General features: G+C 37.5%; 7 protein-coding genes across 19 annotated transcripts in view; 2 read left to right on the top strand and 5 right to left on the bottom strand.

The window, feature by feature from the left end:
* The first annotated feature begins 16,748 nt into the window (after positions 1-16,748).
* slc25a48 (solute carrier family 25 member 48) lies at positions 16,749-23,244 on the top strand. The gene is made up of 7 exons (XM_017475157.3): positions 16,749-17,234; positions 18,004-18,047; positions 18,225-18,296; positions 18,491-18,743; positions 18,923-19,210; positions 19,512-19,645; positions 22,398-23,244. Exons 1-7 carry the CDS (start codon positions 17,189-17,191, stop codon positions 22,500-22,502), a joined length of 942 nt encoding a protein of 313 aa, XP_017330646.1. The 5' UTR covers positions 16,749-17,188; the 3' UTR covers positions 22,503-23,244.
* Positions 23,245-36,666: 13,422 nt separating this feature from the next.
* On the top strand, positions 36,667-63,523 carry cplx2b (complexin 2b). The gene is made up of 4 exons (XM_017475017.3): positions 36,667-36,795; positions 53,856-54,010; positions 58,325-58,500; positions 59,746-63,523. Exons 2-4 carry the CDS (start codon positions 53,980-53,982, stop codon positions 59,941-59,943), a joined length of 405 nt encoding a protein of 134 aa, XP_017330506.1. The 5' UTR covers positions 36,667-36,795; positions 53,856-53,979; the 3' UTR covers positions 59,944-63,523.
* Positions 63,524-69,075: 5,552 nt separating this feature from the next.
* On the bottom strand, positions 69,076-73,661 carry thoc3 (THO complex 3). Its single transcript, XM_017475018.2, has 6 exons — positions 73,432-73,661; positions 72,874-73,030; positions 71,777-71,981; positions 70,117-70,278; positions 69,884-69,984; positions 69,076-69,710 (listed from the first exon to the last, which is right to left on the bottom strand). Exons 1-6 carry the CDS (start codon positions 73,609-73,611, stop codon positions 69,547-69,549), a joined length of 969 nt encoding a protein of 322 aa, XP_017330507.1. The 5' UTR covers positions 73,612-73,661; the 3' UTR covers positions 69,076-69,546.
* Positions 73,662-77,218: 3,557 nt separating this feature from the next.
* Positions 77,219-95,779, bottom strand: shtn3 (shootin 3). 3 transcript variants are annotated; one of them, XM_017473527.3, is made up of 18 exons: positions 94,561-95,779; positions 94,350-94,408; positions 93,337-93,397; positions 87,199-87,293; positions 86,844-87,006; positions 86,369-86,466; positions 86,004-86,085; positions 85,501-85,595; positions 85,103-85,249; positions 83,219-83,372; positions 82,757-82,916; positions 81,609-81,679; positions 81,395-81,498; positions 81,249-81,263; positions 80,736-80,798; positions 80,508-80,628; positions 79,808-80,051; positions 77,219-79,216 (listed from the first exon to the last, which is right to left on the bottom strand). In XM_017473527.3, the coding sequence occupies exons 1-18, from the start codon at positions 94,580-94,582 to the stop codon at positions 79,072-79,074; spliced, it is 1,899 nt and encodes a 632-aa protein (XP_017329016.1). In that variant the 5' UTR covers positions 94,583-95,779; the 3' UTR covers positions 77,219-79,071. The 3 variants fall into 3 exon arrangements, with proteins under 3 accessions (XP_017329016.1, XP_017329015.1, XP_053538382.1); XM_017473526.3 differs by having other exon boundaries at positions 94,555-95,779; XM_053682407.1 differs by having other exon boundaries at positions 94,350-95,779.
* Positions 95,780-96,675: 896 nt separating this feature from the next.
* On the bottom strand, positions 96,676-101,377 carry tmem216 (transmembrane protein 216). 5 transcript variants are annotated; one of them, XM_017474041.3, is made up of 6 exons: positions 100,632-101,377; positions 100,202-100,215; positions 99,981-100,074; positions 99,177-99,269; positions 98,864-99,065; positions 96,677-98,629 (listed from the first exon to the last, which is right to left on the bottom strand). In XM_017474041.3, exons 1-6 carry the CDS (start codon positions 100,642-100,644, stop codon positions 98,614-98,616), a joined length of 432 nt encoding a protein of 143 aa, XP_017329530.1. In that variant the 5' UTR covers positions 100,645-101,377; the 3' UTR covers positions 96,677-98,613. The 5 variants fall into 5 exon arrangements, with proteins under 5 accessions (XP_017329529.1, XP_047013162.1, XP_017329530.1 ...); XM_017474040.3 differs by having other exon boundaries at positions 96,676-98,629; positions 99,981-100,215; XM_047157209.2 differs by lacking the exons at positions 100,202-100,215; positions 100,632-101,377 and adding an exon at positions 99,749-99,862.
* Positions 101,378-101,673: 296 nt separating this feature from the next.
* Positions 101,674-121,593, bottom strand: LOC108268818 (matrin-3). Of its 5 annotated transcripts, XM_053682385.1 has the most exons (24): positions 121,504-121,593; positions 121,252-121,323; positions 115,816-116,017; positions 114,829-115,727; positions 112,363-112,424; positions 112,157-112,195; positions 111,754-111,770; positions 111,250-111,356; positions 110,906-110,967; positions 110,659-110,697; positions 110,531-110,562; positions 110,396-110,451; positions 110,194-110,313; positions 108,758-108,882; positions 107,211-108,159; positions 106,221-106,302; positions 106,077-106,114; positions 104,982-105,176; positions 104,693-104,824; positions 103,831-103,964; positions 103,552-103,603; positions 102,326-102,410; positions 102,098-102,219; positions 101,674-101,973 (listed from the first exon to the last, which is right to left on the bottom strand). In XM_053682385.1, the coding sequence occupies exons 4-24, from the start codon at positions 115,615-115,617 to the stop codon at positions 101,932-101,934; spliced, it is 3,279 nt and encodes a 1,092-aa protein (XP_053538360.1). In that variant the 5' UTR covers positions 115,618-115,727; positions 115,816-116,017; positions 121,252-121,323; positions 121,504-121,593; the 3' UTR covers positions 101,674-101,931. The 5 variants fall into 5 exon arrangements, with proteins under 5 accessions (XP_053538360.1, XP_053538362.1, XP_017329526.2 ...); XM_053682387.1 differs by lacking the exon at positions 115,816-116,017 and having other exon boundaries at positions 104,982-105,125; XM_017474037.3 differs by lacking the exon at positions 115,816-116,017.
* A 1,681-nt stretch (positions 121,594-123,274) lies between these two features.
* Positions 123,275-131,128, bottom strand: part of LOC108268817 (matrin-3) — an 18,061-nt gene continuing 10,207 nt past the window's right edge. For all 3 annotated transcript variants that reach the window (XM_017474034.3, XM_017474035.3, XM_053682388.1), the window contains 9 exons: positions 131,052-131,128; positions 129,183-129,264; positions 129,039-129,076; positions 127,545-127,685; positions 126,510-126,643; positions 124,460-124,763; positions 124,148-124,325; positions 123,709-123,824; positions 123,275-123,595 (listed from right to left, as the gene is read on the bottom strand). The exon at positions 131,052-131,128 is cut by the window's right edge and continues 605 nt beyond it. In XM_017474034.3, the coding sequence (XP_017329523.1) occupies positions 123,542-123,595; positions 123,709-123,824; positions 124,148-124,325; positions 124,460-124,763; positions 126,510-126,643; positions 127,545-127,685; positions 129,039-129,076; positions 129,183-129,264; positions 131,052-131,128 (1,124 nt within the window). In that variant the 3' untranslated portion in view covers positions 123,275-123,541. The remainder of the gene's footprint in view (positions 123,596-123,708; positions 123,825-124,147; positions 124,326-124,459; positions 124,764-126,509; positions 126,644-127,544; positions 127,686-129,038; positions 129,077-129,182; positions 129,265-131,051) is intronic.

The following is a 131,128-nucleotide window of genomic DNA, read 5'->3' on the forward strand; positions in this document are numbered from 1 at the left end:
TAAAGAGCAGTTTTTATACAAGCACTTCATTCTTGTGCAAACCACTCCTTTGACTCAAGCATTTAAATTCCCTCAAAGTGACTCAATGAAAGCCTTAACCATCCCTCTAACAGCCATAATTTTTCAACTTTATGGGCTGAAATACAAGGAAATGCAAAAACATTAACTGATTTAAATGACAAGTTAAAACTCTTGGTTTGTATCCACATTTTGGATAAGACAACCAATCAGTTGTCATTTAGATGTTTGTTTTTGTTTGTTACAATCACATTGTGTTTGTCCTAGCAGCACCAAGTTTGATAGCTTGGCAAATTTGTATTCCTCCTTTCAAGCTCTCTGTTGCCCTTGACTTTTAAAAGGAAAAGTTCCTCGAATGCAAATTAGCTCTGTACATCTGCTCACAAGCCAACGCACTGAGCATTGCCATGTGGTTACAGTCTGTATGCATACAAGATCACCGTAAAGACCAGGTTTACAAATGAGACTGTGCCCTAACTAATAAAAACAAAACCCCTATGGAATTAATCTTTACTTGAGCTTTAACTCATTTGCAGCTAAAATTATAGTACTAGTAAACTGAGAGCAGCGGTTAGATGCTTCATAACATTTTATAACACAATAGTGAGAGTTATCTCCTACCATTTGGCCACTCAAATACAGTAGCAATCTTCTACCCCACTTTGTTATAGCCAGATGGAATAACTGTAACTGTAACAGCCTGTAATATCCACTACTGCACTTGTGCAACATGGATGGTGACTAAATCTATAACACCTTGATGATAAGAATACATTTATACCTGGAAGAATGTAGTAAATTCTCAGGTATGTTGAGGTGAGTGCAGTGTAACAGTGTGAGTCATGTGACAAAATGTTGAATATGGACTAACAATGGGAATGATTAAGCAAAACAAGTGATGGTAAATCTTCAATGAATTTCCCAGAATCCCCAACCAGACATGGCTGAAATCTTATATTGCTTATTTCAGTGAACAGAAGAGTGAAACTGGGGAACCTCCAAATTTAAAAAGCATTTGTTCATTTGCTTTTCTTTAAAAGAATACCTTATGAATGTCTCTAAACACAGTCTCATTCCACAGTAGTGGAAAATTCCACCAAAACAGGCTGGAACACATTGCAGATCAAATGCGTAGTCAGGACAACTAAGATTAGTTAAAGAAGGTGCAAGGAGGACAGAGAGGGGGATTTATGGAAAACCTCCACAGCTCCACAGAAGTGAAGGAACTGTTCCAGACTTTTACAGTGTGTAAAAGGAGTCTATTGCAGTAGAGGAAAGGTCAGTGGTAATTTAATCTATGAAAAGGTTACTTTTAACAAGAGAGCACCAAAAAGACGTGTCAAAAATAGATTGGGCTCTTCTGCCATCTGCAGGACATGTGTTTTTAAAAAAAGCCAAATAATTGCAATAATAAATATGATCTGTCATAGCAAACTTTCATTTAGTATCTTCAATAATATGTTACATTTTATATGAAATTTAAAAAAAAAAAAAAAAAAAAAAAAAAAGGTCATACTCAATGATTTGGTAAATTTTTTTTTTTTAAATGTAGGGATTGCATGCAATTGTAAATTTATATTTGTTCTTCTGTAATACTGGTTAATCCCTTTCTAATTGTGTCTGTAAAAGGTATATTCTTCAACAAATTCAATTTAAGCATTAATACAATGCAGAATCTTTTCATAGCTCAGTAAAAATATGACCTTAACATTGCTTAATTAAATGTACTTTTTAATTGCAAAGGTGTTTTGGAAAGGTCCATTTGAATTTTTGCCAGTCTGTGTCAAATTTGACCATGGATTTAGTCTTGCTTTTATTGCACCATTTAAACTGATACTGCTGATGTTTCACTGAATTGAGGTTTAAAGCAACTTTGATCTTTAGACACGTTAAGCAAAGTGGTGGGGGGCACTGGTGCATTAGGTCACACAGATATGAAGAATATCAGTAGCATTGTTTTTTTGTTTTGTTTTGTTTTTTAATCTCTGGTGGTTAATTGCAAATGTTGACCTGGTTTAAGGCCCTTGTAGCTAGAGTCAGGACCAGGTCAAAGCATACATACATTGGATATAAAAAGTCTACACACCCTCAATAACATTGCAGGTTTTTGTGATAAAACCAAGATGAAATTAAGATGAAAAAAATTAAATCAAGATGAATCATGTCAGTTGTTTTCCCACCTTTAATGTGGTATAGAAGCCTTCAAGTGAAAAACAAATAGAAAAAAATAATAACTTGGTTGCAAAAGTGTATATACCCTTTTATTATTAGGCATGTGTCTATGTGCAGAATTAACCAATCACATTCAAAATTATGTTCAAATGTAATTGTCATACACGTCATCAATTAAGTGATTAATCCCAAATAAAGGTCAGCCGTTTCCATATTATTTTGGTTTCATTTGACTGCTATAGCCATGGCCCAAAGAACAAGCAAAGCCTACACTGGATCTCATTTTCGCACCACAGTGAAATTACCAAGAACAGGATATCCCTCCATAATTGATGAAAGGACAAGAAGTAAACTTATCAATGAGGCTGCCAAGAGACCAACGACACTATTAAAGGAGCTGCAGAAATATTTGCAAACACTTGTCACTCTCTGCATGTGACAATAGTCTCTCATATTCTTCAAATGTCTGGGCTATTTGGTAGGGTGACTAGACGGAAGCCCTTTCTGATAAAAAAAATAATAATAATAATAAAATCCTGCCTAAATCACCCCAAACCTTTCTCGGGATAGTTCTAAAAGATATTTTTGATGCAAGAACAAGACAAAAAAAGAACACCATGTCAACTGTGAAGCATGTTGGTGGCAGAATGGGGATGCTACTCTATAGTTGGGACTGAGGCTCTAGTCAAGATAGAGGGAATCATGGACCTGCAGGCCTCTGTTAGACAGCTGCAGATAAAGGAAAAAAAAATTATATTCCAGCATGGTGACAACCTAAAACACAAATCCAAGTAAACAAAAAAACAGGTTCAGAAGATGGAAATCAATGGTTCCCTTACAAACTCCCTTTCAAACTTTTCGAATTCCAGGCTGTTAGGTGAACACTGTGGGAAGCACCACAGTGAAGCTTGTGTAACATCATGCCTATTTATAGGCCTGCTGTGATCAGGTTATGTGGCAATTAAGTGCAAGAATCACGATCATCCTCATATTCTGGGGAGGGAATAGGTCTTGTAGGAGAATAATTTGTAGGAGAAAGGTCATATGATGTGTTTGTAGCAAAGCTACTATCATCATCAGAGGATAAAAAAAAAATTTCTGTCCCTTTAAAAAAAAAAGGAGAAAATGAGTGAGAGAATTCAGAAAGTGTGTTACGCCTTGCTCCCGTTTCATCACAGGGAGGTCAGACACACTTTCTGTGTGAAGTGTCTAGGGTCGGAGCGCGCCAGGGCAGCCCTCGAAAGGTCTGACCATGCACATTGTGACACACACACACAAAACTCCTCTCTGACTCTGAGGAGGTGCTTGCGAGCTACCTAGCTCCATCAATGGCAGGTAATTTAGGGGGGCCGGCTTTGCCATCCAAGCCATGTAAGGCCACCATGGCATTGGTGGGCAAGGCCTATGCAGTAGTGGGTCTTGCTTGTGGGTCACTGCAGACAATGACAGTGTTGCAGGCCTACCAAGCAGACATACTGAGTGAGCTCGACATATGGTGGTATTCAGCCAGTTCCTTCCCTGTTGTGTCGAGTTCACCCGGGCATCCACGAGTGGAACCCAGGCCAGCGCTAGTGCAATGGAGGCACAGAAGGCAAGTACGGCAACCCGCCTCCCCCTGCAGACAGTCAGGGGAACTGGGTGGCCACAGTCGCGGCCTGCTACTAGGCCTGATCTGAGAATGGTCATAAAGGCCAAGCAGACAAAGGAGGAGGGGTCCTGAGGGGCCGTGGAGGGACATATCAGAGGACATGAGGTTGTTAGGGCAGTTAGCACCCAGTACTACTGTAGGGCCTCCCCTAGCCGAGGTTGTACCAAGTTTTCAGTGTTCTCTGGTCAGTGAGCTGTCACAGGGCAACGAAAATCTGATGCTTTCCCTCCAATAGAATGTGGAAACTTGTGGCAGCATGGAAACTACTGCCAAATGTGTCTCCATGGGTTCTGTCTACTGTAGAAAAGTAACCCTTTTGAGAGCTTGACCCCCCTGGTTCAGAGGTGTGCTGGTTCAGTCAGCACAGAGCAGAGCCCGAGGTTAGTGCAGGAAGTACGATCCCTCTTGGGCATAGCTGCCATAGAACATGTACCCCGTTCCCTAATGGAAGGAGGTTTTTTACAGCCGTTATTTCCTTTTCCACAAAAAAGAGGGGAGTATGTGGCCAATTTTAGATCTGCGTCATCTGAACTGTACTCGTCAGACATGCAGGTTCAAAATGCTGACGCCCAAACTTATTGTTCCACAGATTCAGTTTGAGGACTGGTTTGTGACGATAGATCTAAAAGGTGCATATTTCCACATAGAAATATTGCCCAGTCACAGGAAGTTTCTGAGGTTTGAATTTGGAGGCAATGTATATCAATATCGGGTTCTTCCCTTCAGGCTAGCTTTAACTCCTTGCACCTTCATAAAGTGCATGGATGTCATTCTGGCTCCATTGTGACTCCAGGGCATCCGTGAACTGAACTACCTGGACGACTGGTTAATTCTAGCACAATCCAGGGAAGTGGCGGTTCAACATCGAGATGTTGTTCTCACTCACATGAAGAGCTTGGGGCTCAGGTTGTAAAAGTAGCTTTCTGTAGTGCAGTGGACAACTTTTCTAGGGGTTATAAGGATTCTACTATGATCTATCCCCAAAATGCGTAGGGTCAATCCTATCAACATTGAGCAAGGTAAAGCTGGGTCTTGGCATCCCCTCCAGTCTCTATGAGAGACTGTTAGAGCTTATGGCAGCAGCAGCCAATGTCATACCTTTGGGCCTATTGCACAGGAGACCATTTCAGTGGTGGCTGAAAAGACAGACATCTCCTGCATGGGCTGTCCAGCTCATGGTCTCTGAATATGGTTCTCAGAGATAATAGCCCTGCTAGATGGCACTCTTTCAGAGACTCTTTCAGGACTGATTTATCACCCTTGGCCGGAACCATGGAAACTGTGTGTCTGGCCCCTGAGGGGCACCCGCCCACAGATTCTGGTCTCACAACTGAGGTTGTAGAGACCATGTTGAATGCTAGAACACCATCCACAATGAAATTGTATGTGCTCAAGTGCAACTTTTTGTCTCATGGTGTGAGAAACGTAAGCTAGACCCAGCAAACTGTGCAATAGCTACAGTCCTGGAGTTCTTACAAGGACGTTTCTCAGCGGGGTTGGCTCCTCCTACAATCAGGATCTACAATTCCGCCATTTTGGCCAGCCATGCCCTTATTGATGGAGCCTCTGTGGGGCAACATTCTCTACCTTCGAGATTTATGCATGGTGTCAGCCGGCTGAGGCCCATTTGCAGACCATGCATACCTTCTTGGGACTTTTCTGTGGTCCTGGAAGGTCTGTGAGGTGCTGCATTTGAGCCCTTAGAGTCAGCTTCTGAGGAGCCTCTGACTCTAAAGGTAGCTCTTCTGCTGGCCCTGACATCTCTCAAGCGAGTAGGAGATCTCTGTTACCCCTTCCTGCTTTGACAGCAGCTGCTGGCTGGCTTTGGCGGCGACAGTAGAGGCGATGCCGTGTCAAAGCAGCGTATCTCTAATTGCATAGTGGAAGCAATCTCTATCACTTATGAGGCGCGCGGTCTCACTACGCCTCTGGGAAAAAGGGCTCATTCCTCTGTGGGGGTTGCCTCCTCGAAGGCTTGGTCCAAAGGGGTATCCTTACAGGATGTGTTTTCTGTGGCGGGGTGGTGTACGCTGCACACATTCATTAGATTTTACAGCCTGGATATACATTCCGGCCCAGGCTTCAGTGTCTTGCAGTGACCCTTGATCTTTTTGAACGGGCCGCACTCTCAGTATGACAGGGAGGTATTCTCATTCCCACAGTGTTCAGCTAATGCAATATGGAGTTCCCTTTGAAAGGGAACATCTGGGTTATGCAGGTAACCCTGTTCCCTGAGAAAGGAATGAGACATTGCGTACCTTTGTCATACTGGGGCATGCCTGTGAATTGTGTCTTTGCTTCAGATAATAGAGGTTGATGGCACGGTTCACAGGTGTCATTTATATATCACGTGACTCGCTTAATTGCTATGTCACCAGATCATGGCAGGCCTATAAATAGGCATGATGTTACACAATGTTCAGATACCGGTCACGCACAAGGGCACTTCCCACAGCATTCAGCTAATGCAACGTCTCGTTCCCTTCTCAGGGAACAGGGTTACATGTGTAACCCAGATGTTTGTAATGGCCAAGATCTAAATCCTATCAAAAACCTGTGGAACGATTGAATAGGGCTGTGCACAATCCCCTCACAGTTTCACAGCTCTGGAGCATTTTTGAAATGAAGAACGGAACTTGCTAAATCAAGATGTGCTAAGATGGTAGACTCTTACTAAAAGACTTGTATTACAAGCAAGAGGTGATTTAACAAAGTATTCTTTAACAAGTGTGCATACATATGCCGCAAGGTTATAATAAGTTTTTTGTTTGTTTATTCTGCTAAAACATTTATTTGTTTTTCACTTTAATTTTGTTGATAACTATAGCTCATTAAACATAGAAAAGGAGAAAAGGATCTGTCATGATATATAAAATGCCATTTCAGTTGAATTTGCTGTAGATTGAAGATAATGTATTTGGGTTTGAGCTCAAAAGATGAGTATGAGAGGACAGATCAGAATTTCAGCTTTCATTTCCTTGTATTTATATGTTGATGTGCTAAATGGCATAGAACATAGCACATTTTGTATCAGACCACCCAATTTGTAGGCAAGCAAAAATTTTGGAACATGTGAGTGACAGGTGATTCTCGTTACCCAGGTGTGTCCTGTTAGCTTGATTGTTTAAATAAAAATAGCTCTGAATAGCTACTCTTGGTTTTAGCCTTCAGTTTCACCTATGAAGAATGCATTTGTTGTTAAAAAGGATAAGCCAACATGAAGCTCAGAGAGCTGTCTATAGGAGAAAAGCAAGCCATTTTGAAGCTAAGAAAAGAAGAACAATCAATCAGTGGCATTACAAACACATTGCGCATAGCCAATACAACAGTTTGGAATGTCCCGAAAAAGAAAGAAACCACTGGTGTACTGGGTAACAGACACATAATGGGTCAGCCAAGGAAAACATAAACTGATTACAGAAACATTTGTGAGAGCTGTGAAGAAAAACCCAAAACAACAGTCAGTAACATCACCAACAACCTCCACAGGGCAGGGGTGAAGGTATCACAATCCACCATTCGAAAAAGAAATATAGAGGCCATACCCCAAGATGCAAACCACCTATCAGCAGTGAGAATTGGAAAGCTAGATTGGAATTTGCAAAGAAATACAGCGATGAGCCACAAAGGTTCTGGAACCAAGATTTACCTCTTCCAAAGTGATGGAAAGGCCAAAGTGTGGAGAAAGAATAGATCTGCTCATGATCCAAAACATACAAGCTCATCTGTGAAACATGGTGGATAGTAGTGTCATCGCTTGGGCTTGCATGGCTGCTTCTGGAACAGGCTCACTAATCTTTATTGATGATTTAACTCATGATGGTAACAGCAAAATGAATTCAGAAGTTTACAGGAACATTTTGTCTGCCAGTTTACAGAGAAATGCATGCAAATAATGGGGAGGAACTTTATCCTGCAGCAAAACAATTATCTAAAACACACTGTCAACTAAACAAAGGACTATCGGGGGGGTGAAAGGTTTTAGACTGGCCAAGTCAATCACCAGACCTTAACCCAATTCAGCATGCACTGCTCCTCCTGAAGAGGAGAAAGCCCCCCCAAAACAAACAACAACCAAAAGAGGCTGTGGTAAAAGCCTGGAAAAGCATCACAAAAGAAGAAACCAACAATTTGGTGCTGCCAGTGAGTCGCAGGATTGATGCAGTTATGGCAAGCAAGGGATATTCAACCAAATAGTAAGTGTTATTTACTTTAATTTACTTCAAGACTTAACTGTACCTATACTTTTGCTCACCTAAAAATTGATTGGTCTGATACAAAAGGTTCTATGTTTTATGTCAATAAACAAATCTAGATATAAATACCAGGAAATAAAAGCTGAAACTATCATCTTATATCCATCTTTTGATCTTAAACCCAAATGTCTTATATGTGTACCACAAAAAAATTAATTGGCCTTACCTTTCCAATAGTTTCAGATAGGACTGTATATAGTATGTGTGTGTAAAGATAATAAGACAAAAATAATTACTATAGATTGGAAACATAAGTAGTTAATAATATTTGTATCATGGACTGTAAATGATTTTGGTACTTCTAACAAGGGTACTGGCACTATTATTTTTATTCATTGTTAATAAAGTAGATTACCACATTAGGACAAATCAGGGACCAAATGGTTTATTATCAGTGCTGTTATTTATTTATTTATTTGTCATTTATACTGTATCTTATTGTGTATAATTTGTTCACTGGTTGTCCACATTTTACATTTTATATTTAAATTCCTAACAGTATTCCTGGGCACCTTGGCATCTTACCTGGCTTCATGAGGGAGCTTCACTAAGAAGTTTTTTCTTAAAATTTAAAGAGGCCGAGCTCCTCAATGCTATTCTCTAAAAGTTCAAAATGAAAACTATTTGTTTGGGGAAACAACTGTTTATTAAAAAACTGCTTATTAAAAATACAATTTAATTTTTTATTTTAAAATACATATACATAAGCATAATGAAAAAATATCTATTCATCCTAGTGTGTCCAAACATTTGACTGCTAGTTCACATTTCTAACCTCAGTAATAGTAGTAAATGTACAAATAAACTTCTGTTTACCCAGTCAGAGGTTTGTTGACCTGTTTTGATCTTTGCATAAGATTTAGAAAACACACTAAACAGCCTTGATCAGTCAAAACCATCAGACGTCACTAAGGGTACTACAGTTCAAGGGTAATCAAATAAAACAATATCCCTCTGAATTGAGCCAGCTGGAATGTCTTGGTGTCTTTGAGACACTCAGTGTAGGAAAATGTTGGGGTAATAGCAGCTCCAGTAATGACTACTGGTTGGCTGAGCTACTTGAGGCCAGATCTTACAAGCCAAAGGAATGGGTTTGATTTAATTTTGTTTAACTGACTAATTATTATAGATTTTATTCAAGAAATGTATAGACTAACTGCATAAATTACACCAAAGAATGTAGTGTTCACACATGTTTATCCTAGGCAGTGTAAATATAAAAATGTATTTGATTAAGTTTGATTAAATTTGACTAAGCTGATTATATTTACCTTTTACACTAGAATAGTAATTTTGTGGTATTTTTTGACAAATACCTTTTAGCCTGGTATTGGGTTCTCTGGTGGACTAGTGGCTACTGTGTGGTGCTCTCACTACCGCAGCCGTGTTAAATTCCTGGTCAGGGAGCCAACCTAAGCTACTGGAGGGATGCATGAGTCAGTCCACTCTCATTGATGGTCCCAATCCAGGAAAATGGCAAGGGTTCACCAGGAGCGGTGTCTGGCATAAAACTTGTGCTAGAAACAATACAGTGGGGAAAATATTTCTTAAATACTTTCTGGGGAAAGTATTTCTTATTAATATAAGTATTAAAGCTGTTTGCTTTTACCCATCATGAGATGTTTCTTGTGTGACACCTTGGTAACGAAAAGTTGAGGATCATCATAAAAAGCAGTGTTAATGACTTGTTAAACTTTGCTACAGAGGCAACCTCATCATTCTTCACTAGACTTAACCTTTACCACCACAAAACAGAAACTATATAGTCAAGTTTAGAGGTTTAACAAGCCAATATTTATTTTAGCAGTGGTGGCAGGTAGCTAAAATAGGGGAAGCACAACTTGTCTTTGTTTACTGCAAAATGCATACGTACAATTAATCAACAAATTATTTCATTTAGATAAGTGCAGCTACACCTGGACCTGTCCTCATAATCTCAAATGTCTTAATAAAGCAGCTTTATACCTACATAGGAAGTTACTAATCACCACCAACTTATGTACCGGTCAAAGACACTCCACATCTTTAAGTAAAATTATGACTAGTTTATGAACATCCAGCAGTAAAACCATCAATGTGCAGACAATGGCACCACATATGCTTTTAGGATAGGCCCAGAAAATTATGCTTCTCTTCAAAAACTCCATTTGTCTGCCAGGTAGACAGAGCACACACATTCACAAGAGCATCTTTGACCATTTGAAAGCATCCTAGTATGCTGGGGTGGCTCTCAGTGGCCATATTTGTAGTTTCAATGTTTGAAGTCTGTTGTGCTACAGCAGTTCATTTATATGAGAGAGCAGGTTTGGTTTGATTGATAGTGAACACAGAAGACCTGCCAGCAATGTCAACAACAGTCTGTTGAATGTTCTAATGTTTCCTGGCATAAAATCTCTGGCTCTGCTTTGTCCATGACCCACAGTGGACAGTGAGTTGTCTGTCTGTGTGATTTCTATTCTGCCATTAAGGTTCCATTGACTAAACATTTGCCAATCCATGTGTATAGGCTTGCTGACAGACAGTGTATGCTTCTCTAAAAGACAGGAGGTGTGCATCTGCCCACATCCAGAGATTACAGCTTACAGTGGGGGAAATGAGTACAGATTCAGCATCTGAAAACCTGAAGAAGACACCATCACCACAAAGTTACGCATAGCTTGGTCCAATCACACTTGCAAGAATAATAGTTTTTAACAAAAGCTTAAAAGCTTCAAAGAAGTGATCATTCTCATCTTCATGAAGATGTTGCAATGGGCCTTTCCAAATTCGAACAGAAATGTCCCAGCATCTATAGGCTTTCAGGAGAACTTTGAACATTGAACAATCTCCCATCTTTCTAATCTTCCTAAGCTTTTATGATAAAATCAACACAAGTGCAGATCAGTAGACTTGTTTAATGTCATCCAACATATTATTGTGTAATTTGTATATACTTTATGTCCTATTGTTTTTGGTTATGATCACAGTTTGTATACGCTAAATAATGTGGTTACCACTTCTTATAGGGATGCAAACGGAGACCAACAATGGACACTGGAGGTTGTATTTTCTAGGTTATACGTGTTGTTTTTGATCCTCTTTAATCAGCAATAGAAATAGTTTTCATATTTATCTATATATATTTTTCATTTACTAATTCATACTCATTTACATATTTCTCAAATGTAGTTCTCATAGTTGTCATATCTCTTACCAAATCTTAAATAATGCTACTTGTCCTGATACCCGGTTACAATTTAGTCTGCATGCTTCCATGGTACAGTAATGTTTGTTTAGTCTCAGCTGCAGATGGTCTTTTCATGTCCCATAGAGCATCTGCTGTCTTGTGCAATTGGTTGGCCACAAGCTTCACAATTTTGAACTTTGAACTTTGCAATCTGATAGCCTATTCATACTTTTGTCTACTCATTCTTGTGTACACACATGTGTGCAGATTTCATATGGGTGGGGGAGTTTTGAACACCTTAACAGTCAGCTTTTAGAAGAAAAATTTCACCACTGAAAGATAATACCCAGGTAGCTATATAAAGAAAGCATGAACACAGTGGTCAAACCGTGCGTATGTGGCTGTAATGAAACAGTGGCCTGTGTAGATGGAAATGGATGAATTCTTCTGATGTTATAAAGGAGAAACTGACATGAGCATGTCAGAGTAGCAATGTGAGAGGAAAAGGACAATTGATTGTCCATGGTTACCCCAAGGATGCGTACAGTGACCGAAGGTGAGATCAGAGAGTTGTCCAAGGAGATCACAAGATCCTGATGTGGTGATGAATCACCTGGGATGCACAGCAGTTCAGTTTTGCTTAAGTTTCAGCTGATGAGCTGACATCCATGATGAGATTTCTGCTGGACATGCTGAGATCTGAGCAGAAACATGCGTGTCTGAGGGAGGGAAGGAGAGGATGAGTTGAGTGTCATCCACATAGAAATCTGAAGTGATATTTGTCTTTCTCAGAGAAAAAAGTGTTGATGTTTACAGGATCTCTATAGCACAAAGGGAAATGTGGATCCTTGTAAAAGCACATTAGCAAGGAAAATCTTCTCTCTCTCTCTCTCTCTCTCTCTCTCTCTCTCTCTCTCTCTGTGTGTGTGTGTGTGTGTGTGTGTGTGTGTGTGTGTGTGTGTGTGTGTGTGTGTTTGGGTGGTACAGGCAATCAAATTGGAATTGTAAATGTGCTTTCCTCTTAAATGTATTCATTTAAGTGTCCAGCCATTGTTGTGCAGAGCACTCAGTACAAAAGAAACTTGCAAAGGTAATTCATGCCTAAATGACAATTAATCAGCAGTTTTCAAAAGGTTTATGACTATACTATTGTCAGGTTGCAAGTTGAATTGGCTGTTTAGCTTTCTGTTACCTAGCATGGCCTAGGTAAGGTTATAAAAGGACAACCCTTGAGGTCATATACAGGTGTTGAGTTAATCATAAGACAAAATAGCCAAGAGTTACTGTTTCAGTATGTTGAAAGTTGAAAGACATTTTATGGACACAAAGCAAGCTATCCCTCATCCCTCAAACAGGGTTTGTTAAGCATTAAATAACTGACTTACTGAACAGTGGGCTAATGGGAATGTATACCCTCCTGGCTGCTGTAAATTGTAAGCAGCACTAAACTGGGAGCTATAATGTTTTTTTGGGGTTTATTTTTTTTTTCAAATAAAATAGTAAAATCAAGTGGTCTTTTTTTTATAGTTAAATGTGTGAAATTTTAAAACCAAAAACCCAATCGGTGGTTGATAAAACAGGATTATTTCCCCAGGATTAACTCTGCACTTACTAACAGAGGCCATAATAAACATCTTATAAACAAAGTGGACATTTTTATTGTAGATTTTATTAAAATGTGTTTTACTCAGCCAAATGAGCCGTAATGTCGTAAGGCACAAAACTAAATAAGTGGATTACAAAGTGCAGGACAGAAGTTAGTCTGCACAACAGCAATATTCTCTGTACATCCTGACCAATCTTAGATTAACTAGATGAGTGTTTCCTTAGGTGTGTTCATGAATCTAACCAATATAAATAATATGGTCGAAATAAAGCAAGTCAATCTTTAACCGTTGTAATCATATGTTTGTCAGTTTGTTTCAATATTACTTTGACATGTCAGGTACTGCCATATGCATAATACCTTCTGCCAAAGAATCAAGAGTGCCAAAACATGTTTAGTGAAACCACAGGCAAAGCTATATTTAGTGAAGTCAGTTATGGGCATCAAATACCATGTAGGAATGTGAATGAGACCATATTGCCTATCATCATCAGTAAAAGGTTGTTGTTGGATTAATGTATAACCGATGTTAATTCATATTTTATGAGCCCAAAGCAAAAAGGTTATCATCTTAGTATATCAGTAACAATATATATAGGCCATTTAATCATCAGATATCATTTGGATATAAGATAAATTATCAAGTCTGTCTTGCAATGATACTGTAAATGTCTACATGATTACCTTAATATAGAGCCTGACCTATTTACTGTAGCAGCTGCAACTGTAAGCGTAACAGTATATACAGTGAGGGGAAAAAGTATTTGATCCCCTGCTAATTTTGTACGTTTGCCCACTGACAAAGAAATGATCGTTCTAGAATTTTAATGGTAGATTTATTTGAACACTGAGAGACAGAATAACAGCAAAAAAAGTCCAGAAAAACGTATGTCAAAAATGTTATAAATTGATTTGCATTTTAATGAGGGAAATATGTATTTCACCCCTCTGCAAAACATGACTTAGTACTTGGTGTCAAAACCCTTGTTGGCAATCACAGAGGTCTGACGTTTCTTGTAGTTGGCCACCAGGTTTGCACACATCTCAGGAGGGATTTTGTCCCACTCCTCTTTGCAGATCTTCTCCAAGTCATTAAGGTTTCGAGGCTGACGTTTGGCAACTCGAACCTTCAGCTCCCTCCACAGATTTTCTATGGGGTTAAGGTCTGGAGACTGGCTAGGCCACTCCAGGACCTTAATGTGCTTCTTCTTGAGCCACTCCTTTGTTGCCTTGGCCGTGTGTTTTGGGTCATTGTCATGCTGGAATACCCATCCACGACCCATTTTCAATGCCCTGGCTGAGGGAAGGAGGTTCTCACCCAAGATTTGATGGTACATGGCCCCGTCCATCGTCCCTTTGATGCGGTGAAGTTGTCCTGTCCCCTTAGCAGAAAAACACCCCCAAAGCATAATGTTTCCACCTCCATGTTTGATGGTGGGGATGGTGCTCTTGGGGTCATAGGCAGCATTCCTCCTCCTCCAAACACGGTGAGTTGAGTTGATGCCAAAGAGCTCCATTTTGGTCTCATCTGACCACAACACTTTCCCCCAATTGTCCTCTGAATCATTCAGATGTTCATTGGCAAACTTCAGGCAGGCATGTATATGTGCTTACTTGAGCAGGGGGACCTTGCGGGCGCTGCAGGATTTCATTCCTTCACGGCGCAGTGTGTTACCAATTGTTTTCTTGGTGACTATGGTCCCAGCTGCCTTGAGATCATTGACAAGATCCTCCCGTGTAGTTCTGGGCTGATTCCTCACTGTTCTCATGATCATTGCAACTCCACAAGGTGAGATCTTGCATGGAGCCCCAGGCCGAGGGAGATTGACAGTTCTTTTGTGTTTCTTCCATTTGCGAATAATCGCACCAACTGTTGTCACCTTCTCACCAAGCGCTTGGCAATGGTCTTGTAGCCCATTCCAGATTTGTGTAGGTCTACAATCTTGTCCCTGATATCCTTGGAGTGCTCTTTGGTCTTGGCCATGGTGGAGAGTTTGGAATCTGATTGATTGATTGCTTCTGTGGACAGGTGTCTTTTATACAGGTAACAAGCTGAGATTAGGAGCACTCCCTTTAAGAGTGTGCTCCTAATCTCAGCTCATTACCTGTATAAAAGACACCTGGGAGCCAGAAATCTTTCGGATTGAGAGGGGGTCAAATACTTATTTCCCTCATTAAAATGCAAATCAATTTATAACATTTTTGACATGCGTTTTTCTGGATTTTCTTGTTGTTATTCTGTCTCTCACTGTTCAAATAAACCTACCATTAAAATTATAGACTGATCATTTCTTTGTCAGTGGGCAAACGTACAAAATCAGCAGGGGATCAAATACTTCTTTCCCTCACTGTACATTAACAGGCAACTTAGGGTTATGAATAGCTTAAGTGCTGCTGTGTGTTCCAATAAATTACATTCACACTGAATGAAAAAAAAATCACTAATATATATACAAATAATCCTTTAGCCACATGATAATGAATCATAATTAATGCACCAATTTATAGGTAAACAAGACATTCTCACATTGTCAAATGAATAAATGTTTTGGGTTATCTTGGAAATATAACATACACGATTCTCATACTATGGCTACAATTGCAAAATATATTAAACTAGACAGGTAAAGTTTGTCATGAAAAACTTTGACACTGGCTTGACAAAGCCAGTCTAAAAGTTTAAAATAGTTATCAGTTTGAAATCTTAACATAATTGTGCCGTTTTAAGAAAGAAAGAGACAGATAGATAGGGTGCCAATACTTGTAGAGTTAGATAGATACTTTTTAGCGTTAGATAGATAGGGTTCCAGTACTTCTAAAGCTGGATAGATAGCTAAGGTGGCAAAAATTTTAGAGTTGGATAGATAGGGTGCCAATACATTTAGATTTGGATGGATAGGATGTCAATACTTGTAGCACTAGATAGAAGAAAAAGAGGAAGAAGAAGAAGCCTTTGTTTGTCACGTATACATTACAACACAGTGAAATTCTTTTCTTCACATATCCCAGCTTACTAGGAAGTTGGGATCAGAGCGCAGGGTCAGCCATGATACAGCGCCCCTGGAGCAGGGGGGGTTAAGGGCCTGTGACAGTGACAGCTTGGCAGCGCTGGGGCTTGAAACCCCAGACCTTCTGACCAGTAACCCAGAAACATTACCGTTGAGCCACCACTGGCATGATAAGGTGCCAATACTTTTAGAGTTGGCTGGATCAATAGGGTTCCAATACTATTAGAGCTGGATAGATAGATAGATTGCCAAAAAAAAAAAAAAAGTTTAGAGTTGGATTAGACAGGGTGCCAAAACTTATAGCATTAGTTAGATAGCTAGAGCAGGATAGCTAGAGAGAGAGAGATGAAGTGAGAGTCTGTTACAGGTACAATGACAGAGTGAGATGGAGAGAAGAGGGGCTTCAGGCTGTGTGCATGCAGCAGTGTGTGAGTTTTGACAGTTGGAGTTTGAAATCTTAACCAGTCAGAGCCAGGCTCTGAAACTTCCATCAATTTAAGTGAATGGGAATTCTTGAGATTTTTGATTCCAAACTTTTTGATTCCACTACCGAACTACCTGGAGTCCGATCAATAAAAAAATAGAGCATGACCAGTCTGATCAGCCTGAAGGACTGTGCTGATTATGGTGGAAGCAAATTGAAAGCTCAAGGAGTTATTACAGTCAGAATTTTTCTAATGCAAGTCTGTGGGAATTTTGTCCACTTTGAGCGTCGTAACGGGAATTCCATAATTCCCATCACTTCATAGCAACTGAAGTCAGAACATGCTGAAGGTCTGTGCCGAGTTTGGTGCATGTAGCTTGATAAGCTCAGGAAGTAGTAGTGTTCAGAAGTTTTGGGTCGAAGAAGAAGAAGAAGAAGAAGAAGAAGAAGAAGAAGAAGAAGAAGAAGAAGAAGAAGAAGAAGCTTATAAAGCAGAACAGTATATTTGCTTTATCAAGCCAACATAATAATAATACGATTGTATGACACATATAGAAACAAATATGGTATGGTAACATAATAACTGACAGCATAAAAGGATTTAGTAATAAAAGAAAGTAGTCGGGTTTATGTCCAATTACCGTCAAGCTCTAAGAATCTCTTGAGATTCTATTGGTGCAAGGAGCCGTGTTTAGAATAAAGCCTCGCCCCCTAAAACGCACAGATCGAATGGAAAGTTGTTTTTGCTTTAAGTTGTTTTTTTGCACTCGCTGTGCTCAATAAAAAGCCTGTGATCTAAGATGCTATCTGCACTTTGAAGAAGACCCTTGTTCGCGCTGAATGCGCAAAAAATAGCGCTTTTTTAAGTTTCTGAAGCATCAACAGACAGGATGAGTTTGTTTCAGTTGGAGGATTTTTTAGCAGGATTGACAGGAGGTAAGCGGAGTTCATGTATTTATTCATCTTATACTTGTAATGAATAGTTCAGATAGACGTTCTGCAGGAGCTTTGTGAAAGAAATGTAAGAAAATCCCGACGGATCTCTGATTGTTTCCTTTGAGAAGTGTGGTGATTTACCGGGAAAAGTATCTCGATGAGTGCTGTACAAAGTCAAATAAAACAAGGTGATAAGCGTCGATAACACGCTGGTTTGTAGCCCGTGTACTGAATCAATATAGCCCACTGAACCTCACATTATCGCCGCGACAAAGTGCTGTTGTTTAACCCTGAAATAAACAAAACAGCGGCAGTGATCGCATCAAATATTCCTAGAATTAAAAAATAATATGTTAAATCGGCACTGTGTCGCATTTCGTCCACGGAAATGTACAGAAGTTGCATCTTAACTGATGTTTAATAAGACCTATTTAAAATGCGAAGTGGTCACTTCTCAACAGAGAAAGTCTCAATAGATTTCAAGTTTGTCAGCAAGTTGTTTTGAATCGTCTATACCATAAAACCTAAAACTTTTACAAAGTACCAAAGTTTACTTGGATGTTTACATTACGGCATTATCTATCGCATGGGGCTGCAGTATTATGCCTGAAGCACACAATGTCTGGTATTCAGCAGAGAGGACAAAGTGTTATTCATTCATCAGCACTCAGGCTGGACAAGAACCTACAAAGCTGAACAGCTCGCCCTGTCCAACAGCCTGTTGTTTCCTTTTAAATCAGGTTCATGAAACTTTTTGATTTTCCACCAGGTGCCTCCAGTGTGATTGTAGGACATCCACTTGACACTGTGAAGGTACCGCAAATCCTTTAAAAAAAAAGAAAGAAAGAAAAGAAAAAAAAAGAATAACTATAGCTGTAAAGGGCAATGCGACACCTTTCTTCACACCCTTGTGTTCGTGTTTAATTTGGAAACTATTAAAGTACTCACTATGCTTTGTTAAAGTGTAATCTAAAAATCTTCACTTAACAGACACGCTTACAAGCCGGAAAAGGCTACAAGAATGCCTTCCACTGTATTGTAACCATCTACAAAAAGGAAACTGTAAGTGATGCAAACATTACTTCATGCATTATTGACATCTGCAAAAATCCGTCCCATCCGTTATGCTATCTCCTTGTTGGTCTCCAAATATCCTACTATATATAAAGTTTTTAAAATGTCCCTGGAGGGTTTTATTTCTAATGTGTAAATAATGTCTGAAATAACCACAGTTGACTTTTTTTTTTTACTTGCAGCTTACTGGTTTTTTCAAAGGCCTGTCCTTCCCACTAGCAAGCATCACAGTGTATAATTCAATGGTTTTTGGCTTCTTCAGCAATGCTCAAAGATTTATTAGCGATCTTCGTTATGGTGACAGAAGGCACCAGTGCAATATGCTTGACCTTACTGTGGCCAGCATGATGACAGGTCTGGTATCAGTGAGTCTTGGGGCCCCAGTGGACCTGGTCAAAATCAGGCTGCAAATGCAAACTCAACCCATCCTCGCACGTAAGTCTGAAATTGAAACAAGAAGGCCTAATGTAATGCTCTTTCTAGTGTTGGCCATTTCTAAGTAAATAAATGGTGTGCTCTACCTCGTAAATGTGGTTAAAGTGCAGAGTTAACAGAATGGAGACATGACCTATTTATGTGCATGTCTCAAGGGTAAAACTGACATATGTTTTCAGAAAACTTCACTCTTGCTGGCAATGGCAGTGTCCCTCTTCGATCAGTGGGGCTCCAGAATCAGCGTACAGAGTGTACAGTATACAGGGGACCTCTTCACTGCATCAGCAACATCTTGCAGACAGAGGGAATCCAAGGGCTCTACAGAGGAGCAGGAGCCATGATACTCCGTGATGTGCCTGGTTATGCCCTTTACTTTATCCCATACACACTCCTCTGTGGCTGGATGAACCCGAACAGTAGCAGTTCCCCTCACCCCTGCTCCATATGGCTCGCTGGTGGTTTAGCAGGTAAATAACACCGTGGTTGGACATGTAGACATACAGACATACTCTGTGTAAGCATGTGTAAGCATATTGTTAACCTGGAGAAACAACTTTATAACTCAATCTTGTCATGTTTGTTCCTCATTTGTTCCTATTATTAAGAAAATCTATAGTGTTAATTCACCTGACATTATATCATATAAACACCCTATGGTGTGGATTTGGTCTTGTGGCAAATCATGGGTCAATCAACAAAATTAGATCTTTTAGATGCTTCTCACTCAAGCATTTGTGTCTCACTTATTGAATGTGTCTTGTTCCACAGGATCTATCTCCTGGGTCACAGCAACGCCAGCTGATGTGGTTAAGAGTCGACTGCAAGCTGACACAATACACCACAGAAAATATAAAGGAATCGCTCATTGCATCATACAAAGTTACAAGACAGAGGGAATACATGTAAGTTTACTACATACTGTGGTTCAGTGGTTTGCCAGATAACTGCTTAAGATAATTTCTTATGTGCATGCACATGCAGATGGAGAACAAAGTAACAAAGTGACTGTATGATGTAGTATTTTATTATATATATATATATATATATATATATATATATATATATATATATATATATATATATATATATACACACTGTTGTCATAGTTATACAGCCATAATTCATTTAAACATTCTCACTGAGGTGCAACCAGATGGTTTCAAAAGACAGGTAACCCTGGAGATTATCCTGTGTTCGACACAATTATGTACATGACTAGCATTCTATTTCAGCCCTCCTAACTGCCATGGTTGGTGAGAATCATCTGGATAACCTACTATGCCATAACTATAATTGTGCTCATAAATTTAAATACCCCTTGCAGAATCTGCAAAATGTTTTTTAAATAAGAGGGATCATTACAATTGCATGTTGTTTTTTATTTAGCACAGCCCTGAATAAGTTATTTCACGTAACAAATGTTTACATATAGTCCACAAGACACAATTATAACTGAATTTACACAAATGAACTAGTTCAAAAGTTTACATACGCTTGATTGTTAATACTGTGTGTTGTTACCTGGATGATCAATGACTGTTTTTATGTTTTGTGATAGTTGTTCATGAGTCCCTTGTTTGTCCTGAGCAGTTAAACTGCCCACTGTTCTTCAGAAAAATCCTCCAGGTCCTGCACATTCTTTGCTTTTCCAGCATATTCTGCATATTTGACCCCTTTCCAACAGTGGCTATATGATTTTGAGACCCATCATTTCATACTGATGACAACTGCGGGACTCATACACAACTATTTCAAAAGGTGCAGACATTCACTGATGCTCAAGAAGGCAACATTAAGAGCTACATTTAGAGCCAGGGGTACAAACTTAAATTGTTGCTAAATTGTAAGTGTAAATTATTATTTTTGTTAAAGATCCTATTTTTCATTTAGTATTGACCTTCAGAAGCTAAATAAGATATTTGCATGTTTCCCAGGAGACAAAATAATAACAATTTACAACGATCATCCTGTTCAAAAGTTTACACACCCCCGGCTCTTAATGTATCATGTTGCCTTCTTGAGCATCAGCGAACTGAGCTTAGAATTGACTAATTACATTCAAACCCATGTGCAAAAGTAATTATCATACGCTTGCCATTGACAAAGTGATTCTGATTAACCCAAAATAAAGATCAGCTGTTTCTGTAGAACTTTCTTGACAACTACTTGGTTTAATAAGACTGCTGAAGCCATGGACCGCAAAGAGTTTATACTGTGTACACAGTGTATGTGTATGTATGTGTATATATATATATATATATATATATATATATATATATATATATATATCCTGTATTCAGTAAGTGTTTACAGGCTCTCAGGAGTGTATACAGGATTTCATTGTTGAAAGCTATCAATCAGGGGTACTGTTCACTACTTACATGTGACAGCAATCTTCATGTCTGGGCTATGGGGTAGGGTGGATAGACAGCAGACCTTTCTAAAAAAAAAAAAAAAAAAAAAAAAAGAATAATAATTAAACAAAATAAAAACATTCAAGCCAGCCTAAATTTTGCCAAAATGTTGAATTTAGTTGGTTGCTATATCACATTAAAGATGGAAACAGATTTGACATGATTTATCTGTTTTACATCACAAAAACAGGAGTGTTTTTATATCCACTTTATAGCACATATTGCACATATGCTGCTTAAAATTCCAGCACCTCCAATTTAAGGTGCCTTCCTGTGTCCCTAATCCTAGCATCCTCAGCAGGTCCCACAGGGTAAATGGGCTGCTAGGGACCCAAGAGCATGACACTGTCTGTTTCAGGCTAACTTGTGTGGTTACCTACCCAAAGAACCAGACTGTGGTGATTTAAGGGTGTCATATGGTGTGGTCTGATTGCTTGTGATTGAGACGTGTGATCCTCTCTCCAGGGCTTTTTGGACTGCAGGTCCAAAGAGCATCCTTCTCAGGATTGATTTTCATGTGTCCGCCAGTGTGGACTGTGCCAACCACACTTGAGCCCAGGCACATTATGAGCCAAGAAAAAGAAAGGGAATGAAAGCTGTTGAATCAATGATGATATTTATATCAGGTATATCATATCATATTGTTGAAGGTCTCAGAATCCATATGTGAACAAATAGGCATCCACGCGATTCTCACGGCCCATAGCTGTTAGGATGGGGTAACTTCTAGTTAGTCAGGTATATCAACAGCCACTATACATGCCTAAATTCATAGCATAACCCATTTTTAAACAACAATAGTACCCTTTCAGCTTCTAGCATGATATCACTCACCAGGTATAAGTAAGTAGTACGTACTCAAGATACAAGTAAGATATGTATCAAGACTGTTCTATGTACAGGCACATAGGTCGTGAACTGAACAAAGATTGACGATTGAAGCATTTAAATAGTTACAAAATAAATCTTTACTTATGTGTTTTTGTTACTAACTTGTATTAACTCCTTTCTAACATGATTGATTTTTACCAGGATAATATGCTAAGATGCTGACCTATTTGTAATAGCATGAGAATGCCTTTTTGGAGGAACATTGAATTTCTGCTTCAGTTATCATTTCTGGATTAGTATTTTCCTATACTATGTGCTATATATTGTAAACTGTAATGTGTCAACTAGGACAAATGGATGAATAGAACTGTCTTTAATAATTTAATTTTCCTTTCATTTTCTAATTCAGGTCTTCTTCCGTGGTGCATCAGTAAGTGCAATCAGAGGATTTCCAATGAGTGCTACTATGTTCCTGGTTTACGAATTGTCTCTCAAGTTTTTTCGAAGCCTGTGATAAGTGTCCAAACACAGCAACTGACTTTTTTTTAACATGGAACACTTTTAATGATGAGAGAGTTTTTGGTCCAAGATCTCACTGTGTACCAGTATTAAGTTTAATGGACTGAATGAGGGTTAACAGGTTGTTGATACTTTTCTTTGGTATCAATAACGTTTTTACTTACTTCTTATATTAAGAAAAATGAAGGCTATGAATAACATGATTTTACAAATCTCAAAGTTTTTATCAGAGCATTCTAATATATGTATATTTAATAATTTTTTATTTTGCTTTTGTTGACACGCTTTCTCTATAAACATAAAATAGATAACATGATATCTTGGAAAAAGTGGGTAGTATATTGTGTCTTTAGATGCTGTATTTGGATGGGCTTTTTGTTTGTTTGTTTGTTTGTTTGTTTGTTTTCATTTTAATTCAATTCAGGGTTTTTTTTTTGTATAACGATTTTAACAATGGACATTGTCCCAAAGCAGCTTAACAGAAATATATAAATTCAGGATATAGATTTTAACTGTATGAATTTATCCCTAATGAGCAAGCCAGAGGCAACAGTGGCAAACAGTCTCCCTGAGACGATATGAGGAAGAAAACTTGACCAGACTCAAAAGGGAACCCATCCTCATCTGCGTGACAACAGATAGTGTGATTATAAATAAATACCTTCTATAAATGTGCTAACACTACATGGTGAAATAGTGCAGTTGTGTAACCAGGAAAATACATTACAGTTTTTATATGAAGTCTGTTTTATTGAACTTATCCACTGTTCACAGATGGAGACTTGAGTGCAAAACTGTATGATGCAATTGCAAAGATATAATAGCAATTGTAGTCTTAGCCATCAGAGCATAATTTTTAAATGGTACCATCCTCAGTAATCTCAACAATCTTTAGGCTGCTCTATGCTATGCAGCAGCATGTGACTTCCAGTTGATGAGAACTCCAACCAGAAGTAGGGCATGAGGATGGACCAGGCTGGTCTGGAGAGCAGTAGGGTCAGGATCGCTGGTATCTCAGGAGTATCATGTGTAGCTCAACAGAAAGAAAGAGAGGGAGAGATTATTAGGTATGCTTATTGTCCCGTAATGGTTAAGGACAATGTACTTTGTGTGAGTGCAAGCAGGGACTCTGACAAGACTAGCTATGATGGCAGAACTAAAAGGAAGAGCCAGAAGGTAACACAGACATGAGAGTACCCTAGGACATTAGGCAGCTAACCACTCCACCATCAACAAACCTGGGTGAACATGTGAAAGTGGGGAGCGACAGCATCCAAACATCCCAGTTCACTACAACACTCTATGCCTGTTAGCCCTCTAAATCTGCTCCTTTACCTAAGAAAAAACTATTCACAAAAAGCTTGACTAATCAAATATGTTTTCAGCCTGGACTTAAACACTGAGACTGTGTCTGAGTCCTGAACACTAATTGGAAGGCTGTTCCATAACGGTGGTGCTTTGTGAGAAAAAACTCTTCCCCCTGCTGTAGCCTTCACTATTCAACAAATAGCCTGCACCTTTGGATCGAAGTGGGTGTGGCAGATCATAAAAGTCCAAAAGTTTGCTCAGGTACTGTGGCGCAAGACCAGTCAGTGCTTTATAGGTCAATAGTAGTATTTTATAATCAATGTGAAATTTTACTGGAAGACAATGCAGCGTGGATAAGATAGGGGTGATGTGGTCATATCTTCTGGTTCTATTAAGGACTCTTGCAGCTGCATTCTGGAAGCTAATTCCATGTTTACTAATAATTTGACCCAGAGGTAGCATATATAAAACCTGTGAAAAAAGAAAAAATCAATGGGTCAAAAACAGAACCTTGCTGAACACCAAACTTTACCTTAGTATGCATAGAGAGGTAAGGAAAGAATTTATTATTTTTAGAAGGGGATTAATTAGTACTGGAATAATCTGTTTGAGAAACATGTAAGTAAGGGATCTAGTTTACAAGCTGATTATTTTGATGAAATTAATCAAATATATTCAGTCTCTTGAAAGGGAGTAAAACATTCTAATCGTTGATCTGATATTGCATGAAAATATTCATGAAATCATCACTGCTATATAATGATTGTGTGCATGTTTCTGTGGTGGTTTTATTCCTAGTTAATTTTGCCACAGTATTAAATAAGAATCTAGGATTATTTTTGTTATCTTCAATTAGGGTGAAGAGATGGACTCACCTAGCAGCACTAGGAGATTTTCTATAATTCAGGAGGCTCTCCTTTCGTGCTGTTTGAAATACTACCAATTTGGTTTGACGCCATTTACGTTCTAATTTTCGAGTGGTCTATATTAAGGTGTGTGTGATCGTTATACCAGGGTGCTAGCTTTTCTTTTAAGTGAAGCTACCTTATCTAGTGTGTAGTGGAAAGTTGACTCTAAACATTCAGTTGCATGATCAAGTTCTTTGAGATAATTATCTGAGATAGCTTCAGACTGCGTAAATGTGACTATATTTTCTATATTTAATCTATATGTTAGTATTAGGTACAGAGTGTGACCACCATTATGAGTGGGTCCTATTACATTCTGACTGACCCTTACTGAATCTAGAATGGACACAAACGCTGTTCTCAGAGGGTCTTCTGGGTTATCAAAATTAATATTAAAGTTACCAATAATTAGTGCTTTGTCTAGAGAAACAACCAGGTTCAAGATGAAATCTGCAAATTCACTAAGGAATTCAGAATATGGTCCTGAGAGTCTGTAAATAATAATTAGTGGAATTGACTTGGTAGACTTATTTTTTGCAGCTACATGTGTTATGTTAGGGATAGGGTTTAAAGAACTTCAAAAGAGTTTAATTTATGACTACGTTTTTGTGTGACGCCTAGATTATCATTATAAATGAGTGTGACACCTCCTCCTCTGCCAGTTATACAGAGCTGATATATATAACTGTATCCAGGAGGACTGACTTCATTTAGTGCTGTGTACTCATTTCGTTTAATCCATATTTCTGTTAAACACATTATATAAAACTTCTGATCAGTAATGGTTTCATTAACAATAAGTGCTTTAGACATAAGAGATCTAATATTTAACAGTCCTAGCTTCAGACCTACATTCATTATGATCTAACTTTATGTTAATTAGGTTACTAAAACAAACTTTCTGAAAATTTCAAAATTTTTGTTTAGATCGGGGAAAAGACACAGTCTCAATATTGTGGAACCTAGGTGATGACTCAGTGCAGCTACCAGACAGTCGGTTTAGCCTGCTTGTCTGCACCCTGGCCTTGGCTCTGGATTGTCAACGATTAACTAGGCCTGTTCTGAGACTGTGCTATGCTGCAAGAAATGATAGCAGCACCTTCCCAAGTGGGATATATACCCTCCGGCCCTAATAGGTCAGCCTTGCCCTCATTATGTCGTGGAAAACAATCTTTCCAGCCTAAGTCAAAAACTTCAGAGACAGAGAGTTAGTAGATGTCAAAAAGTAAATAAACTTTATTGAAACAATAAAGTGAGACAGTCTGCAGAAAGTCTAAATTATGCAAACACACACAGCCCTTTATATACCTTTTTCCACAGCGAACTCATCTTAGACAGGTTTTTGCCTTTCCTCATTACAAACAGACCAATCTTCTTCGCCACAATTAATTATTCATGTCTTTATGTTATCTTAAATTTGTGGGGTATGCGCAGTTAGTTATTTTTCTTGAAACGGTTTTATGAGGACTATGTTTCTTTTTAAAAAAGATTTCACTCAGAGTCTGTTTTTTTTTTTTTTTGCTTGTTTGTTTCTCCCTGACCTTGACCAATACTCCCTTCTTAGGCCTTAATCTAACTTAATTGGTATCTGGCCTCAAAGTTATTTGCTTCTGTGGAGGAAGATACAGGCTGGTACAGGAAAAAAAAAAAACAGTTATTGTACAGTAAGACAAAGAATTCATCTAACTCAATACACACTTAGAATATAACTTGATCAAACACTGTTCTGTAGATTTAGATTATGCTTTTAAATATTGATTATAGACATAGATGATGCTTGTTAAGTAATATTGATTATTGAATTATGCCTAAGTAATCATTCTAAATGTTGGTTATACATATTGAATGCACTTCATTAACATAACCAAATGTTAGTTACACATATTGAATACACTTCATAAATATTTTCTATAAAAATTACTCCAATTATCTATAATTGGAGTAATTTTAAATTATAATATATCCATATTATAATTGTATTCATTAAATACAAAATAGCAAACTTCTAACCAGAGACATTAATATTTATATTTTTTCGATATGATTTTATGAATTTAGCAAACTCAAGTCCATAAAAAGTACAAATACAAGTGAACCAGTGTCACTGATTTATGTATAACAAGCTTCAGCAACATCTGAGAGGGGGTTAGTGGTTTAATGCTTCGACAGAAATAGCTGCAATAAGATTTCACTTAAACAACCCTCCAAAAAAAAACAAAGAAAGAAAAAAACACGTAATAGTCAGCAAAAGTTTGTAAAACATTAGATCTTTAGCTAGTTACTTTAGTTAGCTAGCTAGATAACCTTACTTCATCTGTATGCCAATTTCTATGCAAATGGGTTCCCCACACACAAAATAGCACCTTAATTTTGTTTTGTTTTGTTTTTCCATATATGTTAAAATTAGTATAACACCATGGACATTGAGCGTATTTAAATAAATTATGCTGCAACATACCTGAGGTAATTTCACTGAAGTCTGTGTTTATCCTGCACTGCCTCGCTGCCCCTCACACATACTCTGCCCCCCTCACACATACTCTGCCCCTATACAGCCACTCTCACTATGTTATGCCTGTGATTTTTGCTTCACGTTTTCATTTAAGTAAAGGTTACTCAAAGCTGAGGATCTGACTTACTCTCATCAACATATGTGGCATGATTATTTGACAGCTTCAATAAATAAAAACATAACTACCATAATTAGTAAACTTGTTCACCATCAACTTTTTGTCTTTTTGATGTTTAGTTGTACAATAAGTTGTTCTATCTGCACAAATAAACTAAATGCACCAATAGCCTACTTTATTGCAACCTAAATTGGCATGACTTTGTAAAGAGCGAACCTGAAAGGACCTGATGTACCTGAGCACTGCTGACCACTATATCTTATCCTTTCTATCAGTTAGATACATAAGACTACAAGGGTTGCTTAATCACTGAACATTTTTCAGAATGTAATGTAATGCAATGTATTACATTCTGTCCAAGAGATTTTGTCAGGGTGACTAGATGGTCTGTAACAATAGATCAGAAGTTTTTCAGTACTGATTTCTCAAAAATGCATGTGCAGTAAAAGCTACTATCTATAGTCCATAACAGCAATGCTAATGATTTTGAAGATTTCTTCGTGTGTGTGTGTGTGTGTGTGTGTGTGTGTGTGTGTGTGTGTAAAATTACAATTTCAATAATATACAGTATTGGAGAAAATGAATTTCAAAAATGACGTGATGCATCTTTCCACCAGGTGGAGGCATTGTATCAAATTTGAATGATCCGTGCAGTGAGTTGTGTGTTGCCTTTTTTAACGCTGGGGGTCATCAGTTAACTTATTTGTTTAATTAATTAAATGGAATACACACTGCATATATTAAGCTAAATGTATTGTTATAGGATCTGTACTCACTGTTATCATTGTGGCTTATAAGATAAAATATCCAGAAAAGCAACATTTAGCTTATTTTATAGAACAAAGATTTATTATAATGAATAATAACAATTACTATTATTGTAGTAGTAGTAGTTGTTGTTGTTGTTGTTGCTCTTATCATATTTCTTAAATAGTAAGTTATTCTATAGATATTTATTTTGTTATTGGCTACCTTAAACTCCAAATTTAGTAATATCTTTTGCTGAAGATCTTCTGGTACCTTCACATGCATAAAACTTTAGTTACTAAGCTAATATTATATTTTATAACATTATATCATGGATGTCCTTTATCTACAACCCATGGAGTCTGAGGCCAAAGGCAAAAGAAGCCATAAGGATGCATTGTGTCTCAGTACAGCTGAAAACTTTCGGCCCTATTCCACTTGAACCAACTGCTTTCTTCTAAAGTCCATTAGCAAGATGAGTAGGCACAGGCATTTCTAGCATTTTAAATGTGTATTTTAAATGTTTTTTTCTTTTGTAGAATTGGTACAATGCACATGTGTAGCTAAGCATAAAGAAAATAGTGTTATTTAATAGTATACAAATAACATAAATATGGGGTCTTACTAAAACCTCCCTCATGTGAAAAGTATTTTGTGACTGAACACATTTTAACATATTTTAAAATCTGTTGTAGTAAAGGAGTTATATGGCAACTGATAGCAATGTTTATTCAGAGATTAGGTTATTGATGATTGGTCATAACATTTTCTAGAAAACCTTATTTACAGCCAGTGTCTAAGAGGTCCTGATTACTCATCAGCGTTGATTCTGAACAAACTGACTCCAATTAATCTCTGTGTGACTGAGAAAGTTAAATACCATATGATCAATACTCCCAGATCATACAAGGATTGGACTTACTTTATAGAAGTGCATATTGTAGTAGGACCACAAAGTAGATCCGGTTTTGGCATCCTCTGAAATGCTTTATATCTGGGGGAAATATAATCTATTTTCCTAAGAAGAATTTAATTTATATACAGTAAAATATCCAGTGAAAGCCCAAAGTAAGATAATGAGAGAAGGTCCTTTGGTCATTGATTTCTTTCAAAGGATTAAAATGGAATTTTACAGACATAAATCTATGTATGCTTCTAACAGAGATGTATTATTGTCCTCCTTGTCTCTGTCAGTCAGGCGATGGCTGCTTGACTCGGCTGCTTTAAAATGGAAAAGAAATCACAAACCAAAAGACAGACTCTGTTCTTATTGGCTTTAAATAACAAGAATAAAGCAAAGGAGCATATTCATTTAGCTTGTCTGTATTGCAAAATTCATATTGATTGTAAAACAAACAAACAAAAATCTTGTTTGCAGTTTTTCTTTCTGATCCCAATATTCATGTTTTATTATCGAAACAATACATTAAACTAAATTCAGTACAATTGCATTTTTAATGGCACTAATGCTTGAGTCTCAACAGCACTTGCAGTCCACATATTGTAATTCATTGTGCATCAGTGACTGTTTCTCTGCAGAGACACTATGATTGGGTTACCTCAGCATGTCTGTGGATGTCATGAATAAGGTTTTATTGCTCTTTTATTGTTGGGACAGGGAAGGTTCGCATGCCAGCTGCTGCTCCTGGCTGGTATATAAATCCCCTGAGTGCACCTCCCTACAAAAAGCAAACATGAGACAGGAGAAATATAATATCCAGCCTCCACATTACCTGGGGATTCCTCTTTACTAAACCAACTTTACATATTGTAGAATAGATTGTCTGGACATTATTTAGTCGCAGTGACATTAATGACCTGATGCACCAGACCAAAAATGAGAAGAAATCAGTTTATACAATATGCATGAGATTTGGTTAGAACAAATACCACAAACTGTCTAAGTTAGAATGAATAGTAGTGCCAACATATGCAAATAGTGTCAAGTGTCATAATGGTATTTATGCATATTACATACATATCTTCCTGCTTATTGTGATGAGATGTATGAGAGTCCTAAAAGCAACATAAAGATCATTGCAACATGCTATAATTTTGAAAACAATAGCTACAATTATAATGCTATGATGTTTTTAGGATCCTGGATGAAATTAAATGTCTATGCCAGTGGCCTATAAGATGAAACACTGGACAAATGTTTTTCCTTGACAGTCAAATACACATTGGACACTAATCTGTCTAAACAAGACATATGTTTTCCCTATGGACCATCATGATTATCTTAGCTTAACCTTACTCAATTGCACTGAAATCTGTTTTAGGTGCAGTAGCACATTGTGTCTCCTCAAACAGGCTCACAAACAACACAGTTTTACAACATATTTATATTTCATTCATTATTATATATCTAATAATATATTCACATATATATATATATATATATATATATATATATATATATATATATATATATATATATATATATATATATATATATATATACCAGGTCTGAGTCTTCTCTTATAATGCCTGATGAGGTTGGAGAATACATGGCAGGGGATCTAAGACCATTCCTCCATACAGAATCTCCCCAGGACCTTCAAATTTTGAGGTACATGCTGGTGGACTTTCCTCTTCAGTTCACCCAACATCTTCAGTTTTCTATGGGTTTCAAGTCAGGGGACTGGGATGTCCATGGCAGGACCTTGATTTTAGGGTCAGTACACCATTTTGTGTTGATTTTGATGCATGTTCTGGATCACTGTTGTGCTGGAAGAGTCAACCACAGCCCATTTTAAGCTTTCTGGCAGAGGCAGTCAGGTCCATGATGCCATATTTCCTAACAAAATGTCCAGGTCCTTTGGCAGAAAAACAGCCCCAAAACATTAAAGAGCCACCACCATATTTAACCGTGGGCATGAGGTACTTTTCCATATGGCTACCTCTCTGTGTATTAAAACCACCTCTGTTGTTTATTGCCAAAAAGCTCTATTTTGGTTTCATCTGACCATAGAACCTGATTCCATTTGAAGTTCAGTAGTGTCTGGCAAACTGATGATGCTTCAGTTTGTTTTTGGATGAGAGTAGGGACTTTTTTCTTGAAAAATTCCAAAAAACACTTCTGGTGATGTGAGTGATTTCGGATTGTAGTTTTGGAGACTTTCTGACCCCAAGACACAACTAACTTCTGCAATTCTTCGGCTGTGATTCTTGGGTACAGTATTTTTTGGCCACTTGAACCATCCTCTTCACAGTGCGTTGAGACAATATATGCACACGTCCAATTCCAGGTTGATTCATAACATTTCCACTTGACTGGAACTTCTTAATTATTGCCCTGATGGTGGAAATTGGCATTTTCAATGCTTCTGCTATTTTCTTATAGGCCCTTCCCATTTTGTGAAACTCAACAACACATCACATCACAGCTATATTCCTTAGTCTTACCCATTGGTCTTACCCATTACCCATTATGAATGATTAAGGGTATTTGGCCTATGTGTTACCTCCTTCCACCTTCCTGTGAAACAGGAAGTCATGGTTGAACAATTTCCTGTTCCTAGGAAATTGTCTCAGACAAGCCATAATAAAGGTTTACTGTTTTAAGCTGTTCTTTGTGTGTATTTAAACTGTGGAAATCATTTTGACCCATAACATAATGGATGATTTTTTGAACACAATAGGAGGGTTAAATATTTTTAAAAGCAAATTTTACCACTAGCCAGTTTAAAACAAACTAAATTATTTAATGCGATGTGTATTTACTCCAAATATATGAAATTCATATTCAGATACTTTTGGCAGCTTCTAAGTTCCATGATATTCTACCCTGGCTATGCCTACAACACTGACTGAACAGCTGTCAGTAGTGTTTGTTTGGATCTGATGAATAGGAGAGATAATGACAGATGAGTATAGCACCCTCACAGCATCACTAAAAACCAGTAAAACCCCCGTATATACAAACTAAAGATACTGAACACATGTAACTCTAAGCTGATAATTGATGGTGCCAGTAGCTAAAAAGCAATGAAAGACAATTCAGCACTGATATGTCCTTCAGTACAGGTGTGAAAATATAATATGGCAGACAAAGTGATTAATGTTATGTGAAAAGTGAATGTAGTTCAAATCAAAAACCTTTTATCAATAGAATATAGAAAATGACAATAGATTTCACTGCTTAAGCATGTTTCCTATGATTTAATATATTTTAATAGGCCTTCACACTGTATATGTCGATCATGATTTACTGAAAATAAACAGAATATGTAACAGATGAATAGACTTTATTGTTTTATTCTCAGCTTTATTTTCTTGAATGAATATCAACGAAGAAGCTCAAAACCCCTTATTCCCATTAAATAAATGTGTTGTTGTGGCTACTTTAAGCTGCGGCGGGTGGAACACAGACACTCAGGAGGCAGGAGTGGGGAAGAAAGGTGCTCTTTTATTTTAAAAAAGTGGGAGAATGGGGAAGGTGAGGAGTAATGAATTGTGGTGCAGGCAGTGGGCATCACGGTTTTCCCAGCATGGGGAGCGGCCAGCAGGCTGGAGCAGCGTTGAGGCGGGACCCCAGGGAGCATGGCGCTGGATGTGGATACTAGCTGGAGGCACAGTGTGACCAAGGATCTTTGTCGTGTTTGCTGCTGGGAACAGAGAAACATGTCAGCGTGACCATGACATAAGAACTTGCTCACCTCTCTGTGTTGCCTGCACCCTTTTATAGTCTCCTGGCTCCTGCAGGAGGGTGAAGAGCAGCAGCTCCACTTATTAGCTGCCAGTTGTGTGTGTTTCTGCTGCCCCGCCCTGCTGCCATGTACTCTTGTGCTGTCAGGCTTAGCATCAGGAGCCAGGCCCATTTGCCAATATCCCTTGGACAGATCAAGGGTGGAGATGAAGCGGGCTCTCCCCAGTCACTCCACCAGGTCATCTACTCGGGGGACAGGGTAGCTGTCAAAATCCGAGACCTGGTTCAGCTTGTGGAAGTCATTACAGGGCCTGATTCTGCCATTGGGCTTCGGAACCATGACGATGGGACTGGACCAGGGGCTGGCGGACACCTTGATAATTCCATCTTGGAGCATCCGGCTGACCTCCTCCTCAATAGCCTGACAGCAAGCCTCCGGGACATGGTAGGGTCTTACCACTACTTCCGGTGGGGTTTTAATCTCATGGTGGACCAGATGAGTTAAGCCTGGGGTAGACGCAAAGACATCGGTGAACTGGGCCACCAGCTCCATCAGCTCTTGGCGTTGTGTGGGGGTGTGCTCCTCGCCCCGGTGGACCAATGTTTGCTCGTTGGGAGCTGTGGGGACAGTGGCAAAGGCAAACACCACTGGCGTGGGCTAAACCTATTTTGTCAAGAGATTTATGTGGTATAGCTGGGTGTCTGCATATTTACTGGGCTGTTGTAGGCAGTAATTTACTGGGCTCACCCTCTCGAGGACTTTGTATGGGCAATGCCAGCAATCCAGGAATTTACAGGAGGTGTTCAGGAGTAAGAGAAGCCCCTGGTTGCCTGGCTGGAATTCTCTGGGCTGGGCTGGCTGATTGTAGGCCCTTTGCTGGTCTTGCTGTGCCACCTCCATGTCCTCCGGATGATCAGTATTACATGGCCGATCCATTCCTGCATGTCCTGGATGTACTCCATGAGGGAGTGGAATGGCAAGGGTTGATCTTCCCAGGCTTTCTGGGCTACAACCGGCAGTCCTTGAGGTCGCCATCCGAAGAGGAGCTTGAAGGGAGTGAAGCCTGTGGGCGCTTGGGGTGTCTCTCAGATGGCAAAAAGCATGTAGGTAAGGAGGAGGTCCCAGTTCCAACCATCTTTGTCTACCACCCATCACAGCATTTGCTTCAATGTCTGGTTGAAGCTTTCCACGAGATCATCGGTCTGGTGGTGGTAGACAGATGTCCTCAGATGTTTTACCTGCAACAGTTGATACAGATCAACCATTAACTTAGACATAAAGGGCATACCTTGGTCAGTTATGATCTCTTTGGGGATCCCCACACGACTGAACAGAAGCATGAGCTCTTTCTGCCGGACCCACAGCTGAACAGCTGGCGGCTTACATCTGCACCGGCCCCAGGCAGCCAGTGAAAGGGAAGTTGTAGGGAACCCTGGCCAATCTAGCCCGAGCAGTAGCAGGACGGGGAGCTCTGGGATCAGCCCAATGAGGAGCAGCCATTCGAACGCAGAGGTTGAAACCCATACTTCAGATGTGGGGACCTCCTGGATATCCCCATGGATGCAGGAAACCAGGAGAGTTCTGGTTTCCTGGGGGGCTTGGGCAAGGATCGTAGGACGGGCCAGGGTCATGGTGCTTCTGGAGTCTAAGAGGGCTAAGACTGGCTTGCCATTCACTTAGACAGAGATGGTAGGGGCATTTTGGGGCATGAAGGCATGGAGGGCACAAAACGGCCAGCCAGGGTTTGACAGCTTGCTGCAGGGTTGGCAGGTCTGGCTCAGTGGGCATGGGCCTGTCCCAGGGAGTTCCATAGGTGAGGCGACTGTCAGGACATCTCCTCTCCCTGTGGAGGTCCACTTCGTTCCGACCTGGGAGCAGGATGTGGCGTGGGCAGGGAGGACGTCCCATCGTTCTTGCCTGTGCCCTTTTATACTCTCCTGGCTCCTGCAGGAGGTTGAAGCGCAGCAGCTCCACTGATTGGCTGCCAGCTGTGTGCGCTTCTACTGCCTCGCCCTGCAGCCATGTGCTCTCATGCTGTATACAATAAATGAGGGGCTGAAGCAGAGCCTTCCGTTCAGCACCCGGGCAGCAGTCGTGCGAAGATGGCATTGGTTTTAGTGCATGTGGGCTGCATGCCCGCCGTCACAGTTGTACTAATCTTACTGAGTATATTTGTGTTGATTTCATGATCATAAGAAAAATTTTAATGGATTTGAGTGTACACCATATGTGTTAATGCAATAGTGCAGATGTTAAAGGTATATCGAAAGCACAATCTAGCTGTTTTGAAACATGACTCTTTCATCAGTGATCCTCCCAAAGAAAAACACATGTGTAGATTGAGAATGCTTGCGCAAGAGAAGAATCAACATGACTGACAGGCAAGGAGACGCCTCCTCATCATGGTTGGTTGGATGTTGGAGTTTATTCATATGAGCATAGATTTTATTGACAGCTGCCAGAATGGAAGAGAACTTAATAAAACATTACACAAAGTGTTCTTTAATTTAAAAAAAATGCTGTAGGCTGACTGGCGTTTCTAAATTGTCTGTAGTGTGTCAATGTGTGTGAAATTGTGCCCTATGATGGGTTGGCAGCTTGTCTAGGGTGTCCCCCACCTTGCGGCCCGAGTTCCCTGGGATAGGCTCCAGGCGACCATGCATAGGATAAGTGGTACAAAAAATGGAAGAATGGAAGAGAACTTAATAAAACATTACAAAAAGTGCTCTTTGATTAAAAAATAAAAAAGGTCTTGTTGGGGTGGTGGGGGTGGTTGGGGGTAATTGAGTCACGGCGCTTTAGTGGTTAGCACATTTGCCTTGCACCTCTGGGGTTGGGGGTTTAAATCCCTCCTCCACCCTGTGTGCATGGAGCTTGCATGTTCTTTCCATGTCTACAGGAGTTTCCTCCCCCATGTTTTTATGTTTAACACTGCCTGTATTAAGAACAAACTGCATGTTAATGTAGATATTCACTCCTGTCAGTTACAATTCAACAATAAGGATGTAGAACAATGTAAATATTAATACACACAGAATTAATGTTTGCAGAACAACAGATTTTCATCCAGTGCAACTCTGTAAATGTTAATGCAACAGTGTAGTACTACAGTACCTGTACTTTTGCTGCCACTACCTGTACTTTTACTGTTACTGTACTTATAAAAAATATTATTTTAAATTTATTTTCACTATTATACATTTTACCTGTCTATTACACAATAATTGCTATGTGGTATATGGTATAAACTAATCTGCTGAATACTATGTCATAGTATAGTATGTTATGTTATGTTATGTTATGTTATGTTATGTTATGTTATGTTATGTTAGATTCACAGCATTTAAATAAATAATAAATAAATAATGTTATTCTTTTGCACTACCTGTTATTTCACACTAGACACTTTCATACTAGGACTGTGTTCTGGTCAGCACTACACTGTCACTTACTGTGCCTATTAGTAGTTACTGTATTGTCTTGTGTTGTTTGCACACTTTTGCAGTGCACTTTATGTCAAATGTGTATGTCTTATTTAGTTCTGTGTCGTCTCATGTGGTTAGTGTGTTGTTTTATGTAGCACCTTGGTCCTGGAGGCACGTTATTTCGTTTTACTGTGTACTGTATATGGTTGAAATTACAATAAAAAACCCTTGACTTGACTTGAATGTAGGTATTCAACATTAGGATACCATATTGACGCCATTGTCAAGTCAATGTTATGTATGTTCTTGTTGTTGTTATTGTTGTTGTTGTTGTAGGAAGTATTGTTGGGTGTATTACGAAATGACGCGTAGGACTGTTGTTATTTATAGCAGGTTTCTAAAGAAATTGAGGGGCCAGAGAGAGGAGGGGGTGGAGGTGCACTGTGGAGGGAGGTACGGAGAGAAGGAGGGAGGAGTGGAGCTCTGCGGAAGAAGGGAGGGACAGAGGTTAGGAGGGAGACTCGGAACAGCGCAGGCGAGCTGAGGCTGTTCTCTTCAAACAGATAAGGCGGACTAGCCCGGAGACTGCAGCCCTCTGTCTCCCTCCTATCGGCGCAGGTCTGTATGCCTTTTGGTCATTGCAGTCTTGGCTTTTTAGCTCTGCATCATCCGCAGTATTAGGCTCGCGGCCGCAGGGAAGCGTCGAGCGCGCGACACGTGAGGGGCAGGGCGCGCGGAGCAAGACGGGATGCGCCGCTTCAGTTTCATATTGCACGGGGGGTAGAGAAACACACACACACACACACACACACTATGAGTAAATACCAGTTTACATGTCCATGAGCGCGTGCATTTGTGTATGCTTTTATGCGTACAGAGAGAGATGAGATGGAGGAGGCGGCGGAGGATGTTGCTCCTGCTGCTGCTGTGTTGGTTTCGTTGTGGAGGCTGCCGGTGTAACGCTGGTGTCCTAAAACCGGAATCACACGTTGCTTCTTCTCGTTTGGTTCTCTTCCATTATATTTCCATCAGCAACACGTATGGGCCTGAACAGACGCGCATTTTTATAGCAGGCTTTCACATGCATAAACAGCTTAAATAATTAATTTGAAGTTGTATTGATCGCCTGATGCCTCACGTTCACGATCGTCTCTCTCTCTCTCTCTCTCTCTCTCTCTCTCTCTCTCTCTCTCTGTGTGTGTGTGTGTGTGTGTGTGTGTGTGTGTGTGTGTGTGTTCTGTAACGCTAATGAAGTAATAAGTCTTATCCTATTCATATCTTATCCTGTGCCACTATTTTTCCAGTTCGAAATGCACCAAGCATGGATATGCGATGGTGTGTAAACTGCAATCAAAAGCCTCTCAATTAGCTTAGGACAAAGATGTTACTCGTGTAAAAACGTTTAAATTAGTTCTGATGTGCAGATCGACGACATAAGCTACAAACCATGACGATTAACACAACATGAGATTTTGGTGAGATAGAAACAAAACGCAGGGTATGGTATGTGATGCTTTCCTGCGCTGCAGACACACTAGTTGTCAATAGGACTCTGCACACCAGGTGCCCTAAATGCACATTGCTGTTTTACACCATTGGTGTAAATCATGGTGCCATCATCCTGAGGCATGAGAAGAATAATGTGTAGCATCTGAACATTCTTCATGTGCTTTCCCAAAGCAAGGATGCTGTCATCGCTGTAACACTGTCAGACATGAAAAGCTGTGATTAATGTAGGCTGTACTGCTCTCATGTGTGTTTTCAGTGCATGAAGGGTAACAATGTTACATTAATCAAAGTATAAAAGGACACATAATAAATATGAATTAAAAAGTATACATTTATTTAATTACATAACAGTCTAAAACTGCAAATAAAAATAGATATGTAAATGGTACACATAAAATCATGTAGGCCTACATCTCATAAATAGATATATTCTGTGGAATGTTTGAATAACCACTTGAGACAGATCTAGGGAAAAAACATCAAACTAAACACGAACATACCAAAAAAAACATACAGCAAACACTGCAAGTATGTGTAAAGCCTACCTCTTTGGACCACTGGGTCATGAGATTTAAAAAAGAAAGAAAAGGAAAAAAACTGTATCCACTACTTAAATATTAGTTTTAATCTAGTTATACAGTCTTGGAATGACAAAATTAAGCACAGTTTGGTGATTTTTCTGCTCTGAGATGCCTATTAACATTATAATTAAGTGGTGAGTTCAGACATGTTACACAGAGCGGCAAAATAAATAAATTATCCTGCTAGAATGGAATTTGGCAAACTTCATTTAAATAATCCCGATAGCCCCACTGGGAACCTTTGGCTTTTAATGCAAACCCCCACCCCCCACCCCCAAACTATATCAGCTATGACTATATAACTGACCAAATTGAAAAAAAATGTTTAGTACTAATATGTTTTGAGTGAAAAGTGAAGAATGGCATATTTGGAAACTTTTTCTTGTTTAATTGCAAAAAATCATCAGCAGAGACCCAGCAGCTGTACTAAATCAAGTGCTAAATTATTTATATCTGCACTAAAGAAATAGCCCTTGCAGGATGTAGTCTGAGCTTTCTGTGTTTCACATTCATCCTGCTAGGTTATAATGGCATTTTTCCCATAGGAAAACATTAAACATGAAACAGCCAGAGGGTAAAAGAGTAAAGCTCAGTAAAGCACATAAAACACCTTTCACACATAAAACTGCTCCTGGGTATGAGTACATGTTTTTTTGGTAATGGTCAATACAGATACTAACACTAATACAGAAATGTCCAACCTACTTAGTCAATCAGGGAATATTTTATTTAGCTCTGTTTAAGTTTCCCAGGTTTACCTAGTGGCCATGAAAAGTATACACAGCAAATGTCCATTTATCTGCACAACTAGACCTGTTCATTATAACAACCCCAATTCCAAAAGAAGTTGGGACACTGTGTAATATGTAAATAAAAACATAATGCAATGATTTGCAAATCTCATAAACCCATATGTTATTCACAATAGAACACAGAAAACATATAAATTGTTTAAACTGAGGAAATGTACCATTTTCAGGAAAAAATAAGGTAATTTTGAATTCGATGGCCTCAACATGTTTCAAAAAAGTTGGGATGGGGCAACAAAAGACTGTAAAAGTAAGTGTTACTAAAAGAAACAGTTGGAGGTTAATTGGCAACAGGACAGTAACATGATTGGGTATGAAAAGAGTATCTTAGCGAGGCAGAGTCTCTCAGAAGTAACGATGGCCATAGGTTCACCAATCTGCGAAAAACTGCATCTACAATTTGTGTAATATTTTATACCCAATCATGTGGGAGTGTAAATGAGAGACGTAGAGAATGGGACAACCACATCATCATCAAATTTTAGTTTCAGATTTACAGATTTTTCAGATTTATGCATCGTTCAATTTTTTAAACTTTACTTTGTTACTCTAACGTCAAAATGACCTGAACAAAATCATTGTAATACAAATATGATTTAGGAACTTAGAAATGTTTAGAGAACGTGAACCAAGCACATGAGCTTTCACTTTCAGTAGGAACCTCAAATGAATAATTTGGCCCCAAACAGAACATAAGTGTTAAAAACTGTGTCCATTGACAGTTAGATATTTTGGAAGTTGGCAGTGAACTGAAAAGACTTTTAATTAAGCTAAATAGTAAGAGATAATTCTATTTTGGATGGCTGCTCACAACAAGCATTTTAAACGAGAACTTATCTTTCTTACCTACATTCTTCCTACTTCTAAGTGGGCAGACACACAGACACTCCTCCAACTCACAAGAGATGCATGCGGTAGCCAAACAAGTGTTTGTTTTGGGGTTTTTTTTACTGAATAATGCATAATATTTGATAATTATTTGAACTGAGAGAACCTTTAATACTGCTCAGTTTGTGTGATTTTATAATTTATGACTGTGGCTTAGTGGTTAGCACATTTGCCTCACACCTCCAGGGTTGAGGATTCGATTCCTGCCTCTGCACTGTGTGTGCAGAGTTTGCATGTTCTCCCTGTGCCTTGTATGTCCAAAGACATTCAAGGCTGATTGGCGTGCGTGTCCAAAGTGTCCGTAGTGTATGAATGGGTATGTGAATGTTTATGTATGTGTATGTGAGTGTGCCCTCACATACCCTGTGACATGCAGGGTGTTCCCTGCCTTCTGCCCCATGCTCCCTAGGATAGGCTCCAGGTTCCCCGCAACCCAGTTGGATAAGCGGTATAGAAAATGGATGGATGGATAATATAATATAATAATGTTGTATTGTATTATTACTTTTCTGTCTAAAAAAAAAAAACAGACACATTTTTTTAAAAAAAATCTAATAAATAAAAAAGCTCTAACATACTTCATAAAGCACAGCAGGCCTGTTCCTGTGGCACAGATGGACTAATACATGTTCCACAGGAGTGTAAATGCTAACATCATTTGCTAATCTTAAAAACTACATGTTGTGTATGAAAATTGAAACCCTTTTATCTGAAAGTCTTGCATGACAGATGTTGCAAGCCTGTTTTTTTTTTATTGTTTACTATATAAGGTCTGCGTTAACTACCTGCTGTTTATACTGAGATAATGACAAAACAGCAGATAGTATTTTCTACAGGCCTGATAATCAATGTAACACACTTTACATATTATTTGTAAATGAAAAGAGCAAAAAGCAGAACAAGATAGAGTTGTAAACAAATAAAACATCAGTAGATAAATGAAAAATAAACGATAAGTGATAATTTAGGTTACCAGACTTTTAAGCTTGTTTTTCTACTTCACATGTACTGAAATTTTACTTACAGTTTATCCTCTGCTTGGTCATTAACAATGATGGTGTTTCAATTTTGGATCAAAAGTTGCTTATATAGATCCATAGCTGTAGGTGTGACTAAATGAAGTGCAAAATCTATTTATTAGCTGTTAGATTTTAAGAAGAACTTTATTCATGAAAAATCTGCAAACATTCAATATAGAATGCATTAGCCTGTGCATTTACACATTATGGTGCTAATAAATTATATTCACTATTTACAATGTTTTTTTCTCCAGCTATTCAAAGTACATTACATTTACATTTATAGCATTTGGCAGATGTCCTTATCCAAAGCATCTTACTCGTTTATACAATTGAGCATTTGAGGGTTAAGGCCCAGCAGTGGCCGCTTGGCAGTGCTGGGATATGAACTCACCCTTCCGCTCAGTAGTCCAACTTCTACCACTGACCAAAGTCAATCAAAGATTGAATATTTGTAACAATATCTAGTAGTATATAGTAATGCAGTAATCTGTTTTACACCCAGTCTTCCATAAGACTTTCATCTTATGTGTTTCTTAATCTATCTAAGGTTTTTAATACTTGTTGACATGCATTACAAACTTGTTTAATTTGAAGGATGTAATTAAAAAATTGAAGAGGACATAAAGAGCTATTTGGAATCCCATAATTAATCTCTTCTATAGAACTAGTGTGCCAGTACTTTTGCATGAACCCTACACTGTGATGTATGAATTCTGCTGTAACTACTGAAGTCAGCAAATGCTTGGCAGATGTGGATACAGTGTTGTGACATGCTAATTGGCCCCCATATGAGTAAGAGGCTTCTGTGACCTCCCATGCTATTAGCACCCACTGATATACTTTGACACCTACTTAGCAGGTGGTTAGGGAACGTGAGTGTAGAAACCTTCCTTGAAAGCAACTAGCCCCAATTGCTCTTCAATAAATATTCATATGTTGCTGTAATATAAATATTCATATGTTGGCCTAAGTGGGTCATGAATGAGGCATCACATACTACAGAAAAAATAGACAGAACTAATAATATGTTCTATTTAATATTTTAACATTTATATACTAAAGTTACAGTGTGTATGATATATTTGGTTAAAAATGGCCAAACAAGTCAGGGGACAAAAAATACTGTATAATAAGATGTTCCTGAGCTGCCATGAGTCACCCTGACCATTATGCTATAGTTGGAATTGGAGGAATTTTGGCAGGTCCTATGTCAGTTTGGATATTTTAAACATCATCACACCCCAACATTAGGAACAAAAGAAGTCTGGCTCCACAATGGCAAGCAAGAGTCATAACCTATCATTATGCTTAATATCCATAAAATAGTGAATATTGTTATGTGAGCAAGTGGTCAGATATGAAGTACACAGGACAAGAAAGACATGCTGCATGGCATAATGCATTTACAGAATCCTTAGTAACTGCCTGGTCAGGGTCATGGTGGTTTAAATTAGGCTAATAGTTTATAGTAAAAATAGAACCAACTACATTTGTTAGAAAATATCGTACAAACAAAAGTAATAACTGCATCAGCGTGATGAAAAATGGCCCTGTCCACATCTCTAGTTGAGACCAGTTGTGAATGTGATTGATGTAGCTCAGGTTGAGGAACTGTCAGAGCCATATTTAATAGGCCATGCTGACAGTGTTGGCATTTCTATGTCTTTTTCCCCAGTGATTTTTAGTGTTTCCAGAGGCATAGTGATAGGGTTCATATTTAATTAAAAAAAATAATAATAATAATAAAATGCAAATATAACCATCTGGTTTAGGCTACGTCCACTTTGGGTTTAAATCTGAATACAAGTCTGAATATTTGAAGCTCTAAACAGATATAAATACAGACACAGTTAGTGTCATTGTGTTATCTGACCTTTGAGAGTGAGACCACAATTAATCAAAGAAACATAAAACACATTCTGAGCTAACTCTATTTGTTGATAAATCAATTTTTGTCATATGCAAATTAGTGTGTTTAACAACATTTAAATACAGTGGGGGAAATAAGTACTGGACGCATCAACATGTTTTTCAGTAAATATATTTCCAATGAGGCTATTCAGATGTTCACAAGACATCAGTATTAACTCAAGAACTCCATAAATATAAGGAATTCACAACATTAAAGTCCATAAATAACGTTATGTATAATAAAGTGGAATGACACAGGAAAAAAGTATTGAATTGAAATTTTGATTTAATACTTACTTATCATTCCTTCAATTATATGAAGTCTGCCAGTACCATGCGATTAAAACAGCCCCACACCATGATGCTTCCACCTCCACATTTCACTGTTGGTATAGTGCTTTAAGGGTGATGTGCAGGGCTATTTCTTCTCCAAACATGGTGTGTAATATGACAGCCAAAAAGTTCAATTTTGCTCTCGTCTGACCAGACTACACTCTCCCAGTATTTCATAGGCCTGTCCAAATGAGTTGTAGCAAACTTTAAGCGTGCTTTGACATGCCTTTTCATTAGTAATAGAGTCTTGCAGGGTGAGCATGAGCAGTGGAGTGCATTGCCTGTTGTTTTCTCTGTGACGAGGGCACCTGCTGCTTCCAAGTGTTTCTGGAGCTCTTTCCGAGTGGTCCTTGGCTCTTGGGCTACTCTTCTGACTATTCTTCTGACTCCCTGTTCAGAAATCTTGTGAGGAGCTCCTGTGCATGGCCGGTTGATGACGGAGTGATGTTGCTTCCACTTGCGGATAATGGCCCCAATGTTGCTGATTGGAGATATACTGATTGGAAATATGTCTGTATCCAATTCCATCAATATGTTTCACAACAATAAGGTTGTGAAGGTCTTGTGAGAGCTCTTTGCTTTTATCCATCATGAGATGTTTATTGTGTGACACCTTGGTAATGAAAAGCCTTTTTATAGACCATCAATTTACTAACCCAGCTAACTTGCACAGATAGGAGGTATAATTACTTTCGAATTTCAGCTGGTTCCTTGCGTTAGCTTGCTTTGGAGAACTGCTTTTTCTTATTGTGTTCAATCCTTTTTTCCTGTGTCATTCTACTTTATTACACATAACTTTATTGAGGGACTTTAATGTTGTGAATTCTTTATATATCCAGATTTCTTGAGTTAATACTCATGTCTGGTGAAAAAATGTCATGTGAGTAGCCTCATTGGAAATAAATGTGAAACAAATGTTGACTGTGCAATACTTATTTCCTCCACTATATTTACAAAAACCTTATATTGATGTATATTTTCAACAGCATGATATTTATTCTGATATGAGTAAAGAAAAAAAGGCTTTTGTGTAACCTGGACTTTAAAAAAACCTTTTGCAGAACATTTTTGGAGAAGATAAACAGATTAATGTAGTAGTAGAAAGTAAGATGACTGACAAATCTTGTAGACATTTCATTACTCTTCTTGGGGCTCCATCATTTTATTATCCATCATAAGTAGCAAAAAAAATGTGATTTTTCATGACTTACAACTAGTAGACATTTCCAATTGACCAGGGTTTTTTGAAAACCTTGACAGGCAGGTACAGGTGCCTGAGAGAGATAATGCAAAACCTTGGAAAAAAACTAGCTGAAACTTATTCCAGCAAATACAAGCTTTATTCTGTAAGTGCCAGGTACAACATGCTGTGTGTTGAAGTGTACAGTGTGTGGAAAGAGTGATGGGTAATGAAGAGTTGATGTCCTGGAGTCTCCTGTGCTCCACTAGGCCTCATCATCTCGTCCTGGCACCCTATGTTTTACATGGGAAGCTGTTGCCCTGGAAACAACTCTTCACACCTGATTCTTAAACGCCACTTCATTTGCCCCTGCCAATTTGTGCGATACACTCAGGTGGGCCCTAAAACGTTATCTAAATGTACACTTTGGCTGGATATCTAAATCTCTTTTATTCCTATTGAGTATTAGCTTCACAAATCTTATTTTGATTATATTAACCACTGTAAATGTTTAAAACCATAGCACCACTGCTCCATGTCCTAAATGTTTCATTTCAGAGGAAATTTATTTCTCAACCCCTTTTTTTTAACCAACCATTATTTATAATGTTACTCTATGTATATAAACCTTTTTACGGAAAATGTAATAATTAAAAAATTTGGAGCTTCTCTTAAGAACATTTTACACCACCTGTCCAGTATGTTGGCAATTTAATTAAAGTGACCCTTAAACTTTAACAGAGTGTTTTTTTGTTTATTTTTAAATAAGTGTGTCTCTGTGCAGCACGGTCATGGTTCCTAGCAAGAAACACTACAAAATACAATATTCATGCTATACTTTCTAAAAAGCACATGGGTGATATTTAAACTAATTGCCACTATTGGAATTATTGGGGTGGTGTTGGAGTCACTAGCCAAAAAGGTTGGGAACCCCCAATTTACAAAAGTACCATGTGTGAAAGGCAAAGAAAAGTCCATCACTCATCATTAAAAAAACAAATTATTGTTCAGTCGAGCATGCATGAAGTCGGCAAAGCAGAGGCCAAAGTTAATTAATGACATAGCAGGAATGGGTGAAGAATCCATAAAGCCAAACCTCACAGAGATATATAATATTTTTGATAAGAGCAAAGACTTCCTCAAGAGACTTACTAAGACTTTAATTTCCCAAATGCATAGGCCAGTATTCAGTTACTTACCAATTTATTGCCTATTTTCTGCTTTTGGTTTTTCAAAAGCTGAATTTTGTCTGGTATGTTTACACTTTTTCATAGAACTTTGATGTGATACTTTTATTAGCATTGTATAATTAGCAGATCATACTGTGAAATTATAATATATCATTAACTATGTTTGAAATATGCTCATGTATAGTAAATAAAGAAAAGGCTTAATGTCTTATGGAGTTATGGATCTGCACAGCATCCTCTCTTGGCTCTACACCCTACATTTAATCTTACCATCTATGGTGCTTTGCTGTCAGATTCATTTTGTAAATCAGGCTGGAAAACATGCAGTTCAATTTAATTATCCTCCATACCCTGACTTCCAGTATGCCGTCATATGACTCCCCACCCCCCACCCCCAATCTCTCATTCTTTTCATGTGCATCTCAGACCATTTTATGGTTCTTAACATAAAACAATACTGATAAAGACCTAAGTACAAATTTATAATGCAAAAGCTTAAAAGACTAAGCATACAGCTCACAGTGATTAAAGTCTGTATATGCTACATTTTAGAGGTCAGCACAAAAATGGGCCCCTTATTCAGTTTAAAATTTCAGTACACATGTGTGTTATGTTGAAACAGACTTTATTCTTTATTCTTACAAGGTCTCACATTAACATAATTAGCATTTGCACAATAATATGAAAAACAGGAATGGTTAAGGTTTGAATTGGATTAGCGGTCATGGTACACAATGTTGGGTTACTTATGGAAGACACAAGGTTAACAAAGAACAAACTAAAGTAAAATGTCACTGAATATTTGTAACTCAGTCTAAAGCTTAGCCATGGACAACACATACTGTATGTACACTCACAGAGCACTTTATTAGGAACCATATACTAATACTGGGTAGGGCCTCCCTTTGCTCTCAAAACAGCCTTGATACTTCATGGCATGACACAAGACTTTGGAAAAATTTCTTTTCAGATTCTGGTCCATGTTAACATGACTCCATCACACAGTTCCTGCAGATTTGTCAGGTGCACTTTATGCTGCAAATCTCCCGTTCTACTACATTCAAAAGATGTTCTATTGGATTCAGATCTGGGGATTGGGAAGGCCAATGAAGAACATTGAACTCATTGTCATGCTCATGTAACTAGTTTGAGATTACTTAAAATTGTGGCCATGAAGGATGCACATGGTCAGCAACAATACTCAAATAGTCTGTGGGATTGAAGCGATGATTGATCGGTATTAACAGGTCCAAAGTGTGCCAAGAAAACCTTCCCCATACCATTGCACCACCTTCACCAGCCTGGACTGTTGATATAAGGCAGGTTGTGTCCATGGATTCAAGCTGTTGGTGGCAACTTCTGACACTACCATCTGTGTGCCTCAGTAGGAATTGAGATTCAGTCTTCAACTGTCCAGTTTTGGTGAGCCTGTGCCCACTGCAACCTCATCTTTCTGTTCTTGGCTGACAGAAGTGGAACCCAATGTGGTCTTCTGCTGTTGTAGCCCATCTGCCTCAAGGTTTGACGAGGTTTCTGCTCACCACAGTTATACAGCGTGGTTATCTGAATTACTATAGCCTCTCTGTCAGCTCAAACCAGTCTGGCGATTCTCTGTTGACCTCTCTCATCAACAAGGCGTTATCGTCTGCAGAACTGATGCTCACTGGATGTTTTATTTTTTTTATTGCTGAGTAAACTAGCGACATGAAAATTCCAGGAGATCAGCAGTTCTGGAAATACTCAAACCATCCCATCTGGCACCAACAATCATGCCACAGTCAAAATCAATGAGATCACATTTTTTTTCCTATTCTTATGGTTGATTTGCACATTACCCGAAGTTGCTGGCCCATATCTGCATGATTTTATGTATTGCATTGCTGCCACATGATTGGCTGATTAGATAATCGCATGAATGCATAGGTGCACTGCTGTTCCTAATGAAGTGTGCAGTGAGTGTAAGTCAACCAAAAAATATTGCTCTTTATTCAAGACTCATCTCGAAAGCTGAAATTCCATTTAAAATGTCAGTTGTCAGAAAACAAAGGGGTGTCATGTGCAATGTTTTTAAGGGAGAAACATGCTGTGGAAAAAATGGAAAATATAAGTGATTGTTTCCTGTACAAATATATTCCATAATAAAGTTGATATTTGCATGAAACTTATCTTTTTGGGGGGGCAAATGGTAATAGAAACTTCTTGCCTTCAATCACATCTGATTTGCCAGATAATTAAGTTCAAATTGGTATTTTATTTAAGTTAGATCTGTTTTTAATTTGTTAATAACTGGTAAGGGCTACGTTTTAGCTTAAGTCCAGGAAGGAAGATCATGTAGTGGCTGATATGGACAGGGTTAATTATAGTCAATTGTTATAACAATTTAACAATTGTTAAATTACTTAGCAAGCATCCTCTTTGTGGGGTTAATTGGCATGTTTTCATTATTTATATGTAAAATGTTTAAATATTTGTATTAGATCGTAGTAAATGTAACATCTGTATCAAATTTGGTTGGTCTAGGTGTTTTGTTTTTTTAGAACCTAAGCAAAAATTTAAAAACTGTTACAAACATCCCTAATCTCCCCTACAAATGGAATGTTGTAGAGCTTAAAAAATGAGGAGACACCAGGATGTTGTCGACATTATCTTTGACATTATGTGACTTGTACAGTATGGTGCAAATCATTTGTTAGGTGTGCTATATTCATTAAGTGAAAGGACATTTTTATTACTGCGAATTTAAAGGAACTCTTAGTAAATGTCATCTGTTTATGGAGTTTTTTTTTTTTTTTTGGGGGGGGGGGGGGGGGGGGGTACTGTTTTTTTTTTTTTTTTTTTGTAGAACTCCATGCTACATTTCTACCATTCACTAATTTACAGGAAAATAGATGTGGATTATAATGTGGAAATAGAGGTGAGCTTAAAGTCCAAATGGATGATAATTGCTACTCCAGAATAAAACAGTCTCATTAATTAAAACTGCACTATTGCAATTACAAAGCTAGAATTAAAAAAAAAAAAACGTGTGGAAAAAATTTTGTTTTTTTAATCAAAGAATATAATCTTACAAATCTGACATTTACATTACGCTTGCAGCATAGTTCCTCAAATCAATTTCCTAAAAAATTTCTAAAAAAAAAAAAAAAAGTCTGAGTCCCCCAGTCTTTTTCTATGACAAAGGCTCATTTATAATGTGAGATATCTATTTTGTAATGACTTTGTCCTTCAAGCTATGGAAAATGAGATGGCTTTTTTTAGAATCTATTCTCAGACTATGGGGTAAAAATTAGTTGAGTTCCACTAATTTGTTACAGACCTCTAATACGAGGGGCTTGGTGTATGATATTGTAGTAAAAAATGTATGAAACTGGGCCACCTTTCCCTTTAGAATGACCTGATACTATAATTTATGACCATCCAGTCACAGGCATAAATGATTTCAGTCTATGAACTTAACAGGTATAAATGAAGACTATATTATAAATGAAGGTATTTATCTTTGATAAATGTTTTATTTTTCATTTGATATGAAACAAGATGGAATGCCAGAATGACTGGGGAACTAGATGTTTTGTCAGGGTTTTCTTTCCTTTGCAGTTTTATTCCTCTTGCATATCCCTTCATAGATTTCTATATGCAACTGCCTAGTCAAACAGCAATTTCTGTTCATGTGTATCTCAGACAGCTCTAAGGCACCCCGATTAATTGATTTTTCCTATCGCCTGGTCCCACTCACCAAGGTCATTAAGTTTTTGCTGGAAACGCTAGGTCGCAACAGGATTACGGCATGTAGCCAGTGACCGTACACCTTATATATCTGCCCTTGACAAATTCTGCTCTTGGAATAATGAATGGTTTTGACCTTTTACACTAACACCCAGAGGCACATGAACCAGACATTAAAAAATAGATGCATACAATCATTCTTCCTTTTTGCAGTGGTAGCATAATAGTTAAGACTCATTGATTATGGGACTTCATCAGAAGGTTGTGAAATCAAATCCTAGCACAGCCAAACTGCCACAAAGAGCAAAGACCTGAAATTATCGTATCATGGCTGACTTTGAGCTCTGAACCCAGCTTTTTAACAAGCTGGGATATGCAAAGAAAAGAATCTTACTGTACTTGTATATCCAGGGTCCTCAGTTTGAACTTGCTTTGCATGTTTTCCTGTGTCCATGTGGGTTTTCTTTGGGTTTTCTCTCAAAAGCATACTGTCCAAAACCATGCTAGTAGGTAGATTGGCTACACAAATTTCACCTAGGTGTGAATAAGTATATGAATATTTGTGCATTGTGCCCTCTAATTGACTAGTGTCCCATTGATTCTGTGTACCTGCCTGAGGCCCAGTGTTCCCGGGAAAAGCTCTAGATCCACCTTGACCCTGGATACATCAGTTAGCGATTACTAAAAATGAATGAATTAATTAATGATTATACTTCTATATTATTTTTTCTTTCTTTCTTACTTTCTTTATAATATATGAGAGAAAGTGTATAGGCTTGGCTGTGTTCAAGCCATATTTTTCTCTGTGTGAAGGATTTGCTTATTTGACTTATAATAAATCTGGTGCATCAAATCAATAGATGCTGTTATCATTATAAAATAGGTGTATGCAATCCAGTAGTACGTAAAAAATACATACACTCTTGTATAGACGTAGCCGAGCCATTATAAGGCTTGCTACTCTATATAATAATTATTTTGCCTAGCCTTTCCCCTGCCTTACTTTGTACTTTATTATTACTTAAATATTTATATGCTCTAGTTAGCATCATGACTGAATTTTAATTACTTTGGGTCCAGAGAATGCAACTATATGTATATATACAGTGTGTGTGTGTGTGTGTGTGTGTGTGTGTGTGTGTGTGCACCATGCATAGTATTAATATATCATGTGTTCATTTAAATGCATTTACAATTACAGAATTTGCAATAAGTAACATTGTAGTCTATTAATAATCTATTACTGGATGAGTATTAATTCAGACTTCACTAATAGCTGCAAAAAGAAAAAAGTTCTTCTGGGCTTTTGCTATGTCTTAATGGTATGAAACATTTCTTGTACTTGTGCTCTTTGTACTCGAATATATGTTTTGAATTCAATATAATATGAGAAATCTCTTCAAAATTTTTGGTCAGATTTTATGACATTATCATAATATTCCACAGGTATTACCAGGTTTCTGGTCAGTGATTTCATGCAGTCTAATCTAATAAAAGTATTTTCAATTACCTAGTCCAGCAAGATGGATGACATGAGGTTGTTACTGCTATATTGCAGTGCTCAGGGCTGGAAACTAAAATTAGATTTATGATGTATTTTCAGTAGTGCTGTACACTCTATAAGACTACTGTATGGCTCCTGTTTTGCTCTATTAATATAAGTCAGGAGGTGTCAGCATCAAGCTGTAGTGGACCACAGCCCACCAAATATTTTGTCCTTTCCCAAATTCAGCCCACTAAATCTCTGATTCACCTCATGATGTGTGTCAAATCAAGTAATATTCCAGTGTATGCAGTCCTGTGTCCAAATTGAAATGGATTCTGAGACCCATGATAGTTACAGTTGATACAAACTTGCTGTTCCAGCTATACCAAGGTTGATTATTTTATACAGTACTAGTAACCTATCATACAACAATAAGAGTCCATTGCTTAAGAAATGCTGTGTGAGCTTATTTACATATTTACATATGAGGTTTGACAGTGCTTGTACAGTTCTTGTGCTTTCATGTTTATTAGGTGTAAACAATTTTAAAAAATAGATGTATAATATGCATATACAATTTCTGCCTTTTGTGTTTGGAGAGATATTTTGTAAAAGCATGACTTTTACAAAGTATCTGCAGTTTATAATTTCTAAATATTTTTTTTTTTTACCTTTTGTTGTGGATAAAAATGACATGAAATAAACACGAGGGAGATTGAGTATGAGTAAAAATGTAATTTTATTGGTGATTCACAGGACGGGTGGGTGCGTAGTCTGGAGGAGAGTAAGAGGGGGAGGAAAATGGGGTGCGTCCTGGGGACATGGGGAAATCAGGGTGGGTGAAGTGAGCGGACCACTGAGAGTCGGGCGGACTGGTGGGTGAGAAGAGGGACGGATGGTCGGGGCCCGGATCGGAGAAGACAACATCATCATCCTCGGATTGGAAGCTGGAGGGGGGTTCTGGGTCTGACTGTGTAGAAGCGTCAACACGCACGTTCGTGGGGCAGATTCTGTACCGAAGAAGAGGGGGGAACCCCGGATCTCCATTCTTAGGGGGGGTGCTGCGAAGATAGTTAAGTAGCATCATGATATCAACAGTGAGATGCACAAGCTGGTAATGAGTGTCCAGATCCAGGTCCAAACCCTGATCCAGGTCCAGTAACGGAGAGAGAGGGGACTGACGACGGGCACCGGCACCTAGACACATAGAAGCGGGATTAGGCGGATTGGAATTACGAGCAATTTAAGAGCAGTAATAGTAAAAAAGTCAAAAAGAAGTGTACGAGCTGAGGAGTGCTAAAAACACACACACTCGTACCGTCAAGGGCGGGCAGGTAGACACAACATACATACACACACACTCTCTTCCTCATACACACACATGAATAACTTTAATAGAATCTTATAGTAATAGAGAAACTCTATAAAAAACAGAATAGTAGGATATGCAGGACAGTAGAACTGTAATGATATTAAGAAGTTGGAAGTACAGTAAACCGCTTTTCAAGTAGTATAAATATATATAAACTAAGAAATATAGTGCAAATATGAAAATAAATTATAAACGAGAAATACAGGAAAAAACAGGAAAATATAACTTACTCATGATTCAGATGGTGAAGATTCTCGTCTCGCAAGGAAAGCCTTAATTTTTAGAGAACCATGAAGAAAGCCAGTTATAAGGGTGGCTGCCCCCCCCCCTCGAGATAACGATAAGACCAAGGTCCCTCCCGGTTGTTTAGTCGTCTTGCTTACGTCATTTTTTTAACCTAGGGAAATGAGAATCTTGGTTTTTGAAAACCTAGGGAAATGAGAATCTTGGTTTTTGAAAACCTAGGGAAATGAGAATCTTGGTTTTTGAAAACCTAGGTAAATAGAAACACTGGGTTTTTGTTTCCTGGGTTGTTGGAAATGCCTGGGTTCTGATTTTATGTGTAAAGTAAAACCCCTGGTTTCAATTCTATGGGTAAGTGAAATAGGCCTTTTCTGGAAACCTATGGGTTATCTAGTGTGTAAATACAGTATAAATACTGGAGCTTAAGCTCAGGGTATTGGGGATCACTTTTGAGAATTCTCATCGGTGTGGATCTCGTGTGGTGGAATGGAACAATAAAGCTGGACCCTTGCTTCTTCTCACTCACGGCTGGTGTGTTTTTTCTATCTCCAACTGGGCTCAGAGGTAGATGTGAGTATTGGCTTCTAAGTTGAGTTTTAAATGTATTTGGGTAATAGGCTAAATTCGAGCCAACACTTTCCAAAACATCTTGTGCTGCTGGGGAAACCATGGTGCCAAGGACACGATTAATACAGACCATTTGATTGGTTTGTTTCATAAACCTATTTATAATGGTGTGCTAAGCACACCACCAAAAAAAACCCTCTACTGGATTTGATTCCCACTAACATGCTATACAATCAGCCATCTGTTTGCATTTCGGTCCATTAACATGATCTAACAAAATGTCATGCTTAATTTACCCAAAGGGCAGCTCCTTGTGGTGCATTTTAGACCAAATCGAGTACATTTTTGCTTTACATTGCAGCTATCTCACATTCTGATATAAATATGTGATGTGCAGTGTTAGGTTTTTCTTTAAATGCGTCTGATCGTGATTCGTAAAAAGTGAATAGCAATTAGAACAAATGATTATTGCACCCTTAAATTTTCTCATGGTTTGAAGGTAGTTTTCTCAGTTCTCAGTTTTGCAGGCTTTTATATGAATCCCCACTAATTTGCAAAGTCTGAGTGATCAGTTCTGTTACTTTACACTGTCTTGTGTGAGTGTTCATGGTCAGTTCTGTTACTTTACACTGTCTTGGAGTTTGAATCAGTTATGAAAGAGATTATGTGCACTGCATGGGTCAGATTTCTCTTACTATAGTCATGCAGCCATAGAGACGGCACTACGCAAAACCATTCTATCATATCTTAATATATGTTAATCTATATTCTTAATTGTAATATTGATTAATACACTGCATGCATTGCTTATTGTGAATATAATGTTCTGTTTTTTTCATCTGTCTTTTTTTTCTCCAACAGACGTAAAAGCACCATCATCAAGCACAGGAAAATACATGCTGTAGTGGCCTAACGCAGTTGGGACTACAGATAGATTACATGCACCATTCTCTCTAGCTTTTTCAAGACCAGATAAAAGTGCATCATGGATTTTGTAATGAAGCAAGCACTGGGAGGTAAATAACATTTTTAACCACTAATTTAGTCTTTATTTTGAATATTCCCAACTAAAAAGCACCGTTGTTATCTTCACTACATGTTTTTTTTGTTTGTTTGTTTTTTGCAGTCACAGAAAGAGATAGTTAGGTGTTTATGTGTTTACATTCAGACAACAAGATACAGTATTTTCAAATCATGCTTATGAATAAGACCATGAGAATTAGTAGAATGACAGTTTATTGGTTCTCTTTGTACACCAGGCTATGGTTTAAACAGGTTGTGATTTTAGCCATTTGTTTGTATGAGATATAGATTTTCTAATTTAAGAGGACCGGTTTTGTTTAAAGGTCAACTCTTCAAATCGATTCCTTGCATTGGTTTCATCAGCTAAATGACTATAGATAATGTATTTCCCAATTGCCTCAGATGGGCCCAGATGTGTCAGGCACTTGAGAGCCATTGTGATCAGATGATGACCTTTTATGTATTGTATCTAAGACGCAAAAGCACTATGCGTGAATTGCTGCATCTGCCAAAGTTTTAACACTACAAATAGCAATTGTTCTCCTAAATTTGTTCTGATTAACTGGGGTGTGACTGCTGCTGGACTGCGGCTTTCAACTCATTACAGACTTACATCAAAGCACCAGCTTTTGCTGTTGCTTATATTGTAGTAATAGGACCATAATTGTGTTAAAAGGTAAGCTTTTATCCCAGATGCAGGGCTTTGCTCTGACTAATAGTGAGTGATAAACACATCTAATAAACAATGTTTTACAGAAGAGATGGTGTTATTTATGTGTTTATACCATACCACCATATTTATAGTTTTTGTATTTAGAATTTAAATAAAAAAATCTGGGGAAAAACTATTTTTTTTAAATGGCTTAAAATGTCCTTTGCATTTTTCAAGCCTAAAGTAAATACGTCAAATATATTTTACAGTTGGTACACACATATTATACATTTGGTACACAATTATAAAATCTGTAGCTTTTTCACCATGTTTGATGTTTCTGTTTGTTTGAGCTAAACTGTGTACAGTTTTGTAGTAATAGTAGCAAGGCATTATTAATCTATGAAGGTCATCTATTATTCAGATCATTTCTTCTCATCAAATGTCCACATCCTGTACAAATGATTCAGGGGTATATAGCATTTCAGGGACTTCCTTAGATTCCCAGCCTATTACTTGTTTAGATACAGACATGAATTCAGAGGTGCATGTTTATTCTTCATTGAAACAGTTTTTGAAATAGCTTAGACTAAACATTTTAAGCTTACAGTGAACATCAGTATTGTTGTTGTACTAACAACATCAGAATTTGAATTTTAAACACTCTTCACATGATGTGTTCTTGCCACTAAGGCACAATTGGCTCTGGTGAGAGTATGTAAAACGTCAACGATATTCAGAAATAAACTGATGTCATTTGAACACCCAGTTCAATGAAAGATAAAAAAAAATGACCCCAAAGACAATGACTGCTAAAATATGCATTTCAGTAACAATTCCTAACTATTTTAAAATGCAAGGATTTTTTGGCACATGGTCACAGTGGTGGCTCTAAGTGGTCTCTGTTTCTTACTTTGCAGAAAAATAACCTAACTAATATGTTCAGTTGATGATTATCATATAATCTAGAACAAGAGCTTTTGTCTTATGTATGAATTTCCAACCAATGCTGTGTGATAAAATCATCAGAATTGATTGCCCACCCATCTTCCATCCTCACAGTCTTTCATTCATTCAGTGCTTTAATGTAAAGCCATGCAGAATCTAATAGAACTCTTGTCTTTTGTAATGGTAACGATGTTCTTTGTGGCATGACTTACACACTGTATTGTTTGGCATGGCCTACATACTGTATTTCCTGTATGCTTAGTGGAAGAGCTATTGTATTCATTTGGTCGTAGAAATTTCTCTTAGGAATATGAAGAATATGAAAAATATGAAAAAGTTACAAAGCTTTTACCTGAAATGGATGGTTGTTAATGAACCACTGCTGCAAATTAAGAAAAAAGATTCAATAGTAAAGCTTGTCTGTGGACCTTCATAGAGGTTAGACCTGGGTATTCTATTCTGTTGCACCATTTAATGACCTTGAGTTAGCCAAAAGGTGACCACTGGGGTGGCAAGACAATTATCTTTTAGGAAGCTGTTTGTGTGTGTTTGTGTGTGTGTGTGTGTGTGTGTGTGTGTGTGTGTGGAGGTGTTGGGGAGTGGGAGTGGGCATGTCAGTCCTGAAATTAACAGCGACCTTTTACTGTCTACTCTCTAGACACTGTACACGCAGCTAGACCGTGGCTAAACGCTAATCTGTCAGCCCAAGGTGTTCTAATCGCACATACGTTTGCCAATTAAATCCTCCGCTGGTAGTCCTTTTGCCAATGAATGCTCTGGGTGGCCTGTGGACATAATTAATGGCAGGGGAGGACTGTGCATTATCATTTAGAGTTAATTTGAAATGGGTTTTTGCATATAGCATAGAGAGTATTCAGATTTCAAAAGCATAGTCGTTCCAGTTGCTCATGTAAATATAAGTTATCCATTGATTTAACAGATGACAGATTAGATTCTGTCACACTCTACTTTTGCTGATTAGGTTCAGATGGATTCACACAAAACAGATATTCAGGTTCCTTCTGTGCCTTATATAAAGCAATGACTCATATAGGTTTATACAGAATATATTTGTGTTTTATCTTGGAGTTACAAGAATGCTTTCTCTCAACCATATCATATGAAACTGAGGAAAATGTTAATCTAATATATGTGATGTAATATATTACAGTTGAATAATACATCAGCTAATATAATTAACATCACTCACATGTTCCTAATGGCTGTTCTGCAGTTTTATAGATAAATCACTCACACTGTGCCAGAAAGGATCATTAGCCACATTAATAATTAAAGCAAATGTCAAGTGTCATGTCAGAAGTATTACAGTATATTGTACTTTTGTTGCAGTGTGGTATTAGATCATGGAGTGCTTGTGAAATATAGTAGACTAATATGCATGATTGCAGTGTTGATTTTATATTCTTATTTTAAAGCATTTTTTTAAAATCTTATTTTATAGCATTTTATTCACTAACTGCAAATAAAATTACTTAATGTCAATGTATGATTTTATTATCAGTCATGAAAACATTATTCTAGAGCGGTGGTTTTCAAAGTGGGGGCCGCGGCCCCAATGGGGGTCACCAGGGGGCGCCTGGGGGGCCTCAACAATTTGGTGTGAAAAATAAATAAATACATGATTTTTTTCTTACTCACTCTCAACCAACCTAATCCTAATATAATGTAATGTAAAGATGTAAGATGTATTCAGAAGTCTGTATTTTAATGTGTTTTAAAGACATCTTGCAAAAGGGGGGCCTCAGTCAAATATATAGAGCTCCAAAATGCAAAGAATTTAGTGATGTGAGGCTTAATGAATAGATGAGTTACTAAAACACACTCCTGACCAATATCTTTTTTTTAAAGAGAGAGAGAGAGAGAGAGAGAGAGAGAGAGAGAGAGAGAGAGAGAGAGAATGAGAATAGGGGCAATCTCTCAAATGCAGACGTAGACAAGTGAAACAGATGGCTATGAGGGAGGAGAAGCATGTATCTCTCCAGTGGCCCTGTTTGGCTTCTTTATTTTGGCTCAGAAATATCCATTTAGCCAGCGTATCACACTGAGAACACCACAGCATCACAAACAGTGAAACAGCCTTTTCATAGGCAAGCAGAGGACACTTAAATAGTGTGATCAACTCTAAACTAAGTCTTGTAAAGCTTACAGTTATTAGGCTTACTTTGGTTATGCTGAATTTATTTTGCTATTCTCCACTGGGTTTATTTTATTAATTTGTTTGTTTGTTTGTTTGTTTGTTTGTTTGTTTGTTTGTATTAAAAAATCAAGAGCACACTATACTGGCAACTGTGTTTAGAGCATCTATGTCTACATATATTTATCCTTAAAGAGACTTTTTAGAAGACAGTACATTTACAACACTCAATGTTTCTAGCTCCTAACATCTGACTTTACATCATTCCTTACAATTGTGACTACATTTATGTTAGTTTCACTGTAGACACTGAATAATTCATAGTAGTTACTGAAAAAATATTCTTTTAGATTAATAACTGAATAATATGACAGGCATGTAAGGGGTTAACAAAAATGATCAGCATAGGTGGAGTACTCAGAATCTGTTTCAGGATCTACACTTCACTGATCTACCATGTATAACATTGTTTATTTACCAAAAAATTTATACAAATAAATTAAATTAAACAATTAAAAACCACTAATAGCAGATACTGGCTGCCCTCTACAGGGGCCACCAAAGACATGGGGAAAATGTTAGGTGGAGAAGAAGAAAAAGACCCAGATGCCCAGAAGAAAGAAGAGGAGAGGCAGGAGGCACTGCGGCAACAAGAGGAGGAGAGGAAGGCTAAGCATGCTCGCATGGAGGCAGAAAGAGAAAAGGTCAGACAGAGCATCAGAGATAAGGTGAGCTTCCTGTTTTCTCCAAATACCTGAGAAAAACTGATCCAACATCAGAGACTCAGATTTCACTAACCGTGTTACGCGTTTAATTTCAAAACTTATTCAAAAATCATGAGTCATGTTATGTTTCAATATGTGTATGGGGATAATATTTTCTTAGATAATTAAAAATGTAATCTCTATCTCTGATTTTCTGCCGCAGTCTATCCCCATATTTATATTTCCGTTTTGAGCTCATCATTGATGTATATAGCTCTTCAGTGACATCTAATTACTTTGTTACAAAATAGGTAGAAAACCATTGGAGATGGTGTCATATATGCATGCCCTTGAAGGAATTATTCCATTTCTTAGTGCTGACACACAGAAAATTATTCAATTAATTAAAATTCTATTTTATTTGCATAGCCTTTTTAATAATAAACTTTGTCACAAAACAGCTTTACAGAAATCTAGATGTAGATTTATATTGAGATCCCTAATGAGAAAGCCATCAAGGAGAAACTCCCTGAAAAGACATGAGGACTCAAAGGGACTCCACTGTCTTCTAGGTGACCCTTGATTATAAATCATTACTCTTCTACAACTGTATAAAGTCAAAAAAATTACCAAGAGTGTTGAAAGGATGTTCATTATGATCATCATAGTCTTTATGATTACTACATCAGTTCTTAATCTCTGTATATATTATATCTATTTTAATAAATCAGAAGTAACTTATCTTAAGTTTCGAAAAGATTGGGATCTGATTGAACATGGTGCACATTTAATGTAAATGTTGAATATCAGCTTTTGAGAGGATATATAGCTTCTGGCAATTGGTAGACAGTAGACCTTTTTATCCAAAGCAGATAACGAGTGAGGCGGGATAAAATCCAAGCATGTAACTGAGCAGTTGAGGGTTAAGGGGCTTCCTCACAGACTCAGCTGTGGCACTCTGCCATGTTGGGAATGAATGTGACTCGGAACAATGCTAAAGCAACTGTTATTCTATTTATTTATTTCCAAGTGCAGACATTTAATGTGATTTAAAAAGTGTTTTTTTTTTTACACACAATGTAAGCTTTTTGATCATTGAAAAAAAATTCCAGGAATATTTCAATCATAAAAATTTGCTGTTGGTCATTCATTGAAAACCACAATGCTCTAATATACTTAAAAAACAAAAAAAATACAAAAAAAAAAAAATCATTCAACTCCTTGAAAACTTCATCTTGCATGTGGTCTGAATCCTTTATAATGATATAGTATGGACTGAAGAAAAAGGAGGAGAAGGAAGCTGAGGAGAAAGCAGCCATGGAGCAAGCCTGCGAAGGCTCACTAACTCGCCCGAAAAAGGCCATTCCTGCAGGGTGTGGGGATGACGATGACGATGACGAGGAGAGCATTTTAGACACAGTCCTGAAATTTTTGCCAGGACCTCTTCAGGACATGTTTAAAAAGTAATGGACATGAGACTGTATTTGGGGGCTGCTGGGAGGTTTTCTTTTGCGGGGAAGGGATGTAGTTTGAGACAGGGGATCTTGCCAACTGTGGAAGGCTTTTCACTGCCTCAACAAAGTCTTAGTTATTATTTCTACTGATAAAAACAACCCATTCCCCTACAAAGCTGGTCTTGTCACTGCCATTCAGGTTCAAATTGTTTATACGTTAAAGATTTTTTCTATTGGTTAACTTATGTACAACCATGGCTTCATACTCTGAAAAAATGGGCCATTGGGATTCATTATAAAGGAAGCAAAGGAATACAGTCCATGCAGTTGACACTAGAGAACAGCAATTTAAGCATGATGCCTTCAGACGACTTTCAACATATTTTAGTTGAAGCGGGGTTTTTTTGGTTCTTGTAAAGAAAGGACTGAAAAAGATTTCTTTCTCTTGAATGACAGATCTTGAATAATTAAGGTCAACATGTCACAAGTGGTCAATTATTTGGGTTTGGTGTTGCCATATTTAGACCTAAGAGAGAACATGATTGTGTCTATACTGCCATTCTAGACAACCTGAATGCTCAAAGCCTATTTGTCACTTCTTGGATACTCTTTTTCCTTTTTTAAAAAAAAAAAAAAATAGTTGTCTTTTACTGTGTGACAGAAGTAATAGTCATTGTTTAACATTTGAAAGAGAAGTAATATGAACATGAGTCCTGCCAGCATAAGTTTAGGAAAGGAAAGCATATAGGTTTGCACTGGATAAAAAATAAAAATAAAACACTGCCACATTTTAGCCAACCAATTATATCAGTGACCAAATCTTTTCTATGAAGTAAAACGTGTTGCATAAAATGATAATGCATAAACGTATTATACCTGTATTTGTAATCCAGCCTGAAAAGCACTACACTGATGGGAGTTAGATTTTCCGAAAAAATGAGCAACTGATTTCTTTTTGTCCCAAAAGGCAATCAAATACAACCATTGTAGCCCAGTAAAAAGGCAGCAATATTAAAACTTCAAGTATGAAATAGGCCTGCTAGTTAATGGGCATCTATTTTTAGAAAAAATGTTTTTTATTCAAGCCTTGACCAGACTCAAAAATCTTGACAGAAGGTGTCTAGGAAAATGTTTAGATTTGCATTCAAAATCAATAGACCAAAGAAATTTCGAAATTTCTGTAAACAAGTCCAAGTCTGCCAAGGTCTGGTTTTCATATTTGGCCTTCAAATAAGAATTCAAGGCACGAATCAATGAAACAAAATCAGTGGAAACCAGATATAATTCTACAGTCTAGCTCCCTGACAACTATACTGTCTAATACTGCCAAGATCTTATGCTAATTTCCATATCCATATATAGATAGCTATCTTTCTATTTATCTATAGCTATAGTTATCTACTAGCTATAGCCAATCGATCTAACAAGAAACTTTTTTTGTTTGTTTTGTTTTGTTTTGTTTACATTTTAATGACTGTGTAATTCTTTACATAAAACATCACTACATTATGAAGATGGCAAATAGTCTTTGGTAAAATACTTAAAGGGTTAACTGGTATAATTTGAATGTAAAGTAAAACATTTTTATTTCATTTTCTTAACATTTCATACTGTTTAGAAAATATGGACTTTTATAAGGAGACATTTTGAGGGGTTGTGTATATATATGAGTACTCCTCTAATATTGACAAAGGATTTAAAAAAAATACTCATCAGGTGAGAACCTGGGCTGAGCAATGTATAAAGGTAATACAGTATATTAAAACCTTTAACTATTGTTAGTCAGGCAAGGATGGTAGTTATAGTTAGCAGCTGTAGATTTACTGTGAGTATTTAAACACAATTTACAAAACTCCCTGAGCCACTCATTAAATTGACAGATTTAATAACACAACATATTAGAAGTAAATATTGACAGTAGTTTTAGGTCAAATCCAGAAGGTGAGTTTTCTATTTTGAATAGAGAGAAAGATAGGGTGAACTTTTTTTCTAGTGCTGAACGTTTTTTCACTAGTTAAAGCCATATTGTTTAGACTGCAATAATTATTGAAAATATGTAGGTAAACAATTTTCAGTCATGCATTCATTTCCTGTAAAATTGTAGAAGTTTGTGGATGCTTTGTGTATCCACCGTTCTTATGTGTAATCTCTGACATCATGTATGTGAAACTGTGTATATACCTAGGTATATATGCAAACATTTCTAAAATGATAATGTACTAAAAGCCATTGTTAATGTCTACTGTATGTACTACGACTTTCTCTACGTGAATGTGTATATGTGTCTGTGCTCGTCTATAATGTATGACATGTTGTTAGTTCATGTACTATTGATGCTGTGGGTGTTTCATAATTGAATGTGCACAAGTCTCATTGTCTCAGAGACAGCACAATGTCTGACTTGCATGCTGTCTGATACCAAAACACTAGGTTCAGTGCTGTTTATATATAAACGTCCCTGCAACAGAAGCCGCTCATTAGATTGAAGAGTAATCTTATTCTTCTGTTAGAACAGAAATGAATCCCAGGCAAGTGTATGCGATTTACAATACATGGGTCAGAGTAAAATATACTTCTTCTTCTTTTTTTTTAACTATACACTCTTTGAAAAATTAGTACTGTACCTTTTGAAAAATAGTACTGTACCTGTAGAACTGTACATTTCCTTGTCACTGGAATAGTACCCTCACATCTTCAGTACCTTTAATATGCATCTTTCACCTGGAAATGTGGATATATTGTACTTTTACATAATGATTTAAGGTAGGCTACATAAAGGGAGTGTAATTAGTTTTTATAGAAAAGCTTTTAAGGTACACTATATGCAGCTGTCTAGGTAAAAGGTACACACTAATGGTACAAAATGTGTACCCTTGAGTGTATCACCTCAGCAACAGTGTACAGTTTAGTACTCTTTTTTTTTTCTAAGAGTGTATGACGTTACATACTACATGCAGTGTGACTTAAAAAATAAATGATTTCTAAATTATTCTGATGATTGTTTTGCTCACTCCAGATTGAACACATCTAGCTTGTTTGTAATTATATAATTATAACATAATTAATTATGTAATTTTATTATAATTTCTATAGAAAAAGTGGCATTTTTCTATTTAAAAAAACAATTGGGTAAAAGGGCTGGATATGTAAATTTGTGCTTCTACATTTTAGATATCCCTGATAGAATTCTTCCTGTGTTAAAAAGTTTGGCACATACAGCTTGTTTAATTTCTGGTAGTGACAGCATTTTTTGTTTTTTTTTGCTTTATCATTTCATATTTGAGGTCGACAGTTACTTAACTTCATGTGTGCTTTCACTTTAAGCCTTACCGTGCTTACTAAATGTGATCTGTGGAAATGATGTTTATGTCTATTGGCTCTCGTGTCTGTCCAAGGCAAATTGCATAGAAACCACCTGTGCTAAGGGCTATCAATACCACACTTATACACACGTTTCTCTTTCATATTGCTGTTGCCACTTCAGCAGACAAATTCATTTTAAAGAGGAAAATTAGACTGCATTTACAGGATGGTTGGAACATTTGTCTCAGTTTCCTGACTCTGCACTCTGAAACTTAGAGACATTTATACATTTTCTTGATATATATATATATATATATATATATATATATATATATATATATATATATATATATATATATATATATATATAAACCCTTTGGCTAAATGTTATTTAAATTACTTTATTTCTGGTAGAAGCTCAGAAGACAATAAGTTACAGAATTGGGATTAATAAGATGATTGAACTTCTGGCTATGACAGGTCATTTGTAATTGCTTTTCATGATACATGCTTAAAGGAATAGCATTATAAAACATAAATTGATCATCATCTTACACACATATTTGTATTTCTGAGTTAAAGAGTGAGTATAAATTGAGATGTTGAATAATTTAATCAGTTTCTGTTGTCAGGGACCTAAAAAACGTCAATCAGGGAAATATTATTTCTCAAAATCTGTTGCTACATACTGTATTTCTTATGAAGAGTACAAAATTTTTCACATAGAGTGTATTTAAAACTTGGAATGTTCTTTCTGGAAAAAGCAATTATACGAAATGTAAATGAACATGTGCCGTGTGAATAGACTACATGTATTAATGTTTACTGCTTGATGATTTAGTCTTGCACTTAAGGGGTATTACTGCTGGGGTTAATATCTAATGAATTATTCTACATATTATAGCTAAGCTTTCAACTTTATCATGTCAAATAAAACTATTTTAGTGTACTTTCTCTTAAAATTTTTTGCATTTATAAAAAAAAAAAAAAGTAATGCATTTTTCAGAAATTCTTTCATGCATGTAGAAACTTTTTTTTTTAAAATCTGCATTAACACTGCCACCTTTAAACCTTAACAATGTGAGGATACTGACAGCAACTGCTGTATCCAAAAACATTACAATTATTGCAGTCAACAGCTAAATACAAAACTGCTAACCAACAGTGTGAGGCAGTATACTTGATAAGATATTAAACAAACAAACAAACAAACAAATATATAAATGGACACATTTTTTAAAAAAAATTTAACAAGATGGTCTGCCAAAAAGACTACTAACTACAAGGATGTCATTTTCTTTCCTTCTTTCCACAATTTATGCTGAATCACCTCTTGGTGTGTTACTGTATATTTTTTTTATTGTGCAAGATAATGATAAAGTTGAAAGGTATTGATTTAAAAATAAAAGAAGGAAAAAAGTAATTTTTGATGCAGGGTATGTGTATGTATTGGCAGTGTATAGTGTGAGATGGAATATTTCTTTGATTGCATGTCACAGTACACATCTCTGAAACCAAATCACTGTACAATTGTCATTAACAAAATGTAAAATTGAACTTAGTCTTTTTGGAAAAATCATACACAAATAAAATTGATTTTTAAAAACATTTCTGTGTTGAACATTTATTGAACATTTGTTAAAATTGCCTTTGAATAATTTATACTTTTGTACATTGCCTTATTATGCATTATAACCTCAGGACTAAAATTTATTATAATGAAAAACTTGTTCATTTTTAGAACAGAATCCAGTTGCTGCAAATTGCATGATTATTTTTGTTTGTTTGTTTGTATGTATGTTTTGTTTTAGTGTTGTTCAAACATCTGCACAGGAGAAATTCTACACATGTATTATCAGATCATGATCTTTAATGAAAGACGGTAAAAGTGAACAGTCACAGCAACTTTTTTTTTGCTAGTGAAGACAAATGTAATTAAACTATGATCCAGGGTTTGGGGGAAAATAGAATCTTTACAAATTAAGAGTTTCTGAACAGAAAATGTGGACAGAAATTGCATGTCAAAAGTGGTTTGTTTCAAACCCATCCTGAATAAAGCAAAAAGACAAATTGTTAAAGAGTGAAGGTAACTTATTAAAGCTATAAAAGGAACTGACAGTCTGTTTGGAAGCAACAAAGGAAAGAAAATTAATGAACAAAAAAAGTTAGAGATGAAGCAAGTGATAATTTATTTATTAGCAATAATTATTTAAAGAAGGGAGCAATTGATTTTGTTAAAGAAGACTGTATAACCAGTCGAAGTTCATTGTGACAGGATTTTCTTTTAAGAGTCAATATGTAAAATTACATGATAAAATAGATAAACCATTTTACATTTTCTAAGTATATGTTAAAAGATCTACAAAAGTATTGATTTTTTTAGTACATAACAAATTTACCTTATACATGTTGACTTTCTGTTCCTATTCCTATACTGGCAGGCTGTAAGTGGATTTAATGCTCATCTTGTAGCTGACTGGTGCCTGGAAAGCAACATGATTTAAAACATTCCATGGTGTGTCTTCCTCTATCCAGAGATTCCATTTAGATTAGCAACATCAGACCATTATGAATTCTGCTATGGGTATCCAGGCTGCTCTAATCTTGTTTTATTTATATATGAGACCAGGCCTTATCAATGATCAAATTTCATCAAGTGAAAAGAAAGGCTTGTTTTGGTGATACAGAATATTTGGTAGGAAGGGAGAGAAATAACTTTATGTATAATACAGCACCAAGTACATATTTTCCTGATTATTTGGTAGTGTTCTTCTATTCGTTTTCTATTTACAATGAATCCTAAAGCCTTTTGCCATGTAGCAATTCAGAAATGACTGTTTTTATTGGGTCTATTTGTCTATGAGACAGTGCACACACATACACATGCACACAACAAACCAGTTGGACAGGCAGCCCTTCCTGATGAACCTGACAGAAACATTTACATTATATATGGAATCACACTGAGATGCTTACAGATTGTATGAAAAAAATAAATAAATTGCCCTGCAATATGATATCACTTACAAAGCATGCCAGTCCCCAATACATAACTGCAACATCAATCTGTAGCTGACAGAGGGGAAACAGAGGATGCCAAATGGAGAACATTTTGTGTTGAGCCTCAGTCTATGGTTACACTCAAATGCCCTTGAATTTCTCTAAGACATTGTCTTCAGTTTCCACCACACTTGCACACTGACAAGCTCTAAGCACCGGTCTATATTTACATACATTTATCTAGGAGACATGTCCTTCTCATTTTCTCGTTCCACCATTCTTGCACACTGGAAAACTGTAAGCTCTGGTCTATATTGCATACAAAAATATAGAACTCATAAAATCCTTAGAATTTAGTATAGGGTTATTTCTTTTCTTGGCTTATGGTTATATCCTTTTAAAATCTCTCTGAGCACATCATTTATGGTATATAAACCTGCTGTATAAAACATATGAGATATATTTAATATCTCAACTTTTATCTCAACAATTATAATAATAATAAATATGCAATTAACTAGACAGGAAGAACAAAAAAGGCATATTTTCCAACCCTACGCTCACCTGGACAAGACAAGAGATATGGCTCTTGCTAAATTAAGCATAATTAAGGTGTATTCAGAAGGTGCTTGTAGCTCCCTGCGATGTGTAGGAAGTAAAGAAGTGAGACATCCTGGAGCCTGCAGGGCTGAGTCACTGGAGAATGGGGTGAGGACAGCTGCCACCAGCTCATGTGGACACACAGCACTCATGCTGGGAAAGTCTGTCACCGCTGAAGAAGATTAACTACACGCCTAATCTCACTTTGTGCCTCATTCCCCAGTGACCGGAGACACTAAGTCTACAGTGTTTACTTAATCAATGGTAGCCCTCTACTGTACTCTTATTTAATGCATGGCACAACTTGAACATAGTGACTGTTGACCTCAGCATGTAATAAGAGGCAACGAGTAGAGAAGTCACATTGCAGTAACAGCAGTTTCCTAGTACCAGATAAGTGGCACAGCTGCCAAATGTCTTTTGCTTTCCTAGCTGGCCTAAACCATCCATTCAAATTCACAAATCCATATGAAATAATAATGGCAAATTAGTAGTCCATCTAACAGCACATTTTTTTGGTAATATATCTGATTGAGTACACCTTGTGTACTGTTAAACAGCCAGTGAAACTAAACATTTAAACACTGATTTTTAAATCTTGTAGCACTAATTTACAAGTATAATGGTTTTAAGTGCATGAATGTGGCCCCAAGGAGATGTCAGTATGTAGGGGAACCTTGAGTTACTTTTTTTATTTTGGGCATCATGGCACTTGATACAGATACACATTATGGCCGAAAGTTTGTGGACGCCAAACCATCACACCCATATGTGCTTTCTGAACATCCTATTACAGATTTAGTCCCCTTTGCTGTTACAATAACCTCCACTCTTCCTGGAAGACTTTCTACATGCATGGTTGGGGGAATTTACTCATTTAACTACAAGAACATTAGTGAGGTTAGGCACTGATGTCGGACGAGGAGGCCTGGAGTGCAATCAGCATTCCAGTTCATCCCAAAGGTGTTCAGTAAGAAAATGGGAACACTAGATGCAGGGGAGGGATGCACCCTGGATGGAACTCAAACACACTCACACAATATTAAAATTTGCATACAGAATTACTAATAACATATGCAACGGTGGTTGTTCCATTGGCATCATAAAGCTTTCATGTAGCCATCTTTCCTTAAAATCATCTTGGCGCTGATTCCAAATGCCAAGAAATCCTGGCAGAACCAGTCACATATGTAACTAGCATTCTATTTTGCCCCTTCTAACTGCTAGGAGCAATGAGAATTACCTGGATAATGCATGCTACTGCCAGGACATGGCAAACTGACAGGACTAACTAGAAGTGTTCACAGATGCCCGTTGCACTCATGCCACTGGAAGGGATGATGTTAACCTTGTAGAATCAGGAGAAAGTGTACGGTGATGCCCAGGTAGCAGCAGTGCAGACATCCTGGTACAGCATACTCCCAGGTAATGCCCATGAAGTAAATGCTCTCCAAGAGTTGCATGTCACAGTAAGGTGCTAGGTGTCCAATCTGGCTATAGGACATTGTGATGACGTCCACCACCAGTGGGCCAGACTCTGTTAAACAAGTCTTTAGAGAGTTGGTTTACGGATCAGGTGGTCACTGTCTTCTCTATATAGTACTGGGCACAACAAGGAATGCTATCCAGGTTTGCCTTCATGGAACTTATTTAACTTACTAATTTGGGTGATATTACCTTGGGCACAACTCATGAGTTCAACCATAATGTCACTCTACAGTCATCTAACCAACACATACAAGGCAAGCTTATAGCCAAAGCATGTGTCCTCCCACTCATTTGCTTACATAATCGCTAGCAAAAAGGCAGTTTTCACAGAGACTTACAAAGCATACTGTATCTGGAAGTGCAACCTATGGGGTGTACATAATCCACAGAAGAGGATGCAAAGATCTCCCATTCAGGATCAGCAATTAAGATTTTAAAGATTTCTGCTTGGAACCACTGATCAAATGGAAACCCATTGCTGCAGTGTTCTATACAGAAACTAAGAGTTCTTTCATAGAAGCAAGCTGAAGAATCCTATAAGGTGCTTGATTTTATCTTTTTTCCAGAACTGGTGTACCTTACACTGAGTACAGATGTTTAGATTTTTGTATTCCCCAATACGTATCTGTTCAGTAAATTATACCCTAATGACTTTGATATATACAGAGAAACTGAAAATAGAAAGTATATTACTTTAACAACTGATACACTTTTGTATGCATGTTTTTCCTATATGACAAAGAAATGAACAATATTATAAGAAATGTTTACTAAAACAATCCAAAAAAACAGTGGAATGCCTGCAGTGGGAAAACATACAGCAACTGTGCTACTGTGGAAATGGCCATGATGCCCTCTAGTGTCTATTTTCCAAAATGATATAGTATCCTATAATCTACAAGAGACGTTTCACAATTATTCGTAAAAATATGACAAAATACACATACAGGCCTGTAAAAGAAGTTACACTAATGACTATCAGTTTTTGTACAAGCCACAACATTTCATATTTACAGATTTTCAAAGTAGCTGTCAGACATAACACAGGTGAAAAGAACCTCTGATGAATAAAAAAACTAAGATATATTAGAAAACAGTCCCAATAAACAGTTAATGATCTATCATTAGGAGGATTATCTCCTCCTCTTAAAAAAGCAATGGGCATGTAGAGAAACAGCAGGTGGTTTAAGAGTTACAAAGTCATGTTCATGTTTAATTTAGCTCTTTATGAGTCATTAGGAAGGCCAAAGAGTTTCACAGTCCCTGCCTCCCGATTGCTGTCGTATTTGCCCTCCTTATCATCACAGGCGTAGGCCAGCAGTGGCCTTTTTGGGTGCCAGGCTACAGTGAAGGTTGGAGACTCGCACTGCACTTCCCAAAGCTTCTCCCCTACACATAAATGCATCAGAATGAAAGTCAGATAAATATGTGAGCTCTAAACAACAAAAATAATAGTGAAAAAATATAGAAACAATTTAAATAGCCAAGTTGTAAACATGAAAAGTCAGTGGGCACAGACAATCAAACCAACTACTATTTACAGGGGGAAAAAAATTGTTTACCTGTCTCTACTTCAGCAATGTCAATAAAGTGATCTTCAGAGGCTGATGCCAACATTTTGCCATCATGACTGAAACTCAGGGTTCTCACTGGCCAGTCTAACCTGCATGACATCCAATCAATACGAGGACAAGTTACTCTACATTAATCTATTTACATGTATGCATTAATTATTTTGGTTAAGAAAATATAATAAATATGAACACATTTAATAACTGCCTTAAAATTTCTTTACCTAGAAAAACAGCGAACACACACCAGCTCCTCGACATCCCACAGACTAACCAAGGCATCTGCACTTCCAGTAGCAAAATATTTTCCAGTGGGATCAAATTTGATACAGATACAGTTGGATGGATGGGCATTAATTGATTGGATAAGCTTCAGCTCAGGATAGCTGGAACAGAAATCAATCACAAAGCAGATGTGAACAACTTTAACTTTACAGATGTGTAACTTGCTTAAATAGTAACAGACTTAAACGCATTTATCCATTTACTTATTTTCATAGAAACACAATGTTTTAAGTGTACAGAAGCCAATGCAATCAGCAAATACTGTCCAATGGTCCTTTCTGTCCAATTAGTCAGAGTGTAACTGATGCTTTTGGATTTGCAGGCATGTGCAGAAATCACAGGATTAAACTAAATCAACTAACTATACACCGATCAGCCATAACAATAAAACCACCTACAATCAATGGTCAACAATGATTATCTCGTTACAATGGCACTTGTCTAGGGGTGGGATATATTAAGAAGCCACTTAACAGTCAATACTTGAAGTTGATGTGTTGGAAGGAGGAAAAATGGGCAAGCATAAGGATCTGAGCAATTTTGACGAGGGCCAAATTGTGATGGCTACACGACTGGGTCAGAGCATCTCCAAAACAGCAGGTCTTGTGGGGTGTTCCTGGTATGCAGTGGTTAGTACCTACCAAAAGTGGTCCAAGGAAGGACAACCGGTGACAGGGTCATGGGCACCCAATGTTCACGGATGCACGTGGAGAGTGAAGGCAAGGATGCACGTGGAGAGTGAAGGCAAACCTGTCTGGTCCGTTCCCACAGAAGAGCTACTGAAGCATAAACTGCTGAAAAAGTTAATTCTAGCTATGACAGAAAAGTGTCAGAACACAAAGTGCATCACAACTTGCTGTGTATGGGTCTGCGTAGCTGCAGACCGGTCAGAGTGCCCATGCTGCCTGTGATACTCTGGGCAATGCTCTGTAGGGAAATCTTGGGTCCTGGCATTCATGTGGATGTTACTTTGACACGTACCACCTAGCTAAACATTGTTGCAGACCAAGTACATCCCTGGTACTCCCTAATGGCATTATCCTCTCAGTAGGATAATGAGCCCCACAACACTGCAAACATTGTTCAGGAATGGTTTGAGGAACATAATCAAGAGTTCAAGGTGTTGAGTTGGCCTCCAAATCCCATAGTTCTCAGTCTGAGTGAGTATCTGTGGTATGTGTTGGACAAACAAGTCTGAACCATGGAGTCTTCACCTCACAACTTACAGGACTTAAAGGATCTGCTGCTAATGTCTTGGTGCCAGATACCACAGCACACCTTCAGAGGTCTTGTGGAGTCCATGCCTTTTTTGGCGGTGCAAGGGGGACCTACAAAGGTGGTTTTAATGTTGAGGCTGATCGGTGTATATAAATAATTTACAAATAATAATGAATAATTTATAATACAGATTTCTGAACCTCAATCGAGAATTCATTGTGTCCTTTGGCAGAGAGAAACAATACACAATGCTTCTGCAGCACAGAAGGTCTGCCCTCTGGCGTTCAGTTTGGTTTCTCATAAAAAACACATAAAACCTTAATACATTTGCAGATTTGCTTCACTTCCTGCAAGAGATTAATGTTTTCACTTCACTGTTACCTCAAAATGTTGATGCAACCATTGCCATTTGTCAAAAAGAACATATCATTGTCATTGTTCCAGGAAATCTCGTTGACCTCAAATTTGAACTGCTCTTCAGCACGTGGACGGTGAGTCTTTGCATCAATGAAAGTCACCACATCATCCTTATTCCCAACAGCGATTGTCTGACCATCAGGACTCCAACATATGTTGATGTTCTCTCCTAACAATTACAGCACGTCATAAAATAAACAAGAACTGAGTGATCGACACCATCACATTTTCCATTAGTTAATGCAGATACAGTGCTCCATTTGAAAAGGCTATGATAGCAAGAAACTGGAAATAGTTATGAACATGAGGTGGGCCATAAAACTACGGTGGCCGTCAGAAGCCAACGTGCTGCAAAATCTAAACTGCGTGCAAATGCAGAGAAGCGCATGCAAATGCAGAGAAGTCAAGTGCAGAGAAGCCAAGTGCAGAGAAGCGCATGCAAATGCAGAGAAGCCAAGTGCAGAGAAGCGCATGCAAATGCAGGGAAGTCAAGTGCAGAGAAGCGCATGCAAATGCAGGGAAGTCAAGTGCAGAGAAGCGCATGCAAATGCAGGGAAGTCAAGTGCAGAGAAGCGCATGCAAATGCAGGGAAGTCAAGTGCAGAGAAGCGCATGCAAATGCAGGGAAGTCAAGTGCAGAGAAGCGCATGCAAATGCAGAGAAGTCAAGTGCAGAGAAGCGCATGCAAATGCAGAGAAGTCAAGTGCAGAGAAGCGCATGCAAATGCAGAGAAGTCAAGTGCAGAGAAGCGCATGCAAATACAGAGAAGTCAAATGCAGAGAAGCACATGCAAATGCTGAAAATGATGCAATAAGCCAAAAACATGATTTTGCACACGTTTTCCACATTTGCAGTGCATTGGCCCCTATCAGCCAACATATACAAAAGATGGTAATATATATGTATATAAAATATAGATGAAGATACTAAAATGAAACTAAAAAGATGAAGGATGACTGTTATTGGACAATAATGAACTTTGTGTGGTAATGCATCACATCACTTATTCATTTATTGTTTTCCTATAACAGCATGCCTTGCTGTGGAGGGCATGAGCTTTACCTTTCGTGCTGACCGTGGCCATGCATTTAGTAGTTCGGACATCCCAGATCCGGATGGTTTTGTCTCCTGATGCAGTGACGAACAGATCTGGGTTGGTTGGGTGCCAACACAGCTGATCAACACTGTCTCCATGTCCTCTGTAGTTATTCTCCTTCACCTGTGTTGAGTGGAAGAACAGTTAATGTCCTGAAAATATGACAAACAGTAACCCAGAAGTCATTTCTGTCATCCAGTAAATAATGCTTAAAAAATTTAAGAAAAAGAAACTACACTATATGAATAAATAACCTATAGGCTTAAGCATATGTTAGCAAATATGTCACGGCATCCGTGACTAGCAATAAACCCCAGTCCAGTTTGAGAATGTGGTTAGAAATGACAAGCAACCATTAGCTGAAGTAACTAATATTACTGCCTCTTGTTCTAATGGAGAAATGAGGTAGCTTATGTAAACTTTATCCTACATTAAACTACAGAATAAAACAGTGTAATTTACTATCTTATATGTTTAGGTCAGGAATACGGAAAGCACAGCTAGCGAGTAACACTTGCACCTACCAGGCGGTCTTTTTCGAGGACAAAAACACTGGCAGTTTTGTCGAATGAACCTGAAGCCAGTCTTTTTCCATCACAGCTCCAGGCGACAGAGTGAACTTTCGCACTATGTGCTGGAAACTCACGACTTTTGCTGTTGTTTTTGAAATTCTCGTGCATTTCATGATAATAGGAAGACGCCATGCCGCCATCCGCTACTTCATTACACGCTGCACCGACTGTTAAAATAAACTTCATGAAATGAAGGCGCCACCTAGTGTGTGGGAGGACTATTTAAGCTTATTTCTCTATTCCTCTAATACTCAGTGAAACACTACATGGACACAAAAGTTTGTAAACACATGACCGTCACACCTATATGTGGTTCTTTGCCAGACTTTTACCACAAAGTTGGAAGCATACAGTTGTAAAGGATGTGTTTGTATGCTATAATATTACCAATTCCCTTCACTCGAACTAAGAGGCCCAAACTGTTCCAGCATGACAATGTCCCTGTGCACAAAGCGAGCTCTATAAAGACATGTAGTGTGTCCCAAATGACACACTATGCACTATACACTCTGCTGGCTAGAGTATGAATTTTAGAAGGGTAGTATCATCTCAAATGGCACACTTTTGGTATTGTACTAACCGAAAGCATAGGTATGCTGTTTCCCGATTGAGGGCAAATTACGTCAAATGCACATAATGGGACACCGGTAGCATTAGCGAAATAGCCAAACATGTAACAAAAATTAATTGGTACATTTACTGTTTATGTTAATGTTTCTTTTTATGCCCAACAAGACCTCAGTCACCGTCAGACTGAGGAGTAATCATCTCCGCAGGCGTATTTTGCTTGCACAATTATTCAGCTCAGAGGAGTGTTAGAGTTCTCCAGAGGTCACTGATTACAGCAGTGAAGAAGAGGGACCTTACACTGAGATACAGGAGTGACCACTCATCTCACAGAAGTCTGATGAGGTTGGTCCTGCCAGCCCTGTTATATCCATGGATATACAAATTGATGCCAAGGTGCAGACACAAGAAAAGAGAAAGGGGGAAGAGTATTGCAATGAAAACCTATATTTGATGAAGAGGCCACAGCCGAGCCTCCATGTACAAGGCAGAGAACAGATTCAACTGAGCAATCTGTCAAATATGAGGCATGTGAAGGGGACCTTACATGTTCTGAAGTCCAGGAACTTTCAGAAACAGTCTAAAATTTGTTCAAATACTTATATGATTATATGAGTTAAACAAAATAATCTGGATAATTATGGAATATGACAAACATTTTGAACATGAAAGTTCTAAAAAGAATCAAGTACTATGCATAATAAATGTATATTTCATATCAATTTCAAAATAAATTTGTATATATTGAACAAAGCACATGTCTAAACATCTACAACATTACATAATTTAAACCTGTTCATCTGTATACTTGAACTGAACAGACACCACAATGTTCTTAAGTTTTAGACAAAGGCATAAAATAGTGGCAAAGAAACAGTTGTCTCACTCTTCGTACACGTTATATCCAAACTTTTAACAAATCACAAATATTCATTCCTGAATACTCAATTCTTAGCCTGATTGCTCAAATCCATATGCTGGACCCATTCTGGGCTTGTTTTTAGGTGGAGCCATGAAATTAATGAAAACATGTACACTCCTTATTGTTCTTATCAATTTTTGTTCTTATATTTATTTATACTGAGTAGTGGTTAGCACGTTCGCCTTACACCTCCAGGGTCCGGGGTTTGATTCCCGCCGGGGCCATGTGTGTGCATGTTTGCATGTTTGCATGTTCTCCCCGTGCTGCGGGGGTTTCCTCCGGGTGCTCTGGTTTCCTCACCCAGTCCAAAGACATGCATGGTAGTCTGATTGGGGTGTCTAAAGTGTCCATAGTGTATGAATGTGAGTGTGTATGTGATTGTGCCCTCCGATGGACTGGCACCCTGTCCAGGGTGTACCCTGCCTTTTGCCCGATGCTTCCTGGGATATGCCCCGAGTTCCCCCGCGACCCTGAAAATGAGTAAGCGGTTGAAGATGGATGGATGGACGAGTAGTGGTTAGGATGAAACCTTTCAATCATAGCTGCTCACATGAACACACTTAAATGAGGTTCTTTGAATAGTTTAGGATTTTTAGCTTCATAAAGGTGTTCTACTTGAATCCCTCTAACAGGGAAGCACTCTGTTGTAGGGTTGAGCCTTTAACCAAATACAGTGCTGTGAAAACATGTTTGTTGATTTCTTCTGTTTTTGTGTATATCTCATACTAAACAGCTTTAGATCTTCAAATGAAATACCACATATACCACAAATACCACAAAGGCAACCTGAGTAAAGACACAATGCAGTTTTTATTTATTTCTTTTATTGAAGCAAAAAAAGTTATTCAACACCTATCACCAATGTGAAAAACTAATTGCCCCTTTAAAAATAAAACCTGGTTTTGCCACCTTTAGCACCAATAACTGTAACCAAACGCTTCCGATAATTGGAGATCAGTGTTTCACTTACTTATAGGACTAGGATTTACTTCTAGGCTTTGGATCATTGTCTTGCTGCATAATCCAGTTGTATTGAGATTCAATTTACAGTCTGAAGACCAGACATTCTCCTTTGGGTTTTTCTGGTAGAGAGCAGAATTCATGATTCCCTCAATTACTGCAAGTTGCCCAGGCACTGAAGCAGCAAAGCATCCCCACACCATCACACTTCCACCACCATGCTCTTTTTGTGGAATTGTGAGTTTAGTTTATGCCAGATGTAATGGGACCCGTCTTCCAAACAGTTCCACTTTCTACTGATCAGTCCACAGAATATTCTCCCAAAAGGTTTGAGGATCATCAAGGTGTGTTTTGGCAAAATTCAAACAAGCCTTAATGGGTTCTGGGTTAGCAGTGGTTTTCACCTTGCCACTCTTCCACAGATGCCATTTTTGCCCAGTGATAATGGAGTCATAAACAGTGACCTTTATTGATGCAAGTGAGGCTTGTAGCTCCTTTGATGTTGTCCTTCGCTCTTTTGTGACTTGCTGGATGAGTAGTTGCTGTGCTCCTGGAGAAATTTTGGAGGTCAGCCACTTCTGGAAAGGTTCACTACTGTGCCAAGTTTTTCCATTTGGAGATAATGACTCTCACTGTGGTCCATTGGAGTCACAGAGCCTTTGAAATTGTATTGTAACCCTTCACAGACTGATGTATTTTAATCACCCTCTTCCTCATTATTTCTGGAATTTCTTTCAATTTTAGCATAGTGTGTTACTGGGTAAGACCCTTTAACCAACTTCAAGCTGTTGAAAAAGTTCTATTTAAGTGTTGATTTGATTGAATAGGGTTTGCAGTAATCAGGCCTGATTGCGTGTAGTTTAGCTGAACCCCATTATAAATGCAACTTCATAGATTTGGGGAATTTGTAACACAGGCCTAGGTGGTATAATAAAAATAATAATTTGAGCAAAGCACTTGCCTTTTAATGCTTTCTACGCTTGATTGTATCTAAACAATATAGCATCTTCTTGCATCACTGTGAAACAGGAAGTAAAATGAAAAGTTATCCAATCATGTAATTCAACAGCTTGATGAAATCTACAGTCACTACAAGCCATACACTGAGCTCTTTACACTTTGCAATGATATTTGATTTTTCATATTTGAGCTGTTCAGGCTATACTAAACTTCTACTTTAGTAGATTTAACTCTGACTCATCCCAGTAAGGTATATTGGGAGGTGGAGTGCCTTTTGTCAGTCCCTTTTTTCTATCACACATTAAATCTTGTTTAGAGGTAGAATGAAAAGATTTTATTTTCCAAAGGGCCTATATCAAACTGCCATAATTTTATGAAGTCATTTATTGATTTTTTTTTTAAGTAAAAAAAAAAAGGTGCTGGCACATATCTAACATCAATTACCATGATGCTAGTCATCACATATCAAAAAGCCTTTTCAGTGTATCTTCATTTTTATTCAGTCCAGTTTAAAAGGTATGGTGCAGCAGAATGACATGGTTTCATATGAAAAGGTCCACTCATTTTAAAAACACACACACACACACACACACACACACACACACACACACACACACACACACACACACACACACACACACACACACATTATATGATCACAACAATCAGATAATCTAAATTCATTGTAGCCTACAAAGTTAAGCCCATAAGGCTGAAGAGGAACAAATGGTGTTCACAATAAGGCCAATAAACATTCCAAAGGTGCTGAATAATTAATAGGTCAGTTAATTCTTCCAGAAGAATTTATCCAAAAAATGTAATATGTTTATATATCTCAATGGGTGTAGGAACAAAATGAAAGTCTAGCAGGCAAATTATTTTACAGCTGATTATTTTACAGGCAGATTATTTTACAGCTGATATAGTAACAATTTGCAAGGATTACTATTTTATGAGGATGGATCACAGACTGAACCACAGTGCCTCAGATGGAAAAAAGTGCCTCAACGTGCATTAGGTCCAGTGCACACCATTACAATTTGCAGATGTTATTGCATTGTCTGTGGAGGCTACAAACTTCAACACACCTAGCTCTACCCTTAAATTGCATTAAAGCATAATTAAGCAAACGTAGCACCAGCGAACAGTGCATCCATTGCAGTGCAAAAAGTTGGGCAAGACAGGTGGAAGACGTCAGAGGAAAACAATTCACTCCTTGATTGTGTTCACATTTTATGATGTAGACAAGCTGTACAATGAAAGATAGCTAGGAAGTGAGTTTGTCTTATAGGAGGTAGAGTGAACAGACCTTCACTTGTCTCCTTCATGCTTATCCACATCAGTGTGAGCTCTTACATGGCTTAAGTTTGCATCTCGAGGGTATAGATCCAAAAAAAAAACAACAAAAAAAAAAAACCTCAGAAAGGACAACAAAAGTGCCTCGATGTGCAGTATTGTTCTCAGACTGGTTCAGAATTTAGGTTGTGCATCGTAAACAATGATCTTTACTGTTCACTTTTTAAATATAGCAATGTTATTATTAATAATAAAACCTGTCAGAGAAGCCAGTTATTATCAGAGATGTGTCAGTGTGATTTTTTGTTTCTTTCACTGTGTTTCACAAAATATCATTACAGTCAAAACCATAACATATTACTTTAAGACATATTGTTCAGCACCAATCAAACTGTATTTGGGTGACCGAAAGAAGAGGTTTTAGTTGGGTGACCAAAAATAAGATTAAGACAAATAATGAATTATACCCATCATAAAGCATTAAAATTACTTAAATGTCCCCCAAACACTCTACTGATGGAGACAGAACAATAATTCACAAGAGAATTTACATTCCCTATAAAAAGACACTGGTTAGGAATGCAAATCATATGTTGCTTTTGAAATCTTGTTGTTCATTGTACCCATTGTGGCTATGCTTAGTTTGTAAATATAATTATCATAGGATATTATATAATATTATAATTGAGCCTGTTCCCTTTTAAGTGTCAAAATACATTTATAAAGAAAAAGTAAATACTGCTGCATTCCAAAAGTGGACAGTAAGTAACTAGAACTGAAGAACATTTCTGGACTTTGGAATAAATAAATTGGGGGGAAAAAAAAAAAAAAAAAAAAAAGATGCTGTGCAAATGTTGTAGCTGTCCTGCTAGTGCCGTTTGTTGCTGTTAACACTCAGCATCCATGCTGCTGTTTGCTGTGTTGGTACTGTCTGCTGAGGAGCCGATAATCACCTGTGGGTCCTCGTGCTGCGCTGGGTGGCTAAGGCCAATGTGCTGTTTACTTTTCTCCTGTTCTTCATGCTTAAGCTCTCTGAAACACACCATGAAAGATGTTTGAGCTTTATAGTTGTTACGGAACGGTTCTGCATGGACCAAATTGCAGAATGAAAAATAACAAAGGGCTTGGATGTGTTTTGTGCACTTGAAAAAAGTTCGGCTCGAACTGTGTTTTATATCTTTGTTTTAGTTTCTTTCCTCCACTTTCTTTCTGCTTTACCTTTCACTTTCTTTTCAAATTATTTTTACTATTATTTTCCATTTACGCTTACCTCAAACAAAGCCCTGACATACCATAACTGTCACCCCTCTACAAAGGTGTGACAAAGGGTTGCAGCCAAGCAAGTCTGGAGAATTCTGGGCAACAGAGCTCTCTCGCACAGCCACTCTGTGCACCACTGCCGACCTCTGCTGGCTGCTGGCGGTGTAGCGTGACATCTTACAATAGTGAATATACTAGTACTCCTAGTACTACTAGTACTACTACTACTACTACTACTATTACCACACACACACACACTCTCTCTCTCTCACACACACATACATACACACACACACACAAAAACAGCATCTTGAAGCTAAAACATTTTTCTCTATATAGTGATGACTGTAGAAGTAACTTTACCGTGCAGAAGAACCACTGATGACCAATTCAGAGTGCTCTTTCTCTGAGAGAGATGTACACACAGCAGCATTTTGCTTGCTTCCATTTGGTTCTGTGCCCAAATCAGCACTGCTCCTGGGGCTGGAATCACTCCCTGAGAGAGAGCTGCTGCTCGGCCTGTCCGTGTCTTTTCCCGAGTCTGAACTGTGCCGGCCATTCAGACTATCAAATGAAGACACTTTGCTGATCTGACCTTCCACCTCATCTATAAAGGTACGAGAGCAATCCGATCAAAATTGGCTAAATGTTTATTTTTATTTTTTTAATGATAAAGGAGGCACTTGTAAGGTTTAAACTTCTTGGATAAAGTACTGTTTTGAGATTAATCAGACTTGTGGTATTGGATAGCAACATTTAAAAAAAAAAAAAAAAAAAAACACTTCAGTTCATTTCCAATTAAACAGTCCTGATCTCCTAATATGATTGTACTAAATATTAAAATAAATATGTTTTTACATTTAATGAATTAGATCTTCAAATAAATAACATTCATAAAAACAATCCACATCACAATATACAATATTAAGTTAACATATACAATAATATTAAGTTAATAATATACAATATTAAGTTAACATAATATAACACATTAATGCTAAGATTAATTTGCTCAAGCACACTAAAATGTACCCTGACATTGGCTTTCAACATCAAGACTAACCTGCTGAAGCTGGTTCACAGGCCTGCTTGCGTCTCCTCCTGAGAATCACTTCCAGTTCACTGTCCTTCTTAACAGGCAATGTCTCCTGGAAGCCACGACTGGGACTCTTTTTTACTGCATCCTGTGAAATCAAATGAAAAACCATGAATCTCACATACTCCAATGTACATGGTCATATAGAATTACTTTCATTTGTCATACACAGTGCAGATGAAAAAAATAAAGTACCAGGATGCCTTTTAGCTCCTCCATAGCACTCTCCTGGTGCTTCTCCTCACTAGCTAGACTTTGCTGTTGAACAGAAAGTACATCCAGTACTGTGTGGCATTTAAAAAACAATGATTCGGTTGCACAGAACACTGTTAAGCTACAAATGTTCTTTATATATATATATATATATATATATATATATATATATATATATATATATATATATATATATATATATAGAGAGAGAGAGAGAGAGAGAGTATAAAATATAGAAGATTTAGAATATAGAATATATATACAGATGGTATATACTAAAATCCTGACTATGTGTCCAACCTATTGATTTTAACCCCATGAGACATTGTGTTGTCATAGAGGCTCAGTCATTCAGTGCCTTAAACACAGTCAATTTACTCTCGCCATATGAGATGTCCACCTACAACACAAGCTTAATAACGATTCTATTCCTTGGGGAGCATGACCAAATAGTCCTTTTCTAAAAGAACTTCATTTATCAGGCTTACCACTTACCTTTGAAACAAATCTCTGCAGATGTGCCAGTCAATTCAGCAGGTCACATGCAGAACAAATATAAGATTGCAAATCATGAATCAGAACATACAGTAAAATACAGAGCACTGAACAACTATCCACTTAATGAAGACAGTGAGCATCACCTTTGTGTCCTGTCCTTTCACAGGTCTGAGAACCACCCCATGTTTGATCCTTTCCATCATTTCATTCACAGCCTTTACTTTGACATCATCCGCAGCTTCTGGCACTGCACAAAGAGAAGCCAACATTTGGCAGGTCAACTCAGAACATAAGAAAAGCCAGGGCTACATAGAATCATGTGCTGTTTGTACTGTGTGGGGCCAAACGCAATGTCACCTGGAGCCTGCTCTAATTTTGGAGAGCCTTTTCCCGTCTTGGAAGATTTCCTCATGATTGCGATGAGGGAGCTGTTCGACAAAGAATTGTGTATAATGGGAAAATCAAGAGTTCAGATTTGTGTCTACCATCAAACCACCACTGAAGTATATACTTCTTACTAACATTGCAAGAATAAATATGCACATACACTCACCACCCACTTTATTAGGAACACCTGTACACTTGCTCAATTATGTAGTTATCTGATCAGCCAATCATGTCGCAGCAGCACAATGCATAAAATCATGCCGATACAGGTCAAGAGCTTCAGTTAATGTTCACATGAAACGTCAGAATGAAGAAAATTTGTGATGTCTGTCACTTTAACCGTGGCGTGGTTGATGGTACCAGATGGGTGGGCTTGAGTATTTCAGAAACTGCAGATCTCCTGGGATTTTCACACACAACAGTTTCTAGAGTTTACACAAAATGTTGCAAAAAGCAAAAAAACATCCTGTGAGTGGAAGGTCTGCATGATGAAACACCTTGTTGATGAGAGAGATTAGAGAAGAATGACCAGACTGGTCTGAGCTGACAGGAAGTCTATAGTAACTCAAATAATCACTCTTTACAACCATGATGAGCAGAAAAACATCTCAGAACACACAACACATCAAACCTTGGGGTGGATGGACTACAACAGCAGAAGACCACATCAGGTTCCTCTCCTGTCAGTGAAGAACATGAATCCAAGGATATCATTGGGCACAGACTCACCCAAACTAGACAGTTGAAAAATGGAAGACCAGGTAATTTAGTTTTTCTAATCTTCAACTGTCCAGTTTGAGTGAGCCTGTGCCCATGATAGCCTCTTCCTTCTTGGCTGAGAGGAGTGGAACCTGATGTGATGTGTTTTTCACACCATTATGTGTAAATTCTCATGTGTTAAACTCCCAGGAGATCAGAAGTTTCTGACCTGAATCTGCATGATTTTTTGCATTGCATTGCTGCCACATGATTGCCTGATTCGATAACTGCGTAAATGAGCAGGTATACAGGTGTTCAGTGGATGGTGAGCGTATATATTACATAGTGTAATTAAAAGCATGTTTGTGGACTAAAGGAGGTGAAGACTACAGTTGTCTATGGCCTGGCCCAAACCTTACCTGAGGGGGTTGCAGCGAGAGGGAGGTGGTGGTGGGGGAGGGGGAGGAGGAGGAGGCGGAGGTGGAGGGGGCTGAGGAGGAGGAGCAGGGGGAGGTGCCGTCCCAGGAGCTGGAGCTAGCGATAATTCCCTTTTCCTCTGAGACTCCTGCAGCTCTTTCACTGCAGAAAACAACAAGGGGGGGGGCACTTTTAAAATTTCCTACTTGTTAATTTTTAAATGCTATGCAGTCTTAATTTCTGAATATATGACACATTCCTGGAGAAAAAGAAATTGTCAACATGAACAAACTAGTGCTAGTTAGGCTGATCTAGTTAGTTATCTCTAGTATATCTCTGTTGAAGATGCGATGCTGCAATGTTATATAAATAATAAAGATTAACTAACCATCAACCTGGCCTGATGATGGAGGTACAATTGAAACTAGAGACTATTTTCCCAGAATTACAGGATGTGAGCTCACCTCTGCTCTCCAAGTCAGCACACTTTTTCACCTCCTGCTGGAGACGTTCTTCTGTGTCTTTTTTCTCCTCATCTAGTAACTCCAGCTGTTTCTGAAGCTGTTCTAGCTGCTTTCGCAAGGCACTCTGATCCAGCTCAACCTCCAAAGCTTTCAGCTACATAGAGAGAGGAAAAGGGAACTTGTAGGAATTACAAAGACATTTCATTGGGAATCAAGGTTTATCCCTGCTCCATTTCTTAACATGTCAACCTCTGGAAGAGGTAATAAACCATAAACAATCAACATATAGCACATCCAGGATTAGACATGACAGTAAAGTAACTTACAGTAAATAAATCAAACCAACAACAACAAAACACTTTTGTTAATAGTTTTACATTCACTGTACAGCAAATACTTAATCAATTGTTTAGATAAGACCCTATTCAAAACTTGCAGTTCTATGGTGTAACATTGCAGACGGTCTGTCACCATTGCAGAATATTGATTTAACCTTGCCCAAAATTTGCATGCAAGCCCTGGGCAGCTGCGGATTTATTGATGTCCCACTAGCCATACTTCACCCTGCACCTGTCTGCTTGGAACAGCAGTTCTGTCAGCAGGGCTACAGTCTGTCATTAACCTGGGAACAGCTGATTTTATTTTCTGATCCATGCCTGTCACCTGGCCCACAATGCTTTAGATAGCAATCTGAAAATATGTGAGCGGGTTTTGAGATCCATCTGTGTGCCTGTGGATTTCAGCACTTTCTATAATGCTTTCCTGTAATGCACTTTCTGTAACACTCTATATTGTTTGAGAGCTGCTGGATTTCCCCTCTCATATTTTGAAGCTGTACTTAATGCAGTGCTGTGTATATATACTGTGGAGGCTAGGCAAGACTCCCACTCGCATCCTCTCATTTGTTATTGCTCCTCAAGGAAATGCTCAATCTGCTGAGCCTGCAAACACAGAGCAACTGAGGTGCAATGCTCAGAAATAAAAATAAAAAACACTACTGAATTGTTGGCCTACTGAGCAAAATACAGTCATAACAGATCTACAAGGCACATATCTGGGGACACTGACTTTTAAAGTCATTTTGATTAATCCTTTGCTCAACTGTAGCATTTTACTCTTCAGATTTACCCTTAAATAGCACATTAGGGTATTTGTGTTTATATATGTACACCTCTTATTTAAACATCATTCATGGTAGAGCTTGTCAATATGACAATACAATATTGAAATCACAAGAAATTACTTCACAATGCGCTTTTCTGAATGGACTGTTGGTATCATTAGTAATTTTTCAACATTGTCCACTGCTGTTGTCATGTTCAGTAATGAGTAACTGATTAATTAACCAACTGTTTAGATTTTGTATCAGATGCTTAGGCTTTCCTTTTTCTGTAAGTTTTAAAATGCGGCACTGATATTTGCTTAGACTTGTTATCAAACCTATATATTAAGATACATATCTTTGTGGCAGCGGGGGCGTGGTCTAGTGCTGCTTGTGAATTTAGGGCAGAGTCTGGGAGAAGGAGTGGGTAATTTTTATGAATGAGCATACACCTGTGTGTGATTAACAATGATCTATTTATATACTGTGTGTGTGTGTGTCTTGCAGTAACGTGCTGGATGCCAAGTAGAGAGAGCCGGTGGTGCAGTGCAACAGTAGTTTCCTGCTGAGCTTGTGTGCATGTGTGAAATTTGAAGCAGTTAAAAAGATTGCCATGCAGAAAGCAAAATAATAAACATAAGCTGGCATTCTCTCATTCTTGGCCTACTGAGTTCTCATTCTCCTCACACCAACCAGGGTGTCACAATCATACAGTATATCTTTTGACATGCTACTTGACAGTATAAGGGTTTTCTGCTGGTGACGACAGTGAGATGGTCTACCTTTTCTTGGTGCTGCAGACGTTCCTGCTCCAGTGTTTTGGTTACATTTGCTACATCCTCCAGTGCTTTGAGCAGCTGAACACTGGGATCTGCCTGCTGCAGGAGAATCATGCTCTGCCTGTTAGCTTCTTTTTGCTTCACCAACATCTAAAGAAAGAAAAACAAGACCATCAACTTTCCGCTCTGAACATTCCAGTTCCAACTGAAGTCCAAAACAAAAATGTGTTTGTAGAATTATCTGTCCTTAAAACTGAAATCAGATCAGTTACAACAAATAATGACACAATAGGAACCATGAAATGTATTATGATAGGTGTTTAGAAAAACAGTTTAGGTTAAACAGTAGTAATACTAGTGATGTATGTATTTATCTATCAGTAAGAACTATCACATCATACCTCATGTGCATAGGTCTCTGCCTTCTCCCTGAGGCTCTGCTCCAGATCCAACTGTTCCTTCAGTTCTTCATATTCATTAGCAGCCATCATGGACACTGGGAAGACAGATATTATGTGAATTGTAACCCATGTTTTGCTTTGAGTGCTGTACTGTAGCTAAACCATAACAGGCAAAGTGAATACAAACACAGAGGGAGGGAGTTCAGTAGAGATCAAATTAAATTACATTTCCCTAGCTAAAGCTATGGGATTTTCTGAGCTAGATCTTGTCCCGTTAATTCCATCATGGTGTTTAAGGGGAACTAGGACCGAGTAGGCTGGGAGGAAAGGATGCTGGATGCGCAAGCATGTTGATGTCATGCATAAACAGTTGAATGCTTGGCTCCACAGAATAAAATAAAAGGCCACATAACTGATAATATTACATCAAATTTATTTAGAACATCATTGGTAATCAGAAGCCACTGTATTTCATGACCAAGGGGCACCAGAGAAATGTTCACCTCTGTTGAATCTCTTGATGGTCTTGCTTTGCTGCTCAATGGTCTTGTAAAACTCCTTCATCTCTGCTTGCTCTTTTACAGTCTAGTAAACAGTAGAAAGTGTTTAAAACACATACCAAACAAGTCACAGAGTCAGGTCAAATTTAAATAAATAAAAATATATTTTGAAAATGTAAAGTGAAGAAGTTCACTGAAATATTCTTCTATGTCTTCCATGAGGACAGATACTAGAGGTTACTATGAGGCTTCATTACTATTTCATTTATTATTCAAAAGGTTCATGCATGTAGTGCATCCCTAAGTCCCCCACATAGCTTCGTTAAGCACAAGTGAACTCATTCTCGTGTGACAAAACTGTTACTTACAAGGGCTGTCAGCTCCTCGATTTGTCTTTTCTGATCCTGTAACTGGCAGACTAACTGCTTTTTTTCCTCCAGTAAAGTGTTGACTGTTTCCTGAAGATCTATGGTAAAAAGTAACATTTCTATGTAAAGCAGTGGTTGTCTCCTAAATTATTAAAGTTTTCCAGAAGAAGTATCTCACAAAAGTGAGTACACCCCTCACATTTTTGTAAATATTTGATTATATCCTTTCATGTGACAGCACTGAAGAAATGACACTTTACTACAATGTAAAGTAGTGAGTGTACAGCTTGTATAACAGTGTAAATTTGCTGTCCCTTCAAAATAACTCAACACACAGCCATTAATGTAATTTCTTCAGTGTTGTCACATGTGAGGGGTGTACTCACTTTTGTGAGATACTGTGTATATATATATATATATATATATATATATATATATATATATATATATATATATATATATTTGTGATATGTACCTTTGACCTGCTGTTGGTACTGAGTGTAGGGGTCTGGGCTGTGCTCCTGTGGATCACCCTCCTCCTCCAGAGAGATGCAATCTGATATGCTGGGCAGGAGCTCATCCAGACACGGTCGAGACGTCAGGCTCAGATACTTGAGCTTCTTGTTCTCACAGTTCAGCTGTCAAAATATTACACAACTATCAGAGAAACCAAATTTGCATGCAGCATGGAAATTCAGTTTACTAGCACAAGCTATACACAATAATCATGTGTGTGTGTAGATTGATAAGAACATGTAAGTGTGGATTGTGGACTGTCTGTAATAAACATGCATTTAGGCTAACAGTAGAGTAAAGGGTAGATGCTTTACCTTTGTGGCCAGTGCTTCAGCATTTTCCCGACAGGACTTCTCAATCTCAAGCTGAGTCTGCAGCACGTTCACCTCCTCAATTACCATTTGGGAGACTACAAGAAACAACAACAACAAAAAAGGTTTAAAAAAAAAAAAAAACAACACACACACACAAATTGGTTATACCACACTTTCAGAATTAAACAGATTTGTGTTATATAAAATTGCACTGTAAGTATAATAACAAAAGCAAACATGTCTTTTTCTAGCATGCAAGTGGAACCACCAAGATGGTTATCTGTTTCATGTTCACAATAGACAGCTTCTCAACAGTTTTGAGAACACCAATACCCTTGTTGTCACAGAACCCTACTAGAGTAACTCTACACCCTGTGGAAGCCTTACAACAGCAGATCAGGTGTCATAGCATTGTAGCAAAGTCAAGCAAGTTCACATTCAAATGCCTGCTCAGTAGTGTACCCCTGTATGTGCACACCATTCATGTCTACCATTCATGCCTTTGATTGTTTCTTCTTCTTCATCACAGTGCATTAAGAAACAATAGTAAATGTGGCAATGCATGAGCATTACATCACAAACATAACTTGGAAATTGATCAACCAAATTCTATATATGATTCATTTGTGACTCTATGGGGCTGAATGAAGATGAGATGATCATCAATTCTTTTACATAGCAGCTAGTGAATAATGTATGAAGAATGCTCTTCTCAGCATGCAGTCAGACTGGAATGTATCATCAGCCTGTTTAAAGGACGCTGAATATATTTTTTCAACAAATATTTACAACAAACATTTTTCACACTGAAGCCAACTAAGCACATAATGAGACTGTAATGCACAGTGTACCCATGATAGCCTCAGATTCCTGTTCTTGGCTGACAGGAGAGGAACCTGATGTGGTCTTCTGCTGTTGTAGCCCATCCACCCAAAGTTTTTATATGTTGTGTGTTCTGAGATGCTTTTCTTCTTATCATGGTCGTAAAGAGTGATTATTTGAGTTACTACAGACTTCCCATCAGCTCAGACCAGTTTGGTCATTCTCCTCTAATCTCTCTCATCAACAAGGTATTTCATCATGCAGACCCTCCACTCACAGGATGTTTTTTTGCTTTTTGCAACATTCTATGTAAACTCTAGAGACTGTTGTGTGTGAAAATCCCAGGAGATCAGCAGTTTCTGAAATACTCAAGCCCACCCATCTGGCACCAACAACCACGCCATGGTTAAAGTCAAAGAAATAACAGTTTTTCCCCGTTCTGTTGTTTGACGTGAACATTAACTGAAGCTCTTGACATGTATCTGTATGATTTTATGCATTGTGCTTCTGCCACATGATTGGCTGATTGGATAACTGCACAAATGAACAAGTGTACAGGTGTTCCTATTAAAGTGGATGAAGAGTATACATTACGTTATGCAAGTAATTAAAACATGTTGACACTGGTATTAAATAAGAGCTATAGTCATTTGTGCTAAACAGTACCAGTACCAGTTCCACCACTATAATATTATATATATTATACGATAATATTTATATTTATATTACACGATAATATTTCACTAAAAGATGATAATGGAAGGAACATCACCGCAAGCTCATCTTGGCAATGTTTAATATTTTGCACTTTTCCCTGTTAGAACATCACCTCTGCAACACTTTGGTGATAAAGTGCACTTGACATCTATGTAGAGCTTTCTGAGTCCCATTATTAAATTCGGTAGTAAAGTGTTAAAATGCTTTTTGCTGTTGATCAATTTTTGCATTTTCATGAATTGTGCAAAAATTTATTTGCTGTAGTAACAATTCAGACTGTCCTCTATCTGTGTGCCAAATTTGATAATTTACCCGTAAGCGGTTCTATGGGCTGCCAAGAGAAGATGAAGAAGAAGAAGATTTCCAATAGTGCAAAAACTTTGACCTGAGCATGGCTCATTCATACCTTCTAATTTATTCATCAGAATGAGATAGGATGTACAGGCTGGTGGTAATGAACATTCAGCTGGACTATGGTTTCGCTCTCTAAAAAGGTCAAGGCTCTCTGTCCTAACAAAGCCCTCTGGACATTAGCTCTTCTCTTTTAGCATCCAAATGACTGACTGAGCTCGGCTGTTCAGATTCTAGGTCAGCAACCATGTTGTGCTGTGTGAGGAAAATATGGCTCACTCTATCAGCCATACTGACACAGTCTGCTCGTGTTAAGCTAATTTTAATTGAAAGTAGCATGGAGTACCTCTTTTGATTACAGTGATTTAAGCTCTGCTGATAAATTATAAGTCTCCTGTTAATAACGGCACGATTTTGTTTGTAACTTAAGTCTTAATTGCACACAAAGATTACAGCCATCTCTCCTCTCCAATCAGAAAGACTAATTCCTGTCTAAAGCTATTTTATATTTTAGAAGATGTAAGATTTTAGAATTTCACCCTCTCTGGTAGAAAAATACACCTGCAGAAGAACAATTTGTAACATGGGATGTGCTGCACTCTTCCTCCACTGCATGCACATTTAGATATAATGCAATGTTGTGTTCCAAAGTGTACAATGCACAATAAGTACTGATTTCAATGGTTCAGTGAAATACTACGTAGTACGGTAGTATGTAGTGTGGGATATTGCTCAGTAATACAGAGAATATTATGAGAATAAAATGACTTTATTGTGCACATCAATGTGACTTTCACAGTTACTGAGTATCTGAACAAGACCTTGTCTTTTAGCTACAGCCAGTCAGCTCTTACAGTGACCGCTTGATCAAGCTGCAGTGCCCATGCAGTGCAGACTTGTGTCAGTGTTAACTGGGCTCAAACAAACTCCTGCCAATCACAGTATAATCACTGTACCAATATCAAAATTAATTTCGACCCGACACCCCTGATACAACGCTGACTGTGAATTACTATAAAAGGATTGTCAAGGTGACTCACAGCTGCTCAGAGACATCTTATTATAAAGTATTTTTACTCACCTGGCTCAATTAACATATTTTATAATTTTAACAAAAATAAATTAATTCTAAAAATTCTATGCCCCCTTGCTTTACATTTGATGACAGCTTATATAATGATACTGTATATAGTGATTCCTTTTTACCAAACAGATGGTGAGGGATAACTAATACTCATTGGAGCGTCTTTAAAAATAGAGGTGGGAAGCAGTTATTTTGCCAGATGCTACCTTTAATATACCTCAGTGGTTTCTCCAGCACAGCCAATGATTAAATAGCATTTGGACCAATCACATTCAATCAGCACAGACCCACAGCATGTCAGCAATTACAGTGAAAAAACTACACTGACATTTGCAGAGTCATGTTAGGTACTGCAGAAAACTATTCTTACTGTTAGTGGGAGTATGTGGCTTAATGAACTGACCTACTGCGCACTGGCTCCAAGATACTACGTCATGCACATAATATACTTTGTACATTTGTACATGGACTGCAGGTAAATACAATCATAGAAACATTCCTGTGACAACAGCAGCACTTTCAGTTAGTAAATAATTAATAATTGTAGTTTTAAATAATTCAAAGGAAAAGTTCCTGGCAGAGATGAGTACAGTATTTGTCAGAGTCTATTAACCCTCCACTGGGGATGATGGTAGCTCCAGGAGGAAGCTTTGATTGTTTCAGAAAGTCTGTGGCTTCATCTAACTGAGCTCTATTGATCCATACAGCATGTACTGATGAGCCATGTACTACAAACATGTAATTTTTTTATTTTTTTATTTTTTTAAATAAGAGCGTTTCTATTGAATTTTAATGTAGGTTAAAAGCTTTAATATAGGAACTTACTATTCCCAGGTTTCTATTTTGAATATAATAACAACATCAAAGTTAAGATGAACAGTTAAGATGACATGCATGCATAGCATAAAATAACGGGAAACCACATCAGATTGCCACATTGCTGCTTTCAGCACAATTGTAGTTCAAGCAGTAGCAAATTCAAATTTCAACTTTTGCACACTTGCAGCTCACTTCCAATTCTAAATCGGGTTCATAATTCAAGCATTGAGACAGCGATGTGCATGATAATGTTAAAGAATCCATCCATTATCTGTACCACTTATCCTACACAGGGTCACGGGAAGCCTGGAGCCTATCCCAGGAGACTCGGGCACAAAATGCAACCCATTGCAGGGCATAATCACACACACACACACACACCCATTCACACACCATGCACAATTTAGAGATGCCAATCAGCCTACAATGCATGCCTTTGTACTGGGGGAGGAAACTGGAGTACTTGGAGGAAACCCCAAAAGCACATGGAGAACATGCAACCTCCATGCACACAGAGTGGAGGCGGGAATAAAACCCTCAATCCTGGAGGTGTGAGGCAAACAGGCTAACCACTAAGCCTGGTGTTTAGTTCACAGAATTATCAAAAAGCAGTCATGAACGCATGGAATTATTTTGCATATGTAATTATTTTATCAATTTTATCATGATATATATCTTTTCAAGATATGAAATTACCCATATCTTCACTGTAAAACCGGATAAGTTCATTTAACTCAAAAATTTTTAGGAAACTAATTACTTCAAAATTTTTAAGTTGGTAAATCAATTTCTTTAAGCCAAATACACTTAAATTACAAAGTTTGTATTAAAATTTTGTTATATTTAAGTGTATTTGGCTTAAAGAAATTGATTTATCAACTTAAAAATTTTGAGGTAATTAGTTTCCTCAAATTTTTTGAGTTCAATGAACTTTTCTGGTTTTACACTGTTGATATACGATTTGGTCCATGTTGCCCAGCACTATGTGAAGGTAAAAACAGTCAACTGGAAAAGGCAACTGGATGCCTAATAATGTCTAAAACCTTGCTAGCTGTGTTATTCCCTCAAACATTGAATGCATCTACTCCACCATAGTAATGGAAACTTAAAATGCAATTTACTTCCTTCTCACTTTTGGAGGCAAGTGGATTTGAAAATGGCAGCCTCTACAGTAACTTGTGATTGGGGATACATGCAAAAGAGACACATACTACATTTCCTTTCAGGAAAGCCTGCACTACAAACAGAAGAAAATGTCAAAATTTCACCATATGAAGGATTTCCCCAGCCCACCACGTATACGCTGGAAATGTAAAAGAGCATGAGTGGAGGATGCTGACTTTGCACAATAAAAGTCTCATCCAGCATCTTTCAAATGAAGCTGGCTAAGCCTGGATGCAGATGATCAATTACTTCTAGAAGTACTATACACAGTTTCCCTGACCCATTTAGGAAAAACACAGACTAGAAAAATCAGGAACTTAGGAAGTTAAAGAATATGTTCAAGAGTGCATTCTAGAAAAAAAATGGGTTCCTCACAGCTTCTTTGGATAATTAGTGTGCCTAGGTTTATAAATGGGGTTTACTTGGAACAAAAAGAAACCCATCTGTCATGGGGTTCTTCATCCATCCATCCATTTTCCAAACCGTTTATACGACACAAGGTTACAGGCCTATCCCAGAGAACTCGGGGCACAAAGCGGGGGACACCCTGGACAGGGTGCCAACCCATCACAGGGCACAATCGCACACACATTCACACACTACGGACAATTTGGAAATGCCAAACTAGGGGAGAAAAACAGCGTACCCGGAGGAAACCCTGAAGCATGAGTAGAACTTGCAATCCACAGGCAGGATTTAAAGCCCCAATCCCGGAGGTACGAGGCAGACATGCTCACCAATAAACCAGGGTTCTACATATAAAATATAAATTTGAACCTTTTACACTGGTACATTTAAGGGTATAACATGAAGAAACATTGATGTTTTGAAGGTATTCTATTCAGGATTGTTTAGGAAAATGGCAACACATTTAAACTTACATTTGTGACTGAAATATTATGAGTTCAGACCCCAGGAGTTTCTATTCATTCTTGAGAAAAGTCCTTAACCCATAACTAATGAGCTCGATACCTGAATTAGATTCTGCCTGAGTGGCCATTTGGATAAAAGTGTCAGCCAAATAAATATATTTCTGTATTCATTTTTTTTCTTTACTTGTACCATATCAATGATCATTTAGCAATAAAAGTGCTGATTTAGCAATGAAAATCATTCATATATTAAAAGATTACTAGCATTATAGCACTAACTCACCTCAAACAGCTTTCAGGTGAACTTACCTCTCTTAATATGCTTAAGCTGTCTTTCAGCTTCATCTCTCTCTTCAGTCAGTCTCAGGCACTGAAGAATTTATAAAAGGGGATGACAATCACTTACCATGACAGACTCAGCCACTTTGTGTTAGACGTGTCACAATGAAAAGCATTTTAAGACAAACTGAAAATAAGATACTTTTCTGTACACATATTAACAAATTACATGCTCTGCTAAAGCAGCAATGCAACATCAATTCTTTTGCTATTTTGTCCAGTATGTTTCGTTTGAAGCTTGTCCAAATGAAACTCTGCCATTTTTTGTAATCAATGTTATTTTAAAAAAGGTTTCAAATAAAAGTGATGGGATTTACCCTGCTGCGGGTCAAACATAAAAACTCCCTGAGACGATATGAGGTGACACGGGAGAGTGGGATTATAAATCATTACTCTTCCACAATTGTACACTTTTTATGTACAAGTGTACAGTATCCACGTTGGATTATCTACTGAAGAAAAGGTGAGACTTGGGCACAAATTGTTTTTGGGAACTGCAGTCTTTAGAGCATCTTCGTGGGCCCATCATATTGTACCCTAACTGTGTATCTTGTACCTGGGAAAGTGCACATGGTTTAGCTTTTTGAAGACCTTTTTAAACAACAGTGGGCCTTAAGGTCCAATAATATACCTTAAAATGTCTGAGTATATATATTTATTTATATATATATATATATATATATATATATATATATATATATATATATATATATATATATATATATATATATATATACAGCCTGTATTATTATCACTGTGTTATTATTACGTGCAGTGAAATGAAAAGAGGCAAACAATTCAGCTGCAGATGGGTGTGTACCGCTGTGGCCTGAATAAATCAAAATGCCGGTTCGCTTTTTTTTTAGCGGGTACTGTATGACCTAAAGAAACTCGATATTACGCTTCAGCCATGGCTTATAATCACCCCAACAGTGTAATTCCTACTGTATTTTATTTAGTTTTCCAACCAGACCATCCCTTACCTCAGTCTTGACTCTGTGAGCCTCTCCCTGCTCGCCTCCTCCACCGGCCTCCATCGCTTCTGAAATGATGAACAAGGTAAGCGCGCGCACAATAGACTGTTAGAAACGGACACCGGGTTTGTTTAATATCTTTTATAAACTCATCACCTGATTGAAAAAACAACTGTTCAAGAAAGAGAAATTAAATGTGTCCTAATTATATTACCATTACCAGACAGCCGCCTCGCATCCATAGCCCTTCAGCAGACAGTGAGTGGTCCCACCCGGCTGGATGAGAGCGACCCCTCTACTACTCACACTACGTGTGCGCGCAGCCAGCCTAGACACGGGAGCGCGCACGACCGCGCAAACGATGTGCCGCGTGCCAGAGTTCAAATAACGATTATACAAAGCCCCGTCCCTTCAAACCGCACGTTACAGATGAATATATTCACCAATTCATAGCAAAATAAGTAATAAGAAAAATAAAACCTTAATTTCTCGTGTTATTGGTGAAAGTAATGAATTGCATCCTCTTATATGATATCATTCATACGCGCACGTGAGCGAGCTCAGCCAGACGTGGCTCCGCCCACAAGGTCAAAACTCTGATGCGTTTTCCACCCTGTCCAGCATGGTGTCATCTTTAATACAAATTAATATGTACAATTAAATTCACTTGGTTTGAGGGACATTCTGTAAACGAGCCACTGATTTCTGATTTGATAGTAAAAAAAAAAAAAAAGGAAAAAAAAAAAGAAAAAAAAGAAAAAAAAGAAAGAAACAGGAAAATGTGTTTATTCATAAACTACCTATTATTATCTACAGTTTCATTTTTATAAAGTGTTCATTTTTAAGGACTCAGTGATTAATGCAAGACACTTCATGTAGAATAGACAAGTTTAACAAACTTCATCTATAACATGTCTTTTCTTAAACTGTAGTAATTGTTTGGGGTTTTATTTTTACTCTTAATTCAACATTTAAGAAAAAATCACTGTTTTGTCCATCCACTTGTGAAAATATATGAAATACATTCATGAAAATGTACATTATTTAAAAATATTACAGAAGAATTAACCACAAATAATATTGATAATTGTATATTTAATTGGATATCACCAAAGTAAATATTTGGTGTGACGACCCTTTCCTTAAAAAAATTGTAATCTCCGGTACAATTTGTGCAGATTTACAAGGAAAGGAGCTGGTAAGTTTTACTGAGCATCTTGCAGAACCAGCCATGGTTCTTCTGGAGACTCTGACTGTCACAACTGTTTCTTGTTTTTGCAGCAAAACCCTGCAGCCTTCATTCTGTTTTCTTGTCTGAAAAGTGTCTTACATAATATGCTGCTTTCTCTACTGACATACAAACATTTTTCTGTAACATTTAATTTTGTGCTGGAAAATTAATGTTGAGAAATCTAAAGTTTTTTTTTTTACTGACTTGATAATGTAGAAATCATAAAATAAAAATCCATAATTATAAATTTGTACTATTGAAATAGGGTGGCTAAGGCTTTTGCACAGTACTGTGTGTGTGTGTGTGTGTGTATGTGTGTATATATATATTATATATATATATATATATATCTATATATATACACACACACACACACACACATACATATCTATATATATATACATATCTATATATATATCTATATCTATATATATATATCTATATATATATATATATATATATATATATATATATATATATATATAGATATGTATGTGTGTGTGTGTGTGTGTGTATATATATATATACACACACACACACACACACACACATCTATATATATATATATATATATATATACACACACACACGTATATACACATACACACACATATATATGTATATATATGTATACATAAACACATATACACACACACATATATACACATATATAGACAGACATATACATACACATTATATATATATATATATATATATATACACACACATACATATATATATACATATTATATATATATATATATATATATATATATATATATATATATATATATATATATATGTATGTATGTATGTATTATTAAATATATATATATATATATATGTATGTATTATTAAATATGCCAATTAGAAAAAAAATCTAACAAACCTAATTTCAGATTTAGAAAAAGTTCCAATATAAAATATATTAGTGATCAACTGGCAAAGATTTCTCTTTATATTCACAAATTATTAATTGCATAACAATATTAAATCTAAGAATGCATATTTAATAATAGCATATATAAAGCTTAAGTAAACTGTTAAGCTTAAGACATTTTATCCCTCATTCTAAACAGTCTCAGACAAATCCTGATGTCTGATATTGTCAATTTCCAGAGATGCTTCAAACCTTTGCAAATCTAAAACAGGAAACTTTTCCCTTAGGGCAAATTATGGAAAGCTAAGACATGCTTCAATAAACAATAAAATAAGTGAACTTGAGTTAATTTATTAGCAGTAAAAACAGTGTAGAAGAAAATTATTTTTAGTCAAAATATTTTCCATTTATTTAAAAATGCATTTGGTACAATAAAAAACAAAAAAAAACAAAACAATCAAAAACAGTCACAAAGACAGTGCAGGAAATAACAGTGATAAAAAAAGTTCGTGGCAACAATGAAAGAGATGAAATATTGAAATACTTCATCCACATGCATTTAAAGTTGGACTGATGTCCAACGGATAGTCTGATAGTGATCTCAGCTGCTGTTAAACATCAATGAAAAGTGCAGTAAGTGGTGCGGATCTGCACAATGATGAAAAACATTGCTATAGTCCACTCCGAAACTATTGGAATGGCAAGGCCAATTATTTTGTTTTTGTTGTAGACTGAAGACATTTGGGTTTGAGATCAAAAGATGAATATGAGAAGAGATAAAAATTTCAGTTTTTATTTCCTGGTATTTATATGTATATGTGTTGAATAACAGAATATAACACATTTTGTATCAGATCACCTAATTTGTTGGTGAGCAAAAATACTGGAACATGTGACTTACAGGCGTTTCTTGTTACTCAGGTATGTTCTATTAGATTGATTCTTTAAACAATAAATAGCTCTGAACATCTACTCTTGGTTTTAGCCTTTGTCTATGGGAGAAAAGCATGCCATTTTGAAGCTGAGAAAAGAGGGAAAATCAATCAGAGGCACTGGGCATAGCCAATACAATTGGAATGTTGCAAATAGGAAAGAAACCACTGGTGTACTGAGCAACAGACACCAAATGGGTTGGGCAAGGAAAACAACAACAACAGGTGATGACAGAAACATGGAGAGCTGTGAAAAAAAACAACCCAAAAACAGTCAGTCACATCAACCTCCACAGGGCAGGGGTGAAGGTATCACAATCCACATTTTAAATAAGACTTTAAAGAAGAGAGCAGAAATATACAGGGGAAACAACAAGATGCAAACCACTCATCAGCAGTAAGAATAAGAAAGCCAAATTGGAATTCATAAAGAAATACAGAGATGAGCCACAAAAGTTCTGGAACCAAGATGAACCTCTATGAAAGTGATAGAAAGGCCAAAGTGTGGAGAAAGAAAGGATCTGCTCATGATCAAAAATATACAAGCTCATCTGTGAAACATGGTGGAGGTAGTGTCATGGCTACTTCTGGAACAGGCTCACTAATATTTATTGACAATGTAAATCATGATGGTAGCAGCACAAGGAATTTAGAAGTTTACAGGAACATTTTGTCTGCCAGTTTACAGAGAAATGCATCCAAATTAATTGGGAGGACTGGGTGTTGGGAGGAATTGGGAGGAAATTAATTGGGTTCATCATAACCCAATAGAGCAGCATTTCACCCCCGAAACAAACAACTGAAAGATTCTGTAGTAAAATCCTGGAAAAGAGACACAAAACAAGAAACCAACAATTTGGTGATGTCAGTGAGTCACAGGCTTGATGCAGTTATTTAAAGCAAGGGATGTGCAACCAAATATTAAGTGTTATTTACTTTAATTTACTTCAAGACTTAACTGTTCCTATACTTTTTCTCATTTAAACATTGTGTGGTCTGATACAAATATCAATATGTAAATACCAGGAAATAAAAGTTGAAATCCTAAACTCTCATCTCATGTCCATCTTTTGATCTTTCCCAAATGTCTTTGGTGTGTAGCACATACAAATGAATTGGCCTTGCCATTCCAATAGTTTTGGAGGGGACTGTATGTTGAAAACTGGATACCAAACAAGAATACAGGATATTCTCATTCTAACAAATATTTCCTTGTCTTCCGAAACATCCTTAATAAACACTGGCCCTAAAAGAATGAAAAGGAAGATAGTCAGACTTTCAAACAACAAAGATTAAAATGTCAAAACTATTTTACCATAAATGGTCCAGATATTGCATACATACTAACCTAATTCTCCTCCTAAATGAACTAATGATTTAAATTATGGCAACCCACCTTGTCAAGATACAGTTATGTGCAAAAATGCTTTTGTCTGTCAAATAAAATAGATGCTGAACAAACAAACATTATAACACTTACCTGGAAAATGCTGCAATGGTTATTAGAGCCAGAACCAGCTCCAGAGCATAGAAGCAGAGTAAAATGGCACTGAGGACAAATTCGAGACGCAGTATAAAAGTCTGCAGGAGCATATAGTAGACACTTAGTACTGTGCAGGGCACCAAGACACCGACACTAACAATGAGCATCAGAGAGCGCTCACACAGGTTTCCCTTCCATCCTGAAAAGGAGGATTTCAATCACCAAGTCAACAACTACAGTCAGAATTGCTACAAAGCATGTGAATTGCTTATCCATGATTTAATTAATCCCAGTATTATTTTACACTGACCATAAAATAGTCGCAGGGCTTCCAGACCAAGGTAGACAAGCAACAGAACAATATCCAGTATGAGATTAGCCTGAGGGTATGGCAGCAATACACCTGAAGAGGTGATTAATCATAAATATCATCAATATTCAGCACTTGTTAAATTTCATTGGTGCAAATTTACATAAAATTGAGTATATTCATGCAATATAAAACAAGGTCAATAATATAAAACCTGCTTCACATACAAACACTTAGTTTCCAGTTTATTAGGAATCCCTATCATGTATATACACCCACTGGCCATTTTATCTACTACATATCTAAAATGTATATATTACTAACAGTAGCTTATCTGTTGCTCTGCACAATTTGTAGTGTGGCACTGTAGTATGTGTTGCAGTAAACACAGAAGTTTTTGCTAGAATTTAAATACTGTGTATTCACAGGTCCTTCTTTATTACACACATACACCTTGTTCATACACAGTCAAAGACTATAGCCTTTTTTCCATGTACAATTTGGGTTAATTGTTCTCTAGTATTTTAGCAAAGCAGTAGTAACATTGAGGTATTTAATAACCATAGCAATACTTTTGCTTCTGATGTACTCATCACACCACGTCACAACCATGTCAGGCTCACTGCTGTTCTGAGAACAATTCACATCTCTCATGGCAAGGCAGCAGTGGCCCTATGTTCATACCTCTGTGGAGGGAGTATAATAAGGGCCAAAGAGTGAACATACAATGCAAGTGTACCTAATAAACTGCCAAATTAATTTAAAAATATGAAATGTGCAAGAGGAGAAATCATGATAATTTACCTTTATAGATAAACATTAAAATTTCAGCTATAAAGAAGGCAGCAAAATACCAGCTGTTCAAATAAAACAGGACCTGCAGGGGCATGGAGGACAACTGAGATTTTGTTAAGAAGGGTAATATCAGAATGGGTTTTTGCTGAAACACTCTAAACGTCAATGACATGAAACAACATATGAGTATAGAAAAGGGACCAGGAGTTAATATTATATTGAAAGGATACAATGGGGTGTCGTCCTACAAAGGGGGAAAAATGGTTACAATCCTGTTTCACATTAACCGATGGTTCATATACTGAATAAACTACTGAGGTTATGTAGATCGTTAGTTTGAGCAGCCCATATAAAATGGGGATGATAAAATCGTTGAACAAATTTCATAATCCTCACATACAACAACTTATCGGGTAACGTATATGCCTTAATAAAAATAAAAAAAGGCTTTATAATAACTTGAGCAAAACTAAGTACGATTATAACTACACATATAACCATAAGCGATTTTAATTGCAGGTACAACGCCATTTCTTTAAAAGGCATATGTTTCACTTTCTACCCACAGTAAAAGTATGTTCAGACTACACTCTTTAATTAATTTTGTTAGCCAAACGTAACACGAGTTACAGTTAATGATTTAATTTACAAGCGTCTTACCGTGGGCCGCCATGTTGGAATACCATGGTGACGGCGTCGTATTTTGGGCGCGACGGCCACTTCATCTCCAATGAAAATCCGTCAAATAGACATGTGACTACGGCCCAATCAGAAGGCAGAGGATGGGCATGCGCAATAAAACACGAGCACACTGGCATGGTGTCGTCAAGTCAGCGGCATTGTTGCAGAATGGAGATGCTTACATTTCAAGGTGTCCGACGATTCAAGAACCAGTGGGAGTTAAACTACATACGAGATTTTGTATTCATTATTTATTTACACTTGCGTTTAAATTCATTTTTTCCTTACATGTGGAAAAACAGAATTAACACTGAAAGGGTAGAGATTCTTGGTACTCTCATTAATTCCTGACCTTTCAGACACCTGAATCATCTCTTAAACGTTTATATAAAATAACACCCAACTCTCCCTTTATTCCACTCTCCATAACATTAGTTCTATGAACTATGGCATGAATGCATCTATCAGTGAACTTTTCTATTCATTTTCATAGCTAGATATTCTTTATTTATGGTAATATACTATTTTATAACTAGGTTTCTCATTTTTCTTTTGTTGTTATGTATGCACACACTCATTTACATATATGGGTAATTTAGCACAGCAATCCAGCTACCTGCATGTTTAGAGAGGTGGGAGGAAACCAGAGAATCTGAAAGAAACCCATATGGACACTACGAGAAGACAGACAGTAATCCAATCTCAGGATCAAACTAGGCACCCTGGAGCTGTGAGCCTGAAATGTTACCCTCTACACCACCATGCCATCCATATGGTATTCTAAATAATATAATTTTTCACATGGAATGCAATAACTTAACATTTAACTCTACTACCAAAACAGAAAGAAATGTGCTCCTAGATAAACAGGCAATCATGATTTAATACACATTTAAAAATTCTATCAGTTTCAACGAAACAATAAAAATATTTTGTGTTTAATAATGGAGCAATATGCCATTTTATTCAACGGGATATCGTTTCAACAAATTCAGCTGAACTTGATACATCCTTGAATAAATTGTTCCTGCAAAATTGTTTTATTATTAAAACACACATTTATGGTACAGGGCAGTCTATGATGACAAGAAGAGAAGGCTGACACCTCTCCCTATTTTCTGCACTAATTGGGGCAACCGGAAGTCTTTCCAGTCAGGCCCATGACTGGTTGTACCACCCTCCTACCAGTTTTCATTTGGCTTAGGGTCAGCGGGGCCCGCTCTACTCTGCACCCTTGAATCTGTCCTCTTTCTCTCACAGCCTTTCCGTTATGTAAACATTACTTTTTAGTTTCCACAGAGCCACTTCTTTCCTTGTGTTCCTAAGAAAGCACAAGCAAAGATATAAAGCATCAGTACTAACATATTTTTGGGAGAAAAAAAAATGCAGGAAAATTAAGATTCAGCACAAACTGGATAAAAGAAACAAAACACCTGAACGTTTACCTTCACTTTCTCACGGTGTGCAGTACTTCTGCAGTGCTCGTCTTTTGCTTCCTCTTCACTGGCATAGATGACATTGCACAGGTTACAGAAGTAGCCCACCACAGGCCGGACAAACTCAGTTCCTGTGAACACAACACCAGATTTTGGTTCTATGAACTAGCACACCACATACTTTACCAATCATACGGCGTAAAATGCAACGGCAGGAGAGAATACTGCATCACTTACCTACTGGGTCATTTGTTTTGAGAGAATCGTTTAAAGATTCTGTGTTACCATTTAGTGCATCACTCTGCTGCTTATTATTGGACTCCTAAAACAAGAACATAATATGCAATAATATTTACATATTAGTAGCAACATGTTTATTGGGACTTACATTTCTGGGAGAGAAAAAGAAATTACAGTGCTCAACCACTAAAACATATGGACAGTAAAGCTCTGAAGAATTATGCTAGTGTTGCTGTAATTATGCGATGAGCAACACGAAGGCAAAATATGTGCTCTAATAACATCTAGCACTATCCCAGCACCAGTATCACCAAACTTGTTTATTTATTCCTTCATTCACCAAGCCTACTGATCTGAAGTGTTTTTCCCATACATACAACAGTTCATTTCCAATAAACATTTTAGCAAGCTTTTAGCAAGTCTGCAATGTGGCAGTGAAGATGTAGAAATAATAAAAGAGCCATGACCATTCAATTCTTTTCCCCTCATTTTCCACCTCTGATCAGATTCTTACCTCCTTCACATACAGTGGGTTCAGAAAGTATTCAGACCCTTTAAAATGGTTTTATACCCTTGTTCCTTGAGTTAATTGGACTTCATAGTTTGACATGCACTGTGAATTATGACACACAAACACACACACATAGGTGTGTGCCTTTCAAAGTCATGTCATCAATTGATTTTGCAACATGTGGACTCCAGTTAAATTCAAGAAAACCAAAGCAAACAGGAGGCACATGAGCTCAAATTTGGAATGCTTTAGCCAAGGGTCTGAATATCGAGCTAAATTACATATTAGTCTTTGATTTTTAATAAATTTGCAAGAATTTTTTAAAACATATTTTCTTTGTCATTGGATTATTAGTGTGTAGATAAATGGCCAGGAAGTAGAACCTCAACCAATTTGTATGCCAGAAATACTCTTCAGTTATACTTTAGGAACAGAAAAGAAGCTATTGAAGAAAAACAATTTCAGACAATTCCATTTAAATCCTACAAAACACTCAACCACTTACTCATGAGATATCGCACTAACAAGAATCTCAAACGGACACACCGATGGTCTGGTGGCAAAAATTGTAGCTAGCCAAAAATGGCCTTGATTTGTGAACATTTAAGTTCGTGAGGAATCTTAAGAACGTGTAAGTAACATCTTTGTATGATAAACAGGAAGGAAGCTATTGCTAACCTACACCATGTCCTCGACAAGGATCTGTACTCACCTTAGATATTTCTCCTTTTCTGATTTCTTCATCATCAGAATCAACACTAAAACTAGAGAAAGACAAGAACAAGCAAGACATGAGCCTTGAACTTTTGCATTATGAGATTGACAACCATTTAATAACATGGGTCAACTCCTTTAAAACCATCACAAGACACATCTTAACAGTACATTCCCTTGTTAGCCCTCTCATTCAAGCTTTTTTAGCCATGTCAAAAATCTCTCATGAATACTTCTACTTGCAGTTATATAGGATTAATATACTTAAAATAATTACCTTTCTCCTGGTAGACGGCAGTATTTCTCAGACACTTTAATCTTCAAGATGTTACCGCGTAGTACAATATCTTGATTTTTAGAATCAGCTGCGATTCTCTCAGCATCAGATGTGAGCGCCATCTCAATAAACCCCTGTAAGAAAAGTTCTTTTAACAACCAAGTTACAGTTCTTAAAATAGTGAATAAAATGCTAAGACTTTTCAACCAAGCAAATAATTATTAAAAGTGTTAAAATAAGTCTCCTGGTGCATTTTATGGTCAGAGGAGCAAGAGAAAAAACACACAAGATTCTGTAACAGCGACAAAAATGTCCATTATTTAAATACACCATATACCACAGTGCTGCTGAATTCTCAAATCTGATTGTACAGAAGGTGTTGATTTATATTCTATAACGGCAGCTCTGTCCGTAGTGCTTTCATATAAAGAGACAATTTCTGCCTTTTTTTGTCTCGTTAACTTCCAGTGAGAGAGAAAAAGAAGAGAACTGGTCAGGGAAGAACTTTTTATAACTGATATAAGTGGTAATAGAAACTGACTTGTTTCGCAGATGTTCCACAACATTAACCATACACATAAACTGAAAGTATGATAAATCATTCCTTAATTAATGGAGACAAAAAAAGTATCATTGGGTTGTTATTTCAAAATAAGACTTCCAGATTATTTTCCTTTAACATCACACCTCGTTGTGCTGTATTCCTTACTCACATAGGCCCTTGATGCTGAAATATGCATGAGGCACAAAATACATAAGTTTTCTAAACATTACACTTTTTAAACATTTCCAAATTCTACAGTTGATATAAATACATTATAAATGCAGCTTATCTAAAATATGGAGACTTATTCTTATTTACCTTTTTGCAACTGCGAAACAATACATGGTGGGTTACGTCTCCATATCGCTTTATGATCTTCATAAAGTCAGAGTCTGCATAGTCTTCAGCGCTTGGTAGATTTCTGACCTCAAGGACTTTGCCAAAGGTTTCCTTAAATATTTCAGAGATAGTTATTTCTAGATGTATTACTACTACTACTACTACTACTACTACTACTACTACTAATAATAATAATAATAAAGAAATCCTTTCTGAATTCTTTAATGAATTACATACATAAACATGAGATTGTAACAGGTTTGCTTACCTTGAGGTCGTCGGTCACTCTCTCAGTGTCCTGTTCCTCTTTAGGTTGATCAACAGCGTCTTCTAGGTTCTCTGAAGTGTTGGGTTCTGCAGTTGTTTTGCTGGTACTTTCTTTTGTTGGTGATTCGGATTCTTTATCACTTTGCTTTGTATAGGAGACAGGATTTGTGCATGTGGTTACTTCTTCTGATGAGTCCTTAAATATATATATATATATATATATATATATATATATATATATATATATATATATATATATATATATATATATATATATAAACACAACAAAAAAAATAAATGTCCCATCACATTCAACTGCTTTTAATTCCAGCAAGTTTCCTAACATATGTAAATATTTGTATTAACATAAAAAGATTCAACAACTGAACAAGTTTCACAGACATTTGAATAGAAATGGAACAATGCGTCCCTGAACAAAGCGTGGGGGGGGGGGGGGGGGGGGGGGGGCAATATCAAAAGTAAGAGTCAGTATGTGGTGTGGCCTCCAGCTGCTGTAAGTACTACAGTGCATCTCATCCTCATGGACTACACCAGATTTGTCAGTTCTTGCTGTGAGATGCTACCCTACTCTTACACCAAGGCATTTGCAAGTTCTTGATCATGTCTGGGGGGAGGCCTAAGGCACCTAAGACATTGCTACAGGGAGACAGGAAGGACAGCTGATCGTCCTTTTCCACTGCAAGGACGATCAGCTGTCCTTCCTGTCTCCCTGTAGCAATGTCTTAGGCGTCTTATATCACAGACATTGCAGTTTATTGCTCTGGCCACAGCTGCAGTCCTCATGCCTCCCTGCAGCAGACCTATGGCATGTTCACGCAGATGAGCAGGAACCCTAGGTATTTTTCTTGTGGTGTTTTTCAGAGTCAGTAGAAAGGTCTCTTTAGTGTCCCAATTATTGTAACTGTGACCTTAATTGCCTACAGCCTGTAAACTGTTAGTGTCTTAAGGACTGTTCCACAGGAGCATGTGCAATAATTGTATATGGTTCATTGAACAAGCATGAAAAACATTGTTTAAACCCTTTCCAATAAAGATCCAAGACCAAATCTGTCCTCACCCCCTTTAGTTGACTAACCTCAGTTTTTTGGATTGAGGGGTTCGGTTCATCTGATTCTGAAATGCATAAAAGTACAGTTATTTGTAAGTCTATAGACCTGCCTTACAAAAGATAAACAAACAAGAAAAAACTGCAATGTTCTGACAGTTGTGAAAAGAAGACCTTGAGAATCTGAAAAATTTTCTTCTGTGAACTCATCTAAGGTCACACAATTTTCAAGGATCTTGGGGAAGTCATGTTCCTCCTGTGAAAAAGCCCAAAAAAGAAAAAAAAGAGTAAATTATTAAAATTCATAAAATTTTGACCTCTTTATTAGAAGCACATGTACACTTGCTCATTTATGCAATTATCCATTCATGTGACAGCAGTACAATGCATGAAATCGTGTAGAAGTTCACATCAAACATCAGAATGGAGAAAAAATGTGATCTTATTGACTTTAATCATGGCATGGTTGTTGGTGCCACACAACCATAAAAAAAAATCTCCTAGGATTTTTACACACAACAGTCTATAGAGTTTATACCAAATGGTTCGAAAAACAAAAAACATCTGGCGATCAGGATTCATTCTCCTGACCTCTCTCCACAACAAAGTTCTGATGACAGAACTGCCACTTACTGGATGTTTTTTTGCTTTTCACACCATTTTATGTAAACTCTTATGGTCTGCTCTGCATGAAAATTCCATTTGCTGAAAAACTCAAACCAGCCCATCTGGCACTAACAACCTTTCCCCAGTCAAAGTCATTGAGAAGAAGCCTTTATTCATCACATACATTATAGCACAGTGAAATTCTTTTCTTCACATATCCCAGCTTGTTAGGAAGTTGGGGTCAGAGCACATGATATGGCACCTTTGGAGCAGAGAGGGTTAAGGGCCTTGCTCAAGTGCAAAACAGTGGCAGCTTGGAAGTGCTGGGGCTTGAACCCCCAACCTTCAGATCAGTAACCCAGAGCCTTAACCTTTGAGCCACCACTGCCTTCACACCATTCTGATGATTGACTGAAACTATTGTCCTGTAGCCGCATGAGCAATGCCACATGATTGTCTGATTTGAGAACTGCATGAATGACCAGGTGCACTGACGTTCCTAATAACATGGCCAGTCAGTGTATACACTTGCTTACGTCACAGTTTCAGTAAAAGTACCTCCTTTAATTCCTGGTCTTCGTGTTCTTCAAACTTTTGGCCCTCCGGCATACTGTTTGATGTTTCTGATGTATCAGCATTTGGAGAATATTTTCCAGTTTTGACTTGTTCCATTGGGTGAACATTTGTTATATCCATTGATGGTAAATTTTCCTGGTCACTTGTTGTGGGCTCATAATCATCAATGTCATGCACCAATTCTTCACCATCATCTGCTATCACTTCTATCCCTTCAAGGTCACTGTCTGAATCTATCCTTTCAAGATAGTCGTTGCTCACAATTCTCTTTTCTCCTGCATCTGCACTTGATTTTGTAGCTTCATCTTTAGCAGCAGAGCTTGAGGAATGGCAGGAATGTGAGGAAGTACTAGAGCTCTCCTTGGGTTTTTGAGAATCTTCTCGCTCTTTTACATGGCGACTCCTAGAAGAGTGGGTTCTCTCTGAAGAGCATCTTCTCTTGGGGCTAGAATGAGTCCTCTCTGACGAGCATGTTCTTTTGGGGCTAGAATGAGTCCTCTCTGATGAGCATGTTCTTTTGGGGCTAGAATGAGTCCTCTCTGATGAGCATGTTCTTTTGGGGCTAGAATGAGTCCTCTCTGATGAACATTTTCTCTTGGGGCTAGAATGAGTCCTCTCTGACGAGTGTGTTCTTTTGGGGCTAGAATGAGTCCTCTCTGATGAGCGTGTTCTTTTGGGGCTAGAATGAGTCCTCTCTGACGAGCGTCTTCTCTTGGGGCTAGAATGAGTCCTCTCTGAGGAGCGTGTTCTTTTGGGGCTAGAATGAGTCCTCTCTGATGAACGTTTTCTCTTGGGCCCAGAATGAGTTTTCTCTGATGAACGTCTTCTCCTGGGACTAGGAGAGTCCTTCTGAATGCTGTGCCTGCTTGGGCTTGATCTTCTGTGGGTGTTAGAGCTCCGGGATTGCGTTTTGTCACCAACTTCTGCCTCTCTGGGCCATAAGCAAGGAAAGGATACCAATTTCATTACAACTACCTCTGCTCGATTTTGCACAGCATTGTATTGCACATACTACTGCTCATATCTGCACTTTATTCCAAATATAGTCATACTATTGCAGCTATTTATTTTCTATATCCCTTATATCAGGGGTGTCCAATCTAATCTGGAAACGGCTGGTGTGGGTGCAGGTTTTCATTCCAACCAAGCAGAAGCCACACCTGAGTCTACTGAAAGCCAAGATCGACTGATTAAACAGGTGGAATCAGGTGTGGCCCCTGCTTGGTTGGATTTAATACCTGCACCCACACCAGCCCCTTGCGGATAAGATTGGACACCCCTGCCTTATATTATAGCTTTATATTTTTCCTTTTCTACCTGTATAATATTAAATTCTTGTTTTTGTAAATTCTATTTTGATGTCGTAAAAAAACATTTTAATGCATGTCGTACTGTGTATGGTTGTGTGTGTGAGACGAATAAAATTTGAATTATAATAACTGAAGGAAACTGAAATATATAATCAAGCTAGATGCTACAAAATGCATGAAGACCACCTATATTCATATAAATGCATGAAAACTACGTACCTTAGTGAGTTATATTCACAAGAGAAAGTGACTTGAATTAATTTGCCTTTTAATTTCAGTTGATTGGCTGAGTAGTGTTCAACCAATTTCTTGGCACCTGTTAAACAAGTCATTTCCACAAAACCCTGTGGAAGAGACAAGTGAAGTATTAGAAGGCACAAGTGAACTTTGGGGGAAAAAATGCTCACCTGACAGTTTGCTTCAGGACTGCAGCTATAAATTAATTAATTTTGCTGTTTCCTTTTTTAGAATTTAGAGGATTTTATAGTCATATGCAATTTTAAATGAATTACATCACACAATCAAATGAGCAGGAACATGTTATATTACAATCTAATAGCCATTTTAACAGTGAGCGCTAAAGGTATGGTAATTATGTTCGTATTTATACTTAACCCTCTTACCCCTAAGTTCCCACAGTATTATGTCCCATAACCCTATATTCCCCAGAGAAACAGCACGCCAACCCTGAGTTCCTGGGCCAAAATCAACATTTTAATTTTAACATTTTTAGGCCTTGAACAACTTATAATAATGTATTTGTGTAATATTACTTTGAAAATGAAGTAGTTCAGTGTTTTTACTAAACTTAGAGCACAATTCTTAACCAGAGAAATTAGGAAAAAATGCTCGCTAAAATCCTTCTACTCATTTAGAGGTACCATACGAGCATCAGCGTGGTCAATGCCTTTATAAATAATAAATAAATAAATGCATTTTAGCGCCAAAAGTCAAGTTTCTGGTGGTAATCAGACCAGCGGGTAGTGTTTTCATGAATGCACAGAGATGGTCAGGTTATGACTCCAGACCCCTGCAGTGTCAGTCGCACTGGTTGATGCTGAAGATGAAGACGGATCAGGGTCTGAATCAGGAGAGTTTGCGTCTCTATCAGTTTCGGTTTCAACATCGCCTGAACTTTCACTGCTGTCACTATCTAGAATCCTCGCTCTCGCCTGTGTAACTGTGTATGTTTTCTTTTCTTTTTTTTTACTGTTTTAGATGTACCTGTGTTCACTGTAGGTGTAACTTTAGCTGGAACACGATTGGCTTTTCGCTTTGGCATTTTTAGTTCACTTCTACTATTACACCAATATTCACGCTTGGATCTTCATCATAATGCCGGCGTAAAAACGTAATCACGTCGTGACGTCAACAACCTTCCGGGTCAAAAAAAAATAATTAAATAAGTAAGGAATCATAGCAGAGTAATGCTGGTACACCGGCCTTACGGGGATAACGTTTACACTGTAAATCCTCTATATCGGCCTTTACGGGGATTTGGCATAGACGACCAAGCCGGTCTATCGTCCTTACGGGAATAGATCAAAGATGGGAAAGCCGGTTTTTCGGCCATACGGGGTAAGAGGGTTAAACCTAAAATTCCAATTTCCATTCTAATGAATATTTAATGTCCACATATGCAATGAACTTGGTACCCGGTTTGTCAGAAACAAGGATCTTTTGACAGATCCAAAATGTTTAGCAATGGTGGTCAACTCTGCAGTGATCCCTTCTCCAACAGGTAATGGTGTGAAGCTCACAACTCGAGAACTCAGCTAAAAAACAAAAACAGAAACAAAACGGCTGGTCAACTACAGAAATTAAATATACAGTAATAAATGGCAGCATACAACTTACTTCATCTTTCACTTGTGACTTCTTCTTGTCTGAAGTATTTTCGATTGAGGCTTCATCTTGTACAAGATACAGCACAATTACTATATAATATTTTGAAACCTAATATTTTTAACATGAAAAGGAAGAGACTTTTACCTCTTATGTCAGTGGAGGTGTGACCATCATTTCTAATAAAATGACAAAGGATTAGTCTAAAAGAAATAAGTGTATTTTACAACTTTGTGTAATAAGTGCATTTCCAATTATTGACCAAATTTGTTTACCTTCTAGAAGATCGAACAGTCCCATCCCACTCTGGGTACCTACAGAAATGTAATCACTTTTATAAAAAATATAATTACATAAAGTATTTTAATAAATGCACTGGCACAGACTATTTGTATATTACAGACTATTTGTATATTTTCTTGAGTAAAATTAAAATCCATTTTAGAGCTGATGAAAAATATCTAAACATCGTATCAGTGCATTCAGTAATAGGGCTACTAAACTGATTGAATGAGGACTTACTTTCCCATAAGGTCAAGCTGGCTCTGAGCATGCTGACCACCTGTAATATGAACAGACCAGTCCTACAAAAAAGAAAGACATTGCATACATCAGATAGCACAGAATTACAGTAGTGTTCATCATATCAATCACATGAAGCTTGAATAAAAAAAAATGTACATGTGTTTATGTAGCTAGCAACATGATCTAGTTATTCAGCCTAGGACTGAAATGTTCAGATTCCATCACAGGTCCCCCCCGCTAATTTGGTGTTAAATCTGTGTTACTTTGAACATTTTAGCTGGCACACTAGGTATATAAATATGACAAAATGTAGTAATGCTGCCTCTATGAAGACTACTTACCTTTTCAGAAAAGACAGTGATGTTGCAGAGAACACACAAGTAAGGAAAAACTGGGGGAACTGTGCCATTGAAGTCTGAGGCCTCCTTCCTGGTTGGCACTTTGTAAACTTATAGCACATTAAAATAAATTAATACATTAAGAAACCAAGTGATTGGTACAATAATGGACATCATGGTAAAAAACTCAATTGTATTTATTTTATTAAACAAATCATAGTAGGAATTAGGATAAGTTAATATTTAAAACTATTTTGAGACAACACTCAAGTTTGTCAGTCTGTTGGGAACATTGCACTATTCCGGCACTATTATTTACAAAGGTATTACACCACTCGCATTAGTCATGCTAATACTTTCACACATGCAACTTCATCACACTGAACGAATGCATCCAAAGCCATATTGTGCGCGCACAGTTAAAAGCAAGTAGAAAACCAACTCCAGCACAAACACAACATGAGATTCTAAGATTTAACAAGTTCAAGAAGAGATGTGGACGTTTACCTTCTGAGCTTTCATTCCTGAAATTACAAGAACATAACATTAGAGTTACTGTATCTTTCCTTCTGAAAAGGTATAACACATTTTAATAGGTAAAAACAAAAAAGTGCAGAATTGGTGGACACAGAATAGTGAGGGAAAAAAAAAGAGAGAAACACAATCCCAAAAGAAATTCATTTGTGAATGTTTAACAGTATAAAAGTAATAAAAATGAATGGGCCAATGTACCAGATGTCTGTATTAATTCATGATCACATCCCAAGTTTTGTCCAGTACACATTGTTTTAAGTCAGTGTGATTTCATGTAAATGGTGAAACCTGTTCTTATTCTGTTCCGTTTCATTGATCAAATCAATGGAAAACTACTGAAATGGGATTAAAATGAATTTTTACATAATTTATTTACCTTCTCGCAGATTCAACAGTCTGATCCCACTTTGGGTAACTACAGAAAAAATTTATGATAAATTCATCAACAATGTAAATTCTGAGCATCTGATATAGTCTACTTAAGACCATCAATAGACAAAATATTTTAACAATAAACCATTTAATAATATAATATAATATAATGTATACCACACAGCTTTCACGGCTGAGACACGCACTTACTTTCTCACAAGATGAAGTTGACCTTTAGCATGCTCACTTCCTCGAACATGAAAAAGCCAGTCCTGCAAAAAGTGGGGGGAAAAACAAAAATACATCCACATTGTATAGAATTAGATAAAGCTCCAACAAATACAGTGCAATAAATATGTCTTGATGAATGTTCCAGATAATTAGCCTCGCCACTGGCAGGAATTTTTCCTTGTTCCAGACACCAAAATTATTATTATTATATTTAAAATTATTAAAACCAAACTTATTTTCATTAACAAACAAACAATGACAGACCATTTCCTAACTAACATAAGCAAAAACTAAATTGAAAGCAACAATGAAACAAAACTAGAAATGCTCCTGAACATAAATGAAATAAAATACAAGGCAGACATAAGTAGCTTTTTGTTTTTTTAATTCTTAAAAAAAAAGGTGAATTTTAGGTAATAAATGCAGAAGGAAAGTAGCAAAGTTTAATGGTATTAGATGGAAACATTTTGTCCCAAACCTACTCGATACAAAAACATTACTGAAAAAAAAGCTGAAGTTCAGGCTGGATTTATATCTTTAGCAGAAGTTGTTAATAGAAGTCACCAGCTTTCCAAAACTTAATCATGAGTTTCACAGAATACCTCATACCGCCAGAATATATGGACTGATTACTGTTAAAATGTTAAAAGGCAACATTAGTATTAGGCAACATTTTATTTTATTTTTTTTTTAGAAATAATGTTATGCAAATCTGTGTATTTTTATTCTTAATAGATCTGGCAAAAATTTTGCACCAACCATAGAACTAAAAAATTATTAACTAAAACACATAAAATGGAGGAACAATATCAATATGAACTTAAAACTACAAGAAATGAATATTACTAAACTAACACTAAACTAGCATTACCATACTAAAACAAAACCAATTTAAATTGCATATGGAAATAGATATATTACAATGGATATAAAAAAAAGTCTACACACTCCTGTTAAAATGGCAGATTTTTGTGATGAAAAAAATGAAACCAAGATAAATCGTGTCAGAACCTTTTCTACCTTTATTGTAAAAATAAATAAATAAATAAATTAAATAATTTTCTGGGCATTTTAATTTTTTTCTACAATAACCTGGTTGCATAAGTGTGCACACCCCTAAAGTAAGTTGACCTTTAGATTTTATCACAGCATTCAATCTTTTAAGCTAATAGTCTGTCAATCAGTTTGGCACATCTTGACTTGCATTATAATTGTAACTTGTAATTATAAAATATTACATTATTCCATTCTTCCTTGCAAAAGAATTATATCCCTGTCTAACTGGCAGGGCAACTCCTGTGCACAGCCCTCTTCAGGTCACCCCACACATTTGTCAGTGGATTTAGATCTGGACTGAGGTTGGGCCATTCCAAAATCTTGATCTTGTTTTGGTGAATTATTCTAGCAAATAATCAATAACATGGTGGTGTCTAATCATCCAAAAGTTTATTCTTTTCTTATAATGTTACATTCTGAAGCATTATTCCTCTTATACCACAGCAATTTGTCAACAATTACAGTTTGTACATTTATTAATGAACAACAGGTCATACTTTAACTGTTTACAGTTACATTTAATGTTGTGGAACGTTCACAAGACAAGTTCCTGTTATCATGTAAGTTACAACAGCTATAAATAGTCGCTCCCTCACCACCCCCTTTTTACTCTCACTTAAAGTTGTTAAAGGGATAATTCACCCAAAAATTTAAATACTGTCATCAATTACTCACCCTCATGTCGTTACAAACCCATAAGACTTTTGTTCATCTTCGGAACACAAATAAAGATATTTGAATGAAACCTGGGAGATTTCTGTCCCTCTAGTTACAGTCCAAGTAACCAAACCTTTCAAGCTCCAAGAAGTTCATAAAGGCATCGTAAAAGTAATCCATGTGACTGCAGTGGTTTAATCCCAATTTTATTAAGCAATACGAATGCGCAAAAAAAAAAATAAAAAAGGAAAAAAAAAAAAACCTAAAATTAAGTCTTTATTCACAAAATATCTTCACTTTCACACTTTGAACCCTGGGTATTGGAAGTTTTTGGTTTTTCTCCCCCCCGAAACAATTCTTTGATTTTTATATGTTGCAATTTCACTATACAGGAGAAAAAGGTTCCGACATGGTTTAACTAATTTTGTACGTCACAAAAACCTGCCATTTTAACAGGGGTGTTTGGATTTTTTATATCCACTGTAAATAAAAAAAATAAAACATTAAAATTATATATATATATATATATATATATATATATATATATATATATATATATATATATATATATATATAAAAACAACACTCATGGGCTGCAGTACAGATATTATAGCAAAAGCGTTTCCCAATAAACTTACCGGACTGTCCAAAGCTGATGTTAATTTACATCTTTAGCTGGTTTGGTGACGAGGTGGTAATGATAGCTGCATGAAAACTAAAGAAGCTACTTACCTTTGTAGAATGGATAGAAATGTCACAGAGACAACACACATGAGGAAAAGCCGGGGGAATTTTGCAATTGTAGTCTGAGGCCTCCTTCCTAGTAGGCACGATAACAGGTGGCTCTAATCTCAGAGAAAGGAGAGGCCTCGGTCCGAAATCAACAAAAGTGCGTGACGAGGCCTCTGGTGAGTCTGTGGTATTGCTATATGGGTCATTGTCCTTGGAGACGATGTAGTCTGGAGCACTGCTGCTTTTACTGCTGGAACCGCTGGTACCGGTGGTTAAAGAACTCCTTCGTCGAGGATTCCCCCAGCGGTCTTGCCAGGTTTGAACTTGCTCTGGAGGAAGAGGGTACACTGGGTGCGCAGGTCGATCGATCGGATATTCGACAGGTTTGGTGTGGCTGCTACCCTCCCAGGCACGAGTTGAGGTATTGTCAAGAGGCTGACTTGTGCTGGGCCTAGATGATGAAGTGCTGGATAATTTACGTTCTTTGACCTGTAAAAGCAGTTTGGGAAGCGTCTCGACTGTGATGAGATGCTCAGGAAGTTCTGCAAGGTGGGCAAGGTCACTCGAGTCCAGTCCACAGCTGTGAAGAAATGACAAAGCCATCCCGGGTAAGTTGACAGGAGAGTCTACAGCTCGGTTGGAAAATGTTGTAGAGCATTTTTGCTCCTGAGACGAGGATCTAACACTTGGCCGGTACGTATTGGATTGTCTCTGGTATGAATCTGTATATATGTGTTGATGTGATAGAAAGTCATCCCCTGTGTTCGTGTAGGGGTATTTCTGAGACATGCTTCAGGGCTGGAGATTTCCAGATGACAAAACAGCAGAGGAAGCAGCTGATCAGCAAGAGCAGTTTTCAAGGGGAGCTGATGTTGGTTGAGTTGCAGACTATCATTCACCTGTTGATAAAGGTTGTAGATAAGAAGAAAATTATGCACTCAAGGTCCTTCTCGTTGCCAAGTAACAAGTCAACAAACTCAGACTTACCTCCAAGCATCAATGAGATATAATCTTTCAGATGCTGGTGCATTAAGCAATCATGTCTGACACACCACCACACCAGGATTCTGAAATGGGTGTGTTGATAATTGCGAGGCTAGCTAGATGCTGTTTCCTGTTCGTGAAGGAATTTTCAAGCCAGGCATGTGTTTAGTAAAGATCTGCAAACCAAGGTCTTCTCTTCACTAGTCTGTTTAAGGATTGAAGTGTTTATTATTGTGGAGTTCTCACAATAAAAAGGTATGTTGCAGACTAGACTCCTGCTGTTGCCAAAACAAGTTCACCAAATTGGAACACATTCTCCTCATCAAACAAAGAAATAGCAGGTAGAATAAGAATAGAGGCTATTGTTTCACAGAGACCATCCCAACATGTGAGACTCTCTAGCTGGCTGGCTGATTCACTTGATAGATCTATATGTCAGGTGGTTCCTACCCACAGTGATAAGACTGTAGCAAGTCACATCAATGCTGGGACTGCACAAATACCTTACTGGTACTGCACTGATTACTAAACGATGAAAGGTGTGCTGTTCTAGCAAATAATCAAAAACATGGTGGTGTGTAACCACCCCAAAGTTTATTCTTTTTTATAATGTTACATTCTGAAGCATTATTCCTCTTATACCTCAGCAATTTGTCAACAATTACAGTTTGTACATTTATTAATGAACAACAGGTCATACTTTAACTGTTTACAGTTACATTTAATGTTGTGGAACGTCCACAAGACAAGCTCCTGTTATCATGTAAGTTACAACAGCTATAAATAGTCGCTCCCTCACCACCCCCTTTTTACTCTCACTTAAAGTTGTTAAAGGGATAATTCACCCAAAAATTTAAATTCTGTCATCAATTACTCACCCTCATGTCGTTACAAACCCATAAGACTTTTGTTCATCTTCAGAACACAAATGAAAACGTTTGAATGAAACCTGGGAGATTTCTGTCCCTCCAATTACAGTCCAAGTAACCAAACCTTTCAAGCTCCAAGAAGTTGATAAAGGCATCATAAAAGTAATCCATGTGACTCCAGTGGTTTAATCCCAATTTTATGAAGCAATACGAATGCGCAAAAAAACTCAAATTAAGTCTTTATTCACAAACTATCTTCACTTCTGCATAGATCTCCAACACGCATTCAGGAACCACGATGCATGCGTGTTCTTGACGCAAGAGTGGACAAAAGAAATCGGATACTTTCACGATGCCTTTATGAACTTCTTGGCGCTTGATAGTTTTGGTTATTTGGACTGTAAATTGAGGGATAGAAATCTCCCAGGTTTCTTTAAAAATGTCTTCATTTGTGTTCCAAAGATGAACAAGCCTTATGGGTTTAGAACGACATGAGGGTGAGTAACTGATGACAGAAGTTTCATTTTTGGGTGAACCTTTAAGCCAAAAATGCAACTTGTTATTTTACAGAAAAACCACAAAGCGTGAACTCCTCTGTCCTGAGGACCTGGAAAAATTACCGTCATTATAAAGCACCGACACATGAATGGTAAATAAGTGTCTCTTTACAGCAACCTTCATAATATCAACGATTATATGTATATGATATACTGTGTATGTACTGTAAAGGAGTACATTAATATTAACCTGTGATTTGAACTACAACCGGAATCAGATTTGAGTATTTAACAGCACTGCAGTATTACTATCTTTACTACTACTAGACACCCTTACACCCAAGTGCCTTGTAATCCATACCCTATTGTTCTGGGAGTGGTCCACCACTCAGGTCAACAGTGATCCTTTGGTAGAACTTTCTTGTTACTGACGAACGATGTAGATAATAATAAATTGTTATTATTTTGTTTAAATGTGTTTTTTTCTCATTTAGTACTGCCCATCAAAAGCTGCATAAGATATTTACATGCTTCCCAGAAGACAAAATAATAACAATTTAAACCAATCAGCCTGTTAAAAAAATTACATCCCGCTAGATCTTAATGTATAATGTTGGCTTATTGAGAATCAATGAATGTTTGCACTTTACATATAAAGTGACCTAGATTGCATGTGTGTGTGTGCTGGTTCAGAATCAGTGTACTGAATGGCCACTAAGTATATGTCTACTGTGGTTGATACTGTAACATTGTAGTTTGTTTCGCAAATCACAACAAAGTATCTAATCTGTCTCATCTAATCTATTCTAATATAATCTATTTAGTTAACAATTAAGAGTCTTAATGAAGGCCATCATCAGCAATGATGGATGGTAACAAAGCCGACATTTGCTTGTTTTCAAATGGTATACAAAGTGGTAAAGCTTTTCCTTTTCTGTGTTTGACTGAAAACATAACAGCATACAGATTTGGAACAACTTGAGGGTAAGTAAATAATTTTGTGTAAGTAATTTTGTCTTGCTAGCTAACACAGACATCAATAATGGAAACACAATCAAATTATATGGTTTTTTTCCCCCCTTTGGGACAGCACAAAAAATTAGGGTAAATGACAGAGTTATACAGTGCAAAAATACCTTTGGATACTTTGTTTAAAATCCAGTGAAGAAGACTGATGTGAAGTGAAGATTTTTTTTCTAATTAATATTGTCAATTGTAAATTGATTCGTCTTCATATTAAATTTGTTGAATTATATTTTTCTTTGCACTGTTTGGTCCACAAGTCTATTATTCTGAAAAAATATCAATCGTGACTAATTGTTATGTGTATATATAGGATATAGTTAAAAGTATAAAAGGGTACTGGCATAAGCAGATCGGTTGGGAACATATTATTCACTATATCTGTGCGCAATAAGATGAAAGGGGTAAATCTGGAATATAATAAACCATCAAATCTAACTTGTTTTTTTTTCCTCTTGTAATACCCACTGACCTTACTCTAGTTATTTTGGTCCTAACTGAATGTAAAGGTCTTGCAGTGTGTGTACATATACATATATACACAACCCCAATTCCGAAAAAGTTGGGGCAGTAGGGAAAATGCTAATAAAAACAAAAGGAGTGATTTGTAAATGTACTTTGACTTGTATTTAAACAAAAAATGTATAAAGACAAGGTATTTGATGTTTTATCTAATCAACTGCATAGTTTTTGAATGTAAACGTTTATTTTTAAATTGATGCATGTAACACGGTCCAAAAAAGTTGGGACAGGGGCAATTTAGGTGTGACAAGTAAAAATAAGAAGGTCATGTGAAACAGGTGAGGCAATCGTCTAATCATAGCATATAAGGAGCCTCCAAAAAAGAAAGGCAGAGTCCTTCAAGAGCAAGGATGCTCCAATCTGCCAACAGATGCATCAGCGAATAATCCAGCACTTTGAGAACAATATGCCCTAAAGACAAATCAGTAAGATTTTGGGCATTTCACCATCTACAGTGCACAATATAATTAAAAGATTCAAGGAAACCGGTCAAATGTTGGTGCATAAAGGGCAAGGCCGAAAACCACTTCTGAATACGCGTGATCTTCGATCCCTCAGACATCACTGTCTTAAAAACCGTCATGAGTCTGTAGTGGATATCCTGACATAGGCTCAGTAATTCTTTTGTAAACCTTTTGTCATCAACACCAAATCGCCGCTGCACCCACAGATGCAAGTTAAGTCTTTACTATGCAAAGCAGAAGCCATACATCAACACTGTCCAGAAGCACTGCTGACTTCTCTGGGCTCAGTCTCATAGACAGTAGCACAGTGGAATCGTGTTTAGTGGTCCGACGAGTCAACATTTCAAATAGTTTTTGGACAAAACAGCCGTCGTGTTCTCTGGGCCAAAGAGGAAAAGGACCATCCAAGCTGTTCTCAGCGTCAGGTCCAAAAGCCAGCGTCTGTCATGGTATAGGAGTGTGTCATGAAGGCATGAAGGCACCATTAATGCAGAAAGATATTTTCTGCATTAATACACATTTTGGAGCAACATATGCTGCCATCCAGAGCAGGACAACGCCAAACCACATTCTGCCTGGATTACAAGGGCATGGTGGTGTAAACAAAGAGTACGGGTGCTAGCATGACCTGCCTGCAGTCCTGACCTGTCTCCGATTGAATGTGTGGCACATTATGAAGCGCAAAATAAGGCAACGAAGGCCCCGTACAGTTGCGCAGCTGAAGAAATACATAATGGATGAATGGGGGGAAATTTCACTTGCTATTTAATAAGTGTTATTAAAAGAAAAGGTAATGTTACACAATGGTAAACAGTCTCCTGTCTGTCCAGTCTCCTTAACTTCGGGCAAAATTTATTTGCACATGCAGCAGGAGCCACAACTGGCAAGAGAGAACTATAATCAAGCAGCTGTGTATATTGTGTTATGTGAAAAGATTCATTTCTTTGGTTTTAAATGAAAAAAATTGTAATCCTGATAGTACTCCCTTCATTTTTTTTTTTTTTTTTACAAAATGTACCTGTAATCCGAGTTGTTTGTTTTTAATGGACTACAGTTACCAGTTTTTTGTATCCTGATTATAACAACATAACATGTATTTTGCTACTCCCCAAGCCTCCATGTGTGTGTGATATACAATATATATATATATATATATATATATATATATATATATATATATATATATATATATATATATATATATATATATATACACACACACACACACACACACACAGTATTCAAGACGTGGTTACGTCTTGGTCAAAAGTAGAGCAGCTTAAAATATCGATATAACCCTTTCATGTGAATTATTTATAGAACACACTCAGATTATTCAGCTGGTTTTATTACTCAAAATTGCACGTCATATTAATTTGGACCCCCCTGAAATATTACTTATTCGAAAATAAATGACCTGCCCATGTGCATAAATAACGTGCATCAAACAAATCAGTGAAAAAAAAATGTAACCGCTATTCTATAATTTGTTTACCAAAATGACAATATATAGTAATATTATTTACATTTATGCAGTTTACGACTGTTGCTGCGTAACCCAGATGTTTAAAATTAAAACATATTCCTTTATTTAAAAAAAACAATAATATTTATAAAAAAAAAAATAAAAAAAAAGCTGCAGCGTTCATTAGAGTATTTATTTTATTTTATTTTGGTTTTTGTGTAGAGTTCGCAGAGACATGCCGCACTGAGAATGGCAATTAGTCATAAAGCGGAACAGAAATCAGGATAATGGTTTACATTAAATTACAGTAATGGTCTCAAGCGATTCAGAGATGATTCATATCTTATATTTTTCCTACAAACAGACATACGTGTGGAAAATATTCATTAAAGGGATAAATATCAACATTTTTAAAAAGACTTGAAGGATTAGCTCCAGACGTCCCTCAAGTGTATTACATAGCTAGCTAGCTAACTAGCTACTTTTTACACGTCTGACTGAAAGCCTTTGTTTTTTCATCTGCAGCCATGTAACTTTCGATTAAATGCCAAAACTAGCGATAGAGACAAACAAAACAAAAACAAACAAATATAACATACCTTTTGTTAAATTTAGTGAATGTAGCGTAGCCAGACAGCTAAAGGAATTTCCGCTCGCAGGAGAAACCCGGACTATGAGGCAAAGTAAAAGCCTCCATATGACTTGAGTGAAAATACACAACACACACAAACTATCACTCCGAAGGGTTGAAATTCACTACAAATAAAGCTGTTTTAATTTTTTTAATTTACTTTAGAGCAAGGATAAATTTTTAGATACTGAGGTAAATATGTAGGTTAGTGTCACTCTACCTTTTCTTGTCTTGTGTTAGCCGAGTTTTACTTCCATTCATTCAACTTCAGTAAGTGCTTTATTCTGCTAAGGGTTGCGGTGGATCTGGGAGCACAGCTAACAAAAAAAAGTGTTCTGGGATTATTTGTTTTTGGCTGCCGAACATTTCTGAGAACAGATTTTTTTTTCCATTTCCCATTTGTACCCTTTGAATCTCATTTAGCCAGCAAGTTTTAGACATCTTTAGGCAGACTAATGTTTTCGCCACTGCGTTCCTTAACCTTTTTGCAAGTAAACATTCAAAGCAAGATTGTAAAGTAGCCTCAATATAACTTTCCCAAGTAGTTTTGGTAAAAACAGTTAAAAGTGGGGGCTGCCCCACCTTTGACCTAAGATGAAAAAATGTTTGACACCTCTGGTGATCTGTGGGGACGTAAACACCAGGTATCTACCTGGACTTAGTACAGAGCAAGGGAACAAATTTCTATTCACACATAAATCCCCTAGGAACACTATAAACTTTCTCACTACAGACAGCTCTGACCTGCAGATCAATAAGTATGTGGAAAGACCTGCTGCAGCTCAGAAATAGCCTGGGTCTGTACATCGACAAGAGTGGGATTTGAGTATGTTCTTTAGTAAGGTCCATTTTCTACTAGTCTGCAATTACATTTGTATTCACACAAACCTGTAAACTAAAATAGGAAAAAAACTGAGATGACCAAAAGTGGTTTGACACAGAAGGCCAAAAATATTCCCCAGAACACACTTGGGTGATAGCTAATCTTGAATCGAATGCTATTTTATTGCTCATAATGTACAAAGAAAACACCCATATATTGAAAACATTTTGCAAGTGTGGTGTTCCAAACTTGATATTTAGTGTTGTAACATTATAACATCATAAATTACTATTGCAGACAATTCAGTCAATGCTTTAATCCTGCACTAAAATTATAAATAAACTAATAGAGCACCTTACAAGCATTTTTTCTTCACCAAAATGATCATGGTTAAATATGTATAGTGATGTTAAAGAAAGGGGACAGATTGGCATCATTTGGTGAATAAATGTTCATCAGGATTATGTACTGTAATATTTTGCTGTTGAAAGGGTGATTGCAGCACACAATATTTAACTGCACTTAAAAGTGTCAAATGTGAAAATGTAAAATGGGGAGAGAAAATGCGTCAGTTGGAGTGAAGATGAGAGTTTTATTTGTACAGTTATGACTATTACAAAAGTTGAAAATTTTACATTATTTAAACTGGTCACGGTTTATCCAATCATGGTTGTTGACTCCACAAATATGCAAATAGGAATGTTAACGCAGTTTTTAGGAATGTACAGTGTGAAATGTCAGATTATGAATACCCAGGATTAATTGCTAACCCCAGGTAAAGTAGGAACAGTGTGAACCATGAAACAAGATAACCCAGGATTCTGTTTAGCCGGGGTTTCGAATGACCCAGGGTTACCGATTTCAAGTATGAAAAGCCCTAGTGACTGGTTAGAGGGCTAATTTTCATAGTGTAATCATCTAGATCCAATAATTTAAAGGAAAGGAAAAATTGGTAAAGAATGAGAAAATGAGAGAAATTTGTAAAGCACTAGGAAGTACTGTACACAATTATTTAATCTGACCTGAAAACCATAACTCAGTTAACAATTAATAAGAAAGGGAATTACCTGCCATCTGCTCTGCAGTAGTTTGTCTGAAAAAAAATTAAATGAATAAAGCAATGCAAAAATATTTATAGGAGACATGATTTCATCACAACCAGGAAATAGTCAGTGTGAGGAATGTTTTTAATGTTATCAGAGGTTGAACCAAAATAAAATAAAAAATTCACAACAAGCAAACAGCCATAAAAGGGCTCCGTTCTATTGAGAATAGGCGACTTTTCTAATACACATGTAAGAAAAACAGTAAATGAGTAAGTGACAGAATCAACCTAAAAATGACACTAAAATCAATCCTCCAAAAGGAGAGACTAAGCAAACTAAGTTTCATGCACAACCAAATACTGCGCAGTACCAACTACACTCCTCCATACTCAGTTCTTTTCACAATTACTCTGTGCTTTGGCCTTCTCCTTTTCCAAGTGTTTCTAGAAATCAGAAAAAACAAGTTGAATTTGAATGAATACAGCCTGCATTTGTATATTTCTGTCTTTAATACAGGTTCATGATGTAATAAAATATGTAAGCCATATGAAATCACCTTGAGTTTCTCATAGTGTGCCTGACTACTGCAGTGAACCTTTTTAGCAGTGTCTTCATTGGAATAAAAATGGAAGCACACCCTACAATAGTAGCCCATCTTCACAAACTCCACACCTGAAAGAATAGTGCAGTGTTGTTAGTGATTAAATCAGCACCATTTTTCTCTGCACAAAGAGGAAAAACTGTACTTCAGGCACATTTTCACCTAATAATATATGTTTCCACATTCTAAATCTGAGTAAAACTCATACTTTTGGCTTATTTTGCAATTTACAAAATTTGTATATTAACCAAGTCCATTTCAATTCCAGGCTGTAATACTACAACTTGTGGAAAAGTTTAAGGGGTAAATATTTATGCAAGGTGCTGTAATTAATCCGTAATCAGGATCAGGCCGTCATTTAGATTTTGCATTTGACTCTAAAATGATGACTTACCCACTGGGACGTTTGGATCATATGGACCGAGAACATCTACAGTGGTTTCAGGATTTTCGACGGACTCAGTTGGAGGCGTGGGGGTTTCAGTCGGCTCGTGGCTCTTCTCAGAGACATCAGCAGAAGATGCAACAGATGAAGACTCAGTAAGAGGAACATCAATGTCACTCTGAGCCATCTGCTCAATGCAGAGAGATAAAGTTAAAAGCAAATTTAACAAACCTGAACCATTTCCAATACATGTAGACATGAATAAGAAAAGAAAAATAAGGAAGGGAGGGAGGGAGGGAGGAGGGCACACTGAATACTGACCGGTGGTTTGAGCTCCATGTTCTTAGTTTCTGTCGTATCGGTGTTGTGTTCCTCTGTATACATGTTGTTCACTTCCGCTACACACACACTAGGTTCAGCTTTGACCGCCACCTCCTCCTTCTCATCCTGTAGTACACTCAGAGCTTTCTCCTCCCTAGGCCTCTCCTCTTTAGCTTTTTTGGATGGGGGTTCCTCTTCCTTCACACTGGTAGTTTTTGCTGAGGAACTGCTCTGGCTTTCCTCTCTCTCCTCAGTGTGCTCTCTCTTGGCTGGCCGTTTGTCTTCTGCGGTTGGGGGTCTGTGTCTGCCATGTGAAATAGTCAATCAGCATAAAGTAGCTATGTTTACATGCAGTGGGTTAAAAATGTAATGTGCATATAAATGGAGACTGTCTACAGAGTCTCCAGGATAAACAGGATAAATATACACGATACACATTTGGACATGGGCAAAAATCATTAGTCGGTAGCTACTGTGCGTGTATGCATGCATGTATATTCATAAACATACTATATATACACAACCCCAATTCCGAAAAAGTTGTGACAGTATGGAAAACACACAAAAAAGTGAAAATTCAATTTACCCTGTACTATATTGAAAGCACATTATTAAACACATTATTTGAAATTTTACTTTGCAAATTTAATTATTTTTAAAAAAACATATACTCATTTAAAATCTGATGTCTGCAATACACTCCAAAAAAGTTGGAACAGTCGACCGTTTACCACTGTGTAACATCACCGTTTCTTTTAATAACACGCATTTGGGCACTGAAGACACCAGTTCATTAAGTTTAGCCGGTGGAAATTTCCCCCATCCCCCAATGTTCAATAGAAATGTTTAGCAGAAATGTTTAGTTCAGCAGAAATGTTCAGCTCAGCAGAAATTATCAGTAGAAATGTTCAGCAGAAATTTTCAATAAAAATGAAACGGGAAGTTTCCCCCATTCATCCATTATGTATTTCTTCAGCTGCGCAAATGTACGGGGCCTTCGTTGCCTTATTTTGTGCTTTATAATGTGCAATCATGCGCTTGTAATACAGGTAGAATGTGGTTTGGCGTTGTCCTGCTCTGGATGGCAGCATATGTTGCTCCAAAATGTGTACATATCTTTCTGCATTAATGGGGCCCTCACAGATGTGCAACTTACCCATGCCATGGACACTGACACACTCCTATACCATGACAGACGCTGGCTTTTGGACCTGACGCTGATAACAGCTTGGATGGTCCTTTTCCTCTTTGACCCGGAGTACACAACGGCTGTACCAAAAACTATTTGAAATGTTGACTCGTCGGACCACAAAACACGATTCCACTGTGTTACTGTCCATCCCAGATGAGACCGAGCCCAGAGGAGTAGTCGGTGCTTCTGGACAGTGTTGATGTATGGCTTCTGCTTTCCATAGTAAAGACTTAACTTGCATCTGTGGGTGCAGCAGCGAATGGTGTTGACTGACAAAAGGTTTACCAAATTATTCCCGAGCCCATGTCAGGATATCCATTAGAGAGTCATGACGGTTTTTAAGACAGAAGTGATTTTCGGCCTTGCCCTTGACGCACCAACATTTGACTGGATTCCTTGAATCTTTTTATTATATTGTGCACAGTAGATTATGAAATGCCCCAAATCCTACCGATTTGTCTTTGGGGAACGTTGTTCTCAAAGTGCTGATTATTCGCTGATGCATCTGTCGGCAGATTGGCGAGCCTCGACCCATCCTTGCTCTTGAAGGCTCTTGCCTCACCTGTTTCACATCACCACCTTATTTCAACTTGTTGCATCGGTATTAGTCCTAAATTGCCCCGTCCCAACTTTTTTGGAACATGTTGCATGCATTAAATTCAAAATAAAGATTTGCATAAAAAAAAAATATATGCAGTTGATTAGGTAAAACGTCAAATATCTTTATATGTTTTTTGTTTAAATACAAGTCAAAATACATTTACAAATCACTCCTCTTTATTTTTATTAACATTTTCCACACTGTCCAAACTTCTTCAGAATTGGGGTTGTAGGATTAATATACTTTAAAATAATTACCCTTCTTCTGGTAGATGGCAGTATTTCTCAGACACTTTAATCATCAAGACATTACTGGGTAGTACAATATCTTGAGTTTTAGAATCAGCTGTGACTCGATCAGCATCAGATGCGAGCACCACCTCAACAAACCCCTATAAGAAAAATTATTTTAACAACCAATTGACCCTCCTGAAAATAGTGAGTAAAATGATAGAGCATATAATTATTAAAAGTGTTAAAATAAATCCCTCGGAGGGGGGAGTAAGAGAAAAACCCACTCAAGATTGTGTGCCAGAGGCAAAAACATCTGTTATTTATATACACCTAATACAACAATGTTGCTGAATTATCAAATCTGATTGGTCAGAAGGTGCTGATTTATTCTCTGAACAGCCAATCTGACAGTAGTGCTTTCTGGTAAAGAGACAATTTCTCAGCAGCACAAGCTGTTTTTTTTCTCAGGTGCTGATTTATTCTCTGAACAGCCAATCTGACAGTAGTGCTTTCTGGTAAAGAGACAATTTCTCAGCAGCACAAGCTGTTTTTTTTCTCTTATTAATTTCAAGAGAGAATTGAAAAAAGAGAACTTAAGGGAAGAACTGTTTATAAATTATACAATGTAAATGGTAATAGAAACCGACTTGTTTCACAGATGTTCCATAACATTAACCATAAATATGAATTGATTTTTAAAGTACGACACATCATTCTTTAATAAATAAATAAATAAACAAACATTAATAGTTGGCAAATTACTGGGGCATAAAATAAATAAAACACTTCAGTATGTGCTGTTAATTTTAAAATAAGACTGAGTTTCTTATTTCCTTATAACAGCACACCCCGTTGTGTTGTATTCCTTACATATGCTGAAATATGCGCATGGAGAAACTACAGTAGTGTTAAACATGACCATTTTATACATTTCTAAATTCTACAGCTGTTTTATATATTATACACGTAATTGTAAAGCAGTGAAATAATAAATGAAGAAATCCTTCCTGAATTCTTAAAGGAACTATACATAAAAATGAGACTAACAGGTTTGCATACCTTGAGGTAGTCTGTCACTCTCTCAGTGTCATGTTCCTCTTTAGGTTGATCAACAGCGTCTAAGTTCTCTGAAGTGTTGGGTTCTGCAGTTGTTTTGCTGGTACTTTTTTTTGTAGGTGATTCAGATTCTTTGATACTTTGCTTCATATAGGAGACAGGATTTGTGCATGTGGTTACTTCTTCTGATGAGTCATATATATACACACATATACACACACACACACACACACACACACACACAGAGTACCTCACAAAAGTGAGTCCACCCCTCACGTTTTTGTAAATATTTGATTATATCTTTTCATGTGACAACACCGAAGAAATGACAATTTGCTAAAATGTGACGTAGTGAGTGTACAGCTTGTGTAACAGTGTAAATTTGCTGTCCCCTCAAAATAACTCAACACACAGTCATTAATGTCTAAACCGCTGGCAACAAAAGTGAGCACACCCCTAAGTGAAAATGTCCAAATTTGGCCCAATTAGCCATTTTCCCTCCCCGGTGTCATGTGACTTGTTAGTGTTACAAGGTTTCAGGTGTGAATGGGGAGCAGGTGTGTTAAATTTGGTGTCATCGCTCTCACACTCCCTCATACTGGTCACTGGAAGTTCAACGTGGCACCTCATGGCAAAGAACTCTCTGAGGATCTGAAAAAAAGAATTGTTGCTCTACATAAAGATGGCCTAGGCTATAAGAAGATTGCCAAGACCCTGACACTGAGCTGCAGCACGGTGGCCAAAACCATACAGCGGTTTAACAGGACAGGTTCCACTCAGAACAGGCCTCGCCATGGTCGACCAAAGAAGTTGAGTGCATGTGCTCAGCATCATATCCAGAGGATGTTACAGACGTATGAGTGCTGCCAGCATTGCTGCAGAGGTTGAAGGGGTGGGGGGGGTCAGCCTGTCAGTGCTCAGACCATACGCTGCACACTGCATCAAATTGGTCTGCATGGCTGTCGTCCCAGAAGGAAGCCTGTTCTAAGGATGATGCACAAGAAAGCCCGCAAACAGTTTGCTGAAGACAAGCAGACTAAGGACATGAATTACTGGAACCATGTCTTGTGGTCTGATGAGACCAAGATAAACTTATTTGGTTCAGATGGTGTCAAGCATGTCAAACACTTTGGGCCCAATTTGGACATTTCCACTTAGGGGTGTACTCACTTTTGTTGCCAGCAGTTTAGACATTAATGGCTGTGTGTTGAGTTATTTTGAGGGGACAGCAAATTTACACTGTAAACTAAGCTGTACACTCACTACTCCACATTGTAGCAAAGTGTCATTTCTTCAGTGTTGTCACATGAAAAGATATAATCAAATATTTACAAAAATGTTACACACACACACACACACACACACACACACACACACACACGTCACAGACTAGTAAAAATCTGTATGAACCGGTATGGGGCAAGACCTCATCTGTCCTCTTCCCCTTCAGGTGATCACTTAAAACACTAGTTACCAAAATCTGAAAAAAAGACTAACCTCGGTTTTTGGGATTGAGGGCTTCGGTTCATCTGATTCTGAAATGCATAAAAGTACAATTATTTATAAGTCTACAAACCTGCCTTACAAAAGCAAAACAAACAAGAAAATGCTGCCATGTTCTGACAGTTGTGAAAAGAAGACCTTGAAAATCTGAAAAATTTTCTTCCATGAACTCATCTAAGGTCACATAATTTTCAAGACTCTTGGGGAAGTCATGTTCCTCCTGTTAAAAAGCAAAACAAACCCAAAGACAAATTTAAAAGGTGTATTAAAATTCATTTAAAACTGTATATACGTTCGCTGACTTCTTTTTTTTTTAGGAACACCTGTATACCTGCTCGTTCATAGATTCAGTTAATGTTCACATAAAACTTCAGAATGGGGAAAAATGTGATCTTACTGACTTTAACCATAGCATGGTTGTTGGTACCAGATGTTTTTTCCAGAAACTGCTGATCTCCTAGGATTTTTACACACAACAGTCTATAGACTTTTCACCAAATGGTGTGAAAAATGCAAAAAAAAATGGTGCTCAGCAGATCTGCAAGCAAAAACCCCTTGTTAATGAGAGAGGTCAGAGGAGAACTGACACACTGTTTTGAGTTGACAGGGAGGTCACAGCGACTAAAAAAACAAAACATTCTTTACACAACTGTGGTGAGCAGAAAAGCATCTCAGAATGTACATCACACCTTAAGGCAGATGGACTACAACAGTCCAGTATGGCCATTCAGACCCCTCTCAGCAACTAGGTGATTCTGCCCACAGAACTGCCACTCACTCACTGGATGTTTTTTCAGGAGTATTGACAATTCCAGGAGTATGAAAATTGTATGAAGTTTCCAGTAGATCAGATTTTCTGAAAAACTCAAGCCAGCCTGCCTTGCACCAACAACATCACATTTTTGACATCACTCCATTCTGATGTTTAAGGTCAACACTGAAATATCTCTATACATAGGGGAAATGAACACTTTATCAAAATGTCTTTCAAAATTTAGTTAGTTTATATTATCACACTGTCAGACGTTTGCCAAACTTATTAACGAATTCAAAAGACTCAGTGTTGCGAACCAACTGAGAAGTGGATGTCAAACATCCACTGATGAAGTCCCCTATGTATGGAGACTTTTAGGACACCCTGTATTGTCCTGTATCTACGATTTTATGCACTGCACTACTGCCACATGCGTGCTATAAGTTGTTCTATCTACTGGTAAGGTAGGATTCTGACTTTTGTGTACTATCTAGTTGACTCTTGGATCTAGATTCTTGCCACTAATATTGTTGATTCTGCAGTTTTTGGAAGTGTCTGTTGATCTATTTTAATTCGCTCTTTAATCAAGAGTAGTTTCAGTCTCCCTTGAGGTGTGAATTATGGGCAGGGCTTACTAAAATATATTGATGGTTAGTGGTCAGAAGAATAAGTCCATGTAGTGTTACCAGATCCCTCTCAGCCCTACTTAAACTCACTAACATCACTCCTGACTAGGCTCTGGACATCTCTTATACCCAGAAGCTCTCATCCACAAACCTGAGGCCAAACTACCAGTAACCTTACCTACCCTCCACTGTGCTCGCAGTCTCAAACAGTGGTGGTAGGTGGGCTCTGGAACTGCCATTTTGCTGTAAAGAAAGCTGATTTCATCTCAGCTTTAGCTTCCCATTACTCTCCTCACTTTCTGCCACCAACAGAGACGTGGATATCTCCACAGGACTCTGTTACAACGGCTACTCTATCCTCTGCTAATGATGGTATTCTTAGTTCGTGACCTAGTGAACAATTATGTATGGATGTAGGATGTATTTACTGATAGACTTCAAAGCACTTCTGTCAGTCACTCTGGATAAGAGCATCTGCCAAATGCCATAAATGTAAATGTAATGTAAATGCAATATAATTGACTGATTTGAGAACTGCATGAATGAACAGGTGCACTGGCGTTCCTAATAACATAGCCAATCAGTATAAATACTGTACTGTTTACGTCACAGTTTCAGTAAAAGTACCTCATTTAATTCCTGGTCTTCGTGTTCTTCAAACTTTTGGCCCTCCTTTAGACTGTTTAATGTTTCTGATGTATCAG

The sequence above is a fragment of the Ictalurus punctatus genome, chromosome 8 (assembly GCF_001660625.3).
Source record: "Ictalurus punctatus breed USDA103 chromosome 8, Coco_2.0, whole genome shotgun sequence".
Lineage (NCBI taxonomy): Eukaryota > Metazoa > Chordata > Actinopteri > Siluriformes > Ictaluridae > Ictalurus > Ictalurus punctatus.

Bases quoted from the DNA above. Each gene is read 5' to 3' on its own strand.
- shtn3 (XM_017473526.3), bottom strand. From the start codon at position 94,582: ATGGATGCGAGGCGGCTGTCTGGTAATG. The intron at 94,409-94,554 runs GTAATATAATTA...TCATCATTTCAG, and splicing joins GAGGCGGCTGTCTGGTAATG to AAGCGATGGAGGCCGGTGGA. The intron at 80,052-80,507 runs GTTAGTCTTGAT...GTACCTTTATAG, and splicing joins CTGTGAACCAGCTTCAGCAG to ATGAGGTGGAAGGTCAGATC.
- LOC108268818 (XM_017474037.3), bottom strand. From the start codon at position 115,617: ATGTCTCAGAAATACCCCTACACGAACACAGGGGATGACTTTCTATCA. The intron at 108,883-110,193 runs GTACCAAGTTCA...TCTCTTCCACAG, and splicing joins CCTTGTTTCTGACAAACCGG to GGTTTTGTGGAAATGACTTG. The intron at 103,965-104,692 runs GTAAATAAGAAT...CTTTTCTTACAG, and splicing joins TGTTTCGCAGTTGCAAAAAG to GGGTTTATTGAGATGGCGCT.
- thoc3 (XM_017475018.2), bottom strand. From the start codon at position 73,611: ATGGCGTCTTCCTATTATCATGAAATGCACGAGAATTTCAAAAACAAC. The intron at 71,982-72,873 runs GTAAAGCTCATG...TGTAATTGTTAG, and splicing joins GGCCACGGTCAGCACGAAAG to GAGAGAACATCAACATATGT. The intron at 70,279-71,776 runs GTAACAGTGAAG...TTTCTGTTCCAG, and splicing joins GGTTGCATCAACATTTTGAG to CTATCCTGAGCTGAAGCTTA.
- cplx2b (XM_017475017.3), top strand. From the start codon at position 53,980: ATGGATTTTGTAATGAAGCAAGCACTGGGAG. The intron at 54,011-58,324 runs GTAAATAACATT...TGCCCTCTACAG, and splicing joins AATGAAGCAAGCACTGGGAG to GGGCCACCAAAGACATGGGG. The intron at 58,501-59,745 runs GTGAGCTTCCTG...ATAATGATATAG, and splicing joins GACAGAGCATCAGAGATAAG to TATGGACTGAAGAAAAAGGA.
- slc25a48 (XM_017475157.3), top strand. From the start codon at position 17,189: ATGAGTTTGTTTCAGTTGGAGGATTTTTTAGCAGGATTGACAGGAG. The intron at 17,235-18,003 runs GTAAGCGGAGTT...ATTTTCCACCAG, and splicing joins TTTAGCAGGATTGACAGGAG to GTGCCTCCAGTGTGATTGTA. The intron at 19,211-19,511 runs GTAAATAACACC...CTTGTTCCACAG, and splicing joins GCTCGCTGGTGGTTTAGCAG to GATCTATCTCCTGGGTCACA.
- tmem216 (XM_017474040.3), bottom strand. From the start codon at position 100,143: ATGTCATTGACGTTTAGAGTGTTTCAGCAAAAACCCATTCTGATATTA. The intron at 99,270-99,980 runs GTAAATTATCAT...TCACCTCTTCAG, and splicing joins TTTAATGTTTATCTATAAAG to GTGTATTGCTGCCATACCCT. The intron at 99,066-99,176 runs GTCAGTGTAAAA...CCTCCTTTTCAG, and splicing joins AGCCCTGCGACTATTTTATG to GATGGAAGGGAAACCTGTGT.